Source organism: Cyprinus carpio, chromosome B2, assembly GCF_018340385.1.
Source record: "Cyprinus carpio isolate SPL01 chromosome B2, ASM1834038v1, whole genome shotgun sequence".
NCBI lineage: Eukaryota > Metazoa > Chordata > Actinopteri > Cypriniformes > Cyprinidae > Cyprinus > Cyprinus carpio.
The window spans coordinates 7,956,503-8,091,048 of NC_056598.1; the positions used below are offsets into that span (position 1 = coordinate 7,956,503).

General features: G+C 39.6%; 1 pseudogene; it reads right to left on the reverse strand.

Moving 5' to 3' along the window:
* Positions 1 to 34,753: 34,753 nt before the first annotated feature.
* LOC109089319 lies at positions 34,754 to 119,485 on the reverse strand (annotated as a pseudogene).
* Between the last annotated feature and the right edge of the window lie 15,061 nt (positions 119,486 to 134,546).

Sequence of the window (134,546 nt, forward strand, 5' to 3'; positions counted from 1 at the left end):
TCCCTGCTTCCTGAGGAGGGGGACGACTAATTAATTCCGTGTTTGATTCCCCCCCCGTTTCTTTTTTAACTTATTGCTCCCCTTTATTACGTCATAGTTCTTTCCTCCTGCCCCCTGCGTTTGTGTTTTTTTCCTATGTAAATCTTCAGACCTTGTCACGACTACCCCTAGAGGCCAGCATTTTCTCGTTCCCCCTCCTCAGTGAACCCTGGTCCCTTCGTAAACCTGATATTTGTTATAGTTTACAGTTTATGCTATGCCTGCCAATGCGGATTTTGTTCTTTTTGGTGTGGTGCGGCGTAATGTTTGTGTGAGAGAGAGAGAGAGAGAGAGAAAGACACACCAAGTGTCACATCACAAGAGTCAGCTGTCTTAACAATCCATGGCTTTTGTACTACAAACACATATGAGCTTCATCACTGTGTCAGTCACGCGACTCTGTTCCCCTTTTCGGGCTTGAACTGATGGAAAAACTACTAATGTCTTTACATTTGTTTTGAAAGATGAAGCTCGCGATTATGGAAAGGGGAGTTACATTTCCGACGAGTGCTTGCGGTGTTCGGCCAATCACAATGCACTGGATCAGACTCGTTTGAGAGAGGCGGGGCATAGAGGACCTACAATAATGTACAGTATTTTAAAAATAATGTGTTTTTTGAACATTAAAGCATGTCAACATATTCTGTTACACAAAATACACAAAATAATGATGTTTAAAAAAGCATCATATGACCCTTTTAAAATGCCCAACTTTACAGCAGAAAATAAAATGTTTACAGCAAGGTACAACAAGTGGTTTTGGTCTATATAGCTAATTTTGTGTGAGGGGGGTGAATTTTTTTAAAACTCATCCGTTTAAATTATAATAAGCCTTAAAGTTCTGCATAATTAAGGGCGTGGCCACTTGAGTGACAGGTGGACTGCCACTGCTGTCACCACCGGTGAGCTAGGTGGGCATGGTTCCAGCAACCAGCTCCCGCCTCTTTGCCCATTTTCAATTATCCTGGAGTGATTCGCACTGCCAAGAGGGCGACAGCCGGCTCCGCCCGCTTTAGGCTTAAAAAAACGCTCTTCAGAAACCTACGGGTGACGTCACAGACACTGTCCATGATTTTTATACAGTCTATGGAATGAACATCAGAATGTATCTTGTTTCAACTGCGGAAAAACGTCAATACAGACTATTTGTCAAGTTCAAGTCCATCAACATAAATCTACTCTCCTGTCTGGTTTGTTTGTCCGACAAAATGGCAGATTCAGCATTATGACTGGTCAGAATGCCTGTCGATCAATCTCCCGGAGAAGGGTCAATTGTGAAAATGTCTCTACTGTTTAAATCCAAAATAACAATAAAGAACATGTCTGACATATTACACAAACATATGCAAGTGAACTGATAGAAGTGGTGTGCAACAGGCTATAACAGACATTTCCAGCTGATTTTTCTTTAAAAATTTCTGCACAATCTCATGAGAAAACAACTATTTTACAAGGTGACAATTACAATGAAATCACACAATGTTAATTGTACAGAAAAAAAAAAGCGTGAAGATCCACCCCAACCCGAATTTATACATAAATCAAACAAATGAATACTGATCACCATAGAGCAGCCTGATTGCTTAATGTTGTGAGACTAGTAATCATAAATGCAACCAGTTAAAGAAGGTCATAAAAAAATCTAGTCATCCAAAAACATCCATATTTATCGATGTCATATAATTGTTATAATCAATGCAGATAGCACCAGTTTTTCTCATGGTAATTTGTTATACGCTATTATTAAAAACCACACACTAAGCTTGCAGTGAAATATCCACTACAAAAACATCCATTGTGGTTATTCAGGTCTTAAATTTGTTATAATCATAGTAGATAGCACCACTCTTTCATTATAGCTATTACTGTAAAGCACACTCTAAACTTGCAGTGACTAAGATAATGATTATATTAATTTATAATTTACATTTATCCTTACCATCATTTTTGTTTGTATTAAATTGGTATGAAAACAAAGAAAGAAAGAAATGAAGAAATTATACATTTTAGGTCTTATTATTTCTGATGAGTTCAAGCCAAAGTTTTATGACAGCCAGTAACTGTTGGTGAAAACTATAGACATGAGTGGGTAGTTCCATAAATAAATCCTATCAGTCACACAACTTCCATGATGTTTTTCTCACACTCCAGATAAAGCTCTTTACAATAATAAATATGTTATAGCAGACAGATTAAAGATTAGCATCCAGGTATTCAAATTATTGTATAATGAACTGTTACCACACAAAACTCTCTTGAGTTCCCTTGTGCCATCACTTTTTCTGCCACCGTCTTATTGAACAGTTCTTGAGTTCTTAACCATAAATTGCAAACAGAGCTGCAATCTGGATTACATAATCAGATTCCAAAGATTGAGTACTTAAATAGATTGAATTACATTTTAAACTACTCGTAATCAGACTATAGTTACTTTTTTATTGATTACATAATTACATATTATTCACACAATATTTTGTAATAATCCTAATTGATTGATTCTCTCTCATTTTTTCATCTTTTAAATGTTACTTTATAAAATAGCCAACCAGTACTATACATTCTGAATATACATTCAGAAAGTCTTCCAGTTTTGTCGACATTCACACAAAGACCAGTCACTAGTCAGATGGCTACACAGCATCTGAATTTATTTCTGGTTTAAGAAGTGTTTTAACATTGCATCAACTACTGATGAACACATTAATTTTATTTGAATTTAAATTTAAAAAGTAGTTTGATTACAGTACCTAAAATGTGTAATGTAATGGATTAAATTACTAACTACAATTTTCAACATAGGCTGATTATAAATACATGCCTCTATATGAAATTTCTGCAAAAAACAAACAAACGACAAAAAAACTTATATATCTCAATGCAGTTTCCAGTTGAAAATACACCACTAGAGGCAGTGAAAATGGTCTCTGGACATTTCACTTTAGAAAACTTCAAATTGAAACATGCAGTAAGGTACCTAATAACCGTAATGGTACATTTACCCAGTATTAATCTACCCAGCTCTGGTTGCAAAGTGGATCAGACTTTATGCCGCTAGCCAAAAAGTCTGGCTCTGAGAGACTACCTATAATCCACAGTCCCACTGATGAGACACTATTTTTCCCTTAAGCAGTTACTGTAACTGCTCTAGCTAGAACTGCAATGTCAATCAGTGTTCTGTACTTACTAATTTAGATAAAAATCCTAATGTACTAATGTAAAGCCTACTGTTTTTTCCAAAGCTTATTTAATTAAAAAAGGTCAGATGGTCGTCCGACACCGTCTGATGCTAGAATGAAGAGGTTTGTGCAAGACCAGTTCGTTTTAGATCCTTGCTGATATTAATTTTCTGTGAGAACCACTATGCCGAATGAGTTTGCTCAAAGCACCACTCATGCACACAGTGTGTGGCACACCCCGGCAGGGGCCGAGACGTGTCATCAGACATCTTGCATGCCAAAGCTGCACAAAAGGACCATGTGTGGTGTGAGTTGCTATGACAGCCCAGAACTTATGGAGAAGAGCTGGGGGAGAGAGAGCGTGAGGAAGAGGCGCAAGCAACTGAATTTACTTTATATGTAGTCATGCATATTTCATAATTCCTTTCATATTTTAAGTCCTTTGAGAAGTCATAAAAACACAGCAAGGCTTAGGTAGAGACACATATGGAATGCTGTGGGATATTTGTCCAGAAGAAGTAAATGCCATACAACATAAATAACTAATATATGCTGTGTATGAATTTTATGCTAACCCTGCCTATTTCAGATATTGTGATTTTCAGCCGAAAGTCTCATGGTCATGGCTCATCTAAAAGCTAAAGGTTGAAAAGCAGCACTTTCTCACCTCCAGTAAACAATAGTGATATTGCTTTTTAATGCAAATTCAGTAAAAAATAAGTTTTGAAAAAGACATTTTTAGACAGCATTTTGGGCCACATTAAGGGACTGGAAGCTACCTACACCTCCTTAAAAAAGTTCCAATAAACATTTTTAAACACAAGGCATCATACACTTGCTGACTTTGTAAATGGGTAGCAGGAGGAGTAAAAAAAATGGGCCAAAAGATTTACACTAAATCCCGGATTGTAGGAATCACAAACCTCTAGACATTTAAACTCATTCCCAATACAACAAACACCCTCCAGAAAAGCTAGCATTGTTGCTAGTAGATGGCATGTGAAAATGGAAAAACCCATTATAATTCTATATTCCTGAAATATTTTTTTTTTTTTTTTTTCCCTTTTGTCCTACACTCCTATCAAAAAGCTACAGAGAAAAAAAAACTGGGGCATAATAAACTAAACTGAATGAGGTTCACAAACTTTACAGACTTGTCAATGCTGTTTTGGAACCTGACCGCAAAACTCAGAAACATGCATGCAGAAAACATTTAGGCCTCGTTTGCAAGTAGATGCAAGGGACTAATGAAAAAAAACAATTTATTTGTTTCCTAAAAATCAGAGATTGTCAAAAATTCACAATCAACAATCTCATGATCCTCGCACACCCTACTAGAGGGAATCAAAGTTCTGATGTCTGTATTCTATCATAATACCGGTGGCCATCATGATGGCATAATGTGGTATTTCTACTCTATCGACAAACTCTGACTTTACCGCAGAAAATAGTGTCTAGTTTATACAGGCCGTTACTTTGTCCGATTTTTGCTAAAACAAAAAAAGCTCCCAAATGAAGTTGAATCATAGAAAAAAAATGGTTGTTGTGTCTCAAGCGACAACATAGTTGTTGTTTTATTTCTTAGAATGATTCAGTCAGTATTTTTTTCAACAGATTGGGTATTGTATGAGAAGCAAATCAGACAATTTAACGATTCGATAGACGCAGGAACTTGGATGAAACATAAGAGCACGAGATTCCACAATGAGGGCCCAAGACACTAATGGATGAATTGTAAATCAGAACCTAGTGCCAGCCAGCCAGAAGTAAGCCTACCCAACCAACTCTTGCTTGCTTGGCTTTGAACGGCTTTGTAGCATTAAAAACAAAAGAAACACATTGATAATACACAAACTCAGGACAGGAGATTGTCGATTTTGGGCAAGTAATCAAGATTGATAGTCAAAGAGCGCCCTAGCATGACCATCACATGTAATTTCCATGATAAATGCATTAAAAAGGAAGACTTAAGAACAACTATCATTTCTTATACATAACTCCATATCATGTATGTAACCCATATATTTGACTTTCAATCACTCACTGTTTATGTCCTTTTAAATAACTGTGAATAGTTTATAGGTTCTCTTTGAGTTTGAGTATGCATGTGTAGAAAGGATCCTACTTGAAACGTTTCATCAATCAATCTTTTGTAAAAATGTGCCAAAATTCTTGTTATATAAACCATTGTCTAAATTATAATCCACCAACGAGCTGGGGAAATTCGGACCATGTGACTAATAAGATAACATGTTGATTTAAGTATTAGGAGTCTAAATTGGTCAAAAAACACCAGTGCTAAGACAATGTATAACAGCCGGTTTAGAAACCACACTTGAGCTGTCCAACAGCATGGTTTTTAAAAAGTCAGTGACACACTGGAATGCTTTTTTTTTTGACACTAAATTTTTGCCACTGCTTTTTTTCTATCTTTGAAGCGTGCTCTGGCTTGCGTACACCAGCTTCTCCTTTGTAATCATGAGGGAGAAAATCCATCTAGTCTCATCACACTCTTCTTTTTCCCACTTTTACTTTAGTTTCTTTTGGTTTCCATTGAGATGGTTTGCATACTGAGTTACGTTTTGTGCTGCATAAAGCCGTGTCTCAGAGTACGTCTTTGCCCGCCTCAAACTTCAAACCGCCCACTGGCTCCGCACCATTCATCAGCGACAAGCCTAACATGTCACTTGAAGGGAATACTGAACATTCCAGCCAGTCAACACCTTGGGAACACTCCTTTTCACGCAATGACGACCAATAAAGGGGAACACCATAAAAAGGCAACACAAGTACTTACAGATTCTAGCTGAACTGGTGCATTGATTTTAAGTTTAACAGCCTCACTGGGAAACTTAATACAAGGGTGAATTAAATGATTGATGGTTGTTCAGGTCTAAGCAATTGCATATTGCTATAAACTTGGGATTTCACATTTTCACTCTTTTAAACTGATTCTTTCCTCACTTTTTGCAACTTGTGTGAAAGTGTGAGAGCATGTGTTTTGTTGTTAGATTATTTTGTATGTACTTAGATTTATCTAATGAAGTCTTGTTATATTGAAAATAGAAGTATTTTTGTGTTTTATGTTTACAAATGAATGTCTTAAACTGCGATCTTATTGCCGCGCTTATAAATCATGTTTTCACTATATGGTTGGATATTAGATCCATTGCAGAGTTGAGTTTAATATGGCTCGTTCATGATCACTGGCTGACTCAGTGATCCAGCCGTAAACAGTGATTCTGTCTAAATACCCGATAATAATGCCCTTTGATCTAAATTGACCTGTTTTCCCTTACAGATTGGTTGAGTGGTGATTCAATACTAACGTGCTTTATGCCCATGGAGGAGACTAATAGCCTGTCTGAAAACACCAGAACAAGGACAGTGGATACAAAAAGTCGTGAAAGTCACTGCTTTGGAACTGTAATCACTCTCAGAACCATGTTTGATGATTTGAATAGTGACATCACAATGCCAACGTGACGTTTGGAGTGTGTGTCAAGTGTTAAAAAAACATGGTGGCAGAACAATTCTGTTGTAACAAATGGTGGTAACAAGAATGATTTTCGCATTTTGTTTTTGGTGTATTTACACATAAAAATAATCTATTCAATAGTATTAAAGTTTGGGCTTTAATACTAATATAACTAATAACTTTAATTTTTTTACGGAACCTGATTGGAATGCACAAATCCAAGTAGGCAACTTTCAAGGATGACACTGGAAGGAAAGACAAATTTAAAAAAATCATGGGGGGTTTATTTGTAAAATTATTAATCTTTGGGCCCTATCAGGACACCCAGCGCAATGAGTTTTATTGGCTTTGTCTTGTCGCTTTTCCGGGACACCATCGGCATGACCGTATATAAGGGGTTGTAACATTTTCATCCACACGATTGAGGGTTATTCCGGCCAATCACACTAACGCCACTGGATTTGCTGGCCAATCAAGTGTACACTGGCTTTTCAGTAACGATGAGCTTTGTTAAAAAATCGGCCACCACGTTTCCAGAAGGCGGAGGCATTCGAGGAGAAGAGCCAAACAATAAATGTTACAAGTATGTGGGATAAAAATGTGGTTTTTTGGAACCTTAAACAACAATAAACAAATATAACCACATTTGCATTACCACCCCAAAAGACACAAAATAATGTTCCTTTTTAGCAACATCATATGACCCCCCTTTTTTAACTAATCAAAAATATAACATTTGACCGTTGGCACCCACGGATTATGGGCCCCAGGCTGGTCTAAAAAAAAAGACGAGTTGGTGTGTCAAGGGCAAATTTGTGGGAGCGTGTTGCTATATTTTTGAGAAACCCTGAAAACAAATAGACCCACGGCCCCATAGAAATCAACTCAAAAATTGTCTAAAGTTGGCACAAGACTTTTTTTTTGTTATTTTTTTAAAGAGGCACGTGTTAGTAATATATTGCGCTTATAGGCAGATGCAACACCATGCTTTATTAACACACAGGGATGCGCCTAGCAGCACATACAAAAAACATTTTAAAATGACCCAAATTTACATTTCGCCATGTTTAAATATTTGATCTAGCGGAAACTGGCCCATGGCGCAAGGTGCAACTAACTTTTAAAGGGTGATCAGGCCTGGAGACAAATAGGACATCAACGTTGAGTTAGTGAGATGAAGGACCGTTGATTGAGTTTTGTTTAATGGCACGAGTTTTTATGCCCAAAAAAAAAAAAAAAAAAAAAAAAGAACACACCCATTACATCTTTAACGCGATGAATAGGGACAAGACCCATTTAAGGACGCAGATGAGCGCTGGGCACGATGACGATGTTATATCCCCTTGTTTTTTAAAAACTGGCAAAAAAGCAAAGAAGAGCAAAAATGGATGGGGACATGCCGCTACTGGGGTCTGCGGTGAGAGTGCGCACATGCAACCATGGGCTTTTAGGGCCATTGCACTTTAGAATCCGTTTTTTTTTTTTTATTTATTTTTTTAAAGGGCCTATAGAGTTTTTATTAGTACAAAAAACTATTCAGGAAAGAGGAAAAAACAAAAAAAAAAAACAAAAAACAAAAACAACCCAACCAAATCATGATTTAAAACAAACAAAAAAACAAAAACAAACAAAAAAAAAAATTATTTTCTGTGATGTGCCATCTGTAGCCATTTGGGGGTGTTAGTTAGAGCGTTACACATCCAAATTCTGACAAATATTTGCATGGTTAGTGACTTATTATATCTGGCCCCATAGTTCCAGGATAAAAACAAATCAGATCCTAAGATACGTCTCCCAATAATATATCGTTTGTGTGCCTAAACTACACAATAATGTAGCTTTTTTTTACAAGCAATAGGGCAAATAGGACAGGTGTGTTTGAGACAGCAACATAGGGTTTTTGACAGGTCATCAAGAGGGAAGAGGACGATGGTTTTGTGCTTAGCCACACATCAGTGAACCTAGTTTAAAGAGAAAAAGGAAACCCAAAAATTTTAATAAAATAAATTATATAATTTTATATTTAATTCAAAATAAAGATATTAAAAAATAAAATTAAATTAATAAAAAAAGAACATTATTAAGCAGGAAAGTGAATAAATTTGCACCTTGTGTCGGAAGCAGAGCGGTGAGGGAGGGTTTTAGGAGTGGGCCCCAAGGCAATGAAAATTCTAAATGGAAATGGTGAGGCAACAAGCTAATTATTTTTTTATGTTTTCATTACCAGTCTTTTCATTAAGGAAAATGGTCACCAATCGACTAGAAAGCTTTTCTTTGGAAAAAAAGGTAATCAAGAAATATGTTACCAAAGAAACCAGTGGGGATGGAGAGCCTTGTATAACAACAGCCGGTGCTCAAAATCCCTATAAAATTTTCCTTTAAATGGTATTGTCAGGAAATATAGAGTTCAAAAAGACTCTGTGACGGGACAAACCAAGCATAGCGACATCCAGCTGTGAGAAAGAAGAGAGGAGACCACATTAAAAGCTTAAACTTTTTTGTTGTCTTATAGCTAGTTTTACAGATACTACGCCCCCACTTATGTCCAAAATAATCATTGATGTGCCTTGGTTATGGCCAATTAAAGGATATCTAGTGTTTCAAAAAGTGCCAGAAAAGAAAAGGAGGGGGAAAAAACCAGAAGGGAAAAGAGCGGCTCGCAAAAAATTCATACAAAGCAATTTGTCCATATACTTCTTGTAGGGTACTAGAGAGCCAGAAAAAATGATGGTGTAAGTAATAATGATGGAAAATGCCAAGTTGGATTTTGTCTCAGTGTGGTTCTCACATTGGACTTTAAAATGGTGCTGCCTAAACTCCAGCATCTGGAAATAGGCGCATAATGGGGAATCCTTGTGGGTGAGGGAAACTCTGATGATAAGATCACAGAGAAGAAATGCAAATTGATTTAACCATTTCAGATGTTTACCATTCCAGAGGCTTTAAAAGTACTCATCTTCCTGTAATGGGTCTTACATCATGCTTTTTCAAAATTAACCCCTGTTTCCCGGGAGATATTTGTTTTTTAACATGACACAGCTTATCTTAGAAACTGGAGCTCAACAAAAAAGCAGAAAGTAAACTAAGGGGGAAAAAATGTTGAAGATAGAACTCTTTCTAAACCAGGAGTCTTATAAGCTTTAGATAAGAATCAATTAACAAAATGGGGTAAAGGGCGATTTATAAATTATTTTGTATTATATTTAATTATTTTTAAAGGGTTTGCTTTTAGCCCATTGTTATTGTGGGACTATAATCACAACCAACAAAAAATACCAGACCCACCGTTCTTTACTTAGATCGCAGATTTCTATGGGCCCTAAATAAAAAAAAAGCCTTTGGCATCCAGTTCGGAAAAAAAGGCTCTATGACCAGAGGCTTATTAAAACATGGAATAAATATTATTAAATCAAGTCATGCAACCTGTTTACAGTTTTAAAAAAAAAGCCGTGTCGCCGTTTCCATGAAAATCAATTGACCTCCTTTGCGGGGGAAGTTGATGGAACAGGGTGCATCTGACCAAATGCATAACATTGACACTGCCACCATATTTTCTCTGGAACAACAACCACAACAGAAGAAGCGGAAAGATATCTATATTTATTATTTAACTTCTATATATAAAAATAATTAAAATAAACCAAATAAAAAATTTAAATAGGCAGAATATTCTTTTTTAAATTGATATGGACTATGGAGAAAAAAGAAGTCTTGGGAGCTCATATAGCAAGTACCTAATGGGGGATATGAGGGAAAATCGATTGATTTTGAAGAGAAAAGGGAATTGATGGTGAAGACAAGCTAAAAAACTGCTGTTGTGTGTTCCTAATTCCTCTAAGTCCTAAAATGTAAAAGTGCTATTTAATTTTTTTTTTTTAAAAATGAATTATACCAATATCTGATATCTAATGGAATAATAATCTATATCTAATTGGAAGGCTCTGTTGTGTTCTCTTAATGTATGACACGGGTATCGTCCATCACCTCAATGTTCTTGTCAGCAGTGGCCATGTTTCAGTGCCATATCAGAGGAGGAAAACAAAAAAAAAAGGCCTCCCTCACATTTGTCACTAGCGTATGGGTAATGACAAGGTGGATTGGACGTACTTGTTAATTATATATAGGACAAAGAGCCAGCCAAAGCCTGCCTTATTGAGTCAAGGTGCTTAGTGCTACTGCGCGGCAAGAGCTGTGGCCTGATGAAGAGAAGGGAAGGGGGGGGGGGAAAAAAGAGAAAATGCACTCAAAAGTCTTAAATTGTCTTTGTCTGTGGCCATTAAAAAATATTAAATACATGACTACATGACGACTCATTAGCATCAGGGATTGTGAAATCATCTAGTTGAGAGAGTCAAGCTGAAATGAACCATGTGTAGCCACTCTTTAGCTTGCTGTAATGAGCTCATTTGGGCAAGTCACTGCTACTGTTATATTTCTGCAAACTTCTACTGAGGCATAAAAAATGTACTCTTTTATTGGTAATATTGCTGCTGTACTGATAGGCCATTTTTTGTTGTGGATAGTTTTAATGAATGGTGTTACTATAAAAATGTACAGATAGCAGAAATAGAAGTGTATTTGTTTGAGGGTCCTTTTCTGGTGGTGTGAAGGATGCTTGGTTTTTATTGTGTGGTGTGTGTGTGTGTGTGTATGTGTTATTGTGTGGGTGTGTGCCCCCTCCGTGGAGTGTCGTGTGTGTGGTCGTGTGTTCGGAGTGAGTGTGAGTCTGTTCTGCTTTGCACTCTTGATGTTTAAGAGTTTAAAATCCCTTCATTGCTATCTGTTGGTTTTTCCCCTGGCATGGTGTCCTGAATAATCGGATTTTAATTATAAATTTTGCAAACAATGTCATGTTTTAAATGTTGCACTCCTTCAGTGCTGATTTTTTTCTGCATATGATTTGTACCGCTAAAAATTCTCTATATTTTTCATATTTTGTGAGTATTTCCCAGTTAATTTCCTGTGTGGGCACAAGAGAGTGCAAGTGTGAATTTATTTTTTTTTTTAGCCTTTTCTAGTCATATCAATTTTTTTTGTGTTCACCATAGCCAGTGCAAACATGCCACAAAGTTTGTGTACTATTTCTGATGAAGTTGTATAAAAATTTTTAAATGTCAAAGACATCACATTTTTTTTCGATCAAAAAAGTGACCAAAGAGCATCAGAGAGTTTAAAATTCCAAGCAAAACAAAAAGTATGAGAAAGTATAATAATTAAATGCCATAATAATATTATACAAAGGATCCAGACCCATGTGACTGTGTCAAGATTAATAATTTTTAAATGAATGAATGAATTAATAAATAAGTTAGTTTAGCTTGTTTTCCAAAAATGCAATGATATTTATGAATTTATGATTTTTTTTTTCTTTATATAATTTCTTTAGACAATGATTAAGATGTGTTATGCTCATTCATATTGTAAATAAATGGTATAAATTAACTTTACATGTAATAATATTCCTAATAATATTTTTCCTCCCTTTGGTCTAGCTCTTATATTCCATATATATTGCCTTGTTATCAAAAGGAAGAGCAATGTCCAGAAAGATATTCTAGTTTTTTACATATTGTTCCTCTCTGAGTTTGGTTAGCAGCTGATTGTCCTACACTCAGAGCAGAGCTTTAAATTAAATTGCTCCCCTGAGGCATGATGGAGCTGGAAATCTAGTTTTCAGGGGTGTTGACTACGCTACAGGAGCTCTGAGACTCCCAGCTCTTATGCCTGGCTGAACCTTATACACACCAGCCCTTGTAGACCATTTTGCCCTAATCCACATGACACAAAAAGAAAAAAGCAACTACACCACCAAATGGTTTCCCTTACATTTTTTATTGGCACCTTAATAATTACTCTTGATGACAATTCCTGTTAGTCAGGATAGATTACTATGAGGCTTATAGGCTAAAGATCTGATAATCTGGGTGGTAAATATGAACGGCAGCTGTTTTTTTTGGTAAACAGTCCCTCAAAGCAATTCTTTAATTAGTGGTACTTGCTAATGTGGTTCTTTCTACATCTTTAATCGTACAGTAGTTGTTAGTAGAGTAGAATGGTATCAAATGTTGCCTCTATTCTTTCGGCTTAATGAAACTGAATAAAACATGACAAACATTTTCAGTAAGGGGGAATATAGTAAGCAGCTGACAGTCACTGGGTTTTATGGTGCATTTTGGGAATTTTTAGGGAGCCAATGACAATAGAAAATATAATAGACAAATCTCTGTGTGGTGCCCGAGTTATTGCATTAATTGGTTCGTGATGCTTTTAAGCATTACGCTAATAGAGGGGTTGTTTACCCCAAGACTCAGACATTAAAAAAAGTAATAATAAATTAAATTAAATAAAAAAGGGCGCAAAAAAGTAGACCATAAATAACTCTTCCAAGTACGATAGCTTTGTGTGAGGTACGGACTGGAAATTGAAGATGTTTTTCATTGAAATTCTACACGTCCAGAGATCTGGCACGTACTTTCTTTTAAACTAAAAATATGAGTGGAGTATCACTTTGTTTACTTTTCATTTACTTAGAGATATACTTACTGTAACTAAATTATACTTAATATACTTTGCAAGGGTATACAGAAAAGTCAAAAGTACTATGTATTTGTTTTATTGATGTTTGATTTCCTTTAACTCTTGTATCAGGATATATATTAAGATAAAATTTAATTTAGTATTCTAAGTATACGATGCTTTGCTGTGTTTACTCTTTGATTGATTGAGTAGTCTATTAGATGTTTTTTTGTTTTCAATTAAATTAAATTAAATTATTGTAACTATATACTTTTATAAATAATAAGGGACTACTAATAGTACATTTGAGTTTATTGTAATTACTACATAGTAAACTTTCCATTTTTTTTTTTTTCAAGTTTACTTTCTTTTTATTTAATAAAATATTTCTTGTTTTTGTTAGGGTCTTTGGGTCCCACTTTATATTACGTGGCATTATTAACTACTATGTGTTTACATTTAATTAATAAATTTTGTACAATGCAGTTATTGTGTACACACATTTACCATATACCCACATCAATCCAAGCAGTAGGGAGCGTTTTGCAATAAAAAATATGAACACAATAAGTTACATTGTAACTTATTTTTTGATGTTGCAAGAACAAAATTAGTTAAGGCAATTCTAATATAAAGTAGGACCAGGTGTTTACATGAGTGCACCACATAGAATACACTGGTACCAACATATGTAGAAAAAGAGAATGCACAAACATTGTTGGTCCTTATGTAAAAAAGTTTACTGGGGGGAGCTATGAGTATACTTTTTTTTCAAAATTACAAAAAATAAGAGTATATTATGTCTATCTACTTTTTAGTACTTATCGGAAATATACTTAAATTATTTTGGGCTTATATGCTGACAAGTACAGAAAGGTTCTAAGTATATTTAGTTTATATACTTTTACATATATTTTTTTAATTTGAGTTATTACTTAAGAACAAGTAGTATAAATAAGATAAAAAGTAGTATATTAAGTACTACAAAGCATACTTTACTTGTAGTTGTGTGTTACTCTTTTGATTGAATAGCCTGTTAAATGCATTTTTAATTTAAATAATACGTTTTTTCACGTATTGCTACACATTGTAAGGCCAGATTTTCCTAAGTTTGCACCAGTGCAAAGGTTTTTTTTTTTCTTTTTCTTTTTTTTTTTGGCGTTTACTGACAGGTTTTTTACTAAAGATACAGTGTGGACACAGTCATTTTTGCATTGCTGAATTTTATTATTGCATATGCATTTTTAGAGGAGTTTCCCTTTTAGATGCAAAGTTTTATGGAAGGTCGATTTACTGGCATCTGTACCATTATTTAATCACTCAAAAACGCGACACGCTTATTTAACAGTCAAGAAAGAACGGACTCATCGATACTGTTTTGCTACCCTATGCTAATTTGGCTATTTAGTGAACCTGGCCCATCTGGCACACATCTACGAAGTACCACTGGATGTTGGTATGCTTACTATAAAATGTATATCTTGAAATAAGTTTACTTAATAATAGTTTAACTTGACTTCTTTTTTATGTAAGGGCTAGATGCATCACAACAAATCTGCTCATTCTAATAACCATGACATTTTTAAATTTTTCAGGTGTTGTCAACTGAATTCCCAAGTGTCTTATATGCTCATCGAGCTGGCAAAAAAAAAAAAATACAACAAAATAAAAAATAAAAATAAACCTTAATTTAGTCTATGACTCCAGGAACAAAAAAAAAAGTGTCACATTTCAGGAAAAGCACTTGTAGCTTGAAAGTGTCCTCATGACGAAATATGATGTTATCTGAGTGTTTCTTTGAACTCGTTGCCCATTCTACAGCAAGTCTCAGTCTGCCCGCGTGTTCCTCATTAAAATTTGATTGGAGGCCCTTTGGTCTTGACTTCAGAGAGGTAGCTTAGCTATTCATATTGTGGAAAGTAGAGTATTTAGTGTGATTAGAAACCTCCACCACTTAATCGCCTCCATCATTTAAATTGGCACTCATGCACGAAATATGCTTTAACCTTCTGTCACACTGAGGTTAATGACAATTAATTTTAAGCTAAGAAAATCTGATTAAAATATCAATTATCAATTACATCATGACAATACACATGTCATTATTTTTTAAGTTGTGTTTGGTGGAATTCCTATGTGTTTATACTACCACCAATACCAATCAAAACAAAGAAGGAAAAAAAAAATCTACTCATGTTTTTAAACATTTAAAACTATCTTGTGATATGTTCCGGAGAGAGAAGAGAATTTTGAGAGAATACAAGCAACAAAAAAATAAAAACTTAAGATGTTGCTCATGAGAAAAATATTTGATTTTACTCTCACACATGCCTCATCTTAAAAGGATAGTTCCACCCAAGAAAATGGAAAAAATTATTCGGCATTTAATTTATCACCCTCAAGTGGGTGCCCAAGGCCGTTAAGTCATTTGTTTGTCCATCTTTGGAATCCCATTACAATCATTTTGAGGCATCTAAGAGCTCTCCGACCGCCCTAACAAGCAGGGAAACTACCCCATTCAAGTACCTTTTAACAGGTAAGTATGGACATTAGTCCCATGTTGACCATAAGTGGTTCAACTATATTTTTTATTTGAAGCCGTTGTAGAATAACTTTTGTTTGGCCAACGAAAACAAAAAAATAACGACTTTATTCATGATTCTTCCTTCCCTCCAGGACACAGGTCACTGCCATTATCGAGACGTTAGCCATGATGCATGTAGCGTGCATTCCTCTTCTCGGTAGTTCCCATGCATCTCGTAGCTTTATTAAAATTAAGGTGTTAACCAAATGATGTCACATGGACAGTTTAACAATTGGGAACCTTAAACGTAACTTTTTCTGGGGGCCTTGACCAGTTGGGTATCTACCCTTGCTGTCTATGGTGTGACTCAGGAGAGCAATCAGGATTTCAATCAAAACATATCTTAATTATGTTCAAACGACACGGAAGCGAAAAGTCTTACGAGGTTGAAATGGCGAGTAGAGGGCTGAGTCAAATAGTCGACAGGAATTTTAAATTTTTGGGCCCACGGTGTTGTGAAACGATCACTTTACTATCATGTAAGGACAATGATCAAAGCCAAACCAACACTAAAGTGTCGCCGGGCCCTTAAAAATAAAAAGTTGAGCTCACTGCAAAGCAAAAAAAAAAAAGATGTTCTATCTTGGGAAGAAAGACTTCTATTAGCAGAAGCTGTTAATATGGCCATATTTACATTACATGTGTTCTCATACAACCCACCGTGGGTCATCATTGCCAGCCAGCTGTGTGGACCCACTATCCCCCTGCGGAGTCAAATCCGGGCCGTTTACACTTTTGAACAGACCCCGACAGCAGCACTGACCCAATTTCTTTGGCTCGGGAGGTCTAATATTTCTAGCCTGCTACGTATTTATTTTCCATTTGGTTCATGTGGTTCTATCTTTAAATGTGAAAACACAAATGCTTTTTATCTGGGGCTGGAAGTCATTAAATATCTATCACTTTAATGGGGAGGAACCCATTCATTGTAAACATTGTGCGGGAGAATGTGATTGTACAGTGTCTGCTTCAGAATATCGTTGATGCAATCTGTTGCAGCAGGCAGGGAGCAGTAGTTAATTGGGTTGTGGCAGGAAAAAAGACAGCTGATGCGATTCAAGTCCCCTGTCAGGAAAACCTTGAATCACAGCATTATTTTTTAGAAAGTCACCAGCTAAAAGTGGAGAATGTGACCAAGCACATATGAAATATGCCCCATTTTACCATTTTCTTGGTCTGTTCAACACCACTAATGTCACTTCTGTGGAACTATTTGTTTATAATATAAAGGTTCATTGCTAATTCTGAATATTACAGTCAGTAACAAATAGCTTCCTCAATAAAGACTGGTAAAAAAAAAAGTAACTTTAAAATCTAGTTTAAAAGACATGTCAAATTCTAGAAATGTGCTCTTTGTATTTATGTTGGTTTCATATGGTTTCAACAAACCTTTACATCATTCACGAGGAACCTGTAATTTAAATGATTCTTAAAATGGCCAAAGTGGTATAACCATCAAATAAATATATGAAAATAGCATATGTGTCCTTACATCTTGTAAGCAATACACAGCTTTACTCATTCTTTCCAAAAATGTTTTTTGTTTTAATATTTTCCCCGAGTCAAAACTTTGTCACCGGCAGAAAACGGACGCTTGTATACCCTTCCTCCTGCAGAATGTATCATAAATTACTTCATACATACTCGATGTTTGTGTACGTTGCCTGACAAATTACATTTACACAACTCATACTAAACTTGCCTGGTCAACAAAAGTCAATCGGTATTTATATATAGTCTAGATAGTTATATCTATAGTTATCTAATATATATATATATATCTTATAGTATCTATAATTATTCTTCCGCTACCAAGCTATTGCAACTTCCCTCAGCAGTTGTTAGTGTTATAACTTACAACAGCACATGAAGAAATATAGCAAATCCCAGCTGCGTTTTGATGTCTATTGGTCGCAAAAAAGTATTAGATGTACCCTGCTTGATTGCTTCTAACTGCTTGCAAAAATGCCTTCTTATTGCCCGCCTCTTATAAATAATATAAATTAATTGGTTGCAATGGTAGATGTTTGCGAGGTGATTTGATGTTTTTCAGATATCAAATAGCCGTAAGACACAGCTATTCTTTTAAATGAGGCGTTCAACTTCACTTAGGACTTCAGGGGCCGAGATTGCATCACCCTGACCTTTCTGACTTTTAGGCGCCCACAAACTTATCCCAAATTCATGTGTTAACTATAATCGTTTACCTTTAATGTTAATTCGATTGAAGTTATAGATCTGTCTCTTTAATTATGTTTGTTTTCAGACAAAAAAATGTCATTGCCTCCGTTAATTTAATTTTGTTTAGAATTGCATTAATGTTTCATGCTACTACCAAGCACAAAAGCTCACATTAATTGTGGTCACTTTCTTAGCAACAACCGCAGACAGCAAGGTACAAAAATTGAGGGTGACACATACACCATTGTACCTGTTTTCGACACGCCGAAACATTATTGGTAATAGTATAAGCCATTTTTTTTGCTCTTAAGAAAACCAAACACTGCAGACAATAAGGCTGGGCAGAGGAAAGGAAAACAGTAGACATAACACATTTGTACGCGATGTTATAGACAACTGTGAGAATATTAAACAGCACATACCAATCACCTTCCACAACAGCAAAAATGTACAAACTCCAGCATTAACAAGGGTGTGATGACTCCACTGTTTTCCCACCGTGTGATTGGTAGGTAAATATAACAACATATCATTTTCAGTAATCTAAATTCTATTATAATCAGAATACTCATGCTGCTGAAAAGGGATTTTAAAGGAATGTGTGTCACCCTAAAATGAAAATTCGTGGCTGGAAATGGGGTATTCAACCCTCAGCCAATGCCAATTGTACTGTGACATTGATTTCTTCATCCGAAACGACGTTTTGAAGAAATTTCTCCATTATATCTATTTGCTCATCAGGGAATTCCTCTGCTGTGGAAGGGTGCCATCAGAATGATTCCAAACGGATTAAAACCTTCACAATAATCCATATGTTGAAGGTGTTTAACCTATAACCTTCCCTGCTGGCCAGAATGTGGGTCCATAATCCATAATAACTCGGTAAAAAAGTGGAAAAGTCAGAACTGTTTTTGCTTGTAAACATTGCTTGATAATGTGACGATTTTATTTGGGAAAAACAGGTACTCGTTTTTTTTAACAATTGTCTAAATTTTAGTTTTTTTCCTTGTGGTATTCCGATTATCTCAATCAAATGGTCAGTCGCGCTTGTTTTGATTAGTTTCAAAAATAACTAAAACTAAAACGACCACTACCAACCAAACATGAATAATTCACAAAAAAACATAATTTTGGAAAACAAAAATTTTTGTCTTTGCAAACCTATTAACGCCTTCAGTTTCATTCCTGATTCCGTCGAGCCAAACTTTTCACTGAAGAAAGCAATATCATGACTAGATGCAAGAGATAGGTTATTTCGCACCTGTAAGAAGCGTCCTGAGGTTAAAATAATCCTAAATTATGAATTTCTGATCAACAAACCCAGAGTTTCCACTTCACAAGCTTTTAACTTGAGGGACGTAAGTCCTGTTGAATTAATTTGTAGAGGACTCTATGATGTCTTTTTACTTCAGCTGTTTAGACTCTCATGCTGGAGGGCACTAAATACCTGCGAGCGGATCCATTTGATGAACACACTAAGCTACGTCTCCAAGTTCCTCTCCTAAATCTTTTTCTGATGGAGAAACAAACTCCTCTACTCATCCTGAGGGAGAGGTTCACGGTTCCAGCAAAAAAAAAAAAATAAAACACTGAATTGGGTGAACTATGATTAAAAAACAACCTAGGTGTTGTTTGGCTGGTCTTCCCTGCTGTAAGCATGGTCTTCCATCTTGGTCAAAGCCATTGTTCTCCCAGTTTGCCTACAATGCTGCCCCGCTAAAAACCAGCACGCAGACCAGGTTTTTTTTTTTCTTTTTCTCTCATCTCTTTGTCTCTCGCGGTATTCACCACATAATTTTTAAAACTTACAAAAGATTTTTTTTCATAACACAAACTGTGAGCAGAACTGCTGATGGTACAGATACTGCCATGGTGTTTTCTCACTATAGTTTTTCTTACAGCCAGTGTAATTCCACAGAACCAGTGAAGTAGTCTTGCGAGCTGTGAGAGCGCCTTAGGTGGGAGTCACATACATATGGCAATGCAATCCTGCTCAATGAAGGCGATCAGCATAATTCCTTTAAGAAATGGTTTTGCATGAAAGTCTATGCATTTGGTAAAAAAAACAAAAAAAAAAAAACAAGTGACGAGTGTGTCTGCAACTGCCTTCAACAAATTTGAGATTGGGCCTACAGAATGTCAAGTGAACCTCATGGACATATCGCTCTAGGACCCACGGGCTTCACTAGCCATAGGGGTCGTAACGGAACCTTTCAGAATTCCAGAAGAGACAGGAAATGGGTAAAAGAACAAGATATTTTGGAAATGAGGAGATATATGCTAGAACATTTTATGTCTATGATGGGTCTTAAGCTATTTGCCCCATCTTCAATAGTCCCAAGGCTCATTTAGATTTTAATGTAGGACTTTTACCCATTGTTCATAATTACTTCCCAATCTCTCAATGCAACCGCCATCTGATAACAACGAGCAATGCCCAACCAATAAGACCAAGGCATCATTAATACATATCACCAATTATTACCTCTGTACTGTTTTGTCATTTTTGCAACCTGGACTGTCAGAATTCTTCAGAAAACAACTTGCTTTAATACTCATTTTAATTCGAATTACCAAATGCATTGAAAACAGTAATAGTGTGTCACTATTATTACAAATTGGAAATCACTTTTTATTCTAGTTTACTCATCTTGTAAAATTTATTTCGGTTTAGGTACAAGCATCTTCCGGTTGTTGTTTAAGCCTCCATTACTCTCCAGTCTTCACATGTCCTTTGAAAAATCATTCTAATATGCTGAAATTTGATGCCAAGAACCTTTATTTTATTATTAGTATTATTATCTATTATTTAGTATTACTACTTATTATTATCAATTTTACAAACATTTTTTGTTGCTTAATCATTTTTGGCGGTACCATGATACGTCAGACTCTGCTCCGTGTTTTTGAGTGTTTTTGCTCCCCCCCCTCATGTGCCCTTCTGCCCTTACTTTGGTGGTCCTTCCTGTCCTTTCCTTCTCGTTTCATTATTAGATTATTAAGTTCCAGCTCTGTGTTATTAATGATCTCGTTTAGTCCTTCTGTTTAAGCCCTGTGTTTCCCTGTCTCTAGCGTCTGCTGTTAAATGTCATCTCCCCCTACACTCTGTATGATTTTCTTGTTTTGTGATTCCTATGAATGATTAAAGACTGTAATATAGTAACTCTCCTGCGCCTCTTCGTCCCTTGCTCCTGTGAATCATGACAGAACAGCAGACCAAGACAGATGATGGCTGAGGACAGGCTGTGGGGTTTGCGGCAGGCTGGTCGGAGGTTGGAATGGTATGTGGAGGATTTCCTCAAGCTTGCTAAACAGCTGAGCTGGCACGACGCCACTCTTGGTGCATGCTTTCACCTGGGGCTGGATGATGAGACAATCCGCTGTGATCTCCCCGTGTGTAATTATCCTCTGATCGAGCTGATTAATCTTGTTCTTTATTTAAATGGCTCCAATTATGAAATTGAAGAAATAGAGGAAAAGTTTCAGTCTTGTCATCCAGTCCAGTCTAAGGCACGCTGCATATCGCCAGCTCACTCCACGCCGGGAACCCCCCACATACCGCACCAACGGTTCGAACCGCCTGCTAAGCCCCAAATACCCCTGAATTATCCGAAGCTCCACAATAGTCCTCAGCTCAGAAATGCCAAGCGTCCCACGAGTCAAGTCAACCAGCCATTCCCGAGTCAAGTTTGCAGACCGCGGCTCACTTAAGCCTACTGTCATCCGTGGCACACTCAAGTTCACCGGCCATTCATGTGACAAGCCTACCGAAAATTAATATGGCAAAACAGCCGACGGTTCGTGTGGCAAGCCGGCCAGCCCCAAAGCTCACTCCAGTGCCAGCTCCTAGAAAGCACCTTGCTGTGCCTGCTCCTCCAGAGCGCCCTCCAGTCCCAGCACCTCGTAGGCACTTCCCTGACCCCCCCAGGTAAAGCCCGGTGAACTTGCTCCAGTGTCGGCTCCAGCCCCAAAACTCACTTCAGTGCCAGCACCACGTAAGCGCAATCCTGATCCCCTGTTAAACCCAGGGAGGGCTCCTGATCCCCCGTTAAGCCCAGGGAGGGCGCTCCTGATCCCCCCGTTAAGCCCAGTAAGTTCACCCAAGTATTTTTTTTTTTGGGGGTAGTAGGGCTCCAGCCATAGAGGCCAAGGTGGGGGCTGGGGCTGCGGTCTCGGAGGCTGCTCTGCCATGGCCTCCCGAGTCCCCTGATCCGCCATGGCCTCTCCCGTGTCTCCTGATCTGCCATGGCCTCCTTTCTTGCCCTTATTTGGTCCTTCCTGTTCCTGTCCGCATTGTTTTCATTATTAGGTTAAGTTCCAGCTGTGCTATTAATTATCTTGTTTAGTCCTTATATTTAAGCCCTACAGTATGTTTCCCTGTTTCTAGCATCTGCTGTTAAATGTCATCTCCCCCTACACTCCGTGTGATTTCCTCATAGGGATTCCTAAGAATGATTAAGACTTTGATAAAGTAATTCTCCTGCACCTCCCTCGCCCGGTGTATCGTGACAGATACACTACCCGTCAACCTACCATCACACTCCCGGCCACGTGTTGTTCAAAGATTAATACTTATTATTTACAAGACACATAAATTTCACAAGATTTTTCCACAATCAGTAGTGCTGTTCATTGGAATTTTTCTATTCATCAGACGAATGAATAATGTTCCCTAAAATAGTAATCACAAAGCTGTTTTTCAACTAATAATGTATGAGACCATTATCATAAGTGAGCAGCGATTACATTGCAGGATTGACACACCAAATCAGCATATTAGTGTTTTCTGAAGACTGTGACACTAAAGAAAAACCTGGGCTTTTATTTTGAACAATAAATAAATAGAAAAACCAGTTTCTCTTTCAGTCGGTCCCATTCAGTGATGCTAAGTGGATCTACTTATACAAGAGCCAAAATCACTTTTGCGTGTAACCTAAATGAGCCAATGCACATTGGCATGCGATTATTGCAATCCAGATGCCGCTGATCCACAGCGGTGAGCATAAAAAGGCACGAGGTTGCAAAGCCTAATAAACCATCCTTTTCGCTTTGGAGCAGAGTGACAAAATCATCTGTCTGCTTCTACAAAACGGCTTCATGTGTGACGAATTCCAGGCAAGGCCTCTAGGCAGATTATGTTGGTCCGGACCGCGGTATATTTTGGCACGCACGCGCACTGGCGTCGGTCTAGTTTGGTCAATTTCCGGCCCGTTTGCTGTTGACACGTGGGATCTTGCGCACCGTTTCAGGCTGGATTACTTATCCTGCGCAGACATAGGTCTACGTGGACATAATCTCCGTGTGGCCGCGTCTCCGCACTTAAAAGAGCCACGCTTTGCCTCGAAAGAGCCTCGTTTCTCTAAATGGTATGGGCAGAGAGCGCTCTCGCGCGGCGAGTTATAACATAGGTGCTTTTTGTCTTTGTGTACCCAGATGCGTAAGGATCGGTTCCACATCTCTGAGTTTTCTGGAAGCGGTTTTTTTACATTGGCACCTGGTGATGGTCATGATCCCTCGTGCTCACGTGTCGGTGGCAAACAGACACAGTTGGTGTGGTGTTTGCCGGCCACCACGCACGCCATCCAGTTTCCACCCATGTGGGAAGATAGGCGCCAATGCTAGCCACGAAGCGGCAAAGCCCTCTGTTCATCCCACCGTGTGGCTGGGTGGGGGGGTTCCGTTGCCTCTGCCTCGCCCGCGCAATCGAGTGCTCGTCCTTGCAGCTGCCAGACGACGTCTACTTCCTGCAGTATGCATGGGGGGATCTGAGCGGGTACCGAGACGCCTCAGACAAACCCCCTCACCAGCGGCAACACCCCACCACCCCTGACCGAGAACAATCATCTCAACGAGCTCCCCCACCCCCACCACAACGCTACACACCTACCCAACACGCGCTGCCCTCACCCAACGACGCCCCCTCCCACCCACCCCCCACGGCCCGATGTCCTACCACTGCATCAGAGGGCGGGCCCCACTCGCCGTGTTGGCCCCCCCCCTCCCGCCGCGCCAACCCCAAGGGCCCTGAATCGATATCAGAGAATTGTGAGAAAGATGTATGTCTGCGTTGCCTATGCCGAGAAGGTTGGGCTCACAAATGGACCAATAACATTCTCATCAACATCCCGAGCCCCTCGAATGAGATAAACTGTTAGGGAGCGAATCTAGTCTTTGATCACAACGATGTTTCTATTGCCTTTGGATAAAGACTGGTTCGTCCCGCCGAACTGACATGATACAGAATCTGACTTCAGGTAATTTGGGGCAGGTCACAAGTACCCTGGCACAAGGGTCGCTGGCGAGATCGCGTCATGCATCAGTAAGTTGCGACGAAGTGACGACAGTGAACACCGAAAGGGTCTACTATCGGAGGAGTGCGATGTCTCATCCACTTGTCCAGAGGCAATCGAGGTCGGCAAGCATCTGGCGCCGATTCCCCCCGAGGGAGCCTTCCAAAAAACAGGCCTAATCACTAACACCTCTGGCCAGACATCGGTGCGAAACAGTGTAAAGCATTGTGCCCCCAAACTGATCGCGGTCCGCCTAAAACTCCGTCTGGCGTGGTGGGTCCATGCTTTCCACCTACTCTGCCCCAACATGCCGGCGAGGGAAGGTTGGTTGACTGTTGGCTCCTGCTTGACAGGGTATAGTGGTGCGCCGATAGCGCTACTCAGTCCCGTTTCGCAAGTTTTCGCTGGACTTTAGCCTTGTCTATGTCTAGTAGCCTCCCCCCCCGGCGTCACCCCAGTTCGTGACATCCGCTTCACAACAACCAAGATATCTAGGAATTTCTGCATGTACTTGATACCGACCCTTCACCGGTTTACTGTTTCAGATTCTGAACGCAGAACGACCGCTTCTTCGGGGTGTGTCCCGTCCCTGAAATTGGCTTACAGCATCGGACCTGAACAGGATTGCATACTTGTTTGAGCACTATAGCTCTTGTTCAAGACGGTGGATCCCACTGAAACTATCTTCACTCGAGGCTCTTGGGGGCAGATGGCCAGCTGCAGTTACGCTGCTGGGGCCTGCGTACTTGAGACTGCTCTTCAGCACTGAGCTTCATTAGGCAGAGTCCCGGGAGGGCGTGGCACGGGGGCGGTCCACTCCCACTCCCCCCACCAGGTCCAATTTTACACCTGACAGTCGCCAAACCTTCACCGCATGGTTTCAGGCATTCTGACTTACATTCCTCCGGGCCGGAGTGCCCCTAGAACAGGTCTCCAGGTACATGCTGTTGATTTACTGGATGCCTCCACCACCGCTGGGGGGCCATGTACAACTGGCACGCAGATGTCAAGGGGGTGTGAACGGAGCCCCCAACTTACTGCAACTGGCATATCAGTTGCCTAGAGTTGTTAGTTTGTGCACCTTGCCTTAGAACCATCTCAAAGGGCGCTTATGAGGCAAGCACATGCTGGTCTGAACGGACAACATGGCGACCGTTGCGTACATCAACCAACAAGGTGGTCTACGCTCCCATCGCATGTCGCAACTCGCCCACCACCTCCTCCTTTGGAGTCGGAATGTTCTGAGGTCACTTTGTGCCATTCACATTCCGGGTCTGTTCAAGCATATGGCCGACGAGCGTTTCACAAGCTATGCTTCCCGGAGATGAAGACTCCATCCCCAGATGGTCCAGCTGAATTTGGAGACGTTTCGAAGCCGCTCAGGTGACCTGTTTGCCTCTCCAGAACACCTCTCACTGCCACGTTTGTTCGTACTCCCTGAGGGAACACTCGGCACGGCAATGCACTAGAACACAGCTGTGCTGTGGGGCCTGCGCAAGTATGCGTTTCCCTCATTGAGCCTTCTCGCACAGACGCTGTGCAAGGTGCAGGCAGGAGTGACGTGGAGTCAGTCCTGCTTGTTGCGCCGTATTGGCCCACTCGAACCTGTTTTCCAGGAACTAATGCTCCCTCGCAACAGCCCCCTCCCTGGGCAGATTCCTCAAGGGTTGGAGGTTATCTCCCTCCACCCATAAACATTATGTCGCTACGACGATTGCTGCTAACCATGACCCCGTGGAAGGGAAGTCGGTAGGGAAGCATGACCTGGTCATCAGGTTCCTTAGGGGGGTAAGAAGGTTAAATCCTCCCCGGCCCTCCTCTATACCCTCTTGGGACTTGTCTCTGGTTCTTAAAACACTACAGCCGGACCCATTTGAGCCTTTGCAGTCAGTTGAGCTACAGTTTCTTTCAATGAAAACTCTGCTCCTGCTGTACTGGCCTCCATCAAGGGGGCAGGGGACCTTCACACATGTTAAGGTCGACGATTCATGCTAGAGTTTGGGCCCGGCTGACCCGGGCTATCCCATGTAATCCTGAGGCCCCGGGGGGCCCGGCGTATGTGCCCAAGGTTCCCATTACTCCCTTCAGGGATCAGGTGTTGAGCCTGCAAGTGCTGCCCCCGGAGGAGTGCAGACCCAGCCCTAGCTTTGCTCTTTCCCGTCCGAGCCTTGAGATGCTACGTAGATCGAACACAAAGCTTTAGGACCTCAGACCAGCTCTTTGTCTTTTACGGAGGCTGGCAGAAGGGGAAGGTTGTTCTCTAAGCAGAGTATGGACCCACTGAATTATGGATACCATCACCCTGGCTTATCTGCCCACTATGCCCAGGTTGCGAGCTCACTCTACTAGAAGTGTTGCATCCTCCTGGGCGCGGGCTAGTGGTGCCTCGCTGACAGATATTTGTAGAGCTGCGGGCTGGATGACCCCCAACACATTCGCTAGATTCTATAACCTTAGTGTGAAGCCGGTATGCTCCTGTGTTCTCACTTCAAACGGGTAGAGGCACTGAGAGGCCCCGATTTACTGTCAGCTTGCTACATGCTGTGATGAGTGGCAGCTCATTTAGTTTTACACTCGAAGTAGACTGGTCTCTCTAAGCAAGATCCCAATTTGTCAGTCAACAACTTGACGTCTCGTTCCTTCCTTCAGGGAACGAGGGTTACATACATTACCGAGACGTTCTTTTAAATTGTAATAATATATCCCAATATTATTGCTTTGCTGTATTATTAATAAAAAATACAGCCCTGGTGAGCATAAGTGCCTTTTTAAAAAACAAACAAACAAAAAAAAAAAACACTTCAAATCTTAATTATTGCAAACAAGTTGACCAGTATGTGGCTTGTACTACACCAGAATGTTTTTTTCCAAGGAATTGCTCACCCTAAAAATGAAACATCTGTCATTATTTCATTCCAATTCCCTTTGCTATCTTTTTTTTTCAGTGGAACACACAACAATGAATACACATTTTTAACGACATTCTTTAATAGTTCTTATTCTTTTTACTCTCTTTTCCAATCAAAAAAAAAAAAAAAAAACCTGAATCAATCCTCTCTAATGTTATGATGATATTCATACCTTTTTCTGACAGCATGAATTAGAAGGGACAGGAAAATTACAAGACAAAGTAATTACTGTACACCTAGTAAATTCCCTAGCAAAACTGTTTTATCAATGACAATGAATCAAAAAGTCAAACTTAGCCGCTCCCTATTTTGATTGTGCACTGCTGCTAATTACACATTAAAATACAGCAGACTGACTTGTAAATAAACCAAATAAATATAATGTAATTATATTATTAACTCAGAGAACTATGCCTAAACAGTTTGAATTAATCACTTTTGGCAATGAAGAACAGACATAGTTTTGTACACACAACCACAAAATCGTTAACATAAAAGGAACTGATTTTTACAGATCAACATTGTGAAATACTTTTAAGGCATGTTTCATAACAATGCTCAAACACAGGATGATACAGTGCTTTGCAAAGGTTTTCAGATCCTTAAATAGTTCTCTTTTGAAATATCTGAAGTACAAATCCAATTTAAAGAAAAATGTGTTTTACATTTTTTAATAAAAATGGTGTATTCAGTCCGGTCTATACTATATACATTTGAGTATATTATAAGCTAGTATTGAAGCAATGACACAGCTGCAAAGGTGGCTCTATTAGTGTCCTTTGTGGTATGTACCAGCTGCAATCACTGCTATATGATCCAGGGTGTAATTTTTGTCGCATTTTCTCCATGCAGATTGATACTGTCAGGTTAGTCATTTTGACTCCTGCACACTGATGATTTTCACCAATTGCACCAGCAGCATTCACATTGGACTGAGATCCACGGCTTTAATGGTGCCATTGTAGGAAATTCACCTCTTAGGCCCACTATACTGTTAAAAAACCGGCCTTTGTGCGTGGGGAGCATCATTTCAAGCTAAGATAGTATTATCCATTCTTCCTTCCTTTTTAACCAAGATGGCCAAGGTCCTTGCTGTTGCTTACATGAAATAGCAGCCCCATAGCAGGATGTTATCACATGACTGCACTGTAATTGTGAGGGGGTTATTTTAGATACGGTGTTAGGTTTGATTTTAAATCGCCTAAAATTTTTTCCTATATTCCCAGTTAGGTCATGGTTTTGCTTTTAAACTCAATTTATTTCTGGGGGGGGGGCCATGTAAAAAAAGCGTTGTTGTTACTTATCATGCATCTGTTTAAATTGTCACAATTATTTATTTTTTGTTTATTGTTAATTTAGATGCAATTTTCTACATCAATTCAATTAAAAGAGTAATGTGCTTTTTACTGCAGGTTCTACACTGTGGCACCACTTTTGATTTTACTTAAAAATTCAAGGCAATTAAAATTATAAAGTTTTTAATTTTAACGAGTTGAAGATTTTTACGTGTAAGTATTAGGCCTCTGGCTGTTAAGTAATAATATCCCTATGATTTTTTCACCACCAGATTAAGAAAAAATTTTTTTTGGGAAAAATCTAAGTTATATTAAAACAGGAAAATCTAGAGATCCGAAAGGCCAGTATGCTACCAAGAATCACTCAAGAATACCTTGGCAAGCTGGCTTAGAAAGACCTAGCATCATAGCGAGTTTTACACCACTGTAAAGATCAAATGCTGAAAATCCTGAAATGCTGTTGTGATATGTATAACATTCTCCTCATCTATGCATTTGTTCTCACTTAATTGTAATGCTTTACTAATTTTTTTCTTTATTGTCCATTGGATGAATGATGATGATCACTTTGCCACCACACCCCGGGAAATCTGGAAGTCATTTCAATGAGTCACAGTTAGAGGCCCATTGTAAGGCAATTGTGTCCTTGTTAGTTGGATTGTTACTTTTGGAAAGCACTGTATATTTGACTCTAACAATGGAGGAAAACACACTCGGCAAATCATCACCTGGAGGAGGAAAACCCAGACACTTCTGATTGCCGTGAATGGCCAAAACCTTAATTGTGTGAGGACAATAAGCAAAAAAAAAAAAACAAAAAAAAAAATTCAGATAAAATACAATCACTAGAATGAAAGATAAAAGCAACTTTTACAAGGACACTTCATGCTGCAAAGAAAAAATGTTAAAGTGTACACCTCAAGCTCACACCCCTTTAAAAGGCTCAAGAAAAGCACTTACTTTATGACATTTTGATGAAAAAAAATATATTAGGACAAAGAGCTCAATGCAAAAAGCAATGCAAAAACAACAACAACAAAAACACAAAATGTGCTGAATTTTGACTTCAGTCGGGCATCTGGTGACAAGTCAACATTCACATGCTTTGTGCTGAAGCGCTAAAGCTGATGCAGATCTAGTGGAAAGGCATTGACTGCAATCAAGCAGATCATGAGATTGAGATAAGAGAAACTCTCCTTTAGTCGTTTCTGAGATATACAGAACACAACTCGGCCGCCATAACATGTGGACACCCACTTCCAGTTAACAAGTGTTTGCTATTTCAGCAGCACTCGTTACTATGAGTTACTAAAAACAAGAATACAACCCATAGCAATCTCCACAGAAAAAAAGTCTCCATTTGTATATAAAAATGTGTAATCTGTTCTTGTCACTGTGTACAAAGAACGTTTTGATGGAAAAACTTGAGTGGCTTTTTCACCAAAGCGTGACACGCCTACCACTGAACACCACTGGAATTAATTTTGGACGGCTGAGTGAGCCAGACCTCATCACCCAACATCAGTACCTGACCGCACAGATGCTCCTGCCGTCTGAATAGAATCAAATCCCGCATCTATATTCCAACATCTGTTTGGAAGCCTTCCTAGAGTGGGCGCTGTTATAGCAGCAAAGGAAGAACCACCTCCAGATTAATGCCAATGGCTTTAAAACAAGCACATATGGGTGTGATGTTTCAAGTGTACTGCAACCTAATTCTCCCAATCAGTATTTTTATTCGCTTGTTTCCTACTTAAAAAACATCTGTGCATGCTTGCTTGAATAGCCTAGTGGACAGTTGTGCCGACTATAACGCAGTTGTGTTCGGGTGTCCCAAGTTCAATCCCCCCCCCCCCCCACCCCCCCCTCTCCCCACTTTGCTTCCTGTCCTGGCTCTAGCACCGTCCTGTCCTAATAAAAGTCAAAATGCCAAAAAAAGAATTTTTAGTTGTCAAAAGTTTGGGGGCAGTAAGATTTATTTTTTAAATTTGAAAAAAGTATCGTATTCTCACTCATGTTTGCATTTACTTGATTAAAAATACGTAAACATTAAATTACTGAATCTGATTACAATTCAAAAGAATTGTTTACTTTTTAAATATAATTTTCAAATGCAATTTATTACTGTGATGGTGAAGTTTGATTTTTTCAGCATATTAATCTAGTCTTTTAGTGTCATATAATCCTTCAGAAATCATTCTAATATTAAGATGCGGCTGTAATGAAACATTTCCTATTATCAATTGAACCAACAAACAGTTGTGTGCTGCTTGATATTTTCTGTGGGTGGAAAAAATAAGTAGAAATAAATACTAATACTTTCTTTTAAAAAAAATTATTTCTGCCCCCAAACTTTGTAGTGTAAATTTGTTATTCTATAAAGACTGCTGATATAATAATAGCCTAATAATAATAACTATTATTATTATTTGGTTTAATTTTTTTTTTATAAAATCTATTTTAAAAAAAAATCAAAACTTTTTTTATGTATATGATATTTATTACACATTTTTCAGCAATAATTTTTATCTTGCTTCAGGCGTATAATGGTGCCTTCATGTACTATCGGAATGATCATATTTCGATAATGCCGATAGCCACGTGAAGGCAGGGGGGGGGGGGGGGCATAAAAATAACCATATATTAATGAGGTTTATTCTTAAAGCTGCAGTCCGTAAGTTTTGCCTCTTTGTCGTCGCCATCTCTGTTTGAAAACCTGCAATTGCAGCCTATTTGCGGAATTAAATCGTCCTTGCATGGGTAGTGCATCGGCACGGCTCCAGCATGGATGAATCGTAATGTTTTGAGGAGTATGCGTGGCTGTCGGTCAGTCACGTACACCGCTGTGGATACTGTACTTTCAGAAACACAAGATTCTAGCCTACGTATGGAAGTATGACCCAAATAAGAATTTTGGTCAACTGAACAAGTAAGTACAAGTCCGCCACGTTTTGTTCTGACCAATTGAGGAAAAAAGTATTACAATAAATCGTGCTACCAATGGTGATAAAATCTAAAGATAGCTTAGCTCATATCACATCAAACCGTGCAAATTATTTATTATTGTTTCCTTTTTTTCTCAAAATGTTCGTTAACAACAAGTCAGCATTGGTGTGTATGTAGGTGGTGTATTGTGCTACATGTAGATTTCAATTCAATTCAATTTGTCATACCATTAGAATTTCATAAAGAAATACTTTTAATAAAAAGGCAAATTTTTGTAGAACTATTTCCTCTTCAAAGTACAAAACTTGAATCATATATATCTGGGATATAATTTAATTTAAGACACATGTAGTTTCATAAACACAGAATCCTTTTCTGGATTACACAATCCGCCATCAAAATGAAAAGTTTGAAAAAAAAAATGATTCAAGCTGCTGGGAGAAAAGGCTATAAATGATCTGCCACCGGCAGAATTCGCACAAGCGTGATAGCATAACTAGATGGGACAACTTCTGTTATGTTTACAGACATGACGTAATAACACAGCGCGATGCCTCGAAGTTCTCGCAAATTCCTACCTACCACTCAAATTAGAAAACGTTATTATAGATAACCGTTGTGAATCTGGCTAAAGTAAGGTGATAGTTTTTGACCACTAGCTGGTTTTGTACTTGCTCAAATATTGATTTCAGATCATTTTTACCAAAAAAAAGTTGACAGACGCGCAGCTTTAACAGAATGAAAATAATAATAATAATAATGGGCTAAGAAAAATATGAAAATAATAAGCAAAATATGAAAACAATTATCTTACACTAACTAGTTTCTCCAATAAACGTATTTAGTTTTTGTTTTAGATTATATTTTTAAGGGAAAACAAGACAAGATTACTGCTAAAAATTAGTTTCGCATGGTCCACATACTTTTGGTCATGAGCGTATATCGTATACCACTCTGGGTTTCTGTCTCCTGGTGAAAATAATCAATACAGAAGCCAGGAAATTGACGATCCTTGGGTCAGCACTCTGAGAAATTGAGCTGACATCAATTGTTTTTAATGAACCGGTTGGCCAGAGGTGTGAGCAGTATCTCATCAAATTGCTCCAGCATTGGCGCCTGCCTCCCGTTCCCGTGTGGTAGCAGTCTCACATTCTCAGATGCCGTATATAATTCTCTCTTCACACAGCCAGTGCATCCATCTTTTTCCCTCCAGGAAAAACTGTGATGGTGCTCACACACGATGTCGAGTGCTGGTCACACAAGCCCACAGTGGTGTATTAAAAAGAGAAGGCTGTCCGGGCTGAGCTGCCAGATGATGTCAGAATCACAAGCTGATACGAAAACTTGTTACATACAGTATCGGCGATGATGAATGTTCTTGATATACATGCAAAAAGAGTGCATGCTTAGTTTGATGGGGAAAAAAAACAAGGTGAAGCGCAACGAATGTCTCGAAGCAGTAGGGGAGCCCCCAAGGCTCGCTGCATTTGTCTGCTGGTTTATATGATGCTACGACACTTAGCTACAGTACTGATCAAATTAACCTGCTGATCTGACAACAGAGACGGGCGTAGCTTCAATCTCATGGGAATTCAGGATACTGACCAGGTGGTGGACAGTGTGTCATTTTTAAATAAGCAAATAAGTCATAAAAAACTGAAGGATTGGGTGCTTTGCACAATCAACATAGGCTACACTTCATACAGGCACAGTCTTGACATCTGAATTCAACTCATTCTGAACCAATCCTCATGTAGTTTTGGTCAACAGCAGACCTAGATATCGTAAGCAATGCTGTGGTTCTTGTCACGGCACGTAACAACAGATATCACTTGTATCTATATTCTCAGATCAACAAATGCATATTGTATCCTTTTGGTTTAGGGCATAAATAAAAAAATGGGAATAATAAGTTCCGTGAAGTAACCTATTAAGCTGCTCAAAGGATGCTTTCAATGTTTACGTTTCCAAAGTGATGTCAGCGGTGGTAGTGAAAAATGGTTACGATTTTAGGCTAACGATTTTTGTAGGTTTTTTATGAAAGTAAAACGTTTGACAGAAGCTGTTTTTAGCCCTAAGATCTTTGTTAGTCCAGTGGCGTGTCTATGAGACAAGACCATAATATTTGTAGTCAAAATAACTAGAAAAAATTATTTTTGTAATATATGAAAACGAGGGCGGGAAGATCTATCAAGTTGCACGATTATTGTTGCATGCAAGGAAATATAAAAATAAGAAGCAATAAGTTAAGTGTGATTTTCATGGGTTGGCTATTCAGTTTTCTAAAGACTGGCAAAATCGAGTATGAGAATGTTTAAACAGAAATGTGGTTATCTGATTTAGTAGAATTACTAAAGGCTAACTTAATTAGAGTTGTAAGTAAATTGTTTTTGTTAATTAGTTTTATGGTCAAAAGTTCGGATTCACCTTATTTTGTTTGCACAGAATGTACATGTTTGGTGTACAGTTTTGGCAAAAAAAAAAATAGGTGTATTGGGTTTAGATTAGATGTAAGTGGCATTAATCATTTGATTTGAATTGGGTACAATGGCGGTTTACAAACACAATATACGGTTTGTAAAAACAATACTTTCAGATAAAGTATTAGAATGTTTAAGGTATCATTAGTCCTTGGGTGGGATGTAGGGTACACAAATTCCTGTACTTTTACTTCTTTGCATTAATCCTTTTAAATCTAAGGCGCTACAAGGGAGTTTTTAGGTGAAATTGTTTTGTAAGTGAAAAAAAAAAAAAAAAAAACACCCTTAAACTATAAAATAGGTGGTTCAAACTTGTAAAAAACCTCTCATATATTTTTTCATTCCACTTTCGTGCGTGGGGGGGGGGGGGGCTTTTAATGCAAAATGCAAGCCCCATTTAAGAGCAAATATATAAATAAAATGTTTAGAAAATATAATCAAAAAGCTGAAAAATATGGAAATATAACTTTTTAAATCTTTGGGTCTATCAGCCGAGCCCTAAAGTGAGCCCCTTTAAGGTAAGTGAAAGCGAAGCAAGAATGTGACGTTCTCTTCTGCAATACATGTTGCCTCTGGAAAACATACACTAGCGTGATTATCCAGAGGAGAATAAAAGGAGAACATCAAAAGTCCACTATTTGATCACACCAGGATCAACACGGGTTTCATGAGAAACCGCTCCTCATGGTCACGATGGGATACTAACTTCACTCTTGACAACTGCCATTTGAAATCGCATTTGGAAGTGATTCGTTAGCCAGTTGCATGGCATGTTTGTGAGTATACTGTTACAATGCAGAAGGATGCAGCCAGCAGAGCAGTAGTATCAAGGGATATTCTGAACGAATGGGAGTCTTGGTCACTGACAGCCTGCCACTCCGGGTCTGAAAAACTTGATAGGTGTGTCCTTAGCCCACTTTGCAAAAACACCCTTCTCTGTGAGGAACCGGTGGCCACCATAAGGGGCGCTCTCGTGCAGAGGTTTCGCACATTCGTCACGACTTCCTGCTTCATAGTAGTGGGTACGGCACCTTCCTGTAGCCTTCTGATCTAAACTTGAAAAATAATAAATGTTACTTTGTTATTGCCATCACAATAAATCATACTATAAGGTGTCATTTTTGGTATATTTTAAAAGGCATTTGCAATTTATTTCATTTCCGCATCGCCTATTTCTGAGTGAAACCAAAAGGAAAACACACTGGAAAACAGAAAACAAGGATGTTTTTTCCCTCGTACCTGCACTGATGAATTGTCCACATAAAGACCAGTAAGCCTGTAGCAGTTTTTGATGTTGTTTGGAGCTTTAACCCATTGCTACTTTTTATCAAATACTGAGTGCTCTGAGTCCGCAAGGAGCATTCCGGTGGAGAAATTGAAGCTCAGAAGGCAGTTTTTTTCCCCTCACAAATAGATTTAATTTTTTTTTTTTCTCCTCCCATAGCACCTGTTGAAACTTTTAATTACAAGAGATCCAGCGAGGTCATTGCAACAACAGCTTCAGCACATTATGCTAAAATAGATTACTTCCCAAGCTGAACTGCCTTTCAGCAAAATGACTTTGTTGTAACCACTGTTTTTCCTGGCTCATTTGCCAGTCTTTACACAGTGACTGAGGAGTTGCTGTGAAAATGAAAATGCTCATTGTTTTAAAAGGAAGAGGCGGAATGAATAAATGGCTGGGAAACAATTATAGTAGCTACTTTCCAAAAGGCTAATCACATCATTGCATTGATTGCTTATGTCTCTATCTGCAGCAGGGGGTGGGAACATGAGGTTGTTATGGACACTAGCATTAAAATGGAACCATTGTGTGAGATTCAATGTAAAGGGTTTTTTTATAATGCTGCCAGTAAAATAGTAAAAACACCGTGTCAGGGGAGACATGCATAGAAAACCAGACAACAAACTGACTACTTTGGCAAAATAGTTTTTTTGTTGTTGTTGTTTGTTTTTGTTTGTTAGAAAAAGTATTTTTGAAAGTAAAACAAATGTTACTTTTTCTCAATTAAAAAAAATACTAGTAAATAAATCAATAATACTATTGAAAAGAGTGTTCAGATATAATCAGCTAAATACTAGCCACATGACAACTGAATACTTGTTGCTTAACTCCCCATTAAAATATACTTTCACTTAAATCACTATTTAATCTTCATTAATCTAAATACTGTTAATTTAATTAATCTAGAAAATTGTATCTTACAGACCATTGTCTATCTGAATATTGGATGCGTTCCCATGCGTTAAAATGTAGATAAAATAACTATGGAAATTAACCAAATTAACAATTATTTTTATGCATTTGTTCTTGTATGTGTCAATAGACGAGTGGGTGGCTCGACAGTAACTGAAGACTGGTTGTGGGCCCCTAAATATTTTTAGGCTGTAACAGTGGGAACCTATTGAAATCATATGTACACTCACTGGCCACGTTGCTTAGGGTACAACTGTGCTAATAGACCGGATTGGACCTGGTGGGTCTTCTGCTGCTGTAGCCCATCTTGCTTCAGGGTTTGACGTGTCGTGTGTTCAGAGATGGTATTCTGCCTACCTTGGTTGTAACAAGTGGTTATTTGAGTTACTATTGCCTTTCGCTATCATCTCTAACCAGTCTGCCCATTCTCCTCTGACCGCTGACATCAACAAGGCATTTTCCGATCTTCACAACTGCCACTCATTTGTAATATTTTCTCGTTTTTCGGACCATTCTCTGGAAACCCGTAGAGATGGTTGTGCATGAAAATCCCAGTAGATCGCAGTTTTTTGAAATACTCAGACCAGCCCGTCTGGCACCAACACCATTCCACACTTCATAGATCACTTAAAGTCCCCTTTCTTCCCCATTCTGATGGCTGCGGTTTGACTTCAGCAGAGCTGGGTGAGTGAAAACTTTTGACACTATGGAATGTGTAGATGTGTCACGTTTTTTTCTTCTTTTGCCTAAATATCATATTTTTTCATTGTTACTGCCCTTCAGAGCTACAGATGATAGTTTCCCATACGTGATAGATGTTTCCCCAGAAGACAAAATAGTTATATTTACCCTGATCTCAGAAGGTCTCATCTGTTGGCTGTGTACTTCATCTATGATGTGTCATTTTGAGGCATACGCATTATTGTAATTTCTTTCTTACTTTGGAAATGTATGGTTACATTTCTAAAATGGAGACAGCTTCAATGATCATATGCAACCGACAAATGCAACCTCCGAGGACGCAGCCTCCAGAGGTTTGGTTCAAATTAATTAACCAAAGATAAAAGCAATACCTAATCACTAAATGAACTGAATATAGTGCTACTTTCTATCATGCAGCACATCATACTGCTATTGTATTCAGACATTTTTTTTTGGTGTTCGATGTATGCACAATACATGGTCTAAATGATAACTAGTGAAGAAACTTTTGAAGCAAAGATATTTGTGTGTATTTCTGTATTATGGCAGGGTGGACGTCTCCCACATGTTTAAAAGAAGCCCAGCACCACTGCTCTGTAATCAGCTCGCTGTCCTTTTTTCACTCTGAAACAGGTGAAGCTTCTTTAAAGCCCATTGTCAAGTGATAGATTGCATGTCAGTCTTACTTGCAGTACGTGTCATTGATCATGCCGTAGACTCGGATCTCCTTGCACTGTCCATGGGCCAGAATGAGTGTGAACCAACCGTGCTGAGATATGACCCTGACTGAAATCCTGCCAACATAAAATGATCATGTCATTTCATCAACATGCATTAGATGTTATCTATATTCAAATATCTACAATATAGCTCCCAAAATACTGTAATACTCTTTAGAAGAAAAAATAAAACCACCTGTGTGTAGAACATAAACCAAGTGAACCTTATAGTGAGGACCAAAAACAGAAGCTGCTGTATACGAACAAAAGCATCTCTCTTCACAGTAAGAATAATAAGTTTGTGTGAATTCTCAAAATCAGAAAACTAAGTAAGAAGTAAACCATCACACTTTAAGTGCACATGTGCTTCCTTGACTTGTATGTATAAAGCCCCTCTACGACTCAGCCACCTCCATCACACGGTCTAATGGCTTATATTCCCTGCAACTTTCCCCCGCGGGCTCAGGAAATTGGTCAATCATTCAAGACATATTACAGTCACGTGGCCATTTAGAGAGCTATTGGCACCTTTGGAAAATCCATTTCCCCGGCGCTTTGTAAAGAACACGCGATTTCATCAAGAGAGCGCCAGACCTGCTTTCAAAGTACAGGCATTAATTCCCCAGCCATCAGCCCTCCTCTGCTCTTGTGCAGCTTTAAATTGCCATTCATACACCGTTTCTCTAGACATGTTCACCAGAACACAACACCCCTTAGGACGGGTTTCTCTGGTAGCTGGAAAAACCTAAAAGGGATAAAATTCAGTCATTATTTTGCTTCCAAACCCCCTATGCTGTTATTTTTGTGTGTGTGTGGTGCACAAAAGGGAAATTCAAAAATGGGTTTGTTCATGCATCTTTTGAAAACCTCAAAGCCAATTCAATGATGGAAAACAATCACAAAATAGTGCATACAACCTGTGTGCTATTTTCCATGTGATTCGAAGCTACATAGCTTTGTGTGATGAACAGGCAGAAGTATAAAGGAATACTTCACCCAAAACAAAATGAAATAGGCTGTTAATTTACTTTTTTTTTCTTCAAGAAAACAGTAAAGAAGACTTTTAGTTGAAACCATGAGCCCGCATGGTGATTTATAAATACAAGTCAGCGTTACCAAGCACTTTTATAGTCAAGAAAATATATGCAGGCAATGACAAAAATGACGCACCTGTGGCTTCGGACATTATGAAGAGAAACAATTTGGTATGTGCAAGAACCTGTATGTATATGATTTTTTGTTTATTTGATTTATTTGAGTTCAGTTTGCATCAAATACAATTTTGAATTTCGATAACTGTGGATCTGGCCAGCAACAGCAGTTTTGCCACTTGAATGACCAATTTGCCGACGGCTTTTCATAAATATTCCCACATTTAATTATTTAAGCTTTACGTTACACATCAATGCGATTTATAGGCAGGGTTAATATTAATTAGCCAGTTCCCGAAACCAGTCTCTCGTCAATGCGCTTAGTTATACAGCATCCAGAGCGGCATGCCCCTGATATATAATAGTATTTTGTCTTAGTATCTGTATTGGGCTATATCCTTCAAACAAGGTCCTGGCCATCACAGGTAAGACAAACCTACACTTGCATTAAAGAATGCGTCTTGCAGTAAATATATCTTGAAAATGAGGGGATAATTCCGTACCCAACATGTAAATTCTGGCATCGTTTACCCCACCTCGTAACTGCTTTGACTTTCTATTCTTTCTGTAAAAACACAACTAAGATATGTCACGATATGTTTTGTCCATGCATAAAATTATTATGATGGAGAACAACACTGGATCCCTATTGACTTTCAGTGTATGACCCGTATCAGCATTTTCTTGTGTGATTCCAAGGTAAGGTATATTTTTTTTACTGTCCCTTTAGTATATGTATTTTTTCTGTTTAAAAAATCACATAATTTTGTTTGGTAATATTCAACAAAAAATCCTGTTTACTCTCTAATCTTTTTTAACAATGGGGCAATAACCTGCAAATAAAAACATTCAATAAACACTATTGGGATCATATATCCACCAAGCCACACATTATACATCTCCACTAGTGTGATAGAATTGCTTAACCAACCTTGCGGAAATGAGAAGGCATTGCTCTTCTTTACCTAATGGATTTATCCAAACAGCTCATTTTTAATGGTGGCGGTTCGGCTGACTATACAGCTGAACGTGGCTTTTCCGAAGATGTTTTAAACTATTCTATTCTTCCCTTGGGAGAGTTTTTCATTTAGCCAGATGGGAATGTAGAGTTTTGCCTAGCGCTCTTTGGCTGCGCAATTTTATCTTTGTGAGGGCCCTAAGTCGGGCCATTATTACCTGACACATTAAAGAAGACAAGCCAGGTTCCTCCAAGATAAGGTTATGTTTACTTTTCATTTCGGCAAGATCTAGTTAATAACGGCCGGAAGGCTGTCAGCAGTTGGCTAGTAATAGATAGGCCCTGTAAGTAATTGCAAACAGGCTCCTTTTTCTTAATTGTTTTTACCTGGTCAGCCAATTTCAATTTATCCAGACCGCAGCTTAATGCGGCAGTACGTTTTAGTAGGGCTGGCACGTAAATCAAGTTTTTAAGCCTATAAAGGACAAAAGATTTTACAAAAAGCAGCTTTTAGAAATAATTATTTTGATTGTGTAACGACGGGATAAAGATTTGTTAAAGAGAGCTAAAAAAATGAAATCAATTATCTCAAACAATGAACTACAACTGCCAGTAGTGGGCTCAAACGGGTGAGCACTGCTGTGTGGTATACCTCATCGTCGCAAAAGCAGTGAAAAGGTCCTACATGAAGTAATAGTGTGATTAATGTGGGTACTTGGTCTATAACGCACTATCCATAGTGCCAACTGAAATAGGAATACGCCACATGTCCTTAATTCGATTAGTGTTTACTTTAGATTATATGACTTTAAATCCGGATTCAGTTATTCAAAATCCTCTGTTTACATTGTATAGATTCTGATACGAGTATTGTCTTAAGCGTATTAAAAGCGGAGCTTAGGTTGTCCGATGTAAACTACTGACTGAGTTTCTTCCCCTCACCGCAATATATTGATATTACTTTATAAAGCAGAAAGTCCCAAATGCTGTGGTTTAACAGTGAATTCAGAAGCATGTAATGTCGTCTGTGATAAGCGCATGACGAGCTGGATGAACATTTCTGTCTTTTTCCAAGTTAAAACACATATCCAGTATATCTATAATATATTATATTTTTTCACTTTTTAATATATATATATAATTCTGTATCTATATATACTATTATATATCATATAATATATATATATATGTTTTTTTTTTTTGAAACACTCCTACCAGACAACAACATGATTGCATGTAAGAAGACATTAAAAAAAGAGACAACAAAACAACACCTAGAGCATTAATATTAAATGCTGTGTTTGCTTCTTGAAGAAAACTTTTTTTTTTTTTTAAGATTGCCTTTTTAATTCTATTTAATATATAGTTTAAGCTTGTAAAATGGAGGGATAGTTCCACCCCAAAAATGTACACAGCAAAAAAATACTTTTGGAACATAAAAGTAAATTATTTTTGAAGACTGTTACAGTGTTTTGTCTATACATGAAAGTCTGTGGGGATATGAGAATGAGACTGTTTTTTTTGCAAGTCTTAATTGAGTTTTGTCCAGAGCAGAAATTTACGATAATCTCTTTAAAGATGATCTTGATGGACCACTGGTTAAGAGGTAGATCATCTTTGAATTGTAACAATGGAAAGATATCTTTGATTCAGGTGTAAAAAACCTGCTCAGACGCTTCCTGTAAGTTTTAATTGTTATCCTGAGATGGTGGATTTCATATTCTTTTCCACTGTTTTCCCTGCTTTAAAGAGCTAAAAGTGCCCATCTTTATCTGACTTTTTTTGTTTAAATTATGCAGCCATTAATGGTACATCGCACCATATTTTCTTTATAGATCTGTGCAGGGGAGGACTGGGGCTAAAAAAATTCCCTGGACTGTCTGCACAGAGCGGCCACACCAACCGGGTCCTGCAACACACCACACCATAACAACCACCAGCTCATTATGCACCAAAGCAAATTTTAACACAATTTATAGTATATATATATATATATCATATTATATAGATATAATTAACTATATATATATACTGTATGTAATATAATATATATGATATGTATATATATATATATCAATATTATATATCTCTAAAACCACTACGAATATAAATGCTATCTAGTGTTATTACTGAAATTCTTATCATTAACATTAAACGAATGAGTGTCATTACCTCTTTTACATTGTTGTCTTTTCTGAGTTGTATATGACAAATAGTAAATACAGTTAGAAGGATTTTTGCTCTTTTATTGAGGGACAGTTTTATATCATAAAAGGTTAAATGCCTACCATAATATCAAGGCCGTATGGAAACAATACTCTGCTCTCTGCTCTCAGAAGCACTTGGAATGTAGTGCAGAAATGTGGACTCATTTTTATAGGTGCCTTTCTATTGTTCCGTTAGAAATCTTCCGATTTGTTGCTCAAGAACATTTGCTGAAGTATTATCAAAGTTTGAAAATAGTCCCGTGTGGTTCATATTTTATGGAAAATTTGAAACATATCAGTCAGTCTAGGGTAATATATATATATATAAGTATCAAGTCAAGTCTGCTTATTGTCCACTTCTTTCACATGTACAGTACACAACCATACAGAGGACTGAATTGTGTTATTTCTCTGACCCTTGGTAGCATCCAGAATAACACGACATACAGGTAGAACATTAAAAAAACATATAATAATAGTAAGACTTAATGTGGTGCTTGGACTAGCCGTTCAAAAGATTCATCTGAGAATAGGGTAAGTGCAACTGGACGGATAGTCACTGAAGAGCAGGATGGAGACGGCTTCTTTCGGGGACTGGAATGATGGTGGTAGCGATTGAAGCCTGTGGGAACAACAGCCATGACTAAGGGAGTATTTGAAATGTCTTGTGAAGACATCCTAGTGAGTTTCACTGCTCAGTAGTATCAGTACACGCCCAGAAGTGGTTGTCAGGACCCAGAGCTTTGCGTGCGTTGATCCTGCTGAAGGATTCTCCTCACCCCCGCTGGCCTGGGGTACAGTGTCATCACCGTGGTCGGAGGGGAGAGGATGGAGTCTTCTGTGCAGTGGGAGCTGTTTAGGTGCCTCAAAAAAACGCGAGTGAAGAAGGCGTTCATCTCGGTATCAGCAGGGAGATGGTGCTGTCAAAGGGTCCACGGTGGGGCGCTGTGCTGAGTCCGGAATGGTAATGCGAGATGGTCTCTTTATAAGCTCGTTGTCTGGATAGTTGTAAATCAAATCCAAAAATGTTTTTTACTTCTTGTTGAAAGTTAATGTTTTGTGTATGTTTTGGGAACACACTCTTACGTCCTGCATGGATAACTCCCCAGCCAAGATGAGAGAAAGATCCGGTTGGCTTCTGCTGGCCCGTGATGTGCTGTTAAAGTAATTCAGTGCTCACTCCTGTTGTTGAGGTTGGAGCGGGAGGAATGTCAACAGCCAAGCGAAGCATTAAGCTGATATGACCCTCAGTAATAAAACAGCAGCCTTAATAATCATAACGCCACCACGGTCGTGTTTTGCAGACCAACAACAGAATCGTGGCACCCAAGCATCACTATGTAAACACAAAGCCCCGCCTGCCGCGTGATTTACTCCTGTGAGACGAGGAATCTGTCAGCCCCGTCGATCAGCACTGTCAAGCTGGTCGAGCTAGATTGGGGCAGTCTTGAACGCTGTTGCTGAGCCATGTGCCTTTTCCCCCCTCATCTGGCTGGGGATGTTATCCATGCAGACTTAAAGAGTGTGTTCACGTGAACACAAAAACACAACAAGTCTCTTAACAGTCCTCTGAGTTGAGCATAGTAAATCGGAATGTAGTCTAGTTTTATTGTCCAAAAGAAGCGTACGTTAGCCAGTACAATGGTGGGGGATAGCTGGCTTGTGTGGGTTAGCCATTAGCCTAGCCCAGATACCTCTGTGCTTACCCTCTTCTGCTTCTCTCACTGCCGCTTGTGGCGCCTCCCGCTGTGGGCGAGACGCATCAAGTGGGGGTCCGCTTGATGGTGAAGGCCTCCGGAGCAGACCCGAAGATCACGGCGTGCGTTGAAGTTTTACTTTAAAAAAGTGGTTCTGCTGACATCGAGCATAATACTCACAAACTGTATGCGTGCGTAAAGACAGGTAGACACGATGAAGACGTACCAAAAACACTGGGTGAACTCACAAGACAAAAAACACGAAAACTCCCTTCTGAAGGGAGCGAGAGAAGCCGCTGCATGTGTTTATATAAACTAATACTTTTATTCAACAAGGTTGCATTAAATTAATTTACGTGACAGTAAAGATATTTATACGTATTACAAATTATTTCTATTTAAAATAAATGCTTTTTTTTTTTTTTTTACTTTGTATTCATCAAATAATCCTGAAAACAGTTAAAAGTATCACAGTTTCCACACAAATATTAAACAAAAAACAGTTTTACAGTATTGATAATAAGAGCCTATTAGTAATAATTAATCACAACTTATAACTGATAATTATTAGGCAGCAAAACAACATATGATAGAAACGAATAATTTCTGAAGAACCATGTGACATGGAGGGGGGAGACTGAAGTAATGATGCTGAAAATGCAGTTTGTAATTCACAGAAATAAATTACATTTTTGAAAATATCTTTTAACAGAAAAACCACTATTTTTAGTGTAATTATTTCAATATTAAATTATTTTCACTGTATTTTTGATCACATAAATTCAGCCTTCTTTCAAAAAATAAAAAATAAAACAGTCCGTAATTATTTCAAACATTTGCTGCCAGTGTATATAAAAATAATTGCTGTGAAAATAACCAAATAAAACCACTAATGCATGTGAAAATAACCAATAAAAAATTGTATTTTTATTATAGACCTAATATATGTCACTTTCCTAATCACGGCACTTGAAAGTGAGTCTTCAGATTTACAATGTTCAAGAGTAATTTTGAGAATGATATTTTCGGGCCTACATGTTTTTTTTCTTTTCTTCTTTCTTAGACACATAAACTACAGCAGAAAGCCATAGGTTAGAGATTTTCAAACATTCACTCTTATCTTATATTGTAACGAATAACGTAAAAGCCATTTGAGATATTCGAAAAAGGTCACAAGTAGTTTGCATCCCTGAAAATGAAAGTCTGTCGTTTTTTATCGTAAACACTTGGCAATATTGCTGAATTGTCTCATCATGTGTTTTGCTGCTTATCTTAACTCAGATCAATACCCCCTTCTTTTCACTTTGATTGGCTATTTCAAACATTTTGAATTGACCAGTGCTTTTTGAGCCGCTGCATTGTGCCAGAGTGCACAAAAATTAATTAAATTTTTGCTCACAATTGGCTATTCGTCTGGGCCGATGGATGATATAGGCTAAGTACATTTACTATAGTTCATTCTTTATATATATTTATGCAATGGGCTAGGCCCACATTGTACAGTGGCACACAGGAAAACTGTGAATCGTGCAAGCAATAAAAAAAAACCATCTTTGTGCTGTTGGCAATGTAAAACAATTATTTATATATATTAAAAAAAAAAAAAATGTAAGAAAAATGGCGCCGCCCCTCTGTCCATTTGCCAGATTTTGCCAGAAAAATGGTCATGGATATGTGGTAAAATAATATTGTGTACGCTATAAACCTTTTTAAACAAACTGTATCTGTTCAGAAAATGACCGTGAATGAAAACAGTAATTTTAAATTAATTTATGAGCAACGTAAATTTTTTTTTTTTTAAAAAAAAAAAATGCCAGTAGGGGCCCATCCACACCAAGAACAATAAACTAAAAACAAGAACTTGTGTTTGTATGTTCTCTTGCCATTTAAGTTCTCTTTTCATTTAAGAATCTGTAGAATATAAATGAAAAATAATGTTTTTTTTAGACTTAAAATTTCGTGTAACAAAGATTTAGTGTAGTTAATTTAAAACTCACTATTTCCATCAGTCTGGCCTAATCCAACTCAAGTCAACTAATCCACACCCTATGTAAACTGACTTTGAATGAAAGAAAATGTGTGGGAAAACTTTTTTTAACTAAGAGTAATGAATTAATTGTTTTAGTTGTGATAATACAGCAGAAATAGACATCAGGAAAAGATAAAAAAGCAAGAATTTAAACATAGATTATCACAATAACCACTATAAAAAGCCATAGTTGTCATTAACAATCATGACAGGAGAAGACTTTTTGCCATGGCCGGACTGATACAGGTACATGATCAACAGGAAGCATCTCCAATTGCTAGAGCAGAAGTTTCATTTTGTCATGTGTGTTTTGAGGAGGCAATCTGGAAATGAATTTGTAGTTTATATTTTGCTGAGTGGTCCACTGCGGTTGTCATCCGTGACAGAAAGCACAGCAGTGTTCTCTGCCGGAGCACAGCTCTCAGGTTTTCATGCCTCCCCTGTTTCTCTGTTGCTGTTTATGTTGCTTTAAAATGAAATCAGAATACATGTTGTGATGTAGAGCTATACATTTTTGATTTATTAAACAAAACTTATACAAAGGTAGTTAAAACCCTGGACCCCATACACTGTAGAAACCCGCTTTGTACAACCAGTCGTGCTCTATAAAACCCATGCATCTATATGCTTGCCTACAAAATGGATCAAGATAAGATGTCAATGTTGGTTACTTGAATTGGTCATCAAAATAATTCCTCTGTCAATGATACTGTGCGTGTATTTTAAAGGATGGCTGGAAAATTGTCATAAATTACTTTACCCTCAAGTTGTTCCAAACCTGTATGAATTTATTCTCTTTTTCTGCTAAACACAAAAATAAGATATTTCGAAGAAATGTGCCGTTAGCCATTAATTTCCATAGTATTTTGTCCAATGGTTGTCAACCTTCTTCAAAATATCTTCTTTTTGAGTTCGCAGAGAAGAAGAAAGAAACTAGAAGATCTATCCTTTTATAATAACTGTAATGGTATCTCCATATTGTTTACATCGCAGTTTTGACTTTGGACATGATCAAACATTACTTACTACAGACTTGATAATCCTAAACATCCTCTAAATATTCAGATTAACTTGATAAATATTCATAGGTCAGGCCTCTGTCTTTTGAGGCGATGGAACATACTGTTGTAGCCAATTGAGTAAATCTTGATGGATATCTTGGCCCACTTTGCAAAAACAGTTAAGTTAGCCATAAGGGATGCTTTCATGCAAGAAATACATTAATCAAAACACCATGCTTCATGCAATGGCATATTCCTGGATGCTTTGAACCCTCACCAAATTCTCAAAGGAAACCTAGGCAGACATAAGTTTTGTTTGTGCATTCTGTAAATAGTGCTCCATAAAGTTTCAGTAAGCTAGAGCTCTTTAGGAGTCATAATAGCTCCATTCTCAGCAGTGAATGAACAGCCTCAAAAGAAATACATGCACAAAAAAGGTGACCTCAAATATTAGTCCATTCACAGTCTGACTGAGTTTCTGTACAAGGAGAATTTCAAAATGTTTTTTTATAATGACGAGTCAAAGCATGAACTAAATTTATCACGCTACTCACTTCTTTTCCACTTTGGACTGCCTACTGAACAGATTTCATCTGTAGAAATATTCATTAATCAATGACAAGAAGCTAAAGCATTATGCTCTGATCTCTATCAAGCTCAGAGAAACAGCCATTGCCGATTTTGTACCATCTTTCAGGTTGGAAAGAGATCTAAATAGTCTTTAATGTCAGTTTTCAATCATCTGATGAATATTTCGTTCTGGATTTGATTTATTGAAAAGTTGAAAAGTAAGCAGATTATTAATTATGTTCAGATGTTTTGCATAAGGCATGTAGATCAATACATATCAAAGATCATTCCTTATATTCAGTCAGTAACGAATAGGCTCAAATAGTAATCCACTTATTTTAATTTACAGTAGCAATATGGTAAAAAGATAAAAAAAAAAAAAAAGATACTTTGATTGGAATTATTAATATCACGATATGTGTTTTCATGGAATGTATTGACTTGTGTATTTATGGGTTGGACTTAGTAAAGTATTAAGCCAACCACTTGACAAAAGAACCATAATTGCATTGCTATTCTGGTTCATCTCATCTAATTCATTATCTGCATGGAATAACAAGAAATAAATTACTACTTAAGTTCATAATTTTTGCTGAGTAGCTGATCCTAACAATTTGTGTTAAATTGGTTAACATATTATGAATGCATAATTCAGATCAGTATAAACAGGTCCCCCTGTCTTTTAAGTTTTCTAAAGTGTAAAAGAAGTAAAAATTCTGTTTAAAACAGTTTTGACGGAATTCTGCCCCCACGGCAGGGCTTTCTGTTCTGTACGTGTGCAAACGTGAAGCTAATGTATTCCTCCTTATCATTACACACACAACATAAAAAAAAAAACTTTAGGGAACAGCAAGAATTGACGTTTTAAGATCTTAAAATCAATCTTCAAGGGCTAGAATTTGATTTTGTTGAAACTTACAAATCTAATCTGGGTTTGTAGGCTGCATTTGTTGCAGGGAGGAATATGAGGTGAGCAAAAGAATGAACAATTTCAATTTTTGAATTCCTTGCTCACATCCCATCTGGGGAATGTCTCTCTCTTTCAAAGGCTCCAGGATCTGTGGATAATAGCTTCTATGAATGATGAGGCCTTTTGCATGCATTAGGACTTTATTCCTCCACCCTATTCATACAGTTTTCCCCCCGGGCAACGCTTGATCTCATGGACCATAAAGCCATCCATCCCAACACACGGGCTGATTCAACAGAACTTTCCCAAGAATACCACACAAATGGCGCCACCAAGAAGCACTCTGATGCTAATGGGAGGTCATTTCTGCTATTTTGCTGACATTCAGCCAAATTCTCTACAAAGAGCTGAAATTACAGTGGATGCTAAAAAAATAGGAAATGGATTTCCTAATACCATAAGCATGTGGTAATATGTCAACAGATAGGTGCTAGGGGAGTCAATACAGAATGTATTTATTAAAATTAGTGCAGAGTCATGCTTTTGTGCAGCCGTGAGCAAAATAACAAATAAATGAAAAGATAAGCACACTTCAGAAATCCTCAGTAAGCATTCAGAATTAAAACAGTTAACTGAAGAACTAATCAAAATGAATACCTTTGTGCCTCCAGTAAGGAAATAAGGGATTAGAGTTGAAATAGGTCAGTGCTGTTGACATGGTAGATTTCAGACTTTAAAAAGGTAATTTTAAACCAAGGTGCAGTAAAGCACACATTCAAACAAAGCCTTTCCCTATACATTTCAACAACATATACTGTACATAATCCTCACATGCTTCCAGATGAGTCAAAGATGTGTCCATTCCTCTTTATACTCTCTTTTTATTACCTTTTTTTCACACATCCAATTGGATCAGTGGCAACTCTTTTTATATGGATATATAAAACCACATATTTACTAAATAAACCAGTTGGTGAGGACTACTCAAATTATCCCAATCCTAAGGTAGCCCTGTATCACTGTGTAGGCATGTTTCAGGTTTATCCATAGGTCTATACTGTAGCTGAAGGGAAATGACATCAACAAATTTATTTTTGTCACAATACACAGTTCTGAATGGTTGTCTGAATGGATGGTGTAGTACGGTACCTACCACCAGGGCCATGCTAACAAGTGCAGATACTTTAGCACAATGGAATGAACCAGAACTTCGAGACAGTTTATTAGAAGTATTTTTTAACTTAATATGTTACAATGCTCACTGCACAAGATGGAAAAAAAAAAAAACAGTCAAACAAATGAGTAGCAATTAAATTCATCAAATAATATTAAAGGGGTCATCGAATGCCAATTTTCCACAAGTTGGATCACGAATGTTTTACACGAACATAAACGCATTTAGGTGATCAGGGGCGCATTCCCTTCAGAAACAAAGGTATTCCACGGCGTCTTCAGCAGCGCAGATGTTAGGAGTAAATGACAACTGCTATGTTCATTATTACATCCAACAACAAAACAACTCAATTGCTTAGGAGCACTCGAAACTATGGCAGACTTTGGCAGTGAAACAATGGCGGACTGATGACAGCTCACTCAAGGTGGGTCTAAGGTAAAGACGCCAGCCCAGTCTGTACTGAAACGCTACTGTCAGTCAAACACTCATTGGAGGGCCTGGGTCTGTGTGATATCACACAGACAGGCATCTGTGATCGGCTCGATTTGAGAAATGAGAAATGATTTAACGAGATTAAAAAAAAAACACTGGGTGGATCTTTATAGGGTGGTTGTGTACACACACTGCCAACACACATTTCAGATCAAACAGCTTGTAAAAGTGCATGTCGCATCTGATGACCCCTTTAATTAACATTATTAAATAACATAATTGAATATATTAATTTTCATTTTTCGGTACAGATCTTTCGGTTCGGTATGCATGTGTACGCATCAGTAAAAAAATTTCAGGAAATTTAGACATGCCATATTGGTGCTCTTTGATGTGGCGTGACATATCGCTGTATAGAAGCTTCTGTTCTAATTGCAGTGCAGAACACAAGTGAGCGCAATCATTCCTTCCTTTTTACTACTAGTTGTATGTGAAATAAACGTGAATGAACATCTCATGTAATCGCCAATCAGTGTTTCAATTCGTGAAAGATCGCCAATAAACCACTTGTAAACAAAATGTCACGTAGTATATTTCATTTACCTTGTAGTAGCCATCAATGTTCCCCAGCTTGTTATTTGCTAGAGAAATGAAGTCTAGAGAAGAGCATTTTGAGAAATTTTAGACTATGTACTTCATTTATAATTTTTTACTTCATCTGTTAGTGATGTCTTGATTTTATTTAATGTAAGCTTAAATAATTTTGTTTTATCAGTAAAGCAGTTAAGTGACAGCCACTCTGAAAATAAATATATTTAACAACAAAATAGAAATTGTATAATTTAGAAGTCAATTTAAAAACTGCATTGTACAATTTACATGTTGCATACACATTTTTAATATAATTATAGTTAAAAATAAATAGTAATGAGTGAATTTTAGGATCTGCTGTTAATTGTACCTTAAATAAACACTATAGTAATGTAAAGGGTTCCCTATAGTTTATAGGTAGATTTTTATCCATAGAAAATAATAATTGTAAACTGTAATTGTAATTGAATTTATTTACAGAAAATATTTTAAAAAGTCTAAAACATACATTGTGATTTACTATTATATATAAGTAGAATAATAAACATACATTCACAAGTAACATTTATAAATTCAAACTTTCCAACTATATTTTCATAAGATTCAGTCATCTCCAAAAAAAAAGCAATCCATATTTACTAATCAAATATCAAATACACACAAAGCTTTTTGAATCAAATTAACCAGAGAGGAATTATCATGATTAGAATGATGGTATCTGGCTTATCTCAGATATATTAAACAACATACAAAGAATGAAGCCTGCAGCACAATTCTGACTGCTACCAAGCCCAGCCGCATTTTCTCCATAAGTAAATAAGTCAAGCAAATCCTGAAAGGATTGGGCCATTATTAGGTACATTTTTTTTAAATGCCTCCAAGCTTTCAGTTCCAATTAATCTACTACAAAGTAAACTTTGAGTCATTAGGAACTGAGACTGTTAGTTAATAAAAGAGCAGAATGGACAGTGACAACACAGCATCTAGTGTTTCAGATATGCTTTTGTTTTTTAGAGCTGCATCTTGGCACCTGGATCATTGGGGCTACATATAAAGTCCACACAGTGTGTTTGAACACACTTTAGTCTGATTATTTCCAACCAAACAGTCAGCAGATCCTGAATTATCTCTAATTACATTATACTGTCACATTGTATTGCATGATGTGCAGGTGCACTCGATAATATAGCGGGTAAAGGGTCTACAGTTCAGTAGGCATTGGGGAGGGACTCCGACCAGCCCTTTCCGAGGAGCAGAATTGTGACTGCTTGACAGCTGTTGATGAGAACCATAAGGAGACTGTCAAGGCAATTAAATGCTACATTTAAACCCGCCTGTTAAATGATGGTATAAAATGGACAGTTCAGACTTTAACATTTTAAATGTGATGAGCCAAACATGAAGGCTTCTTTGACTTTAAATGAATTCTGTATTAAAATTGCAAGTGTCTTCATTGCTTATTGTTTAGCTACTGTTTGGACACACTTTTTCACTGCTCTGCGATTTGCTCTCTTGCTTTTTTTTATCTCCTATTCTTTTAACTACAGAAAATCAGAATAGTGCACAAACAACAAAGCTTTGGCACCAACACCTAAAACTAGAAACTTTTGGGACTGAAATTTTATTACAATTTTTCTTTTTTTTTCCAGACCTAGTTCGAGGGGGTCCACAGTTAAAAATCGTGTTCTGCAGGGGGTAAAATACATGTTTTTATACAAAAACCACCCGCTAAAATGCACATTCCAGGGGAATAAATATCATGTTATTGGAGTCGCTTCAACACGTGGACATGAAAAACAACCATCTTCAACACACACAAATTAAACATTCTGTCCCGTGCAACCCCGCACCACACAACACTGGTCTCAATCGCAAAATCCTTCCAGTGCACTGGAACGTATACTGGAATAAACAGCAAAAATTAAGGAGCACTTATGCTCACTCTACTCCCTTGCTGGGAATTATGTCACTTTTCTGAAGTGGTAAACAAACCGCATGAGCCAACTCAATAAATATAACATTTATAATTAATAATCAGCTGATACATGTTGAAAGGACATTTATCAGAATGTGTTTAAAAAAAATAAAAATAATATCAAAGAGAAAGTGATGCCAAAAGTAACCTGCTCTGTCTGCTGGCACAGTGTCCTCTTTGCTCTGCGATGCATTTTTCACTGTGTAAGAACATATGATGTGTGTCGTTGGAGCCATAGATATGTATACACTCTTCAAAATCTCTACTCTACAAAAGCTGTCATTGGGGCGGTACCTTTTCAAAAAGTACACTTTTGTACCCAGGGACATCTTTTGTACCTTTTTTTCTGAGAGTGTAGATGCCACATTTGACCGCTCCAGGGGCCTCATTTATAAAGTGTGCGTATTCTCAGATTTGATCATAGAGTGTGTGTACGCTTAAATTCACACTAACACTCATATTTGTAAAAACTGCCTTCAACATGGGAAGTGCATTTACATTTGAAAATGTAAGCTGTTCTTGCAGCTCGCTGTTCTAAATTGAAGGATTTGGACGATGACTGGTGATCTTTTATATGGTAATGACATTAATTATGAGTCATTTACAAGGCAGAGAGCTGAAACCTTTCAGTTGCATGCAAGTTCAAGATAATTTGTGATTCATAGATTTCAGATCTGAAAGAGAGGTTTATGTATGTTTTCTGTGCGTAGGTTCATTCTATGAATCACACGTAGACATATTTGAGAGATGATCATAAGATCAAATTTAAGATGGTTTCTGTGCAACATTTTATAAATGAGGTCCCAGATACATTGACATGTCTGCCATCTTGGAACGGTCTATGTTATCACTCACGATAACAATCAACGAGTTTCAAGATGCAACAACACTATGCAGCATTTGGTTATAAAAACCGCCTAAATTTAAATTCCTGAAGAAACTGGATAACCTTTCACATGTAAAAATATGTTGGTTTGTGCTTTTAATATAAATTTAACTCAATATTACAGGTTTTTAAACTAAAGTACCTTTTAAATGCCTTTTTAGCTAATGGCTTTGTCTTGTATTGTGTTAATTTAGCAAAAGCATCTTCTGAAGTCTACTGACGTTATAAATATGCATACATGTGTATAACCACAGCTGCAGTGCAGATGCACTGGCAACTTATTCTCAAGTGTTCATGGACCATCTTTGACCACTCAGATATGGTGGTCTGGCTTAAGTATAGTGGCCCACAGAAAGAGTTGCTAATAGGGCATCTATCTATACATATCTAAGGTTAGAGCTAGAGCACCATGGGGGGGGGGGGTTTAATTCATCTATAAACCAACTCAGAACAGTGATGTCGTCAGCCAGCTCAGTTCAGTTCTCATTAAACATTTCCCAAGCAAAACAACCAAATAAAACCCCAACTAAGCAAGCCAAAAGGCAACAGTGGCAAGGAACCCAACGGCGACAGAAATTAAGAAAAATCCTTGAAAGAAACAAGGTTCAGTCAGGGGTCCATTTCTCCTGGTTAGGCAAACCAGCATGGTGTGGTTTAATTCCATGTATCACTAGTCAGAGTTGTGGTCTGATATCTTTCTAAATATTTCATCCAGTTCCTTAAGCTTGAACAATAAATGTCACATATTAAACTTCTATATGGGCCTCATTCCAGAGACAAGACAACACAGCTGCCAATATTCAGACGAAATACCTCCATCTGGTTCAGAAACTTCTTTCTGCACAAACTACCAAAAACTTCTTTAAAAGATTGCAGTTCTTAAAACAAAGTTACTCGCAGTCCTGCCAGAACTGCCATAACACACAGGAGAGCTTCATCATGGACCCCCTCAGGATACAGCTGGTGAGTCCTGTGAATCTAGTGCTCCTTGACAGGTTATTCTGAGTATAGAGAAACAAACAGTAACTGATGACCACACTAACTGATGGCATAAACAAGGAGTGAGACCTAATGGTGCTTAAGACTCCAGATAATCACAAGCATCACATATTACTGCACCAGCAATCTCTACCCCACATACAGCTTTGACTTGACTTGCCAACACGGGTATCCTAACACCCCTGTACATCTGGGTAAGAGATTTCTAGCATTAATAAATGTGGGTGAAGAACCCCCAAGCATGATCAGGCAAAGGTCACCTCGGTCAGAAGCTAATATTGCAGTTAGCAGGCCAAACATCTCAGAGCAATGCGAGTCCAGCACTCTGATTGTAAGTGACAACTGCATGCTGCTTTCCTCAAGAAACTGTTTCTGATGTAAATGGAACTCTGGAACTTCAGAACCTTCTCAAGAAGCACACGGCTTGCACCGCGGTATTATACATATGGGGAAGAGTGCTATTCGCAAAGAGCAGTAGATTCTGAGGGATTTTCTATAAACTCTCTGACCCATTTGGAAGCCTGGAAATTCAGTTGTTCATCAGTGGACCACTTCCCCCAACAAGAGGGGAAAAACTTAGAAGACAATGCAACATGAGAGGAATGAATGTCTGACATTTTCTGGACTTAAAGTAACTTTTTAAATCAGATGGCCTCCACCCAAACAAAGTTGGTTCAAGAGCTAAAGGACAGAATATCTAGCTTCTCCCTCCTGAAATCCAGCTTCCAGCAGTATAGCCACTGCACTCAAACAAAAAATGGCCACAAGCACACAGCTGGTTGAGGTGTCTTAATGACCACAGGACTTTACATCGGACACCTGAATGGACATTTGATTGATGCCATGTAACAAGGGAAGATAATAACAGCAAAGCAGCTACCAACAACCACTGCTTACACAGACACAATCCGCAGCTGATCCCTGCCCACAGAGGAGACTGTTACATGAACTAGAAATGCCAAAGAAATTCCTGACACCAAGGATGCCTTTTGGGAAGAAAGCCAGGGAACATTTCTTTCGCCTCCGTCGACCCCAGAGCCACAGTCACACACAGCAGGGACCTGTTTTCCCTCCTCAAGCATCTCCACTTTTGAGTTCTAAAAGCACAAATAGAGAAACTGGTTGTATGTTGGAAACAAACTCTCCCATCTTTTGCTGCAAGACCCCGATTGCCAGAATTATCAAATAAAAGCGATTTAACTCCTCAACCACTAAGGGTAGGGTTGCATTCTTACAACGATGAGATCTCTCTGGCTCTACCACAACACCAGGCCCAATCATTCTCCACCATGTAAACAGCAAAACTGATAACAGCTCTCAGTGATTATGTGTGAGCTCTCGCAAATGTACCAGGTCGACTCTTTCTCAAATGTTACAGGAACAAGTGGGAACCCAGTGTTCCTAGCTTTCTCAATATCTGTTTTGTTTAAGTGAGAAAATGTTAAAGCCTTTTATTACACTGCACGCTTTAGCATCCTATACGATCCTCGTGGTCCAACACTGTGCGACAGGGAGTATTGGGGTACGACATGCATGTAGACTGTACGATGATGACACCCCTCTTGACTCGTAGGCTACGACGCACATTTCTATAGAAGAATAAAAAGTCATTAGCATGCGCTAGTGCTAAACAAAAGAGCATACTGAATCCCCACGTTGACAGTTGTAGTTTTTATGTGTGCTGAAAAAAGTGAAAAGCGCGAAAGAGGAAGGGACTTAGCGCTGAGGTGGTCAGCAGTTAATTTTTAGCACCATTCACATTGATTGCATGTCCATTTTTATGGTTTGGTCAAAACGTGGGTCTCGCTAACTGGAAACCCACTGTGCGATGATCATGCTGAATTTTGACACTGCCAGAAATTATAGTAAGCTATCTTTGGTATTGCAAAGATCTGCGACAATGGTTGTCTGTGAACATCTCTAACTGTTACGACATAGGACCAACGATTAGAACAGCCACAATTCACAGAAAGAAATCGGCAGACGGCACAATGGTTCACGACTGCCCATCTTTTCATCTGGGAAAGCTGACAAATTGTACAGTGTTGTCTCGGCTTTAGGCAGGAATCTCCAACCCTGATCCTGGATGGCCCCTAACATCCTGACAGACTTCCGCTCCAGGTACACCTGTTCTGTAATTATCAAGTAATCCAGAAAACATGGATTAGCTGGTTTCAGGTCGTGTTTGATTGGGTATTGGCAGCTGAATCCCTGATGTGCAGAATAATAGCTGTCCGGGAGCAGGGTTGGAGAGGCATTGGTCTCACGCCTTTATCACATGTATCTAGCAACCCCATCTACATATACTACTATTAAAACCAAGATTACTGTTACGTTAGCGTTGTAAACATCCACGCAGACTCGTAATACAAATAAGTCACTTTATAGTCCAATGGACATCATTCAAACACAAACAATATGGATTTCTGTTGTCTTACAGTAAAAATTGGCAAGATGACAGCTTGCAATGAAAGATTCTGCCATGAGAAACAAGGGCCCCTCCTTAGTCTGAAGTCTGAAGAGCTATTGAAGAGGTGGAGGCCTGAGCTGCTCTATTTAAAAGCTGACTATAAATGCAAGAAAGTGTCATTTGTTGAATAAATGTCCTTTGAGTATGTGATTAACAGCATTAAATTGGTCGCTCCATGATCTATGCCAAAAAAACAACATACTGTAAATGACATCAAGCATATCTGCAGACCATCTGTTGCTTTTCTCCTTGAGTCCTTTGATTCAAAAGTAAAAAAATGTTCATGATGACCATCCCTTTACACCCAAACTAACTGCTGGTACCATGAAGTACAACTGCCAGTACAATGAAGGACAATCGGTAGATTTGCAGTATAATGAAGTATATAAACTGCAGTTCATTATGGTTTCCCACAGCAGTAAAGGGGCAGTCCAATGGAAAGGAAACTCTAGATTTGCCGTATAATGGAAGTACAGATACCAAGGAATAACTGACAGTTTCAGCGCAACGGCTTAAAATGAACGTAAGATTTTCGATGCAAACTTCTAAGTCTGTCTGATACATTTATTTACTATTATTTTTTTATGGCATTTTTAAAAGCAAGCTCCTATGATTAGGTCAGTAATTTCACTTTACCGGCACAAAAGAGGTTCTTTTCATTGCCATTAAAGGGGTTAGCATAGGCCCTGTACTGCAGTTTGCTGTATGAACAAAGTGTAAAAACATTTGGTTTGCAAACACTGTTTTTAAACAAATAAGGTGCGTTTTCCAGCAGTGTTTACTTTGTAATTTTGTTTGTTTAGTTAGCAGTTAAAATCTTTATCTGCATGCTAAAAGTGATAAAATAGCCTACGTTTGGTTCTGACAATGATCACTTAATATGCGGTGAACTAACTCACAACATAAGACCACAAAAGACATATTAACAATACACCTATTACACCGCCAAGACTGTTCACTAACGCGGGGTAGGAGGAATGAAAGAGGGAAGAAAAAGTTGCGGAAGAAGGGAGTAGAGGTTCATCAGGTGAGTGGGTAGCGGTGACTTTTGTCGAGTCATCCAGTTTAGCGGGGTGAGTATAAACGTCTTAATGTTCTCTAATATCTTTATTTATCATTTTAGGAGAGATGTTAAAAAAGACTTCACGGTATCTCATTCAGGCCCATGGAGATGAGAGGTAAATTGAGAGGGAAAATGTCGCTTCTGTTTATGATTCTGGTAGCGAGATGCGGGTCAGTGCTATGAGGTGCTGATGATAGCACAGATTGAAGTCCGGATAGAAAAAACAAACACTGTTTATAATGACTGTTTTTACTACACATTTACTATAGTTCAACAAGTATACTGATATTATAAACCTTTCAATCGAATTAATAAAACAGTCAACAAGACGTCAGATCAACTAGTGGACATTAACCAAGATGCATAAGTATGCTATGGCTTTAAGCAATTGGTATAAGCAGATCCTGTAGGCAAATTAGTCATGTCATTTGCCAGCTCACAGTTCGATTCTCATTCCAAGGGCATCCGTGACATCATTTATAATACTGGATGAATGAACAAAATTGCACTGAATATACTGTTTATTTGCTTGTTTGTTTCTAGTGGAGATTGTCAAACCCGATTGAAAAGTGTTCAGCGTAACCCTCTTTGCAGGCAGAGGGGAAGCATTAGGACGAGAGTGAGAAGGGTGAACGTGATTTCAGCAAGTACAAACATGTTCCTGGATCAACATCCTTGTTGATCCTGGAACAACCTTTCCAATCAACAAAATCAGAAATTGAGAGATAGCTTTTTTAGGAAATATCTGTTTTAGGCTTTACTATCAAGATAAAGTGCTGCTTACACCCCTTGTTAAAGCTATCATTTTACACTGATTTTAGGAATAAATTATGGGTAGGGTTATGGTTTAGGGGAGGGATTAGGTTAAGTCTATATTTTTTAGACAGTAATGGTGATCCAGGATCAACAAAAGATGTTGATCCAGGAACATGTCTTACTTGGCAAAATCCACGGGCGACCAGAGAAGAGAGAGACATTGAAAGGCACTAGGCAGCCTCGCTGGTGAGACTGTATTTCTGGGAAAGCCTTTAAGGTCACTCCCATGCGTAGTTAGGCCACAATGTAAACTTTGATTTAGATAGTATTTAAAGAGATTCATAACTCCAGCTAATTGCAGCCTACAGTCTTGTTATTTCATACTAAAATGTGATGCTTTATGCAACCAGGAATCAAGTCAGACACCGTTCATTTTTTTTGTTTTTTTTATTGTTTCATCTCGTAGTACTGATGGTGGTTGTGGTTCCTTACCACTGTTGACTTTTGGCTTGCTTTTAGAGAACACATAATACTCCAGCAATAGTAAATTTTTATGTTGGACACGTCCACTGACACTATTGGCTGAGGGATGCTGAAGCTGAGCTAGATGAAGCAGCACCATCTGCAGTTTTTGCTTTAGATGATGTCAAGCACTGATTTTCAACTGAACAAAAATGACCATACATTTTTTACTGTTGTGAGCTGCTTCACTGAAGAGATAAGTGGGAATTTGTCGCTAGCTGCATCATTATTTTCTTTTTTATCAACTTGTTTAAGAAGTTATAACAAGTATATATACTGACATAGCGAGATTACTGGATAAACACAAAAACCAGGATGTTTTTTCTCACAGCACCTGCGTTACACCAGCATTTAGGCGAATGATCATCAAGCTGTCCAGCGTGGTTTTTGTGTTTTCGAGATTGGAATCTTGATTCTACTCTGATTTTGACTGAAGAGGTGTGCATTCAAAAACACAATCGAGTCTCCAGATAATTACAATCAGTTCAAGCACCATTCTAATTTAATGTGCGGCTGTTACTGTAGCACACGACGAAAACAGTCAGGAACGCTAGATCTAATGATCTGAACCAAACAAACTAATGAAAATTAAAACTTAGTTCTTACCCTTCCGTCAAACTGTACTGCCACAAACATTAAAGGGTTCGTTCACTCAAAATTTAAATTCTGTCATTAATACTCACCCTCATGTCTGTTATACCAACCCAGATACCGTAGTTCTCCTCAAAACACAGAATTATAGATATTTGATGAAATACGCTGCGAGAACATTTCTGACCCCTCTATATGCAACAACAGCAGCACGGGCAACTCCACATTACAATTTAAGTTCTGGAACAGTAGGAAAGACATTGTGAAAGTAATCCATGCGACTCCAGTGGTTTAACCTCAATTTTGTCTTTTGTTGCATGAACACAACACTCATGCGTTGTGATGCTATCGTGAATACACATTACAGATCAATATTTTTGTAAATAAGTGGTAAATTAGTTTTTTTGGACACAAACACTCGCGTCGCTTCATAAAATTGAGTCAAAACAACTGGAGTCACATTAATTACTTTAATGATGTCTTTTCTACCATTCTGGAACTTAAATGTGAGGGTGCATTGCTGTCCGCGGGTTCAGAAGCTCGCTGATTTCTTAAATATCTTTGTTTGTGTCCTAAGAGAATGAAGGTCTTACGGGTGTGAACCACACACAGGGGAACTAATTATGTAGAATGTGTATTTTTTGGTAGCTATATCTCTTTAAGGGCAGCTTGGACCTTACCTATTTAACCTAGCTTTAACAGGTGTGTATTACACAATTTAATCGACTTCAATGGAGGCAAACAGTTTCATCATGTCAGGGTGGTTTCTTTTGTTGCCTCCACACTAAATCTTAAAATTAAGTAATGCACACCTAGCCTAGATTAGCCCTGATTGTGTGAATGAGGTTAATTAAAATTTTTAATTATTATTATTATTATTTTTTTTTTTTAACACGTAAGGATTAGAATTTTGAATGAAAAACCAAAGGAGAAAGAGGGGGGCCAATAATTGTGGAGGAAAATATTTAAACATGATTATGTCATCTGCTTTTTCACCAGAAATGCATGTTATTTGTGCCGGAGTAGTTTCATGGACGATCAGTGGAAGGGTCGAAAGCTCTAAGATTTCATTATAAGACCTTCATTTGTGTTATGAAGATGAACAAAAGACTTGCGGGTTTGGAACGACATGAGGGTGAGTAACTCTTGACAGATTTGGGTGAACCAACCTTTTAATATGTATTTTACCTGGAGTGTTCAAAGACATTGAATATGTTCACATGGCAATTTCATAATTCCGATTTCTAACCTGATGAAGACAACTCTGATTAAGAACTACCATGTAAACACCGATTTCTTGTTACTTAATCAGGCTTAAAGGGTATCCAACCTCAACTGAAATTTTGTCATTAATCACGTTCCCCCATGTCGTTCCAAACCCGTAAAAGCTTTGTTCGTCTCAGAACACAATTTTAGATATTTTGGATGAAAACAAGAGGGCCTGTGACTGTCCCAAGACTGGCAGTAATAACAGTGTCGTCCATAAAGGTATGAAAGTAGGTAGTCAAGAGCCTCCATCTCTGCCATCAGATGTGCAATCTAGGTTATATGAAGTGGCGAGAACATTTTTTTTGTAGCCGAGAAGAAAACAAAAAATGACTTTATTCAACAATTGCTGTCAACAATATCTGTGTCTCTCCCATATAACTGTATACTGCGTATATTCTTCTGTATCATCCACCACAAGGATCGCTGTTTCTACATGCATTTAGCTTTGATTTGAAAAGAAAACAGCATCCTTTTCACAAACACTTGGTGACATCACAATTCAAGATTTATTTTAAGCATACTAAATATGCTTGTAGTGAAAAGTGTAACTGAAACCTGTTATTTTAAGTTTAAAGAAAAGTAAAATCATTTATTGTTGCATTGCTGTTTGAGACAATCACTGTTGTTTTGTACCTTAATTCATTATATTGCAAATGTGTGTAAATAAAACATATTTTAAATATTCTGGTTGCATTTCAGTGTTACTGTACAGAATTTTACATGTACATTTACATGTAGCTTAAGTAGCTTCGAAAGAGATGGGTTTTCAGCTGTCGCTTGAAAATTGTCAGGGATTAGGGTATGGGTGGGAAGATCATTCCACCAGCCAGGAATGGTGAACGAGAATGTTCTGGAAAGTGATTTTGAGCCTCTCTGTGATGGTACCATGAGGCGTCGCTCACTTGCAGGTCTCAGACTTCTGAAGGGGATGTAGATTCGTAGTAGTGAATGGAAGTAGGCAGGTGCTTTATAAAACTAGTGTTTTATATGCAAGCATCAATGTCTTGAACTTGATGCGAGCCACAACCGGAATCCAGTGTAAGGAGATAAAAAGAGGTGTAACATGGGCTCTTCTGGGCTCGGTGAAGACCGGTCATGCTGCTGCATTCTGAATAATTTGTAGAGGTTTGACTGTGCTTGATGGAAGTCCACACTAGAAATGACAAGGGCCCAGACAAGAAGTTGTGCTGCATGCTCTGTTAGAAAGGGTCTGATCTTTCTGATGTTGTGCAATGCAAACTTGCAAGATTAAGCAGTCTTTGCAATGTGGTATTTGAAGGTCAGATGGTTATCAAATGTTACACCAAGATTTCTGACTGAAGTTGATGGGGTAATTGTAGAAGAACCTAGCTGGATGGTGAGATCATACTGTAGAGTTGGAATGGCAGGGAAGAAAAGAATCTCAGTCTTTGCCAGGTTGAGCTGTAGGTGATATTCTTTCATCCATGCCGAGATATACTGAGATATGTGCAGCTACCGTTGGATTATCTGGTTGAAATGAAAGATAGCGTTGTGTGTCATCACATAGCATGGTAGAGAAGCCTGTGCCTGTATGATGGTACCCAGTGATGTTTGTGTATGTGGAGAAGAGAGGGGTCCAAGGAACTGCCTGAGGAAACCCCATGACAATTTGTGTGCTTTGGATAACTTTTCTCCCCAAGGGCCACCCTGGAAAGAAAGGGGGGGGACCAAACCAAGTTTGAGAATAGGGGAAATTTTCAATTCAGCGGAAGGGTGGAATTTTCCCTGTGGATGCCAGTTGATGGAGTGGAGGGCGGGCAGGGGGACAGGAGGGATATGGATGAATTGGGAACCTCAAGTTGTCAAAAACAAAGCACAGATTAGGATTTCTAGGTTAGGGAATTCAAGGGAACGGATTTGATTTTGGGGACTTTTTCAAGGCTTTGCAAATACGCCAGGGGGGGGCCTTCAATGGGACTGGACAGTAGAGCCGGTCTCAGTTGAATGGGCCACCTTTCCTGAAAACTGTTCTGGTTTAGCGTTCCCCAGTTTTTTATTGTTCTGTGGGGAAGGAGGGAAAAACAAGAGAAGGGATGTGTCAATCTGTCTGTTGTGAGTGTGGTAAGAGTGTTTTGGGAGGAGACAGGCCTGCTTGAATGCAGTAGGGAAGGTGAGGAGAGACGTGTTGATAATGTGTGTGAGTGCTGAGCCAAAGTGTAGAAGGTGCTTGGTGGAGGTGTGAGGGATTGGGTCTACAGGGGCATGTGTTGGAAAGAAGGGTGGCTGAAGGAGAACAGGCTCTTCTGCACTCCAGTAAGGGTGATAGAAGGAGAAGATGGGAGTTTAGTGGTTGGTGTAGTTGGTTTGGGGTTCCTGTGTGTGTTTGGCTGAAAATTGGCTACTGATTGTTTTTCCTGAACATCAGTGAAGAATGTAGTAGAAATCATCTACTCTGTTATAAGAAGTGGTGGGGAGGAGGTGGTGGAGAGGGACGCTGAGGAAAGGAATTAAAATGTTTTGAAGAGGTAAAGTGTATCTGGGGCACTGTTGATCTTGTTGTGGAAGTATGAAGATTTGGCAGTATGGACTTCAGTAGAGAAAGATGAAAGCAAAGACTGATACATACTCAGTTCTGACGGATCTTTTGATTTGCACCATTTTCTCTCTGCTTCCCTAAGTTTGGTCCGATGCTCACGAAGAACATCGGATAACCAGTGGTTACATTTTATTTACACTAAATGTAAATGTACTACAGCTCTACTGCAGTTGTATTTCAATAGTACTTCAAATGTATTGTATGTAACAAAAACTGCAGTATTACGTTCTTAAAAACTGCAGTAATATTTTGTAAGGGATTGCTCTAGTGAAAGCACAAAAACAAATCTAAGAAAAGAAAATGCTGAAAAGATGAGCGCATGTGGTGGAAAACAAAACTTGTACTCCATTAAGTTCTATAAAGTCAACCTTCATGCTTTCAATGTGTAACTAGGCACTGCTATACAGGCCTTTTTAAACATAAACAATGCCTGCACTCTTTTTGCTACTGTAGAGAGACTAACAACCCCGTCCCACCAAGTAACATTCTCAGTGAACTGCTCTCTGAAACCAAATGCAATGAGTTTGCTTCAGGCAACTGATGGTAAAGTCTTCTTACCATCTTTAAACATCAACCTACTCCCCTGACACACTCCAAACATCTTTCTTCAAAAGTGTACACTGTTTATAAGTAGCTGTGGGTAAATGCCTCACTACTACATTTATAGGGTAGTTTTCGTTAAAAAAACAACCATTCTGACTGATGAATCCAAAACATGCGTTACAGCGAACTCTAACAAAATGATCAAGTTTGGATGTGTGTGTTTATATGTCATAGTTTCAAATCAGATTTTAATACAAAATCTTTTGACAAGATCACACTGGCACGAATATACAGAGTTTCCGCTGTTTTTTGCATAATAACCATATCCTCCTTTTCTTTGTTTTAAAAAGCAGCTCTTAAAATGTTATCTATTTCGGGTACTAATTAGGAGACCAAGACAAGCACGCGGAATATTTGTGTAGTGGTTTGCTTGATCTGTCCAAGTATTAAAAACTTTCATTCCCGTCACCCTAAATAGTAAGACATCTGTAAATGAGAGTTCAAAGCGCAAAGCACTTGTGGTAACAACGTTATCCTGTACCTCTTTATAAGATGAGTGGAAGGAATTTAAGATTATGAATATGAGTAGCCATTAATAATATATTCACAACCAGCAACATTAAGCTTAGTTTCCAATTTGTCATGCAGCGCCAGTACAACAACCATTTCAAGCCGATCTAAGTGTGATACATGGTCCCATTGAACAGATTAGAAAAGGTTTAGTTCACAACCTCCTCAACCCGTTTTCTTGAAAATTCAATTGGTTTGGGGTATCTTTTATTCTGATTGAGGCATTTACAATCATTCAGAATGGACTTTTAAATTGCTTGGTATTTGGAATACAAGGCTCCATGTAAACATATCTACTGAGTCCGCTTTCAGCATATTTTGTACACCTACAGCTGAACCAAATGTCTATCAGCAAAACATTAAATAAAAGTTTTCTAAAAGTTGTAAAAAACACATATTGCTCATATTCCTGTAGGCTGGCAATAAATTCATAAGATTAATTACTGTCGATGAATTTTCCTTGAGAATGATATTACGAGTTTAGATTAAATTATACCACTAATGTTTTAGCCCACACGGGACTAAAACCTTTGACTCGATTTCAATCGCACCACACTGGACGAACTGTATCCACTCAGAGCAAAGTTCAACGCCTTCTGCCAAGCTCACTAGAGCAGATGCTGTTACTCTAGTCGCACGAGCATTAAAGGACTCATGAAACCCCAGACTACTTTTTCTGAGATTTAATGAGAGGTGTTTGTGTTGCAACATAATAAAAGACAATGTTAGCATCTGATAATTATAACTGGTTAATTTTAAGCTTTTTGCGCTATTTTAGTCTTCCAAGTTTAAAATCACAATTTTGACATGGCAATGGACTATAGTACATCGGACATGACGATCAGTGTCTCATTAACCGGTCCTGAACACCTCCAAAAAACTGCTCACACCATTCACACCTCCTGCAACCCCCCCTCTCCCCACACCTGCAATTCAGATCAGCTGAAGAGGAGGTGAGCCAGGTCTTCCAGAAGCAGAGAAAAGAAAAAATCACCAGGCCCAGATTGTGTTAAACCAGCCTGTCTGAAATCCTGTGCTGGCCAGCTGGCCCCCATCTTCACACAGATCTTCAACAGATCACTGAAGCTGTGCGAAGTCCCTTCATGCTTCAAACGCTCCACCATCATCCCCATCCCACAAAAATCCAAAATTACAGTGGACTAAATGACTACAGGCCTGTGGCTCTAACGCCTGTGGTTATGTAGTCATTGTGAAAAACTGGTGCTGGCCCCCCTTAAGGACATCACTGGGACCCTTACTGATCCTCTTCCTTTGCCTACAGAGCAAAACAGGTCTGTGGATCTATGCAGTAAACATTGGACTGCATTATGTTTCTGCAACATCTAGACAGACCATGGACTCATATGTGAGATCCTGTTTGTGGACTTCAGCTCAGCCTTAACACTATCATCCCAAACCTTCTCCTGCCTAAACTAACCTCAGCTCTCCAGGTCCGAACCTCCTCTGTTGTCAGTGGATCAACAGCTTCCTGATAGACAGGCAGCAGCTAGTGAGGCTGGGAAAAATACACATCCAGTACCCAGATAATCAGCACTGGAGCCTCAGTGCCAGCGCTCTCCCCACTGCTTTCTTCTCTCTCTACAGCACCAACGACTGCACATCTAATGGATCCCTCTGGTCAAGCTGCCTGAAGGTTTGCTGACGCACCACCACACTCATCGGGCCCTCATACAGGATGTGACGAGTCTGCTTACAGACAGGAAGTAAAAGAGCTCGGCAGTCTGGTGCAGTCTCAACAACCTGGAGCTCAACACACTCAAAAACAGTGGAGATGATAGTGGACTTCAGGAGAAACCCCCCTGCTCTCCCCCCACTCACCACCACATGAACAGCACTCTGTGACTGCAGTGGAGCTCATTCAGGTTCCTGGGCCCCACAATCAGTCAGGACTTGAAGTGGACATTCCACATCGAAATTCAACCTACCACAAGAGCTGGTGAAACAGTTCTACTGTGCCATCATTGAACTGGCCCTTCTGCACTTTTGGTAACTGGTCAAGGTCTAGCTCAGCTACCAACTCTGACCTTGCTCAGAAGACTACAGAGGGTAGTCCAGACTGCTGAGCGATCATCGGTACAACCCCTCCCTTTTATTCAAGAACTGTACTTATCCAGCTGTGAGCAAAAAGGGCTGGCAAATCACCCTGGACCCCTCACATCCAGCACGCTTCCTCTTTGAACTGTTACATCTGGTCGACGCTACAGACCTCTGAGCGCCAGTAGAACGACCAGACACAGGAACAGCTTCTTTCCCTCAGGCAATCCATCTAATGAACACTTCGATTTTATAACTGTGGAACACACAACACTGCTACACACATATACACTTATTTATCTAACACACATACTTAGTCTACACTTCAAATTTGCACATAATATACCTGTACATAGAAATTGCCTATTGTAATATACCTGCAAATACAATTGTCAATTTGTATATTGATATGTATGTACTCTTATTATGGTATTACCTTACCTACTTATGTGTATTTTTTATTTCCTTTATTATGTTTTTGTGTTCTGGGGTCCGCTGTCATTCGTTTGCACTGCGGAAGCTTCTGTCGAACAAAAACAATTCCCTTATGTGTAAACTAACCGGCAATAAGCTCATTCTGGTCTGAAAAAAAATTCATTATTATTCATGATACTGCGTGTTTCTTATGAAAGCCGCGTACTTATTCACAACAGCATGTGTTGATTTCCTAGCCAGCCGTGACCGCCACATAACTGAGAGAAACGATCATGGATCGAAAGGAGTGGTGTTTTTTTTGTCTTTGTTAATACGAGTTTGCACAAATTTATTCATTCACTTGTATCTGAGAGGATTACCAAACAAAATTCTGAGTTTTTACCGATTCATTTAATTCTACCCCACTTAAAGTAACATTAAAACCAAACATGTCTTTCGGACATGCAAATGTGATGCCGCTTCTAGTGTAAAAACAGGAAAATGGGGAATGGGCCGTAAATGGTCAAATACATGATATCCAATCAGCTTACCTAATCTTTTGTGGTAAGAAGCTGATTCCATCCCACATGCAGACGTGAATGTGATAGGATGCCTGCATGAATATGCTACTTTGACAAATCGCACTATTGTTCAATGTATCTTTAAGTAGATCTTCACTTATAGGCAGCATATGAACAGAAGATTTACACGCACTGTACACTGAGATCGATTTTAAACTCTCTTTGATACAGACATACCCGATGTCCGACTTATTTTTTTTATATGTTTTAACAATAACGAGCAAGAATGCAAAATTCCCTGAATATCCAAGCGATGGCAAATGTGACATTAATTTTTACAACAGCTCAACAGCAACCAAAAACAGGTAATATTAAGTGAAGCCACTTTTACATTTTAAATATAGCCTACATTGTAAAGAATAGTGTCATGTTTGTTATCTTTTGCAACAAATCCTATCATCTGGTGTGAGTCCCTCCAACACACATGTGTTAGTTTCGATTGCTGGGAACATGCTTTAACGATTCCAGAGTCAGTGATTTCACCACAGGCCCGTTCTTCGTCCTGAATGAATATAGGGATGAATGAAATTAATGAATGAAGAGGAATGATGCGAATGCCGGCTCATAGACAGTGACTTGCCACCACCTGTTGGTGGTTTTATTTCTACAAGTCCACGAGGTCTATAGTCTACAGTCAGGACTTATCACTTCGATTTTGCCATCATAGTGCTTTAATTTATTATATTAAGAATAACACTTATAGTAACATGTGAAAAGATGACCATAAAACATGACATAAGAGAATGTCGAAAAATCAACCATGTAAATTCAGTTTAGGGGGGCCGAATATATGTACCTTCAATCTAAAATGTGGTCAATGCGTCTAAGTGGACAAAGGTTACTCAGACATAATCTTAAATGCCCCAGGTGCTTATATAAATGCCACAGAATACACTTAAAAAGTGATCATAGCGGCACCAGCACATTCATATAAATGTTTTCAATGCAGAGTGCAAATGGAGTCATTTATTTTGTGTTTTTAAAACTCGATGGGAGTGAAATTAAACTGTCCTCTTACCCGAAGCTGTGTGTGTTTGTCTGTCGCCCCTCTTCCGCTCTTCCCCACTCTTATCCCGCAGTGCACCACACCCACTTTTTAGTTATTTTTTAAAACTGTGGTGAGAACCTAACCATGCTAAAACTGGGCAGGTTTCATGGACCCCTAAGCAGCAATGTGAGATCCAGTGTGAAGTGCTTGTGAATTCAGCGAGGAAACACAAATGACTCTGTGATTGAAACTAATTAAAGCCTGTGTGCAATGAGACAGAAATGCTTTTTTAATCTACAATCGCCATCATTTACCACGGATTTCACTGTAGTACACTCACTCACTGCACCATGGTATTGTGGCAGAAATTTTAGGAATTTCACACTGAATTTTATTAAAGGAGTAAATGGTATATAATTTTTAGTATGTATTGTGATTAAGTCTTTATAGCATGTGTGCATTTATCAACTGAATGTTTTTAGACTACGTTGTTTTTCATATAATAGGCTACCTAAAAACATATGTTATATTTTTACCATAGTAATTGAGGTGCTAAATGTGTGTTCCTTAAATGTTTTTTTTATCATGATTTAAATGTATGCTACTACAGGGAGACCAATGCTTATTTAAAATAAATAAATAAATGGTTCAGAATAAATGTAACCATATAAAAGCTGAGTTGCTGACAATATTTTTTACAGATTTACTGATTTTGATAATGAACAAAAATTTACCCTCTGCATCCTAACTCAAGCTACTATCAAAGTGCATTTCTGAGACAAAAAGTGAGATTATTATTATTAATATTATAAGGCAACCCAAACCTGTTTCTTGATCGGCAACAATATCACTCATTATAGAACATCAAAAAACTAAGAAATTTTTTTTTCCTATTTAGATATTTCTTTGTTAAGGAATTAATGGTCTGGTTGCTTAAACTTTTCACTTTTGGAGCAAAAATCTGTCGTGTAAGCTTGCAGAAATCGAGAAAGAGAATCTGACATTTAATTGTGATAATTAATCGATATCAACTGATATAATATCGCCCAGAACTCCCTGATTTCATGGTGACATGAAGCCTTCCACTGTAGTGTTACCCTTTCCTTGTTTAGATTTAATTTTGACATTTTTGTGTCCTTTATTTAGGCATTAATATTGGATGATAAGGACAACACCCCAAAAGATACAACTAAATATTACAGTGTAATAAGGTTGTAATAAGCAAATACAAAGATTTAACAGGTAAAACGGTGGACAAGCAAAGTGAAAAACCCCAGGATGATCATTAATAACTGCAGTGACTTAGCACCTTGGTGTTGTGGTCAACACAGAGGTCAACAGTGACCTATCATGGCAAACCCAAGGTAATGTACAGTGGTGATGATTAGGAGGGCTGGCGGCTGTTGTGCTGCCCATAGTTTACCCAGCGTCGACCCCCACCACACCGCTTGACAGCAACTCGGGTAAATCTGCGCGACATTTAAGATAAAAAAAAAAAAAAAAACTCAGTCTGGAAGATTCCTGCTTGGCCCATGCTCTTATGCGGCTTGTACTCGTGCATAGCTTATTGCTGCTCAAATACAGAGATTGCACAAACATGTTAACACACAGCCTGTGAGTAGACAATGAAAGGTTGAGGTGGAAAGAATGAGGGAGAAATAAAGGATAATGACCAGCAGAAGAAGAAAGGTCAGAGCAAAAAATGAATAAAGAAAAGAAAGCTAGGAAGCATAATAAAAAATCTTTTGTACTGCAGAAAATATTTAAGGCTGAAACTCTGAAATAAGGTTTTCATTTGTTCATATTGTTAACTAACTACATTTGACATGAACTAACAATAAAAATACTTCTACAGTCTTTACTAATCTTCGTTAATGTCAACATTTATTTACCAAAGTTTGAAGTCCCAATTCATATCTTTTAGTTTAATTCCCTGTGAATTAACATCAACAAGTAAGGAAAATTAGTTTTTTTAACTCAACAGTAACAAAGGTAATGCATATACTAATGTTAACAAATGACGACCACGATTGCTGTCCAACGTGGCTACCTGTTTGCCTTTTGGCATGTATAGTGACAGCTGGGAAAATAGCTAATTGCAAGTAAATATTACCTAATTTTTATTACCTACCTGTAAGAGTACCTTTGTTTTTGTATGGCAGTATATTTTGAGGCTGAGTATATGAATGTTCAATTAATTGTACATTTATTAGTTTTTTCAGCCAGCATTACAGATCGACACAAGTAACAAGTTAATCTAGAAGTTTCAAGTGTGTTGCCATTTAGAGTTACGCTTCTATATAGATAGATATTAACTTAATTTTAAAATCCACTGAAATGTGCTAAAATATATCTTGCACAAACCGAAAGTGTAAATCTTACTTGTCATTTTTTTTAATCTAAATGAAAATGAGCAGTTTTTCAACTCAAAGTCTGATTATATGATCTGGAAATCTTAATCGAATCACACCATGATTGACCACAAAAAACAAGATTATTTAATTGCTTGCATGAGTGAGTCAGAATACGTGCAGTAGTTTCCTTGGCACAGATCGCAGTGCCACTCTATGCAATGATGCTAAATTACACTGGTCTTGACCTGCCCCGGTGACACCAAAAAGAACAGTGACCTGCTTACAGGGATTCACCAAAACACATGCCTCGTATAAGTATGTGGTTATTTTTTTACTCCAACTCAGTACATGCGCAATCCTTCTTTGTTTACTGCTGCAAGCATTTTCTTTATATATGGTAATGTACTCCCTGACTCCCTGGACCCCTGACAATCTACACGACAGTTTAAACTAAAGATACATTTGCATTTCCCAAAGGAAATCGTTTTTTTTGCAGGCTGCAAAAGCATAGTGTTTTCACCTTAAAGTTGTGGTTCTTTGCAAATGAAACTGCATTAGAAGTCACTTTGCTGTTGTCATGACACGTTCATCACCTTGTTTTCAGGTCGACTCGAGCCAAGAATCACTGTGTCACCACAATATGGAGGATAAATGGCTAAATATATTAAAGGAATATAAGACCCAATGTCAAGTTGGTTATGCAAATATATGTTAAGACAGAAATGTTAATCATAATGAAAAAGTTTTTGAATGTGCAAATACAGACAACAACATCAATCATTGACCATCATGTTTTTGAATCATTCTATAAATGTCATTTATACAGACCAAATTTTCATTTCAATTTTAATAACAAAACTAAAACTTATATATAACAAACACCTTTGAAACAGAGTTAAGCTGGTTTGGCTAAGATTTAGGTTTAAATGAGTTTAGATTCCTTATTGTTAGCCAATAACACAAGAGTGTCGACCCATATTGATTTTGATTCTGATGGCTGATGGTCGATTTATATGACATCACACAATGAAATGTAAAGATAGGTACAAAACAGTATAATTAAACGGATTCATATTTTAGAGCAACTTCTTGATTTTGTAATCTTATAGTATTTTTGTCACAAGAAATTGGAAATTGTTAAAAATAATGAATATGAGCACATGGCATTAGGTAATTGTGTATTTGATTGAGACATTTAAAGATGGTATAAGTGATTAAGTGATATAAATGCAAGTTTGTTAAATGCTTACCCTTAGATGAGAAAGTATAATGAGATAAGACTATTAGAAAATATGTTTCTATTACCACTAGAAAAGCAAACGCTATAATAATCTTTCAAAAACTACTTACTTGTTTAGCAGTTTATTTAACAATAATGTGTTGAACAGACAGAACTGTTTAAACAGAGAAAGTGAAAAATAATGAAGATGGAGAATTAAGTACTGGCATTCTCAGTAACTGTCAAAATAAAAATCTACTTCTGACACACTTGGCCCAAAACAGAAAAACTTATGGGCCATGCCACTATTTAAAAATATGCTAAATATCTTCCAGTAATATTTGACATGGCCTATGTCAGGTCGACCCACAATTGAGTTTTATTGACATTTAAATACAGAAAACAAAACATTTTAGAAACAGTATTTTTTTAATCCAATTTTATCTACAGTACATTGGCTTATGGCTTAGAGACACGCCTATACCTACATTTTTGGCAATTCTAAAATGTACCTCTAAATTATCAATTCAATACAATTTTCTAGCTAAAAATGAACACTAGTGGCTAGTAAATCCCAAGAAACTTTTTATTATTAGTGGATGGTCCACGTCCTGTAAACGTGATTTATGATAAAAAGAGCTCACAGCCTTTTTGCTTCAGTTAGTTGGCTTTTTATCTTAAGCTTGTCGTTTGGTTAGGTTTAGGGTAGGGGTGCTAATAACCGGTGATGTTATTTCCAAAATGCGACATTGTAGAGCTTGTTGTTTACAATTCCTGTGTTAAGCTGATTAAAAAGGGTTTTTCTGTAATGTCTACTGTAAGAACTGACAAGCAGCCTCAGATTGCTTTCACCTTAGACAGAACAGTACAGCCTAAGGAGAGCACACAATTGCTCAAACTGAGGCACAATCATTCTCCTGACTCCTTAAGCTTTTCATTCTCAGTGTTAGCTACCTTACGAGCTTGTCATCACACATATCTGAAATGTCATTGGGGCTGCTCACAATCAGATGGGTGGATGTCTGACACTCAGAATAATGGAGTGTCTTTCATTCGCTTCCCTTGCGGGTTCACACTGTTTGGCCCTCTGATTGATGGATCACACTAGACTAATGAGATAGAAATGGGATGTTCTGATGTACTCTTGGGATTTCATTCAGTGTTTGACAGGTAATTCAAACTTGTATTAGCTGAACAATGTGAAAATTGAAACTCAATAATACACAAGATAAATAATACTGCACACATGCATTTGAATGTCTGAACCATATAGTGCATGAGAAAATCATCAGTGTTTGTCACTTGCTCGGTGTCACTTTTTAAGTCTTTCCCAATCATCATCATAAATAAGGAAAGAGCATAATTGGCCTATAGCTGAAGGTCACTGACAAAAGACAATATTTGGACATAAGAAAGAAAAGGTTAAAAACAAAACCGTTTACAAACATGTGTCAGGTGTCTGTTTTAACACACCTTTACAAAAAAAAAACAAAAAAAAAAAAACCTTGACCTTGGCACAAAGCGCATTGGTAATCACTTGGTCCTCTCTGTTGTATAATTTTAGATTTCATTAGTTTTTCCCTGCAGGTTAGTGGACCACTCCTGATTTTCTATTTATTGTACAAAGGTATTTCAAATGTTAATAAGGGAGAAAAGCAGTTTAACTCCACGCTGCAAGATTCCTCAAGTGGGCTCTCTAGGGGAACGCCTCCAGCGTGACCAGTGTATGAAGAATGGAATGCAAAAATTACAAATGAACAGGACATTGGCAGGCAGCGGCTATGACGTAAATCAACAGAATTGTGACCCTGGCGGACAGCCTATGACGGAAAACAAAAGAATTGGGACGCTGAAGACACAAAATTAGGTGTACGTATTCCACAGGTGCTCTTTTATACCCCGCCGGGACACTTTGTTTCTGAAGTAGTTATTCGGTAAGAACAATGTCTGTTTCATAGTTTTTTATGAAGTGTGTGGATCCGTGTCAGTGCGATCTGACGACCAAGATGATGCGCACGACCTATGCCGTTATGTGTTTTTTCACGGAAGCATGTGCACTCTGTTCTTGCGGGACAGGTGGGTTCCTTGTGCGAGTATTCATGAGTTTGAGAGAGGTGGTTAACTCTCCTCGCGCGTCGTCAGCGGGCTGCCGAGGGTGAACGGATTTAAGAAGATGTGTTGTCTCTTTACATCCTCTGATTCCAGCTAGGAAGGGCTCGGTGGGCTTCCAGCGCGGCAAGGATGTGGCTGATGATGTAATATGGCTGAGGCGTCTCAAGCCTGTTGGGGTGTATGGAGGTTAGGGATTGAGTCTTATGCTAGATTAGGACTTTGCAGTGGGAGGCGAGGAAAAAGGGATAATTGCTCACCAGTAAGACTTTATTAGGCAATTTCTGGTTCTGGACTTAACCTCCCCAGATCCCGTGGCGGCCTCCCATGTCCTTTCATATCATTCTAGAGTGCGGAGCTAGAGGGCATGGGGTGAAACCATATTCATCCCACATTCATCGATACCAAGCATGTCTACTTACCCACTAATGTCAGTCCACGCGGATGCGTGAGCATGGCTATGTGTTTATGCCCCCTTTTGTGAAGCGAACCGTGTAAAGCTCGATACTCAGCTGGGTGAACATTGACTTGGAAAAAGGGTCCGGCCCCTGCCTTCCAAGCCACGAAAAGAGAACGTCCTCACTTGAATGGAAGGGTCAATACACTGCAGCGGGTCTGGCTGGGGCTGACCTGGCACACAATGTCAGTGTTGCAGCGTACAAGGCTGATACTGCTGAATACGTTAGACCCAGTGCCCGGGGCGTTCCCCTTAGGCGGAAGCTGAATTGCGCCACACACCACAGATCGGACTCTCAGGGCCACCAAGTAAACCTATTCCGCGATCGATAGGTCAATGATGGGTCGATGTTAGCCACAGAGAGGACATCTGTTGTGGAAACTTGGGACGAACATCGGGAGGGAAAAGAGAAAACGTTTTTCTTCTCGGCTGTGCATGGTTTTTTCGCCTTCGGAATGGTGTGGCACATCCGTTGAGATGGAGGTCGACAAAAGTAAGGAGGGCGAAGGGGGGGCCCCATGCTCAGCAGCTTTTAAGTCCCTTAATACCTACACGTTTATGTCTGCGCCCAAAAACTGGGGACTAACCTGGACCATCCTGGTCTGCTGGGAACAGGTGGTTTAGTGACGCTAGTCATGGCACTGCCTCCTCAAAGAAGTAGAACACAGAGGAGGTGCGAGTCGATGGAATAATAAAAAGGTGGCCCTGAGGGAAAACATCGCGCGCAGACAGGGATCAGCCATCAGGAGCTGTTAGTTGGTGACTAACCGTTAACCCCCCCCCATCACGTGCACTTAAAAAGTCAGGAATCGTGGTGCTAGACAACGAATGCAGATTCAATCTGATGCTGGGTAACTGGTTTTACTAAAATTTTATTGGTTTTTAACATGGTTTGTTTGTCAGCGGCTCCCTCTTCATTTGGGAGAGTCCATTTGGTTGAAGCGTTGCTCTACAGAGCGCTTTAACTAGATTTTGAGTGTTTGTTCGGCTTCCTATCAGTTAAGAATAAAAAGGAAAATCACTTTCCGCCTGAAGCTTCTATCTCTCCAACCCTCTTGTCCTCTACGCACTGAGTTTATTAGGTCCCCTCTCATATGAGAGGCTTCCCTCTCAAGAGTTCACCTATTAAGGGTTGAGGTTGTTAGGTTTCCTCTCATTTAAGAGTGTAAAAAGTGATAAGAGGAGAGTCATCCTGCCTGAAGCCAGTAGTCAGTAGAATTAGTGGACATGCGTTTTTTCCTTGAGCCTCGCTAACTGTCTCTAGTGCTGAGTGTAGCAAGGTCCTTTTCTCCATTGTTTCAGAGATTCGTTCTGCTGAGACCATCCACTCTTCAGAATGATTTTTTTTAAGGCTTTCCCTTGTTCAGATGAGTCAGTCTGCAGGCTGCAGCCGCCATTCTCTCCAACGATCCACATAGGAAGTACTATTAGTATGTAGGACTCTCTATGTGAGCCTTCTGCTAACTGGCCTCTGGCGTTGAGTGTGTGCTAGGTCTCCTCTGGTTGTTTTAAGCGAGTTGTTTAGTTCTGGGATCTCCACTATGTAAGAGCTTCTCAATTAAGGGGCTGAGTGTGGTTTATATGCTTCTTCTCTTGTAAGAGAGCTTCTACTGTTTAAGACTGTGCTCTGCGGAACTCCGTTCTTGGCATTAATTTACGTATGTAGGATCTTTTTGAGGCCTTACTAAACTGCCTCCTTCTTTGAGTTGTAGAGAGGTCCTCCTCTTGGTTTAGAGAGTCAACCGTTCATGCTGATACCTCTCCGCTCTTAGAGTTCCTTCCCCCCCAACCAGGGACTGAAGCATTGTTAGGCTCCTTTTTGGTTTCATAGTCCCTTCTGCGTTGCGCACTCCGCTCTCCAGAGCTCCGCTTAGGCAGTACTAATTAGTATGGAGGCTCGATTGTGAGCCTTGCTAAACGGCCTCTGGCAGTGAGTGTAGCTAGGTCTCCTCTACCTTTAGAGAGTTGTTATTGCGGAGATCTCCCCTATTAAAAGCTCCTCAATTAGGTCTGAGTGTTGTTAGGATGTCTTTTCATTTAAGAGACTCGTTCTGCTGAATGCATCCGTCCTCTAGCGACATCCACTGTATGCCGTTTTGATGTGGTGGGCTCTTTCTTTCAAGCCTCAGGAGCGTGTCTCCTACCGATTGAGTGTATCCAGGGCTCCTCTCATTTTGAAAGTCATGTATTGCTGATACCCTCCCAATCTTAAGAGTTCCTCCACCAGGATTGAGTGATTGTTATGCTTCCTCTAATTTAAGAGAGTCAGTCGCACTGCCAGCATCTTTTCTTCAGGACTCCATACTTTGGCAGTAATATGAGTATTTAGGCTCCTTTGAGGCCACACTAACTGGCTCTCTCTGGTGTTAGTTTGTAGCCAGGGCGCTTCTCGCTTTAGAGAGTTGTTATGTTGAGACCTCCATTCGTAAGAGTTCCCCTAACAGGATTGAGTGGTGTTCTGGCATCCTATTGTTAAGTAGAGTCATTCTGCTTAATCCTCCGCTCATCCATAGCTCCGCTAATGCAGTATTAATGTGTGGAGGCTCTTTTTCTTTGAGCCTCACTAACTGGTCCCTAGTGGTTGAGGGGTAGATAGGTAGCCTCTAGGTCTAAAAAAGTGTTATGTTGAGACCTCCAACTCTAGGAGTTCCATAGTTTCGTAGGGTGAGGCTAGTCTATGATGATTGGCGAGCTTTGGAGCTTGCCCTGTAGAGGTTTGTAGCATCTGGGCTCTGGCACCAGGGATTTCGCTGGGGCAAGGGGAAATGCGGCTACTTGATTCCTATTGACTTAGGAAATCCAGTTATTTGGTCACTCATCCCTACAGCATGGCAAAGCATTGGTATACCATAGCAGGATGCATCGTGAAGTTCCCTTTCAAAAGGGCGTCTCAGGTTATGCATGTAACCATGGTTCCCTGAGAATAGGGAACGAGATGCTGCTCTGACTTTTGCCGAAGCCATGCTTCAGGCATTCCTGCCTGCGTCTCCTTCAGACAAAAAGAAGATGGCGGTATTCCATGGGTACTCTTTTATACCTGCAGAAGCGTTTATTGTTTATCATAGACTGCTGCCTGCCAATGTCAGGTTCATTTGTTGTTTTTTCATTCATGCACCAGGCACGGTCCGCTGAAGGTGTTCCCCTAGCACCCACTAGAGGATGCAGCGTGCCGTTCCTATTCTCAGGGAACCATGGTTACATGTGTAACCTGAGACTTTTTTTCTACCTAAGAAATACACTACTGTTCAAATGTTTGGGGTTAATAATCTTTTTTAAAAATAAATGAATACTTTTAATTAGCAAAAGTGACAGTAAAGGCAATTGTAATGTTATAAATTTAAAATTAAATAGACTTAAATTAAATAGAAAATAGAGATCATTTATTTGAATTGTAATAATATATCACAATATTGTTTTTACTATATTTTTATAAAATAACTGTAACTGTATTTTTTTTATCCAAACTTTTAAAAGGCAGTGTAATCGAAAAAAAAATATTATGCTAGACTACCCAAGGTTTTCTTTTCAAAACTCCCTCCACCCAAAAAATATAAATAAAGAAATAAAAATGTAAAATATGCTCAACATAGAAGAGGTGTATTCAAATGTCACTGTATTTATGAACTGCATTTTTAATTATTATTATTATTATTTTCATAAATAATACATCCATGTTTAATGATTAGCATCATGTCACTGACCCCTTAAAAACGTTATTCTAAAGTTGACATCAATCTGGTAGGATATTTGCTGTACTAAATCTAATAAAGATATGGATAAAGCAAAGGATGTAACCATCTGTCTTTTATTAAAAAAACAAAACGGTTTATTTCACACTTTCCCCAAAATCTAATGGGAATTAAAATCCACTGCCGTTAAAGCAGATCTCAAAAAAGGATTTCAAATATGTTTTAGGAGTTGGCAGGTTGGAATCAATCCTGTTTTTCATATCTATATTACTTCTATACTGAATAGTTCCTGATAGAACCTAACTAGAGCATGAAATTGATGTGCAAATTCATTTTCCATAGGGAAAGAAGTTTTCATTAGGAGCTTATTTTATTTTAACCATCTTATTTTCTTTTAAAGGATGCAAGATGCACCTCAAGATTTATATAATATTCCATGCCCTAAAAGTTTTCTAAAAATGTCAAGCTTTAGGTTAAAGTCTTTTTTTTTTTTTTTTTTTTTTTGTAGTATAGATGTAGAATTTTTGTAGAATGGAACTATAATTGATTGATTGAATACGCGTGTGTTGTGAGGAATCATATATAAAAGATGAAATGTTTTCAAAATAATGTGAACACTGAGTAAAGTTTTTGTTGTGGATTTTAAATGCACTGAGCATTTTTTGAAATAATAATGCAAATAATAATAATTTGAACATGAAAAGTGGGCATTAGTTTAGAGGGATAGGGATAAAAAAGTAAGACAGATTAAGTGACATCAGCTAAAATAGAAAGTGATTTCTGAGGAGGACAAAGTTTTATTTTTTATTTTTTTATAAACCTTTAATTATTAAGATTTCATATTTACTATGTATTATTTATAGTATAAAACTGCATTCACTGACATTTAAGTTCTTTTGGATTCTGCCGCAGCTTTCTTTGATTTTAGGCTGTATTAGCGATAATTTGATGCATTTCAACCACACGGTCCAATCGCAGGGTGTTGCCTGTAAGTGAAGCTGCTTCAGAAATGTGATTCAAAACAAAGGCTTTGCTGCCAACTGTTTCCTGACATGCCGATCTGCTCTATTAAAGCTGATTTATTACTGACATTAGACACACATCTGCTCATGGCAGTGCATTCACTCACACTATAAGTGTCTCTTCTCTATGCGGTAAATGGCCGCATCTCACCTACCGGATATACAAACTGCAGCACACTGTTAGAGACATCACTATCTGCTTGCTTTTCCTCTCAAAAGGAATTGATGTAGGATAAAGGATAATCCTCTCCAGGCCTCCTTAGGAATATCTCTTATCTATGCTATAACACAACAGCATTAGGACTATCATGTGGGGATTACTCTTGAAAGGCAGAACTATCGCAGCATTTCAGTCGGACTGATCAAATGTAATCTAAGCCTCTCCATGAAATAGAGATTTTTTTAGACATTTTAGAGAGTTACAGTGAACCTGCTGACTTTGTGAGGCGCTCAACTCAAATGAAACATTCATGAGGGTGTTATGTTATGGTCTGATGACTGTAATGAGTAATATCAACAGCTGATTAATTCCTGTGCTGTGGTAGCACAGTGTGCCAGACTCATTGCTTTTAGCTGAGTGCACTTCAGAACTCAAATAACCTTTGAGAGTCCATTGATTTCTTCTGGCTGACATCTCACCTTTGTTACCGCTGGGATGTTGACAACAATGCGAGGAAGATTTTACCTACTTTGCCTTCCCAAGAACACTGGAGTTACTGAAGTTTACCATTTTACATAAGGCTACAGCTATTTGTATTACACATCTAAAGAGGACAAAGAACACTGTCTTCAGATGAAATGCACAGCTGCCATTCTACTATAAAAAATTCAGTAAAAATACAGTACAATATACTCCAGTAATTTGAAGGAATTTTCCTATTTGGTTTTTACAGGTGTTTTTTCTGTATTTTTGAGTTACGCTTTGCATTGTGGGAACAAGAAGCTCAGTTGATTATCGGCGAAAACTGCCTAGAGCAGGCGCCATTACTCACAGAGATAGTCTCGGTCAAAATTTCATTTATAAGTCAGATTTCGGGTTACACTTCCGTGGTATGTTGTTTTTTTGTTAAATGTAACAAACTGTAACATTAACTTATATGTTGTCTGGCTTGTTTGGCAAAGGAATGTCGGAGCCAACCAAAAATGTTCTAAACGGGTTGTCCCTATTCTCTTAATGAGTAATGGGTGTTTTTTGGGCGTAACGTGCAATAAACCAATCAGAGTCTCATCTTCCATTGCCTTTAAGAGCCAGTTCTTCTCGTGCCATGGCCGGATTTGCTATGGACACTGCTGGAATTTGGCGAAAGCATAAAAAGACAGAAGCGATGTCTCGAGATGAAACAGAGCTGATGCGTGCGAGCAAATAGATAGCCTGATTCTGATGGTGCTTTCACACTTGGTTCACTTGCCCTGGTCCGAACCCGAGTTCGATTGCTCCCCCTGACCCCGCTGGACTTGTGTTCATATTATAATATTTGAGTCCGAACCGCGGATCACTTTGCGATCATCAAAGCCAGCTGCTGTTTACCCCTTTGCTTAGGAACTAAGCGGCAGGAGAAGGCGACAAATGCATAACATTACTCTCTGCACTTTTATGTATTTCCGTTTTTGAACGTTCATTTTATTTATAAAGCCCGATTTTATAACGGCACTTGCGTCTGTCTTACATCATATGTCAAAATAGCTGTGCATGAAGGCTAAATCACCCTCACAAAGTACCCTCAGTGATTTGATACTGGAATAGAGCATTCTTCCGGAGCTCCTCCGTACGACTCAAGACCAGCGGGTGGCACAATTGTCACTCATAAACATTCACTCCCCTGCCCATAACAAGTAAACATAGATAAAAATACACTAACTACATGTACTATGATACAGTGTGACTATACAAAAATTTTTCTTCACTACATTATAATAATGTGTCATCCTGACATTGCTGACTTCACATTAAATCTAAACAGTGATGATGGCTACAGTGCTGTTACCTGTCTTTGCCACGTTTCCTTCTTGAAAACAGTGTCGCAGTAATTCATGCGGTCCTCTGTGGTGACGTAGATCGTGCATGTAGGGTATTTTCCACCGCTTGCCGCTGGCATGTTGTACACAATGCCCTTGCCATCTTGCCTCATGTTGCGCAAGGGTCCCCACACCACATAGACTGTCTCATTCCCCCTGGCCAAAGAAGTGCTGGGGTTTTGAATTAGCAGAGGAACACTAGTGTGAGACACACACTCTCAGGTCTGTCATGCGGCCCACATCCCTCTCAAAGCCACGGGTGGGTGCGTTGTTCATTCTCCAGATGCAGGAGGACTGGTCAATCTCGGCTCCTGCCTCACGTCCCAGCATCTGGCCAGGAGCTGGACACTATACTGCAAACCTCACAATGCACAAGCTTCAACGGCTGATCAAAAAAAGAGAGCAGAGCAAATCGGCTAATTTAGAATCAAATGTTCAGTTAAATCATGTACAGTACTGCAAACTTTCATAGTCTATTTTAACCAAACAATGCTACAGCTTTTCACTGTAGAGGCAATACTAGATACTCTATTGATCCTGATTAAAGCGTGTTTAGTCAAGTCAGTTTTACTTGTGTAGAGCTTTTCACAATACATACAGAGTTCTGGCATGAAACTCTGATAGCAGTCCGATAGGTCTAACTCAATCTGATGTAATGACATCATCATTATCACATGGCATACTGTAGCTGATTGGTTCTCTCCTGTATTGGTAGCCAATGAGCTTGATGCTCAACATTCAAATATATGACTAGAGCTAGCCGTAGCAGTGCAGCTTGCTTCAGAAACCCCTCCACCTTCCCCTGCACCACCTGTATAGATCTCTGCGGCGAGGTGATTCATGTATGCTATGGGGGTTATTTCATGTATGTTATATTTGCAGCATCAATATTTCTTACATGCTCACAGCAGCCAGTTGTGGATGTATTGGCAGTAGCAAGTCTCTGTACTTGCTCTGCCGCAGCAGCAGCATAGCAGATCTATTCCGCCAAGACCAAATACATTAACATTGTCATGTACATTACCATGCCAATACCTCAGAGAGTTGTCATGACAGAAATATTGTTTCACAAAACTCCACACATTACAAGAAATGTACAAATATGAATGTATACTGTATTTCTGTAACTAGTGAACTTGTAAAAACACTACTGGCACAAAAATGATAACATAAAATTATTATTTGAATGATTATATATACAATGGCTTTCAATGTTTTTGAAAGAATTTTTTTTTTTGGCTCACCAAGGCAATAATTACCAAGGCAATGTGATTCTAGAGATCATATGATTAAAAAATAGTAAAAATTTAACATTGTGAAATATTATAACAATTTATTTAAAATATATGTACTATAATTTACAAATGTATTCCTGTGTTAAGCAAAACTGAATTTTCACCAGCCATTACTCCAGTCTTCAGTGTTACGTGATCCTTAAGAAATGTTTCCTGAATACCAAGTTAGCATATCAGAATGATTTGGATTGTCAAAGCTGAAAAAATAGTGTTTTGCTGCATTTATGTACAAGATATATATTTATCGTAAAAAAAAATAATATATATATATATGAATATAAAAAAAGATAAAAAAAGTTCAAAAGAGTTCTTTAAAAGAATTTATATGAAATGGAAATATTTTGTAGTATTAAAATTGTCTTTACTGTAAGTTTTGAACAATTTAATGCAGACACACACACACACACACACACACACACACACATACAACAAAATATAAAAATAAATCTATATCACTAAGGCTTAAAAAAGAAAAGAAGATTGTATTTGTGGGTTTACTTTCTAATTGCACAATTATGTTCCTTAGTGCCTGTTTCACGGGCATAAACATAACATAACATAAAAATATTTTTTTCCCCTTAACTACTAAAAACTTGGGTCTGACAAGCAATGCATTTAGTGGCGTTGTGGATATGTGACATTGAGATGATGAAAGTGATGCTGTAATGCTTTCAGGGGAGCCAGTGTGGCATTATTGGGTGAATGTTACTGCTATATTTCATTCTGGTAAGGTCGTGCATCCCACCTGATGATAATCCTACTTTCACAGTGGAAAGAATTTGAAGCTTTAATATAATAAACTCATTATAGCACTTCGTTAAACTGAGCTCCATCTCAATTAGTCAGGTGGTCCTGTGTACACCTCGAATTTTGTTGAACAACGTCTTACTGGAAAAACATAATGGGACAGCTACAAATTAAATTTTTAGTATCTGATTTGTTCTCGATTAAAGGTGGTACTTGGCCGGAAATGTAAGTAGTAATAGTCCTGCTTAGATTGCTGTGGACAAATAATAAATAAAAATGTCTGGTATGCAGCGTGGTGATATGGCGTACTTTGACAGGACCCTTAAATGGCGCTTACCACCCCTCTGGAGACATGCGAACCACGTGTAAATGACTAATCATCAACACTATGTCCATTAAATCATTATCACCCTGGTCTTTCTATTCATCCGGCCTAGAATACCAAAGGGGATGGCTGAGTGTGCCATGAGATTGGCCTAACAAGTAAGAGCAAGGTTGCCGCTGCACAATTGGCTGATCTGCAAATCTGAGCACAAATTACTAGTGTTGCCAAGACAGGATATGGGTGGTCAGGGGCCGGAGGTCGGGATATAGCTTTATGACGAGACCAGCAGATCAGGTACAATTGGAAGTAATTTGCAAGGTGGGGGTGGCGGGTACGGCCTCTAAATTTGTCCCATTAGCTCATATTATTCTCTTGGGAAAACAAAGAAACTGATAAGACAACCACTTGAATTACTACTGTTACTGTGACACAGTAGACAGGGGCGGAACAACAGCTAGTAAGACGACACTTTAGTGCTTTGGCAAATGATGTGTCTATGTGTTTTGGCTTCCAAAAGTGGAAATGAGAGTTATGTTATCCAGCAGACCGAAAGAATGGTATGGTAATTGGTAAAAAAGATACACAAGCTATTATTCAAAGGGGGCATAGTTTGAGGTGGGTGGCGCGGATTTGGTCAAGTTTTCCTTTCTCTTTGGAGTGTTACAAGCTCTGGTTGCCATAAGAAAAGATCTGTAAAGTTGCAAAGCGACTAAAGTCCTCCAAGAGCCCAAAGAGGGGATATTCTTTGCATAAAAGTGGTGAAGGACTCGTCCGTCCACCCTCGCTTAAATGCCGGAGGGGGGTGGGGGGTCGGGGGGTTTATGAGTACTCACCCATTTGGGGCTACTTCACGATGGTGGGAAGCTTTGCATAGGGTTGGAGCGCCGCCCAGCGCTGTTCACAGCACCTCAGGAAAAAGGTGTATACCAGAGTTTGATTCTCACTATTGCCACGCCGGCACCATTGTCCGTGAAGATGCACCATCAGGTGGTTAAAGGAAAACACTGGACCGTTTTGGTCCCATATTCCACTATGTGTTCTTCCCTCAACTTATGACATTACATTTACATATTAATTTTTCAGTGGTAAGCAGAGAGGGCTCGCTTTATATCCTAAGTGACTTACAAATGAGAACAATAGAAGCAATCAAAGGACCAACGAGAAGAACAACAACAGTATTACAAGTGCACAAGTGTATAACAGTCTCAGTTAGTCTAACGCACAGTGAGAACGTTCGTAGTCAAAATGAATCTTTTTTTTTTCCAAACAGATAGGATAGACCAAGGAGTGCTCATGATTGGGCGCTGTGGTGGTGGGTGCAAGTTGGCTTGCTGCGAAAAATGATGGAGGGATGCTTTATGATGGTATTTATTGGGTAAAAATGAGTCCGCGAGATGCCGGATGCTTCGAATTGCAGATTGGGAAGGGTCATTCCACCACCGGGCACAGTCCAGGAAAAGGATTTGTGAGAGTCGATTTTGAACCTCTTTTGGGATGACACCACAAGGCCTGCGTTATCCACGTTACAGAACAGCAAGCTTCTGGAGGCGCATAAGTTTGAACTAGTGATGTTTATAGTATATTGGTGCTGGTGCCAGTGGTCGTCTTGTAGGCAATGCATCAGTAACCTTGAATTTGATGTTGAGCGGGCTACTGGTAGGCAGATGTAACCTGATGATGAGAGGAGTAACGTGATCTTTTGTTTTGGCTCATTACGAAGACAAACCTTGCTGCTTGCATTCTGGATCAGTTGTAGAGGCTTGATAAGCAGTTGATCAAAACCTGTTATTTCGATCAGAGAAGATATCCCTCTATGTGATATCTCTTCCACAAGTAGTCTAGCTCTGAGAGACTAACGCAGAGAGCTTGGACTCAACTCAAGTTCCGATCGGGACGATTTGTGTGCTGTCTCCGCTACCGAAGACCAGTTTGGAAGCGAAGATCTCACCCATCGAACGTCCATTTTGATTCCTTTGAGCGGACACATGGAGACTCATTCTGCTCAACTTGTTCCAGAGACATTTCTGAGTAGCTCTCAGTGAATTAGAGATGTAGTGCGCTGATGCCCACGCTGTGTCCATGGTGATTAGGGTGGTTAATATTCGAACGTGATATGGATCACGTTCGAGTAACATCTTTTTTCGATACGAGTACCTCACCACCACATTCGTATAAGGCGTAGTGGAAAACATGATAACTATGTGGATATACTAGGGTAGTTAAGACCCTACGCACGAACAAACGGATGACACAGATGAGGAAGTCGAGGGTTAGTCTCTGTGTCCGGCTGGACCCCAATTTCGCACTCGACACTCCTCTGAAGGGCTCATGATCTAGAGCGAGGTGGAAGACGCGCCATGTAGTCTAGGGTGCAGAGTGGGAAAGGTCCAGTATGATATTATTCGAAGGTCAAGTCGCATATCTCATCGATCCAGTCACACCAATCACGTTATAGATGAACAAGGACACGATGCGAAGAAAAGTAGCTCGGGACGAAAACCAACACCTTTTGAGCCAAAACCCCTGTTGGCAAACAGGGGTAGCATTATTATATTATTTGTTTACCTTATAGACCGCAAGAATACATGGCGGGCATTCCAACGGAGACTCTCTGATGTGAATTTACACTTTTTGTAAAACCAACCAAACATGTTAGAAGTCCCACAAACATAAATTTCAATAAAATAGATAAAAACAAGAAAGAATAATGAATAATAATCTGCTCATTTTTTTTTGTTGGTTTCCATCTATAGACGGAACTGCCTCGGCTGCGCGGGGTTGGCCATCGGTTCCCTTTCTCCCTGTTTTCCAATGGCTGATTTATAACTTCGACGTTGTCCCCAATTTCCGTCATGGGCGAGGCGTGGAAAATATACGCAATCAAGGTTGTTTTCCGACTTTCTTGTTGTAGTGGCGGGTGCACCCAGCATTTTTGTCTAGACTTTCCGCATGCCGGAAAGGCTTGCATCGAGTTTAGGGCGATTCTAAGCCGAGACATCGCCACGTCCTGTGTGTCGGCGTTTGGTGTGCAAACATAAGCAGTATGTAATGTATAGTATCAAAGCGTCCATCGATGGTGTTTTTGCGTATTCTGGACGTGAAACATGCGATTTTTATTAGTGCGGAAAAACAATGTCCGCGCAGTAGGATTTGTCCACATGCTCTATGAGTAGGAGCTGATTAGGTGTATATGATCATATGATTTGATTAAAGTAACAAACGATACGAATTAGAATTCACTTTGCAGATAATTGAAGTCACATCTATTGGCTTAAAGTTGTCTTGTGTATGGGATGCTGGGGTGGCGTGACTGCCAAGGTAGTTTAAATTGTTTTTAATGTTTGTACATAACAGAAATGATTAATTCATCAACTCTTACATGCGAAAGACTTGTAACGGTGCCAGACCTGCATGTGACTCCCCGTCTATCTCACACCGTGTAAAACTCCTCGAACCCGACTTTAGAGGACACTCTACTTCTCATGGGGCGGCTCCTCCTGTCCTTTCTCAAAGAATAGTACAACACGGCGAACGCGAGCAAGTTGGTACATCCTCGGATCCCATTTGGGAAGGGGAAGATCTCGTCTGGGTGGTCAGCAGTCAGCGTAGCCACGCCCAGGCGAAAAGTATAAATCCCACTTTAACTGTTGTTTGTTGTGTGTCGTTCGTTTCTAGAACTAATGCCATGAGCGCAGTGGATGGCTTAACAGTAAGTGGACGTTGGTTCACGTCTGCCGCATGTGGGGAGACCAGTAGAACAGAAATACTGCCAAATGAATAATGGATCACACGTAATCGGAGACAAAATAAAAAAATTAGAACTAACGATTTACAATCTTTTCCTTCTTTTTGATCGATCATCGGTGTTTGTCTCAAATCCGTACAAATAAAGAGCCACCTTTTAGGCCCAAGTTTGTTTCATTCTTCGTTACACTCACATTTATTCCTCGGTTTTTAATTCCGTCAATTGATATTTGCATTCTACATTTAATTATACGTACCATCTATCTGTCACAATGCCCAAGATAGTTTTTCGATTCGTCCTCTGGGTTTTCTGTCCCATGGTGTAGGTTCAGTGTACGACCGATATTTTCTTAGTCATATTGTTCGTTGACAGGAAAGCTCACCACTATCTAATAATTCTCCTGTATGTTGTATAGGTGCAAATCTGCAGGCGCTCGGACGTCATTTAGCCACCCCGTCGGTAGAGAGCTTAACTGATGATCCCATCACAACTCCTAACGGTTCTGGGCTGTCCTGGAAGAGTTATTGTTTGAGGCTGTAGGGACTCTCAGTGATAGAGTTTGTTTGAGATTTACCAACGAGCTAGGCGGAACCACCAGCAGGGGGGTCCTGATCTGTAGTCAGGTGGAGCGATGGTGAGTGTAGTGTTTCATCCGACTATGAACTGTACCCAGCTCAGAACAGGCAGTGCTGACAAATGCTGATGCAGACTCCCGTCGGATCATCTGATTGTGGGGGAAATGTAACAGGTAGAGTTGAGGGTCAGCAGCATAGCAGTGATAGGAAAAGGCCATGCTTTCTGAATGAACAGAATCCCTAATGACGTCCCTGAAGGATCTATCTGAGAGGTAGGGACTTGGCCCACAGGATTGTCTGTTTCCAGAGATGCCCATCTTTCTGAGGGGTGGACGTCAGAATTCGGGTGATTTACAACTTGTCAAAGGCAGCAGACGAGATCCAGCAAGATGAGTACTGAGGATTTTGGGATTAGCCTGATATTGTACCTCTCCGCTCTCATGGGCGTGCCACGCAATCAACTGTAGCGCACGGGCGCCACTATGCTAGCATTTAGCTTAGTCACCAGTCATTCTTAGTAGCCAAACAGGAGTGATTTAGAAGGCCTACCGAAACACGGTGTCCACGATTTTTTATCCCTATTGTGAAAGGAGCGGTATCGATGAGTAGTTACACGAGTAAGATGGGGCTGGGGGTTGGGGGGGGGGGAACCCAATAAAACGTGGTCGATTTTCTAAGCGTATAAAAAATCTTTGTTCCTTAAGTTTTGTATTTTACAACACGTTCCAGAACAGGTCACCCAAATATTCAGAGTGGTGTGCAGCACATTTTATGGAGGACTGTTTCCTGATCCTGGAGAAAGAGCTAAAAAGTGCGGCCAGCTCGTTCTGGGACTGACTTCACTAGTCCTGGGTAAGCTTACGTTTGCCATATCGTAAAGGGAGTTGCCAGTGAGATTCAAACCACGATTTTGAGCAGTCTCAGAGGCAGCAATTCTCAATTCCAGTCCTGCACCCCCCGGCTCTGCCCTTTTTGTATTTCTATTATGTCTTCACACGTTTTGTTCTATTTGGTGTGAACGATGTGGCTCCTCTGTGAATCAACATCACAGGATAGTGTCTCGCCATGATTCCAGTTCAGAGCACACGTCTATGTTTCCATTCAAAGTGCATTGAAGTGTGTGCGACACTGATTTCAATTATAGTTATTTACAGAGGTTATACGTATGTCACGCTGGCCGGGGTTAAGACGTTGTCAAGTCGTGCAAATCCCATTAATGACATGTTGTTCCGAAAGTGAGTAACTTCAACAGATTTTCCCGGCTCTTCAGTGAGTAGGCTAAGGCCCATGAACACTGTGTAGGGACCATGTCGGGGTAATCACAGTTCACCCCATCGTAGTCCTCCCTTCTGACATGAGCTGATTTCTGAATTAGGTTGTGTTTTAAAGAGAGACGGGCGCAAAATATGCCAGAGTTGCTTGGGGGGCGTTGAGACTTCGGAATGAGAACAGCTGGTCGTAGAGTACGGAGAGTTTCTTATCACGATCACAAATCAGACATGTTTTATGCTTTTTACCAGTGGCTCTACTACAACACAATGCATAAAAACACAGTATTCCATAATTATAATACGTAATTAGGTCCCCATGGGATGCAAAAAAGGCGGAGGATGGCAGGAGATTGGGCTGAAATCCATGACTGTGTTCTGACGACGTTAATTTAAGCAATTAAACGAAATGCAGTAAACGATTCTTCCAGGGTTCATTGTAATCAATTTAGACATGTGGACTGGGGGGCATGAGAGCAGGTACTATGGGCTTCATTTTTGCAAACTAAATCTGTTGTCCTTGCTTCAGTGCCTACACTATAAAAAGGTATAAACGCATGACAACCTGTTCAAAAAAGCCAGTCCATGATCAGAAATGGAAAACTTAGGTCTGTGCTAGTGTAGACAGAGAGCGACTAGAGCTAACCTTGAGGTCTGCCTCCTGATACACCAAGGTTTTCTTGTAATATTTGTCTAAATCAGCTAACCCACCACCGCGGGTGCCTTGTAACTTGCCTGGTTGGTACAGGAGTGGCATTGGAGTTCCTTCAGGCCCGTTTCCTGCCTTTCCCCACAGGGTTTGGAAACCACTCCAGCCCTGAAGGCTACGGTGGCAGCCAGTTATCTGCCTACCACGAGCCCTCTCAGTGGTGCCATGGTCATGGGCAGACTCCCCTGGTTACACGTTTGACCTCGTGTGGTGCGCTTAGGGGGCCCTGGTAGACGAATTGCGATGCATTCCCCACGGTGGGACCTTGGCTGTGGTGCTGGAATCTCTCCTGTAGGCCTCCCTTTGGAGCCTATTGAGGAGAGCTCTGATCGTGGCGCGCCAGCGGAAGAGCGAAGAAGGGAAAAGGGAAAAAGGGGGGTGGGGGATCACTATAGAAGACGCGGGTTGCGGCATTGATGCTGGGATGGAAGTGGATCTTCGTCTTAAGAGAGATTGGGGACCTACAGGCCCTGTCCTGTGGCGCCGTCCTTATAGACGGGTGGGGGGGGTTGTTCCCATTCTGAGCGTCTGTAAAAAAGCTCTTCTTTACCCTTGAGTGAGTGGGGTATTTCCTAAGGTCCCCTCTTCTACACCATGGTTCCTCCAGGCCTTAATTCCCACTACCTCCGTTCAGGAAGCCACGCCAGAAAAACTTATGGGTATATTGTCCTGGTCGAGCACAGTCATCGCACAGAGCTGCCCTGTAGACAAGGGGCGGACCCAGTTGGTCATTTGCTCTGTTCCCCCTAAGAGCGTTCCTCCCCACTAACTACAACAGACCTTCAGTCTGTGGATATGAGGATGCAATTGCTATAGCTTATAATGACCTCTGCCGTCCCCTCTCCCATGGAGGTCAAGTCTCACTCCACCCCAAGTGTCGGGGCCTCCAGGCCGAGTATCTTATGCAGGGGATGTCCTCGATGGCAGACTTCTGTGAGTCTTCGGGTTGTTTCAAGTGCGGGTTCTGTCTCCTTTTCCTCCCTTCGGTAGCACCAAAGTATGTACTCCGAGCCTGAGTTGAGAGCGTAGCGGCAGTAGTTGAGACGTTGTGATTTTGGCCTGATCGTAGGCGGAATTTTGTAAAAGTCGTGGTTTTCACCAACCTCGTCCAAGAGCGCGCCCACAACCGCTCCATAACGAGTAAACATTCCTTGAAGTCACAGTCCATAATAATAAAGGAATATAAAGCAAGAATTGTACATGTTAAAAAACATATTTGATTTAGCTTGAATAGAGAAGGATCACTCAAAATCAGAATGAAATGTGAAGGCTATGAATGACGGCAATTGACATGAAGCGGGAAGTTTACAATTCTCAAGGAATTTTGTTTGTTCCTGTCTAGATATAGCTATGTTCAGCTGAAACCATGATTTAAAAAGTACGACAACACTTATTCACATAGCAATCCGCTCTCTTCAATACTGCATTCAAAACAAATGTCATACAGTGCTACGTCACGCTGTTGCTGTTCTGTCGAAGGAGCCAGTAATCTGTAAGAAAACATCGATCCTGTAGGTTAAAATAACTGACAAAAACATACTGTTTTAGTTTTCAAATCAGTAATTTAACCTTTTAATGTCTGACAACCATGTTACTAGCTGGTCATGTGTTAGGAAAAAAGTTTTGCAACACTATGGTTTCCCATAAGCCACTTTAAAACTCTCCTGTTTTTTTATTTATTATTATTTTTTTTAATATACTTTATGAACAAGACTGGGCTATTTTCACATACTAAAAGACTTGTAGACAGGGGAGCGAAGGCGGAGCAGTGTTTCTGATATCAGGGAGCAAGGAGTGGAGCGTGAGTGGGAAATTGTGAACCCAGAGCGGAGGCTGGAGTGTTATTTAAATGCCGGAGCCTGGTGGTGTTGGCTGATATCTTAAAACAAGCATGGAAGGACAGAGTGTAATTCTTTTTTTTTTTTTTTCGGTTAAAGTACAATTTGTGCATCCTGAAACAAAAAACAGTTAAAGTGACAAACAAAAGAAGTGCAAAATGATTGTCAAAATCCTGGTTCACAACATAAAACCCCCCCCCTTTTGATTTTACCATCTACGGGATACCAGTAGCTACAAAAAAAGGCATTTCAATTTAAGTCTTTGACACTTCATTCAGTCCCAGAATCACTGGTCCAATCCGGGGTGCCGGTGAACCAGAAGGAAAAGCATAGAATGGAGCATGCGGGTATTGAGTACTAGTAGATGTAGACCTATCTTTCGTTTTCCTATCTATTCATATGCAGTCCGGTCCAGGACTTGCTGCTGGACGCACAGGCTTACACTGTTCTATACATAAAGATTGTTTGATTGGAGCCATGAACGACACTGTCATTGAGTTGTTAGCCATTAAACCATATATGAAGCATTCTTGGCTGTGCAACTGGGTGTCCCATCTATATCAATGCTTAAATAGACAGGAAAAAAGGAAAGAATAGTTTGTGCAGATGGAAAAAAAAAACACACAGGAGTAACTAAAATAAAAAGAATGTGATAATAGAAGGATGTAGAAATGATGCAGAATGGGTCATATACGATGTGAAATCAGCCCTTGCTACAATATCGATAATATTTTGCCGTTACATGTGGAATAGTGTACAAAGCAGCACTAATATATTCAGCAATGTGGTTATCGATTGAAACTATGAAGCAATCTAACTAGTTACTACGTGTGCACCTAATAAACAGATTGTGGTTTAAAAATATCCACAGTAAAGCCGCCCCCAAAACTGCAGAAAAAATAAGCCGAGTGTTACTAGAGCTTTTGTGGGGACACTGACCATAAAACATGGATACGTTAAGTGAATACCAGAATTCAATGCATAAATGTTTCTATTGTTTCGGTTTCATAGGTCGTGACATTAGTAGACTGGGCTTCATGCATTAACGCTGTTTGATTCTATCGTCCCATGCCATGAGGTAAACTTCAGCACCTCTGGTATGTTAAATCAAGCTGTCAAGAAGATCATAAGAGAGAGACACCCAAATATGCAAGATAAACGACAATGACTAATAATGTGTCAGCGTTACAGCAGAAAACAGATCTTTGATTATAAAAATAGTAAAAAAGTTGTGTTGCGAGACAACAGACATGTTTGTCCTGAGATTGTTTTCGCGTATGGCTTTAGAGACATGGTTGTATTAAACGAACTACTGGTCCTTTGCAGCTTTAGTTTAACAGCAACTAAATGAATGTGGTACACTTTCGAAGGCACTTGTCCCACAACAAAATATGGAAGCACAACTTATGGCATTTTAAAGAAGAATTATTGGACGCGTACAAATGAAAAAAATGTTTACATGAGGCACAAGGTACCATGGCAAGACTCACGTGTTTTGCGGGGTGAGACGCGCCCTGACCTGGGCCGCTCACTGTGCGACAAGCCCTTCTGTGCAAACGGAACGTATTGTCCTCCCGTTGCCTCCTTATGGCAACGAGGGGTGCAGACATACCTAGACATTCAACAAGAAGACCAGTTCACTGTTTGGCCGCAACAAATCTATTGCGCTGCTTACAGAAAAATGATATCTTTAGGGTAGTTTCGCAGTTAGGATTAGACCATGATCATAGAATACTGGCGAGCTGCTCGGACTTAGAGTTCCAAACAAATGACCTCGCGTAGCATCTGATCGTGGTTGTAGCTCTCTATTATTGCGATTGGTTCCCCTGTAAGCACTGTGGCTCGACACGATTTGACCCACAACATTCCTTTTGCATAGACTAGCAACTTTGGTGGGGCATAATTGGAAGTGCATTAGCATGGTTCCAATCGTATACGCAAATCGGTAAAAGGTTTTGAGGCTGCCTAATTTAGGATCAACCGGAAACCGGAACACTTGCACCATAACCCCCGATGTTCACTTGCTTCATCGTGTCGAAGAATGGCATCTAAAAACTCTAATATTAGTCTACCTGTTTGCGCGCTTATACAATACCGAGGTCACAGTAGCCACCAGATCTACATCACCTTATCCAGACCAAATGGTGGATGACAACCTAGAAAGGACGCCATAACAGGCCCGAAGTCCAGCAGAGACCAACTAGATAGACCCCCAGATACAGATCCCAACTGTAAAGACCTTGTCTCAACGGACCACCAGGACCAAGAACACAGGAACCATTGTGAGGTCTCTGCACAATGTGACCTTTGCTGCCGCCTGGACTTGAACAGCTGAGGGTGGTCTGGCCAGAGGGAGCTCGGGCCCCCCGACTGAGCCTGGTTTCTCCCCAAGGATTTTTTTCTCTCCATTCTGTCACCGATGAAGGGTTGGTACCTTGTCGCTGCTGTCGCCTTATAGCTTAGTCTGTAGTTGGGACCACTCCATTTCACGAATAAAAATAGTTGTGACGCTAATTGCAAACGATTGCCACAGCTGAAATACGACGACCTTTAAACTGAAAAACACATGGACAACACGCAAATGAGGACAACAAGGGGGGGAGCACCAGACAAATATGGAACTACCAGTAACTGAAAAATATTGGTTTTGAACCTTGTGCATAAGGTTTGACATTATGCACCCACTATTTTTCGCTAATTAAATATGTGTTTCCGGAAAGTTGCGTTGAGCACAATCTGTATTTGTTTAAAACGCGCTATATAAGTCAAAGGGAACTTATTGACTTGACTTGTGTCATAGCACCTACCCACCTCAGTGAGATTGGATAACACTGGGCAAACGTACCGTATCCACATGTGGTTGCAGGAAACCCCATCCTTCCCGAAATGAGGATTTGGGAAGCACTTACACCTTGAACATATGAACAAAATAATTGTGCAGATCGAATGAGTAGATGTGGATTGTAACCCTCTTGGAAAATGGGCAAGAAGTCTGACCGGGAGAACACTGTGATTCCTAGCGAGTAGAGTGGCACTGGATTTGCGGACGGGAGTCGGAGCGTGACCGGTCCTACAGTACGACTCGCTTGATGGTTTTAAGCAAGCCAACACTAAAACAGGGCCCTCTCTGTGCTTCTGGGGACCTTGATTGGAAGTGAAAACAGCAGGAGAGACCTGTCTCCAGAACAGGACGTCGGTAGAATCTAGCAAATTGTGTTCTGGGGGTCCTCCAGCCCAGAGCTCCTACAAATATCAGGGGGGCTGGCAGGGTGGTTAGTCACCATGAGCCAGGTGCCTCAGGAAGGATGCAACATCTTCTAGTAGAGTGAGCTCACAACAAAAACATTGTAAGGGTACACCCTAGTGTCTGATAAGCCAGGTTGATGGCATCCTACCTATCCAGTTGGCCATCCTCTGCTTAAGACGACATTCCATTCTTCCAAACTCCATAAAGACAAAGAGCTGACAAGAGCTGAGTCTAATGTCCTGATCTAACTTTTGTTATCCGGTTAAACCGTTATCATCAAACTACTACCATCAAAGCAAAGCGAGGGCTGGGTCCTGCTCCGCCGGGCGCGATCCCTAAAGGGAATAGGGGGAACCTTGAGCACATCGCCAGTCCCCGGGGCTCAGGGTTACCTGGGAGTTGGAATGGTCTGTGGTCAGAAGGGATTGAAACATGAAAGTACGTATCCTTCAGGTCGATCACTACAAACCAATCTCAGGAATGAATCACCGAAAGATGCACTTCTGTACGAGCATCTTGAACGGTAGCCTGTGAAGGGCCCTGTTTCAAGACACGCGATCCAAGATTGGTCGTAACCCACTGCCTTCTTGGGTACAGTGAAGTAATGGCTGTAAAACCCCATCTTCTTAACGGCTTGCTTAAACCACTCAAGAGAGTCCTGCACAGTAGACCCCTGTCGAGCTTGGACACTGGGAGGTTTAAGAACCGAAGTCTTGAATATATGGCGCTCCTGGACCATCATAGTGGACACTGAACGCCCCAGCTTACCCGCTATACAGGCTCACCTGATCCCTGAAGGGAGTAGGGGGAACCTTGAGCACATAGCCAGCCCAGGGGCTCAGGATTACCTGGGAGTTAGCCGGCCCGGAACTTTAATGTGGGCACGATTCATCAAATGATTATTGCGTGCAGGTCCCCCACCCTCTTGATGTAGACAAGTGCAGCAAGCAGCAGCAGAGTTTTCATTGATAGGAAACTTCAGCTCAACTGGACTGCAAAGGCTCAAATGGGCCATGCTGTAGTGCTTTGAGCACTAGAGTCAGTTCCCAAGAGTGTATAGAGGGGGCGGGGAGGATTAAACCTTTCGCCTCCCCTAAGGAACCTGATGACCAGATTATACTTCCCTACAGAGTTCCCTTCCATGGGGGACGTGGTTAGCAGCAATCGCAGCAACATTGACTTTTAAGGGTGTTGGAGGAGACAGCCTTGCTCCACTCCTTTGCTTCAGAAAGACCAGCATGACTCTGATCGGGCATTCCAGGGTCTCTTTGGTAAAACCACTCCAACATGAACAGGTTCCACTTCAAGGCATAAGCATGTCCTAAGACCGCGCCGTGTCTTGCGTACTGATGGTGCTAACTCACCTGGGGGTAGGCCACCTAGAACCAGTATGTCCCATCCAGGGACCAAACATGAAGTTCCCTGAGGTCTGGACGTGAGGTGCCACAGGGTGTCCCCATTTCTGATTCAGTAGATCCTTCCTCAGGGAATCTACCAGGAGGGGCTGTCAGAAAGAAGCATTAGTTCTGGGAACCAGGTCCAAGGTGGGCCAATATGCGCCACAAACACTACAAGCTTTCTTCTTTATCCCTGAATCCTGCACACCATCTTGCAAGTAAGGGTCACTTGGGTGGAAACGCATACGTCCATGTCAAATGTGTTCCCTCGGTCAGGAGAAAAAAACAACTGGCAGTGAGAGGTCTCTGGAGAAGCAAACAGATCTACCTGAGTGACTCTGGAAATGTCTCCAAATCAGCTGGACCATCTGGGGATGGAGTCTCCATTCTTTTTGGGGAGCACAGCTCATGACAGCTTGTTGGCGGCCCAGTTGTGCAGACCCGAATGTGAATGGCCACTTAGAACTTCTGACTCTCAGAGTAGGAGGTTGCGTGCGAAGGCGACATGCTCCTCGAGCTTAAACCACCTTGTCTGTTATTAATGTACTCAACGGTCGCAGCACAGGTCCTCATAAGTGCCCGCTGAGACGTTACACGGAAAAGTGTACTGGACCCTAGGCAGCTGTTGTGCCTCGCGGCAGTTGATGTCCAAACCCCCCGACACTGGCATGCCCAATCGTATGTCCGTGTAAACCACAGCATGCCTGGAGAGTCGTGTTTCAGGGGCACTCCTGCCCAAGAAATGCCCTGAGGCATGGACGTGAAGGTGCTGACGGCAGGCAGGGTGTGATTTGGACCCTAGTGCCAGTTGCCACGCCCACCATCAGGACCTCCGCCATGAAGCAAGTGTTGAAGCAGTCTCATATGAAGCAGTCTCAGTGGCATGATGCCCGCTGCAGCTCATATGCCCCAGGGAGCCTCTTGAAACTTTTTCAGTGGGACTAACTGTCTTTCTCTTGAACATATTCAGGCAGGTCAACACAGACTGAACATGCTTGTGCATGAGGCATGCTGTCTGTTCGACCGAATCCAACTCCATACTGGAAAAGAGATCCTCTGCATCCGGGAGAGTTTGCTCTTCTTCTAGTTTATCCGCTCAACCAGCTTAGTTCAAAAGCACCAAGTCACTGTGTTCACACAACTGATCCTGAGACTGAGCTGAAGTATGAGCCAGTCATCGAGGTAGTTGAGAATACAAATGCCCCTGTTCTCTCAGGGGAACAAGGGCTGCCTCCACAACTTTGTGAAGATATGGGGCGTCAGTGATGACAGCCGAAGGTAGGACTTTGTACTGATATGCTTTCGTCCCTAGAATCGCGAACTCGCAGGAATGGCTCTGTGCCGCAGAAGGATCGAAACATGAAAGTACCCATCCTGCTAAGGCCCGATCGCTGCAAACCAATCACAGGGCCACGAATCCTGATGCAGTCTGAAGGGAGCCAATAAGATGGACTGGGAGAGCATCTTGCCAGATACCTTGGCAAGTGGCACGAGCGGAACTAACCATGTACCGCACGCTGGGTGCGGCAAGATTTATCAGTACCTGGTACTGCATCTCAAGGCTTGCCGGTCCAAAGTGAAGTCAGCATGTGTGCAACACTTACCTGCATTTGGGCTGGAGGGCACGTGCGGAGTAGTACATTTGATCGCTCTCCTGTGAGACGCCCACAGCTGCATCACTGGCGCAGGAGAGGGAGGGTGAGTGTGATCCGAGACTGGCCCAAACTTATAACACCTGTCCCCTCTGGGGACCCAGAGCATAAACATGCATTCTTTTGCTGCTCTTTTGTCGGATGTTTTGGGTACCACTGAGGTGTGAAGAAAAGAGATTCTCACCCAGCCCTCCTCGGGGGGAGGGATTAGTGCATTCAACCTACTCCCAAAGAGCAGCTCCCATTCTCTTGGTCGCCCATCTCAGGCCCCTGTTGCTCTTCCGCCACCTGGCTCTGGCGGGGTCTGGATGGGCGGATGGCTGCTTTCCATTTGCAACCTTGGCTCCATGGCGCTGCTTTGATGGAGGCTTGCTGCGTTTGCTCTGCGCCCGGAGTGGGGAAGGCGGTGGCAGGGGGATGCCCCTGGCAATGAGCAGACCAAGTGCACTAGCACTGGCAGCCGGTGGAGGCAGCAGCTGCACACCGTGGCAGGATTTGTTTGATGACCCTCAGTCCCGCTTCTGTGCGGGAGAACTATTGGGTGAAGTTCTCACTGCGTCACCGAATCAAGAGGCCGGTCTGGGACACTGGGGCACTAAAAATAGAGTGTTGTAGCTCTCCTTCCTGCTGGCCAGACGCAGCCAGAGATTCCTGAACCACCACCGTGGATACTGGGGCTTTACCCAGAGACCACACAGACCTTCGACCTTGGAAGCGAGTGAGGGGAGGTCGTGTAGAGCCGAGAGACCTTGAGAACTTCTGGGTCATGCCCACCCTGGTGTGGTCCTTCGGTGCCTTGTGGCCTGATGAACAATTGCATTGCAACCGACCAGTTTCCACCGGAGGGACCTTCCGTGTATAACCCCGCGCTGCCTCACCATCGCGGGTGGTAAGGAGGATGGAGCCACAGAGGCAGTTTCTGGCAGTGAAAGGTGCTGTCCACAACCCAGTGAGCTCCTCGTGCACTTCCGGGAAGAAAGGCACTGGTGTGGGGCCCTGAAAACCAGCTCGAGAGCCACCCTGAGAAACAAATCATCCAGCCTCAAGGGCTCTGGGCGCAGTGGATGGTTCCACTTGAGTACAACCCTCTCCAGCCGGCCTGGGCAAGCGTAACCCAACTCTACCGGATCCAGATCCGGCATTGCTGGCCGCCCAGAGGAGCATCGCAAACCAGATGATCATCTTCAGAAAGGTCTGGCTCACCCTCATGATGCAGTATCCATCATTGGGTGGAGTGCCGAAGGATAAGAGTGGTACCCTCCACGTGAGAGTCCCCCCCACTTCTGTGCAGCTCCACTGGCTTGAAGTTCCGATGGAAGAGGACCCTCGAGAGTGTGGGTTCCCTGAGTGAGATTCCTCACACGTCTCGTAAGTCAACCATTCGACTGCCAAAAGTAGATCCCCGTTTTTTGCCGGGGGGAATACTAGATTCTAGGCAGATGCACTGGAACCTGTCCCTTTGCAGAGGCCAGGTATCGGAGGCCTGTGGTCCTAAAACTCTGCACAGTCATTCTCTCTCCCCAATAGCAGCATGACTGGTACCACAAAATCAGCCTCATGGCTTAACGCCCAGACCATGAGGCAGCGATTGTATCCGTCACCCGTGGCCCGGTATGATGGTAATGTTAAATCCATAATGCAACGGATGATGAAAAGCAATCTTTAAAAAAGGGCACTTCTTTAAAAAAGACGCCCGTAACTGCAACGCGCTCTTTTTAGAAATTGTGCCCTTTATATGCCTAAACTGCAACAGTGGAAATGGCCCCTTGCAACACACAAACTGGGGGTAGTGCAGCCCGAGTGTGTGTGCAAACCCACTGACACAAGCACAAGAAACCACCCTCGGCGCGCGGAAGCGCCAAGCACTGCCAACACCAGGAGTTCTTAAATAGCTGCAAGCTGAACTCATTCAGCTCTTCCCCAAAGAAGAGTTTTTCCCCCCGCAGTAGCAGAATATGAAACCACTCAGCTCCTAAGCGAAAAGTCTTCGAAAAGTGATTAGCCGCGCAGATTCTGCCTTAATTATACCTCACCGGCTGCCATCGGTGGCAGCTGATGCAATCATTGTATCCCATTGTGCATTGGCTCATTTAGTTTACACTTGAAGTAGATTGGTCTCTCTAAAGGGGGTCGCACACCAGACGAGAAGCGCAGCGCCGCGTCGTGTCGCGCCACATCTTTAAAATTCGAACACATTATTCTCTATGAGTGTACACACACCGGCGGCGCCATTCATCGTCTGTCCGCAGCGCCCAGCTACGACTCAGGATGCTGTTCAAATTTCTGCCGCTCCACAGAGCGCCATCTGCATAGTTTTGTATTAAATAACATAATATTTGTTTCAAATCGTTGTTCATACATTATACTAAGATACCACTGCTGCAAAATACTACTTACATTAGTTGTACAGCTTGAATAAAATGTAAACATATAATTAAATGTATTATAAACGTAGTCCTTTTAATCTTTTTCTCTCGAGACATTTAATACAGTATTTGCCTGTTGTGATTACATTCAATGTCGTCGGCAGCCACCTGCTGGATTTACCAGGTCACAACCGTCACAACACACTTCAGGACATTTAAATAGCGGAGTAGCGAATCGCAAAAGACGAAAAACTAATCAACTACGTAGGGAAATATCCACAATTATATGCAACCAACCATTTCTTCAAAGACAACATGAGGAAGTCATAAACGTGGAGGAAGATAGCGTTTGTCATCGGTTTTTCAGGTAAGAATGTCTAATTTTCGATCTAATGTAAAATGTTCAGTGACAGTCCTTGAAAACGTTAAGAAACAACAACACCAATAAAAAAATATGTGGCTTCTTTGTTTTTATTGAGCAAACAAATCAGTATTAGTAGCTACAGCATTAGAAATGTTGAAATTGCTTATAATAGCCTAATACAAAACAATTGATGAATGGCAATCTAGAATGCTAATGATAATCTAGACTAAATTATAACACAGATTTTACATTAATTAACGTTCAAAACTCAGCTATTATCAATTAAAATAATATATTTAAAACTCATTCATCTTGCTGCTCAGAACTTGATTCGATATTGAGCTCCAGCGTATAGAATGTGCGCGTCTGGTGTGCGATACTTCGAGTTGTCCTACATGTGGCGCGACGCGGCGCTTCTCGTCCGGTGTGCGACCGCCTTAAGTGAGATCCCAATTCGTCAGTCTCGACTCGAATGTGACTCTAAGTGACCGGCTGAAAGGGAACCTTTGCTTCCAGCTAAATCATGAGTCCTCTGTTGATAATACTGCTTCTCTACCGGAAAAACTTATCTTAATCAGTAGACAAATATACACAGAATGAGTACAGTTTACAACCAAAAACAAGTCCAAAACAGTTCTAAACAAACATTTTAGTGGATTTTAATGTGAGAGGACAACAAGGAATTGATTTTTTACACTAGAGGAAATTGTTATTGTGAATGCACTATGGATTATAAATTATTATGATTTTGGCCAGAAGCAATTGTTTCAAGTTTTACAAACACATACCTTTTCTCTTCCCAAGACATTAATTGATTGACTGGATTATTGTGATGTTTTTATCAGTTGTTTGGACTCTCATTCTGATGGCACCCATTTACTGCAGAGGATCCATTGGTGAACAAGTCATGTAATGTTAAATTTCTCAAAAACTGTTCTGATGAACAAACAAACTCATCTATATCTTGGATGGCCTGAGATAATTTTCAGCAAATTTTCATTTTTGGGTGAACTATTCCTTGAAGGTACATTTCTTTCCTAATTTTTTTTCTTTTTTTTTTCTTTAAGATTGCAGAAATCCTCTTGTGCATGACATCAAATAAATGATTAATGAGAAATTAAAAATAATAATACTAGATCACCTAAAAAGTATATAAGTATCTAAGAATTGTAGCTGTGTCATTTGTAATGAGTGACTCATTACCATTCACAAGTAATCTACCCAGCACTGCTGGAAGACATAAACAAATGTTTTGCATTGTAGGATCCTAATCAGTTAGGGATGGATACACAAACACATACAATTCACTAAGAGAATGAATAATGGGTTTTTTAAAATATGCACATGTCTTGTGCAAGCCTGAACCCCTATTTCAGCCCAATTTATTCTCATTTAATATTATTATGAAAAAAAAATGCATGTGGTACTGTAATTACTATTTAATTATCTCAGTCTTATACAATGTTGATAAACAATAGAGCAAGAAAGAGACAGAAAGAGAGAGAGAATTCATTTTTCATGTGGTATTCAAACCAGAGATGGAATACAATACTTCAGACCATGCAACCTTTTTTTTCACAATGTGCTAGCCTTTTGAGAAAATGAAATATTTTGCTTCCTCACTCAGCAGCCCTACCTTCTCTGTGAACACAATAAAACCAAAAGACGAAGTCCTGATTCACCTGCCAAACAAAAATCTCTGTGACATATGAAGAAGAGACGATTGTGCATAATTAATTTTTTTATGGACTGCTGATAAAAGTTTTTTTACCATAAGCGATTTTCCAGCATAACAGAACATAAACAATACTTGCCAAAATTCCAAAATCATATAAACAGTGAAAATAGGACGATTCATCATGATTAATGTTCACTTGCTAGCTGAAGAATGTGACTTTTACAAATTTTTTGTGGTCCATATGGTGAAATATAATTTTTTTTTACTGCTTTGAAAGACAAATTAAATTTAATTCCACTTTTGTTTTGACTCCATAATAACATTTAGAAAGCGTAATACATTATATATCCAGATTTAATTAGTAAATAAGTCAAAATGTGAAGATTTATTATTCTATATTTTATCGGAATTGTGTGAAAAGATAGGCAAATGAATCATATTATATAATATATATATATATATATATATATATATATTATATATATATATATGATATATAATATATATATAACAGGAGGACAAATGCTGATGTAAATCTGAGGTCAAATTTCAGTTTCAGGTCACAAAGCATTGATTGTAAGAATCTGAATCTGATTATTAATGTAATGAGTATATTTTTTACTTTTATTTTTTATCCTTTATACCTATACTGCTGTTCTTAACATTTAATATCTACAAGAATAGAGTATTATAACTATGTCCTTGAACAAAGTGTCAATACGAGCCTTTTTCAAAATCAGCATAAAAGACAATATAAACATACACAATAAAAATTAGTACAGCATAATGTCATATGTGATATCATTCTTAATAATCAATGATAATACAGAATTACACCTAAACTTGAGATTCATTAGAATGCTTAAGAACTATTCTATAAATTATTCATTAAGAAAATTACACATTTACTTGTGCACTTTGTGCCAAACAGTGGGCCCCCACAGGAGTCTGTTCCACCACTTCACTTAAGGCCAAAAAAGACATCTTAATATGCATGTGTAAAGGTAATATTATGCAAAGGTTTGGATGACAAAGCGTCCTCTGGCAAACTGAAGCCTAGTTTTTTAAGTGCCTTTCTTGTACTATGTCCTTGCTTTGCAGCTATCAGCTAAACATGCGCTCATTGTTAAGGGGAGCAAGTCATATTTCTGTCAAAATAAATGTCAGTGGAGACACATTTCACGGTCTCTGATAGATTAAGTCATGTAGGGAACATAATCCTGTGCTGATAATATACACTAATGACATACTCAATCAAATACCCGTGGGTTTTTGCAAACAAGGACAAAAATAGACTAAAAGGGACAACAAAAGTATACACAATGTCAATTAAATCAAAAACAGCCACAACACAAGATTAGACTAATAGTGCATTTTTTAAATGGCATACATGATGCCACCATAGAAGGGACTACAAAAGAAGAATAATCATGGCTGATTTGAACCTAAAAAAAAAAAAAAACACTTCAAAAGGGACCTTTGTTATGAAAAGTTTTGTAATGAGTTCAGCAGATGGACACTCTGAGAAGTTCTCTCCAGAAATATGTTTTGGTTGAGTAAACAAAATGGTGTGGAGAAGAAAAATCATCAGTGTCTGTAGCTCAATTAAATAATAATAATAATAATATCATGCTTTTGGAACTGCTTATTGCTGTTGTTGTTATTTTAATAGAGGGAGTTGAAAGAAAATATGGTTACACACTTTATTTTAAGTTATCCCCTTGTTACTGTATGTAATGTTGTATGAGTATACAAGGTAAATACTAATAAAAAAGAAACATTAATTAGCATGTATACTTACTATAGGGTTAGGGTAAGAATCAGAGTTTGGTTTAGTTGTGCATAATTTACTGTTATTACTGTAGGGAAGTACATATAACATGCAACAATGCAGTGGTGTATATAAAGTACCTTAAAGCCATACTCAAGTAAAAGTGCAGATATCTTACCAGAAAATGGACTAAAAATCTATTAAAAAATCTATCATTCTTTGGTAGAAGTTGAAGTCACCGTTTAGAATATTACTTGCATAAAGTTTTTAAAGTATGTGATATTGATGTTATTTTTTTTTTTCTTTTTTTAAACATACTTAAGTATTGAAAGTAAAAGTACAATGCAAAGGAAAAAAAAAGCAATAATAGATATATATATATATATATAAAAATGTTCATAGCACAAGTAACAATATTGTGTTCAGTTTTAACTCTTTCTCTCTTTCTTCCATTTTGTATTTTTGGGTAAAATAAGAACACTTCTGGTACTTAGTGCCTTTCATTCCAACATAGAACACATTTCTGGAATCTGCATCTGAAATAGCATTTGCATGTATATTTGCACAGTTTAATGTAACTAGAAGGGACATGGATGCATTTAACCTGCAGTTGTTTTGTTTTAACATAAAACACTGAATGGTGACAGCAAGTGACTGTTAATGAGTGATCATTGAGATTTAACAGATACATTCAAACAGGCCTAATTCATTTCAGGAACAAAGCATTTCACTCTGTGTGGAGTGAATCACTGAATCATTTATTCATACGATTCGTTCAAAAAGCTGATTCATTCAGTAATAATGTAAGCATTGCTCCAGAATATGTGATCTTTGTTTGGAACTATGGCCTTTGCTTGGCAAAAATGTGGAGCAAAAACAAGCAACGAGTATGTCTAAAAGCAAAAAGTCACTTATTGCTAACTTTACTGAACTTGTATAAAATGATTATTAAATTAGTTATCCTGCTGATATCTGAAAAAAAAAAAATCTTTAACTCTTTGTGTGATATTGGTTAAAAGTTAAAGCTATATTAAATTATATAAATATAAAAAAGCATACAGAAGCATTTTTTTGCCATCTACAATTTAGAATGCCTTAAATTTTTTTTGTTTTTTTGTTTATTAGTTTTGTCTATTGGTTTTATTAGACTAATAAATCACGCGGCATGATCTCTGTCTCTGTTTGTGTGATTTGGTGATATACTCTTTTTTTGATAATGTCAGGATCGCACATCATTACAACAACACTTACCATATTATCACAGAAGTTATAACTGTATATACATGAACCCCAGACTTCGACTTGGGGTGGAAAATGAAATCATCATGATTCTTACCCACTTGTTTCACATGAGCAAAAGGTATTTTTAAAGTCTAAGTTGCAGACACCAGACCACTGATTCGTCAAACCTGTTTCTCTGCAGTCCGTGTTGTTCTGACTGTTTTGTAGTAAGTAACGAATATGCTTTGGGAAAATGTATCAGAGTAAAAGTATACATTTTAATTAGGAAATATAGTGAAGTAAAAGTAAAAAGTTTGCTGAAATATAAAAAACTCAAGTAAAGAACAGATACTCTAAGAAATACTTAAGTACTGTAAAGTATTATTAATTTGTTACATTACACCACTGCAGCAGTGGCACTGTAAAATAAAAGTCTTACAGAAAAAACAAACTGTGGCATTTCGGTGTTTAATGGTGAACTATACACCTTTGTTTGCAATACCTTTAACTACTACATACACTTAATATATATAACAAAATATCAAAGTATTTGTTTATTAAATAAAATACTAAATAAACATATTTTTCATAAAGAGAGTTTAGCATTAAAAAAAGCATTTTTATTTTAGTTGCATTCTAAAAAAGTTTTATCACCTACATCATAATTATATGGAAATATATTAAATAATTTTACTTAAATATATTGAGTTTAAACTAGATGAAATCATGTCCATTATGTATTTTAAAGCTAAAATTCAATAAAATCATTTTCATTTTAATTACATTATTTGCTCCAGACTTTATCCTTTAAATCTGAAAGTATCTTCATTTTAGAAAGTAAAAGAACAATACTAACCATCCAAAAATATGCAAAAATATTTTATACATTGCAACATTTATTTTTTCAGAAAAAGTTAGTTTTCCCCTAAAGTAAATCCATCATTCACATGCAAGAACATGTAAGAGTGATAATTTAGGAGTTACTGACAACTTACACAGCAACCTGTCTAAAAGCATACAACCTGACATGTCTGCCTAGCAAGGAGGCCACAAACTTAACCTTTCTGACCTCATAGGACACCATGATTCATGACACAAAACACATTTTTTTCTGACACTTGGCCTTATGTCAGGAAAAGAGAGCGTGCTGATGTTGGACATTTTTCTAAGAGCTAAAAGCCTCCGCTCACTCCCTGCGGCTTTATGAGACGGATTGAAAAAAAAAAAAAAACGCTCTGAAGTCTGGGCTGCTTTTAGAACACTGAGAACACTGATTGTGTTGTTTGCATGGCTGACGGGCCATTGTGGACCGGGTCCCTGTTGAGCCAGATCAGTTACTTGTGATTCATGTGTTTCTAAGGATTGATATGCTTGGGTTACTTGAAATGCAGAGTATGTCACTTGGGCTCAAGGGCAGCTGTGTAGATGGATTCGGATGTTAGAATAACCGTAATGTAAGTGCTAGTATTAGTTGGTCAAGTGCTGGCGAAAAAGATGAGTCTTTAGATGTTTTTTGAAAAATAGTAAAGACTCAGCTGTTCGAATTGAGATCGGGAGGTCATTCCACCAGCCGGGCACAGTCCAGGAAAAGGTCTGTGAGAGTGATTTTGAACCTCTTTGGGATGGCACCACAAGGCGCCGTTCACTTGCAGAAGTTTGAACTAGTGAGTTTAGGTATATTGGTGCCGTGCCAGTGGTCATCTTGTAGGCAAGCATCAGTACCTTGAATTTGATGCGAGCGGCTACTGGGGTGCCAGTGTAACCTGATGAGGAGAGGAGTAACATGAGCTTTCTTTGGCTCATTGAAGACAACCCTCACTGCTGCATTCTGGATCAGTTGTAGAGGCTTGATAGTACATGCAGGAAGGCCTGCAAGGAGAGCATTACAATAGTCCAGTCTGGAGAGAACAAGAGCTTGTACAAGAAGTTGGGTGGCTTGCTCTGACAGGAAGGGTCTAATCTTCCTAATGTTGTATAAGGCAAATCTGCAGGACTGGGTCATTGTAGCAATATGGTCTGTGAAGCTTAACTGATGATCCATCACAACTCCTAGGTTTCTGGCTGTTCTGGAAGGAGTTATGGTTGACGAACCCAGCTGTATAGAGTAGTTGTGATATAACGATGGGTTAGCTGGAACCACCAGCAGTTCTGTCTTAGTAAGGTTGAGCTGAAGGAAATAGACATTAATCCAACCAGAATAGCAACTAAAACAGGCTGCAATGCGAGCAGCTACCGTCGGATCATCTGGTTGGAATGAGAAGTAGAGTTGAGTGTCATCAGCATAGCAGTGATAGGAAAAGTCATGCTTCTGAATGACAGATCCTAATGATGTCATGTAGATGGAGAAGAGAAGTGGTCCAAGTACTGAGCCTTGAGGAACCCCAGTAGCAAGAAGTTGTGACTTAGAAACTTCACCCCTCCAAGACACCCTGAAGGATCTATCTGAGAGGTAGGACTTAAACCACAGGAGTGCGGTTCCAGAGATGCCATTACATCTGAGATGACAGTAGAATCTGGTGATTAACTGTGTCAAAAGCAGCAGACAGATCCAGCAAGATGAGTACTGAGGATTTGGAAGCTGCTCTTGCCAGTCACAGGGCTTCAGTAACCAAGAGAAGGGCCGTCTCAGTTAAGTGGCCGCTTATGAAGCCAGATTGGTTGCTGTCCAGGAGGTTGTTCTGTACCAGGAGGTTGTTCTGTACAAGAAACATAGAAAATTGGTTGAACACAACTCGCTCAAGTGTCTTTGCAATGAATTGAAGAAGGGATACCGGTCTGTAGTTTTCTAGAAGTGCTGGATTTAGAGATGGTTTCTTAAGCAGTGGGCTTACCCGAGCCTACTTAAATGCTGAGGGAACTGTACCAGAGTGAAGAGAGGTGTTGATAATGTGGGTAAGTGAAGGTATGACTGAAGAAGAAATCGCTTGAAGGAAGTGAGTGGGAATAGGATCAAGTGGACAAGTAGTAGGATGACTGGACAGGATAAGTTTGGAAACGTCCATCTCTGAGAGTGGAGAGAAGGAGGAGAGAGAGTGTGTATTAATGGTTATGAAGTTATCATCAGTCTGTGGTGTGGAGAATTGGTCACTGATGGTTCTTGTCTAATTTGTGAAGAAAACTGCAAAGTTGTCGACTGTAAGAGTCAATGAAGGAGGAGGTGGAGTTTTGAAAAGTGTGCAAGAGTCAGGACAGTTGTTAATTTTGTTGTGGTAGTATGATGTTTTAGCAGTGAAGACATTTGCAGAGAAGGAAGAGAGGAGAGACTGATACACACTGAGGTCGGTAGAGTTTCTTGATTTATGCCATTTCCTCTCTGCAGCCCTGAATTTAGAGCGATGTTCACAGAGAACATTCGGACAGCCAGGGGGCAGATGGGGTGGTGCATGCTGGTCTGGATGACAGTGGGCAAAAGTTGTCCAAGCAAGAGGTCAGAGTGGAGCAAAGAGTGTCAGTAGCACTGTTCGTGTCCAGAGCTGAAAACTGAGCGAGTGAAGATAGTGAGGATGAAACCATAGAGGATAGGCGAGATGGAGAGAGTGAGCGTAGGTTCCATCGAAAGGTGACCTGCGGTGGAGCGTGTGTCGCTTCAGGAGTAAGTGCGATGTTAGTGGTTATGAGGAAGTGGTCTGAGGTGTGCAGTGCAGCAACTAATGTGTTGTCCATGGAGCAACAGCGCGTGTAGATGAGGTCCAGTTGGTGGCCTGATTTGTGAGTCGCTGTAGTAGACGCTCGCTTGAGATCAAATGTGGTGAGCAGAGTGTTGAAGTCAGCAGCCTGGGGTTTATCTAGGTGGATGTTGAAGTCACCAAACAGTACCAGAGGAGTACCATCCTCAGGAAAGTTTGATAGTAACACATCCAACTCCTCCAAGAAGTTTCACAGTTGACCTGGGGGACGATAAACGACCACAAAGTGGATTTTAACAGGGTGGGTTATAGTGATTGCATGTGATTCAAATGAACTGTTACCTGTAAGAGATGGTTGAAGATCAAATTTCCATTCTTTTGAAATAAGGAGACCAGTACCTCCACCCCTCCCAGTCGTACGAGGGGTGTGAGAACAAGTGAAATTAGTGGAGAGGGCTGCGGGAGTGGCAGTGTCTTTGGGTTTGATCCAAGTCTCAGTTAGGGCCATGAGGTTGAGACCGGACTGAGTAGCAATAGAAGAAATAAAGTCTGCTTTGTTAACAGCAGACTGGCAGTTCCAGAGACCAACTGGAATAGAGAGTAAAGTAGTAGAGGTCAGAGGGACAGGCCGTAGATTTTTGGGATAGGCCTGCCTCCGACATACAGTGCGTGCTCTCTGAGTGTTAGTAGTAATAGTAGAGATCTGAAAGCACATAGTGAGTACAAGTAACCTAAATAAGTAGTTGAGAACAAGCTACACAAAAAGAAAAGAAAGGGGTGAAAAACAATACTCAAGTGCTTTGTCTGTGTCCTTGCTCGGTGGAGTCGCGCAGGTAGAGTCGATGGTCTTTACACTTGTCGGTCTTCACATGAGGAGGCTTCACACGAGGAGGCTTCACACAAACGCTGCCGCGGTGAAACTAACCACTTTCATATTTGCCTGGAAAGAGAAGCTTGAAGTGGAAAAATCCAGAACCCAGATAAAACAGGGGAATTAACCAAAGTGCTTTTAATTTTCTCAGAAGGCTCACCTGATGGTCTTACACCATTTAAATGGTACTTTTGGACTGAGAGAAAGGTCAGTTAAAGGGTGAAGCAACAACAAGAAGAAAAATTCCTGCAGAAATTCCGATAATATCCCACCATGCAAAAAAATCAGTGAAGTTAGCGACGTGAGTGGTGGGCGCTGGGGAAGCAAGTGATTGCCTCCACCTTGGACTCAACATGTCGAACTTGTTGTCCTACCAACAACTTTCCCTAGATATAAGTCTAGGGGGTGGGCGATATGGAAGAAATTCTGTCAACTTTCTGTCAATTCTGTCATAGTGTTTTATTTCTTTCTTCTTCTGAACATAAATGCTTATTTTGAGGAGCGATGTAAAACCAAACAATTGCTGGTCCACAGTGACTTCCATAGTATTTTTTTTTGCTACTATCAGGAGATTTAATGTGGACCAGCAACTGTTTGGTTACCACATTCTTCAAAATATCTTATTTTTGTGTTCAGCACAAGAAAGAAATTACAGGTTTGGGACAATGTGACAGTGACTAAATAATGACAGAAATTAAATTTTAGGGTAATGACAGTAGGCTGCATGTTTAATAGTCCTACTGTCACTTTAAGACCTGCACGCATCTGCAGCTGATAGAATGTGCGCTGTAGCATGATACTACGATATTTCTTCAAAAGCAGACCGTGGAGACATTTTTATCATCCAAGATCAAAAATCCGTCATATCACCAACACCCCCTAATCGTCCTGTTTTGCTCGGACCAAATTCACATTTTGCACAATTAACCAGCGACTCCTGCACTAACATCCCTCGCTGCAAATAAAACCATAGGCACACCAATATGTCCCAAGCTTTTTTGGACTCCAGACGAAACGCAGCGCATGGATTTTAAAAGTCTGGTGAACCTTTCCAGTGCCCCCTGCTTTCTGGTGGTAAGAACTGGAAGTGCAATGTGGAGTGGTATAGTATGCACTGATTCAAGCCTTTTAAACACCGTGACCATAACCATTCCTTGTCCTGACTGTACAGTGCTTGGAATGTCTAACCTATGAAAAGAAATTTGATAAGTGAGCTTCACGATCACGGGTGCTGTAATTCTTCGCAGAGGACTTGCCTCCGAACACGTCTTCATACGTGCACTTGTTAATGATGACTCTTGTTGAGGTAAGGCCCGCGACACAATCAACTATTACAACGCTTGAATGGTTCACCAATAGTTGGAATAGGATGTAAAGGTGCTGGTGAAATATTCTGGTTCGGTTTTCCAGTCACTTGGCACACATGACAGCTTCTGCAATAGTTTTTCTTTCCATACATCACTCTTTAAGACCGGCCAGAAACAAATGTCGGGAGTATGCTCTTGTAGATTTTATTAACTCCTAAATAGACCGGCAAAAGAACTGGTCATGCGCGAGATTCAAAATTTCAGTCCGATATAAAGAGGAACTACATATATTCTTGCTGACTTGCCATTCATCATCAGCAGTTGCGTTGATTGGTCTCCATGTTCCTCTCATCTACACTCCACATCACAACAAAGTATCCTTGAGATACATGTTCAAGTCTCCCCATCAGCAGAACAACAACTTCCAAACGGATGACATTGCGTTACATCATCTTCCTTCTGTTCATCAATAATGCTGCTCCGCCGTGATCAATAGACAACTTGGTCAAATTCTAACAAAATGTACATTCCCTTTTTTAACAGCGATGTCTGACAACCATTATCAGCAGTTTGGAACACTTACTCTTAGAAGAATGTGAAGTAGAGAAACGTATCTTCTTTCAAATCAAAGTCCACTCTCCTTCTAACTTCCTCATCTTTCAGTCTCCTGTGCCATAGCACGAGTAAACAGCGCACGAAGGAAATACCTCTTGGTAGTTCTGATTGAGTTCATCAGGAGTAGAAAACAGAGAAAAGGACGTACTCGTCAGGACTGGCAAAAAACTTCCCTCCCACTAAGTCATTCCCTAAAACAAATGTATATCTTGAACAGGAAGACTGGCCGCACACGCAACAAACATGCTCCCACAACAATAGAGGAAATCAAGTTCAACTTGCATGCAAAGGCACGTTCACAAAGCCCATCTATTCGAACACCCTGTACTAAACGCTCGAAACCATAGAGCGCTGATCAGGCAAAGGTAATCTTCCTTCCAGAATAAAACTCTGAGCAGCGCCAGTATCACACAGAGGATTTAAAACGTTGTTTGGGGGGTGGGGACAGTAAGAGCTACCTACCAAAGACACAAATCGCATCCATAATAAACGGCACATACCCCTGTTCCTCCTACATGTCAGCCTTTTGCGAAGCTAACAACCTCCAGTCCTTCCAACTGTCGAGAGGACATAAATAACCCTACTGGTTTGTGGACACTATGTTTTTTCTTTCAACACATTACACTCTGCAATAATGTGTCCACCGTTTCTTGCAATAGAAACATCAGGAGTTTTGAAAGACACGGTCATGCGAACTCCTCCACCGCGTTTAATCTGTTGACAAGCAACCTCGCAATGTAAGCCGGTGAGACCAGCGCCTACGGCTGATTGGGCGATGATTTTTTGGGTAAAACGAAACCTTCTTGTTTTAAAACATTTTTCATCAGCCAAAGCAGCAGCAGTGAAAACATTTAAGGAACTTTCTGTTCATTAATATATGGTGCACCATTCTGGATGACAGTTTTTTTTAAGTCGTCTGAAAGAATTAAGTTGCGAAGTTCTTCAAATTTTTCACTTTCAGCAGCTCACCAGCGATCAAACATTGATTCGTTTTCAAAAAAAATTCAACGTAGGTCTTACACTGATTTTTCCGATAATTGCGAAATTTTTTGTGGGTAAGCCTCAAGAAACAACTAATCAACCCTGAGACAGCACTCTTTACCTGTTCATAATCCGGGACTCCTCAACAGATGAAAGAACAGTACTGCCTCCTGGGCCCTTACCGTTACATTGGTACGCCCTCCAAACCGTACGCATATGCAGCAACATTCCTGCGTCTCTAAAAGGCAGAACCTTTTAATATTGTGACTCAACTGCAACTCCAAAAGCATCTGTGGCACCCCCTTTTTCACAGCATCCACTCCGTATCCTAAGGCGACAAGCTTGTTCCATCTCACAGCCTTTTCAACTCGGTTCAGTGTTTTTTTCACCCTCTCTTTCAATGCCCCAGTCCCTCTTCTCCCCAATCAGACTCTTTTCATGCTCTTCAGCCTTTAAAACCTGTAACTTACAGCAGAAGCCGCATCTGAACTACCCTCAATGGATTTCCGGATATTCTTCTAGTTTTGCTCCGTCCGCACCAAAAACACCTTCTTATACACTGAGATCAACCGAGCATATCTTGAAAGGTTTGTGTTAACACATTGCAATCTCTAAAACTGACATTATAATGATCTGTTTGATTTTCATAAGGTCAGCTCTATTTATTTTAAATAAATCAGCTTGCTTAGGATTCACAATAAATTCCCTTAAGGCCCAACCTGTTTAGTACGGGCAGGTAAAAAACATCAAACCGTCTGTGACTTAAAGTACAAAAAAGTAATAATAAACGCGCAAGCAAATCAAACGATCAAACAAAGCCTGCGAGAAATGATTTAATCCTTGCAAACTAAATTAAAAATAGGATAGCCCCCAATATGTTACAGCCAGAACCAAATTTGGCGCATTTAAATCACACATAGGGCTGGACCGAACATATAAATCACAGACGCTGATCATTTTTTTTTTGTTGTGGTTAAACATCCTCGCGCCAAGTTTTAATCAAACAAAAAACAGAAACTGTTATTATCAAAAACAGCACAGATCACAAGTTGCACAAAATAGAAAAATATTTAATGAAAGACAAATATATCTATAAATAAATATAGATAAACAGCAAGAAGGTAGGGGCAGCTAAGGATACAAAAACCCTGACTACACCTGACACACTAGAGAGATCTTACCTAACTCCCCCCGAGAAAAAAAACAAACAAACAGGTGAGTCTTCCGGGCCACTGCTTCCCTCGCTGAACTTACTAAAATAACAAAACGTGACTAATCCGCTAGAATTCCCCCACTCACAACTCCACCTAAACGCTAGGGAAAAAAATGTCTACACAAGTCACACACAGAACAACTGCTCTACAAGCAGAGACCCATGTAACACGTGGTTTCGTTATTCTTTATTTGTGAATATGCTAATTTGTGCGGCGCTTGGTATATTGCGTCTGTGTTCTTTCTGTGTTCTTTAAGTTGCGCATTGTTCGTGAATCAACCGCAGAAATTTCTATGGCCACTTTTGTGGAATTGCACTCTCGCGCTAATTTGCCCTGTTTAGTAAAACTGGCCCTATATGTCGTTTCCCAGTAGGAGGTAGGAAAAATCAGAATTTTGAGTTGTCTAGAACGCAGCATTAGTTCCTGTTTCCTTTGTTCTAGTCACTAGCTCCTTAGTAACTTATTATGTTGTACACCTGTGTCTTGTTTAGTCCTCATTAGGCTTTGTATATGCCCTCAGTTTGTTCAGTTTCCTTTTGAGGTATTGTCTTTACCTTGTAAAGCTTTTATGTTTACCTTGCTTTGGATTATCTTCTTTGTTTCTGGTCATCCAGGATGATCAAGGATCATCCAGGTCACCATTGCTGGTTCCCTACAGCATCTCAGTTCCGTCCTGCCCTTCCCACTGTCTCCATCTAGCTTCCTGGCTCAGCCTTAAGCTTCCTGGTCCTTAGCTTTGTATTGGTGTTGAGATACCTTTGCTCTAACTCAGGCCTCCAAGCCACCCTATTGAAAAAAACAGCATATGCTGGTTAGGTATTCTTTGAAGCATGGTAGCTAGTTTAAGGTGGTCATGTGCTGGTCCTTAGTTGGTCATGAGCTGGTTTACTCCTTTAAATTAACTATCCAAATAACATCCAAACAAACAAACAACCACCCAATAACAACCCAAAAACAACCTTCCATGCTTCAACATGCTTCAAAAAAACTAGCTCATGACCTACTAAGGATCAGCTTAAACCAGCTCAAACCAAGCTGCCATGCTTTAAAATATACCTAACCAGCATATGCTGGTTTTTTCAACAGGACAGTGACCCACTTCAGCCTTTTAAGTCATGGGCATCATCTTGACTAAATGCTCCGCCATCTACTACCTCAGGGTCCGCTGTGATACTTCGTCCTTCAGGCTCTGCATTGGTTAGGCATCACCACAGCCCTCCATCCCTCCAGCTTCACCACTGTCCTCCCTCATTCCTGTTCCGCCAAAGTCTTCCAATTCTCTGGGCTGTGGCATGGTCCCCCAAGCCGTTTGGCTCAACCTTGGTCCTAGACCATCGGCATCACCCTGGGTCTTTGGCTTCTCTGCTCTGCCTGGGGCTCCACCTTGGTCAGTTGTCACCCTGGTTTAGCCAAGATTTAGCTCCTTCCTCCATCGGCTCCCCTGTGGGCTCGCTCTCTTTCTGGCTCCCCTGTGGACTCTCCCTATCAGGGGTCCTGACCCTCTTTCCTGTCCCCCTATATAGTCATCATTATCCCCTTCCAATGGGTGCAGTTTTTGTTTAGTAAATGATTACATGCGCCTACGCATAAAATACCATAATATGTTTGCAGATATTTAGGAAATATTCTAAGTTCACATTTGTTTCTTTGAAAACAATGCTACAGCCAGTTATTCTACTTTGAAATGTCGGAACCACTGTTTTCTGTTTGTGTGATTCCGCCCACTGCCAGTTTACCCATTAAGAGTTCAACACCCTGGGTTGGCAGTTGATGGAAAACACAGTGTACTACAACCATGGAAGCCATCAAACAAACTGGGTCAGAGATTACAGATTCTACACAACCTAAAATGCCTCGTCAACTTACAGTGTAAGACTCTGACTTGTTGCCACAGTCAGTTGTGCTCATTCCTGTTGCATGTCCCTAGCTGTCAATATTACATATAGAACCTATATTTACATATACGTTTAAATTGCATATTGAACCTACATATATAACCTAGAAACATAGGTTTGAATAAATCGGCCATGAAACCCATAGTTTCTGCGTATGAAGTTAGGTATAATTTAATTTCAGCCAAGAAATTAAATTATATTTTAAAGTATATTAATTATGTTAGCATATCTAAGTTATATCTGTTGAACCGTAGACAGCACACGTGGTGTTCATCTAATAAAGATCTTCATCGCTAGCAAACAATAGCCTTTGCAGATTTGCTTTCAATTGACTGTAGATCCAAAGCCACGTTGTCAACGCTCTTGATGTTCTTAAACTTTCTGTTACAACTCTGAGTGAACTGCTTCAGACGTCTCAGCGTGCGCGCACCAGGGTACTGAACTGAACGAATCATTCAAAACTGATTTGCGAACCAATTCACTGGTTTACCAACTGGTTTGATCAAACCTTGAACAGAATTGACTCAAAAGAATTAATCATTCGTGAATGGGCATTGCTCATTGCCCAGCAAAAAGTAGACGGTTGGAATAAACTAAAGCTTTTATAAATTGTATTGTATTAAGATATAGTAACGAGAGAGGAGCATCGCCCACAGTAACAAAGTAAAAGTAGTTTTTTCACTAAAAATTTAATAAAGTAAGAGTAAAAGTACCCATCTTTAAATATACTCAGAAAGTATTAGTTACCCAAACAGTTTACTCAAGTAAATGTAACGAAGTAAATATAACTCGTTACTACCCACCTCTGACTGAAAGTTGAGGAGTTTGCATCTATGTAGGATAAACTGAAATACCTCCTCAAACACTCTGCTTCAGTAAGTATGAAAACATTTTTAACATTTCACAGCCATTTTATAAGCTTTGCTATTGTAATATGGAAAGCTTGACAATTTAAGCTCAAAACTGATTAAATCTTGTTGTATTTTGCAAATATTTTACCACAGAAAAATTCCCGGAATTTGAAAATGTAACATTAAATTATGAAAGCAGAATTTTAATTGGGTTTCCAGCCATGTAATACTCTAACCTAGCAGGCCTGCTAGATGAATACTACTGCAGATGTCTTGGTTTCATTGAATAATGACAGAAGCAGCAAACAGACTTACCCACCCAATCCATTTCAGTGTATGGCAGAAGTTCAGAGCAAAGTATTGACAAGAACATCAGGAGAAAGATGAGAGGCATTCATCACGCTATGAGCTGACAGACACAGACACTGATCTGACAAGTGCTCCACTGTTAATGTGAGGCGTCTGACTACAACACCCACACTCCATCATTTCAGACCAGAACATGTTTTTCTAAGTTCTTTTTATGAGTATAAAACAATTCAAATATATACCACTGTGTGTATATATATATATATATATACAAGAGTTATAGTAGAGAAACATATAATGAATGTACTGTATGTTTTTTCTCTCTCTCTCTGAGTCATCTGTAATGCCTAATTGAACTGTATAATTTAAAAAAAATATATATGTAAAACATATAATGTCATATTTTGGGAGGATATAGGCTAAGTTAGCAGGCTAATACGCTAGTGGTGTAAGCTACAGCTAAGCTACAGTAGTACAAAATGTAAGCTAAAAGAAACATAAATCCTTTAAGACTATCAGTCTTTAATAGTTTTCAAGATTATTTCAATTAGGAGTTGTTTTCAAGAAATGTTAGTTTTATGTAGTGCATTCAAACTATTTAAAAAACATATTCTATAATAAAGCCCATTTCACTGAGATTTGATTTGCTGAAGTGTTTCAAAATTGCATTTTGGCAATCTGCAAAGTCAGTGGCGTTTACTGTGGAATTACAGGAGTGTAGATTCTGAGAAGCTTAAGTTATTATCAATATTTTCATTTTGATTTTCCATAGTCTAAAACAAACTGTTTTAGGAGAAGGGAGTTTGAAAGAGCTGAATTATTTTGAGGTTAGAGAGGCTGCTCAGCAACTAAAAGATGTTTTGTTCAGGCATGACTGTTCTAGCAGCACTTTGTAACCTTGACAAAGGTATTCAGCATGGCTTTAGTATTAGGACCGTCTCTGCCCCTGCACTTGTGCATAAAGCAGTATGAAAGCAAAAACAACAAATAAATCCAACCCTCTTGACTGAATTCAACCATACTAAATTGCATTTAAAAAGCTGGATGCTTTTTAAGAGATCAGATTGAAGCAATAAATCCAATTAATTTTTTTTCTTTTTTAATTTCTTCAGTCAATTTCTTGTTCCATTGTTAGTAGGAGAACAAGCGAACCTCTCTGCACTAATTATGGCCATAAATCACCTGAACAGTTGAATCTACACGAACTTGGCAGTTATGAGTCAAAGTCTCATCTGTGTGTAGGGAAAACTCTCCAATGACCTTGAATATGAAAGAAACGACTTGGCAAAACTTCACTTAAACATTTGGGCTGCAGATTCTTTCATCATCAACACTTCATTGACAACATCTTTAGGCAAAATAGGCTACAACTATTGTTAACATCCCCATAAATATTTATGCTTGTAGAATTCAGCTTAAACAACAAACTCATTAGCCCTCAGAAACAAAAAACAAGTTTTTTTATATTTTGGAAACTATTATTAAATGGAAAAAGGCTTTAATAGTACTGTAATTGCTACATATAAAACTTGCAGTGTGAGTAACTCATAACCTGCTAATAATTTACAAAGTATATTTAGAATTATATGACTGACCATAATATATATATATATATATATATATATATATATATATATATATATATATTACATTTGATACGAATAAATTATGTGGTATACTACAATATTGAATTGAAAATGTGATAGTAAGTCCTTCCAACTTTTTGAAACGATGTGATGGCCAGTGCAGCAAAACAAAATAAATCACTTTTTACATTGTAAAACACAGTAGTGTAAAACATTATAAGACACTTTTGGTTGCATAATACTGATAGTGACAAATTAAATACTAAAATATTTCTTACTGAAAACTTTCTTTTAAATGATTCTGCATTCCAAGACAACAGTTCAATTGTTCAGGGAAATCTACATCTTTGTCATCCTGTTTGTAACTTTTTAAATATAATGCAGCTCAAAAGTGTAAAATTAGGTCAGGCCACTGAATGTTTTAAGTGTGTTCTAGTCTCACCTCCTGGTTGGGGACACTGAGGTAGCTGCGGTGGGGTTTGAAGGCTTTGTGTGGCGGGCGAGAGAAAATCCAGTTTTTACTGAAGCTCTGGCCGAATACAGGCTGCAGCAGGAAGTAGGGTTTCTCTGAGTAATTAATCACCAACAAAAACAGAGACACCGCCACAATCAGACTGGTCACTATGACTGACTTCTTCTGTGAGGAGGGAAAGAAGAACAGAAAACATGGCATCGTTTAGCTTTTCTGACTCATGGGTAAAATGTGGCAGTGAAACATTCAGGCAAAATAGTCACTGTAACAGTCAAAAAGTGCTTGTTTTACTACTTTTTGTACAAATTGTTAGTGAAAGGAGATACTGTAACCTTCAAAAACCCTCAGGAGGTCAAACTAAATATTATATTAGCTGTTTTTATTTCTATCCATTTTATAGAAGGTTTGCCATTTTTGCAAAAACATGACAAACATGAAAATTATTAAGTGGTACCATGCCAACCTGCTGTAGTGGCAACATTTTCTACACTCAATAATAAACAAACCTCAAAACTGTCCTTTTAATCAAAAAATCCTAGAGAAGGTTGTTTATCATCAGCTCTCCCCCATTTTTAAATGGAAATGGCATTTTTGATAAATTGCAATCTGGGTTTTGAGCACATCTCAGCACAGAGTCAGCCCTCCTTTAAGTGTCTAACAACTTGTTGCTGACTGATGATTCAGAATAGTGTGCAATTCTACTCCCATCTTGATCTTAGTGCTGCATTAAGATTCAACACCCTAGTTTGTGAAATTTTGCTGAAGCATTTAAGATGGTGGGCAGAGATTCAAAGGACTGTCCTTGAATGGTCTTCATTCTCTCTTGAAGGGAGAACACTCTGTAGAATTAGGAAATATTTCCTGTATTACTTGGGGGCTTCCACAACAAGGCTATATATATTGGGCCCAATTTTATTTCCATTTTATATTCTTCCATTGGCTCAAATTAGTCAATATGCACAATATATCCTGCCATGTTTGAGATTATGATAAGAAAATAATGTATTTAAAGCAACTACTTTTCATGCTCAGCTATTTTTGTTAAATAATATTTTAAACAACCATATAACAAAAACATACTGAAATAATAAGATTATGATTTTGCAAAATCAATAATATCTTAATAGAACAAAGCTCTTATTTCTCAGTACATGTTCTAATGGTCTAAGCAGTCTAAAAACCCAACCCTTGGAAACAGAAGTCAGAAGTACAGCAGAAGTCGATCCTGTATTCCTTAAAGAGGATTGAACTTGACAGAAACTGAAGCTCATTTCTCTGTTTTGTACTTGACTGATCACAGAGGACAATTCAAGCTGATAAATTGTTATTTTTTTCCATTAAAACTGAATCTTCTTCTTCTTCAAAGTTATCTGATATGACACATTTTCCACTGAGTATTCCAAAAATACAAAAAAAGTCAGAAAGCTCTTTAAATTTGACTTCTCTGTTCTGTTGACATTCTCTGTTCTCTTTTCACAATGAAATATGGAGAACTGTCAAAGCTATCTCTGCATAATGATGTGCCTATGTGCCCACGGACATGATGCATACAGTTGTGTCAGAAGAAATGTTCGAAACTCTGAGAAAAATTACTTGAAACATGAATGAATGCATACAGCTTATAGACAAGTACTTAGACTATTATGGACATTCTATTTGAGACATGAAATATTATGTAATATAAACAAGAGCTGAGTTATTTTTCTTTTGAAATAACACTGTCTAAACATCTTATGAAATAAAAAGTAAAACAATTTAACTTTAAAAAAACCCATGAAATCAAAATTAAAAAGTTTTGAGCCTTTCAGTACAGGTCAGTTATCTGACATCAGAGAACATGCAACTGACTAGCAACAAGATGTAGCAAATCTTGGTTCCCTTTCAATCAGTAATGTTCGACGTTACGCTCTCACTCTGGAGCCCCAATCACCTCTGAGCTTTAGAAGAAAAGGCCAATGAGAATAGACGAGTGGAATTTGCATGCCAAGCCACTCCCCCGTACATACAGGTATATAACTTGGCGGTGTGCATCTGCTTATTCAGATTTTTGCTTCGGAGCCAATTGTTTCTTAAGCACTGCTTTTCTTAAAGAAGAAAAGGAATCTTCACCATCTTCAAACTGCAGGAGTTCTCAGCTGTGGAGAATCTTCCTTCTCTTGCATTTCAGAGGAGAGATTGCCTCGTTGCACACTGATAAGTGCCGCGGTCCTTTCCTGGGCAAATAAGCCTAAAAGAGCAATTTTCTACAGCAAGCACCCAGTTGTTGAGAGTGTCTTTTGAGATGTCTTTCCGATCATGTGCTCATTGGTGTGGTAGTTTTCTTATCTCTGACAATGGACACAATCGCTATCACATGTGTCTGGGCCATAAGCATGCTGAGACTGCGTTCGTGGATGGCTCGTGCCCACATTGTGAGCGCATGTCCAAGCCTACGCTAAGGTCGTGGCTCTCATTCATAATGAGTCTTCCCTCGGGCTCTACCCAGCCCAGTTCGTTGGGTCATAAAGACTCTGTGGCTGTGTTGATTAGGGACAAGGGTGACCTGAAGATCACGGTCAAGAATGTTCTGTCGGGGCAGCCCCCATGGATGTCCGGCCCCTCTCAGTGTAGCCCCGTTGAGCTCCCAAAAGATGGGGCCAGTTCGGGGCTCCGGAAGAGGATAAGATGTCTATCACTGCATCAGAGGAGGCGCTATCACCTTTGGAAGCAGACGATTCTTCTTAACTGCCCACTGCCGCGGCGGCTGCTCAGTCGCAGTCCGAGACTGAGTTGACGGCCATGCTCCTCCAGGAGGCCAAGACCATTGAGCTGGAGGTGAACTCTTCACCTACTCCTGAGCACTCGAGGCTCGATGATTGGTATCTGGGCTCTTGACGTGACTCCCTGCCACGCTCCGCCCCAGTGCCTTTCTTCCCAGAGGTTCATGAAGAGCTCAACAAAACGTTGAAAATCCCTGTACACTGCCTGATCACATCTGAGCTCTTCCCTCCTCGCTACCCTCAATGGTGGGTTGGCCAGGGGGTACGTTGATGTTGAACTGTTGAACTTTTTTTTCCCTGCGGATCTGCGAGTCTTGAATCTGTCCCTACACAGGCTTCCATTCAAGATGTTGACACAAAAGCGGATTCTTTCTTGCATTCAAGACCAAGTCTGGTTTACAGCTATCGACCTGAAGGATGTGTACTTTCATATCTCGATTCTGCCACGACACAGACCGTTTCTTTGGTTTGCCTTTACCAATGGATCCTCTGCAGTGAATGCACACGACTCTAGTCTAACAATTAGCATCTTGTGAAGTGAAAAGGCATGTCTGTTGCCTCCATTCCCAGTTATCCTCTAACATCAAAATGACAAAATCAAAATGACATATTAGAACTGTTTTTTGTTTGTAGACAGTGCTTGATATGGGCGTATTGTGACGAATTGCAATGAATTGTTCATCTGTCTTGCATTTATCAGTCATCATTTATATGTGAAATTACTCTGTGATCATTATCTACAAATATCAAGCCCTTTTTACCTTTATCTGGCTGGCACGCATTACCCATGGCAAGATGGTGGCAATTTATTGTTTTATCCGCGGCAAAAGTGTGCTTATCGTTGGTGGTCTACTGTGATAGCTCTTCCTGGATTATGCAAAGGAAAGTATCCTTGACATTATGTGACTAGCAGACCCCAGATAAAATACCCAAATAAAAAGAGTGGGAAAATGTTATAATATTTCTCTCCTGATTCAGACCAGATGGCTTTTCCACTGGAGAATACAGTATTATGGATAGAGGACACCTAATTCTAGTTGGAACAAATGGTTTGAAGTTAAAAACGTCTAGATGAATTTGTTTGTTATAAACATGCAGCTTCACAAGACATTAATTGATGGGGAGTCATGTGGATTACTCGTGGATTATTGGGATCTTTTTATCAGCTGTTTGAACTCTGATTCTGACAGCACCCATTCATTAAAGAGGATCCATAGGTCAGCAAGTGATGTACTATAATGCTAAATGTCTTTAAATTTTCAAGAAATTTGTAATACTTTTTTTCAGATTAGCAAAAGTTTGCAGGCCAAAAAGGTCAATTGTTTTTTTTGATATCAATAGTGTAACAATGCATGAACAGAAGACACAAGTCACTGTCAAACTACATAGCTGACTGTTGGTCAATTGATCAACCCAACATAATATAGGCATTAAATCTCAACAAATAAAATTCTAGATTAAGTGGATTCCTATTGAAATGACTGGGTTTCCCCACAAAAATTAACTGCACCTTTAAAACTGGATTACAATTATATAAAGTTAAAGTGTTTTTCTTTTTCCTCAGCCTCAAGCAACATCTGTGTACAACAATGTAACACATAACAATGCTTCTTGATGCAAGATAGATATAAAAGCGAATCCACCCGCTTCCGCTAAGGTGTGAATGTCTATGTTCTTTGATGTAGTTTGATGGCCCATAATTTGCCATCTAGAATGGAATTGTGTCTGGAATGATAGGGTGCCTGTCAGCAAATCTTTCTGAGCCAGTGGGGCTCAAATCTGGCACATCAAACATCTCAGGCAGGGTGTTTGGGTTTACACTTCACAGGAAGACATCAATTGTCACCGTAAATGACCATTTAAAGCTCAGACTAAAAGACTGCATTGCATAGATTGCTGGAATGTTACATCATTATATTAGGAATGGCCTCACATTTATGTCGTACCATTGAGATGAACAGTAAAGACTCAAAGGAAAGGAAGCACCTTGCGCATGTGTACTACTTGTAATTAGATTATATGCTTTTAAAATGCTATATATATATATATATATATATATATATATATATATATATATATATATATATCATAATATATATATATATATATAATTATCCAATTTAAAACTAAACAATTTATGTCAAAAGTAATCTAAAAGTGTACATTTATGCATTTAGCAGACACTTGTATCCAAAGCAACTTACAGTGCATTCAGGCTATATATATATATAATATATATATATATATATATATATATATATATATATATATATATGTATATGTGATATATATATATATATATATATATATATATATGTATATATAATATATATATATATATATATATATATATATTATATATGTATTATTTTATTTTTTTAACCAGTGTGTTCATGTGTGTCCCATGGGAATTGAACCCACAACCTTTTGCGTTGCTAATGCAATGCTCTACCACTGAGCCTTGTCTAGACTGGTGACCAAGAACCTGACAGTCACTCTTGTTGAGCTCCATGATCATATTGGAGACAGGAGAAATCTACAGAAGGACAAACATCACTGCAACACTCCACCGATCTGGTCTTTATGGCGGTGTGGCAAGACTCAATCCTCTCTTCAGTAAAGACACATGAAAACACACTTGAAATTTGCACACAAAAAAAAAACACCTAAAGGACCTTCAGACTGTGAGGAACAAGATAGTCTGCTATATGCATCATGTTTAAAGGAAACCAGGCACTGCTCATCACCTGCAGAGTACCATCCCAAAAGTAAAGTGTGCTGGTAGCAGCCTCAAGATGTGGGGCTGTTTTTCAGTGGCAGGGACTGAGGGACACATCAGAGTAGAAGAAAAGCTCAATGCACCAACATATTGAGATTGCCTTAATGAAAACCTAGTCCAGAGGATTCAGAACCTCATACTGGGCAGAAGGTTGACCTTCCAACAGGACAATGAACCTACAGTAAAAACAGCAAGAGTGGCGTATAGACAACTCTGTGAAAGTCCTTGAGTGGCCCAGCCACAGCCTGGCCTTAAACCCAATCAAACATTTCTGCAGAAACCTGAAAATGTGCATCTGCCCCCATCCAACATGACAGAGCTTGAGAGGTGAACAGGTGAGGTGAAGAATGGCAGATAATTGCCAAATGCTGATGAGCAAAGCTGGTCGCATCAAACAAAAAAGACTTGAGGCTGTAAAGTTACTTCAACTAAGTACTAAGTTAAGGGTATGAATACTTATGAAAAGTACTTATTTCAGTTTTTTTTTATTTTTAATACATTTACGAAGTTGTGACAATTCTGTTTTTGCCTTGTCAATATGGTGTATTGAGTGTGGATTGATGTGGAAAAAAGTAATTTAAAGCAGTTTAACAAAGCATATATATCACTAAAGTGATTTGAAATTAAATTAGACTGAAAAGGGCCATTTTAAAACACATTCTAATATCTCTGTTATATCTTGCAACAGATTCTTTCTCACTGCGGTTGTTAAAAGGCTCTAATCTGATTACAGACTAAAATTTGATTTGGTTTTGACAATCATCCAAGCAGTCATAGAGTAAAACTGATTTAGCCCCTAAAGCACTTAAATACTCAACCAACAGAGAGAGAGAAAAGAGGGAAAAACATCTTGACTGTTCATCTCATCAGTTCTTACAGCAAGGGGGAATAAAATGAAAATATCCCTCCATCTTGATTTCAATCTCCAGCCACAAATTTTGGCAAAGTGGTGTGTTAGATTCAGAGGGTGAGGTAAATGCTTAGGGGATAGGGAAAATGTCGAAGAACTTCCATCAGCAACAGCATATGACTCGTCTCATCGTTGTACTATCCATCAGGATAATCATTGCACAGGCCTTGTGTTCTGCACAATTTCACCCATTTCAGTGGAGAGGAATTATTCAAAAGCAAGGACAAATGGAAAGAGATGAAAGAGAGAGTGAGCAAGAGAGAGAGAACCACAGCGCCATCATAGGACAACTGTGACACTCAGAATAATAAATACCAATTTGATGCAATTAGGGACAACTCACTGTCCACTAATAGAAAAAAAGCATTGGCCATTACAGAATTGGCTATTACAGCATTGGCTATTACAGAAATTTATACAAGGTAATGCTAAATTGGTGAACTGGATTCCTTTTTTTTGGAAAAAAATGTGAGTAGTGATAAGGTTTACCATGGTTTTACTATAATAAAAGCTGTTTAGCTGTTATGGTCTGGTGTGACGGAACGGAAACACAGAAATCTAAACCAAGACAGATCATAATCATGATCTTTGCCCCCTCCCAGAATGGTACGTCCTCGCAAAGACAGAAATAGTCCAGAGGAGGGAGGGTGGGGGTTCAGGAGGCGGACGTGGGGCAGGCAAGGGGCAGGCAATGGACAAAGTGCATAGTCCATATGGCCAGGGCAGAGTGGATGGAGGGAGGAGCCCAGAGCAGGAGGAGCCAGATGGAAATCCAGAGGCCAGCCAGGATAGTGACCCATGGTGGAGTCGATGGCAGGAGGAGCCATGGTGGAGATATGGCTGACGACTCCAGAGGAGCCCAAGATGGAACCGAGCAGACGAAGAGCCAGGGTGACACAGAGGATCCGAAGGGCCAAGGCGGAGGCAGAGGTGGGGCTCCGGAAGACTGCTGCGGAGCCGGAGCGACTGAGGATGGAGATAGAGCCGGGGGAAGGAGAAGCCTGACAGAGCCAGAGGGACGGAGTGATGAGGTGAAGCCAGAGGAGTGGAGTCCTATGGTGGAGGATGGCCGACGACTGACCAAGGCGGAGCTGGAGGAATGAGGGAGCCCAGTGGAGTTGGTGGGATGACAGGCCATGGTGGAGACGAGGGAGCCAGGAGCCAAGGTGGAGCCAATGAGTCGGAGGACTGATGTGGAGTCCAGGTCTCAAAGGCTGGAGGTGGAGACAGGGGATCCTCCAACCCCGAGGTAGCTGGTGACAGGAAGTCCAGAAGCACAACCAACCCACTGGACATGGCATGCTGAGGGTGAGCTGAGGGGCTTTTCTGAGGCAGCAGAGGCAAAGCTGATGGACTGGCTGGCTGATACAGAGGAGGAGGGAGTGGGAGGCTGGGTGTGAACACAGGAGGACATGAGCTGGGTGGAATCAGCGGAGACGCAGGAGTTTCAGGGCTGGACGGAACCAGCGGAGACATAGGAGTTTCAGGGCTGGACGGGATCAGCAGAGATACAGGATAACTGGGTAATACTCCTCCAAGTAAGTCTATTAAGTCCACTTTAAAACAGTCCATAAGTTCCTCATAATGTGGTCCAATCATCAGTTGCAGCTCACCCTCACCTGTGGAAATGTGGGCGGGGCTTCCCTCCAAGCCCTCGATCTCCACCAAAACTCCCTTGGGAACGGACAATGTTGCCAGCTCACGCAATTGGTCAGATGATGATCGAGGGTCAGGCTCTGTGTCGATGCTCGGCTTGGTCGCAATGGGCTCAGACAGTAACTCCATGCAGCAGGATGATGGCTGGCTGGTCTCTGGTTCGTGAGTGGGGCTGGAGATGTCCTCCTTGGCGGAGCTCCAAAAGAGTTCTTTTAATAATCCACAGAATGAGACAGGCACAACCAGACATAAATCAAACGAATATACATCAATAGCAGACAAAGGAACAATGGAGAACACAGGCATTAAATACTGGGAATTTAATCAGGGAGAAACAGAAACAGGTGTGGGGCTAATTAATCAAAAACCATGGGAACAAACAAGGCAAGATAACAGAAACACAGAAAACTAAACCAAGACAGATCATAACCGTGACAATAGCATTGAATGACTACCCCGTAGCACTCACACCTATCGTTATGAAGTGCTTTGAGCGACTGGTCCTAGCACACCTCAAGGACTGCCTCCCACCCACACTGCTGCCTACCTTAGCAATAGATGCATAGAGGATGCAGTATGTACAATGCTGCACTCTGTACTCACACACTTGGACAATAACAACACATATGTACGGATGTTGTTTGTTGACTTCAGCTCAGCATTTTAACACTGTCTTCCCTCCAAGCTGACCCACAAAACTTGGAGACCTGGACATTAACATCTCCCTCTGCAACTGGATTATGGACTTTCTGACCAACAGACCTCAGCATGTTAGGTCAGGCCACACCTGCTCCACCACCATCACACTCAACACCGGCATACCACAGGGCTGTGTGCTGAGCCCATTCTTCCACTCCCACGACTGCAAGCCTGTGCATGGATCCAACTCCATCATTAAGTTTGCAGATGACACCACGGTGATTGGCCTCATTAGATACAACAAAGAGACTGCCTACAGGGAGGAGGTACACCACCTGGCCGCATGGTGTGCTGACAACCAGAGCTGGGTAGTAACGGATTACATGTAATCTGGATTACGTAATCAGATTCCAAAACTCAAATACTTGTAATTAGAGTAAACTACTTTTTAAAATACTCGTAACCAACTACATTTACTTTTTTATGGATTACATGATTGCATATTATTTACACAATGATAATAAGTCGTTCACAATTCATTGATTCTCCTAAGTTTCTAACATTTATATTTTTCCTATTAAACCTGCGATTTATATACGTTCATGATTCTTCGAGTTTTTCCGGCAGAGAGGGGGAGGGGTGTCAGAATCGCGCTCAGAAAAAATCAGCAACAAGATAATGGAAAATGGAGGAGAACGCAGCCTTTAATCACTGGATGTACTGACATCTTTCATTTTTAATGAAAGACACAGGAAAAATTTCACTGTTCAGTGTAAGCCCTGCCTACCAAGGATTAATTTGCTGTCCATGGAAATCTTTGACCTAGCAAAGTTATTGCTGGGGATTTCATATTCTTTAATATATTTTTTGTTATGTTGATTTTTCTTCATTGTTACTACCATATGCACTTCAAGGCCCCGTCCACATGGAGACACGTTTAGCTGTATACACATCAATTTTGTATTGTATAGGCGTTTTGTCCACACGGATCCGGCATTTTGGGAGAGTGAAACCGATATTTTTTGAAACTGAGTCACAGAGTGGATAAATTTGAAAATGGCGCCTTTGGATTTTCGTGTGGACAGCAAATCTGTTTACTTTCTGAAACGATGATGTCTTCAGCCCATGTCTTGCCACTAGTCAGACACCCCGCTACATCACGTAACAGCAACAAAAAACATGAACAAAACACTGAACGATTGTCTTTTTATTAACTAACATTAACACAGATTAATAAATGTGTTGTTCCATGTTCGTTTGTATAACACGCGCAAGGTTTATTTGCGCATAGTCCATGTTCTTCATCTCCGTTTTTAGTGTAACTCTGTGGCAGAATTACAGCGCCACATGCTGGTCTGGCATGTATACTACGTTTTGTGTTGGTTTTGTGGTTTCGTGTGGACGCAGATATTTCTTGAGACGAGGAAAAAAAAAAAGATCAGATAGGAAAAGCTGCTTGAGATGAAAGATTTGACCCAAAAATGGTCTTTAATATATATATTAGCAATGTTATTGTTGTGAGTTTCATGTTCTTTAATATTCATTTTTGTAATATTTGTTTGTCTTTTCCTCATTGTTACTGTGCACTTAAAATGTTTTAAGATGGATAGAAATGTCATTGCTTTGTGAATTTAATCTTTTTCAAAATTCATGTTTGCAATGTAGCTATTGTTTGATGTTTTTCAATGATACAGTCATATACACTTCTAATGTTTTTTTTAGATTAAATATTTGACCTAGCAGTGATATTGCTGTGAATTTCATGTTTTTCAATATTGCTTTTTTGTAATGTAGCTGTTTTCTAAATTAACTTAATTCTAAGTAAATATGCTTTAAAATCATAAGATGTGATTTTGTTTTATTCGGTGTTACTAGTAAACACTAACAGCAAGGTACATTAGTGTTAGTATTTTTTAAGTATTAACTTTCCATACATTGCACTTGAAAAAGAAGCTATTGTGGCTCTTGTTGGTGAATTAAATATATATATTTTTTGGAATATATTTTTTCTTTGTATCTGTCAAAATAGTACAAGATTAGGCTAATTCAATATATATGTGATATCAAATTAGGGTTAGCACAAATGTAATCTAAATGTAATCAGATTACGTTACCAAAAATGTGTAATCTAAGAGATTATATTACTGACTACAAATTATGTAACTGATTACAATTCATAAGTAATCTACCCAGCTCTGCTGACAACAACCTGCTCCTTAACCACCAATAAGACAAAGGAGCTCATTGTGGACTTCAGGAAGAAGAAAGCAAGCATGCATGACCCCATCAACATTAATGGGATCGTTGTTGAATGTGTCCCCAGCTTCAAGTTCCTGGGAACTACCATCTCGGAGGACCTGTCCTGGACCACAAACACCTCCAGCCTGGTCAAGAAGGCTCACCAGCGCCTCTTCTTCCTCAGAACACTGAAGAAGAACCACCTGTCTTCAGCTATCCTGGTGAACTTTTACCGTTATGCGATCGAGAGCATCCTGACCAGTTACATACACACAGTCTGGTATGGGAACTGCTCAGTTGCTGACCGCAAGGCACTGCAGAGGGTGGTAAAAACCACCCAACGCATCACAGGGATACCACTTTCTGCTTCACTTCCAGTTCCAGACCACGTCAGTAAGAACTCGGCCCTTTGTTCACTTAATTTTACCGCAGATTCGTATACAAACAAGGCCCAAATCGATGCGGGATTTTCAGAAAAATTGAAACTAAAAGACGATGTTGTGCCGGCTATATTGGATCCAAGATGTCACAACACACAAGTGTGAGTTACTGTTTTTAATTATGTGATCACTATTGCTTTGTCTGTTAAACAGATTTTTTGATAGTATTTATGTGATTTTAACCTAAATCACAGCAGCATCCATCTGTGAAGGATGTAGACTGTCAAACATACACAAGTGTTAGCCAATCATAGCAGAAGGTGTTTACAACAGAGTCTACAATCCACCATGCCTATACAAAAAAATAGCCCATTACTTCTAAACTATGTTTTTATATGTAAAAGTGCTGATAACATTTTAAGTGGACCTCAGAGAACAGTACAAAATAAAAAACAGAGGCAGATCACAAAGAGCCATAAAAAGGTAATTATTGTTTGAAATTGATTTTCTTTAAAAAAAAAATAACAAAATTTGAAAAGTCTGAGACTTTGTTTTATACCAGTAGTAACCTCATCTGTCTTGTATGTAGGAATGTTGTCGTTTCCTCTTTGCTCCACAATGTAACTGTATTTTTCACTGCGTGAGAACAATTCACCCACTATTGAGAGATGTGGTATAAGAGCAATTTTGGATCAGTGCTCCATTAATGTCACAGATAATAAAAACAAATTATTAACAGTTGAGAGATGTGGTATAAGAGGAATGTTTTGGACCATGGCTCCATTTAATGTCACAGATAGATAAAAACAAATTATTGACCATTGAGAGATGTGGTATAAGAGGAATTTTGGACAATAGCTCCATTTAATGTCACAGATAATAAAATCAAATTATTAACAGTGAATAAAATAAAATAAAATAACTTTGAAAGCTGCAACATTATTTTATTCTTGTCTGGCAGTTTGTTGTCAGTAGGGGTGACCCTGAATAGTCGACGATTCAATGCTTCGATAGGAGAAGCCTGATTCGACTTTCAATCTCACAGTCGAATATTCACAGATGTGTTATGATCATGCCATTTTGGCTGTATGGGGTGCTCAAAATATCTGATTTCACATAGAACGACACTACCGTTTTCTCCCAATATGTTAAAGGGATACTCCATCCCAAAATGAAAATTTTGTCATTATTCACTTACATCCATGTCGTTCCAAACCCGTAAAAGCTTCGTTCGTCTTCGGAACACAATTTAACATATTTTGGTTGAAAACAGGGAGGCTTGAGACTGTCCCATAGACTGCCAAATAAATAATAGTGTCAAGGTCCAGGAAAGTATGAAAAGTGTAATCAGAATAGTCCATCTGCCATCAGTGATTCAACTGTAATGTTATGAAGCGATGAGAATACTTTTTGTACACGAAAAAAAACAAAAATAATGACTTTATTCAACATTTCCTCTCCTCTGTGTCCTCTCCAATCAGCATAGCACCATTTTGACAAATCTGAACAGTACGCAGGCGGCTTACGTTCTTCTGTATCAGCCACGCCACAAGGATACGTTTTTATGTGTATTTACGCTTTGGTTTGAAAGCAAACAGCACATCGCGGTTGACACAAGAAGAGCGTTAACGCCATCTGCGTACTGCTCAGAATTGCCAAAATGGCGCTAAATGGCCAAAACAAAAACAAAAAAAAGAGAGAAAATCCCTATAACCTCGTCCCCATGCACTTTCATAACCAAATTATGTGTAACCAAGCTGCAACAAAATTCTTGGAAAGGAATCTAATATTATTAAATTGATATTGGCTAATCCTTGAGGATTTCACTGATTAATCTGTAGGTCTTGAGCGAGTATTCAGCTTTTGCAAATGGTAATATTGAGGTAAAGCCATATTCTATATACATATGGAGCTGCTGTGTAGCACAAAATCAGTGGCAATTAAATCAAAGTCCATTGACAGGTTTGTCATGTTTAAAGGTGCATAGAATGCATTGATACAGATTTAAATTGTTCTCTCTGATGCCCCCAGAGTGTGTATGTGAAGTTTTATCTCAAATACCCCACAGAAAATTTTTATAGCTTTTTGAAATTGCCACTTTCTAGGTTATGAGCCAAAACACTGTTTTTTGTGTTTGTCCACTTTAAATGAAAATGAGCTGGTCTCTCCTGCCTCCTTTTTCAAGAAGAGTGCAGAACTTCAAAGAGCTTATGCCCCAGGCGCATAACTGGTGGTGACCATGTTACTGACATCACATTGATTTCAAATAAAAATTTTAACTACCACATTCCTATTTACGATCATTCTGGTTGCATGTGAAGGCAGCATTCGTGAAAACAAAGCCAGCAGAGACAATGGTAAAGCTTTTAGCAACGTTAGTAGCCTTACAAAGATCCAAGAAGCACTTTTGGAAAACAAAAATATGTACGCGTGCTGCTTACTTTGTCTGGAGTCTGGACATTTGTGCACAAAGCCTTGGTATTGATCCCTCTTCAGAAGCAATCTTTGCACAACTCCAAGCCGCTGAACTGCCCCTCGTTTGTGAGGCAGTCCGGCATAAATGTTAGCACAAGCAAGATAGGACTTTTCAGTTCTTTTTTTTCCAGGACATTTCCTTCAAAAAAAAATTACATTTAACCACCATGTCCTCTCAGCGGGTCTATGGAGACTTATATTCACTGGTGCATCCCAACACACACAACACTTTTTAATGGCTCTTTGCAGCTGACATTCACTTTATCTAGAAAGCTTTCAAATGTCTGCCTTCAGGAGGTAGGATTTCAAGGCATGAAGGCATCAAGGCATATCCGAAATTACAAATTTCTGGCTTCACTTCCTGTCTCCGGAGTTACCTTCTTCTGATCCGAGATTTTTGAAGGCAGCATAGATGTATCCTTAAGCTGCCTTTGATATCCCCACATTCCTGTGCTTTCCCGTTCAAGTGGATGGTTGGAATAAAAAATAAAGGGTGGCATCTGAAAGTTCACGCTTTGGTGTCTGGGTTTCAGTGTAAATGTATATTTCTGACTTAACTTTTTTCACTTTTTTATATTGTACCTAGTGAGAAATCAGTATTATAATAGTTAAATATTTGTTCAGTTATCATCAAAACTCATTCTATTTAGTTGTAGATCATTAATCCGCTATACTGCCTCGTAGTGCATACAGAAATCCGCTTCATGAGGTGCCGTCGCAAAAAATGCTGCCTGCATAGTCATTTGCCTCATAAAGCATCCCAAGGCAGCAAGTCAGCTGCCTTGGATTTCGACGCGGCCATTGCATCTCCAGCAGCTTCAGTGTATGAAAGCAGTAATGGCAGGCCGGTTTGTTTCTCACCTGTGGGCTGTGTATATGCTAATAGGGCAGAGAGCATCCTAGGCGCAGTAGAACACCCCCAGAGTATGGCGATCATAGTGAAATCTGGACTGCTAGTGTGGAGAGAGACGGTTTTGATTCATAGGTATTATAAAATATTAGGAGGTGGTTTTAACATTTATAGTATGGGCCGGGTGGGATTTAAATCAAACTTAAACATGAATACATTTATAAAAAACGTGCATATACACCTATACATTACTCACATATACATGCATACTCACAGGGCGTTCACAAATGCATATATAAATACACATGCACACTAATATAAATCGATACAATACATATAATGGTAACAATGAATGCATACACGCATGAATAACTTGCGTATACATATAAACTTGGCTAGCGTGCATACACAAGACATTCGCATATATGTATAAGCTTGATCCATACATACACACCTACACACACTCGCGCATACATATAAACTCGCTGCATACAAACACAACTGCACATACTCGCATATACATATAAACTTGATCCGTGCATACACATCCATAAAACACTCGCGCATACATAAAAAATAACATTTACTAACGTATACA